Here is a 143,030-nt window from a genome sequence, read left to right as displayed (position 1 = left end):
GTCTTCTATTACGGGAACTAATAAATAACTTTTCTTTATCGGCCCTCTCCACACCACTCATCATTTTATATACCTCTATCATATCCTCCCTCAGTCTCCTCTTTTCCAAACTGAAAAGTCCCAGTCGCTTTAACCTCTCCTCACATGGTACCTGTTCCAAACCCCTAATCATTTTAGTTGCCCTTTTCTGAACCCTTTCCAAGGCCAAAATATCTTTCTGGAGGTGAGGAGACCACATCTGTACACAGTATTCAAGATGTGGGCGTGCCATAGTTTTATACAGGGGCAGTAAGATATTCTGTGTCTTATTTTCTATCCCTTTCTTAATAATTCCTAGCCTCCTATTTGCCTTTTTGACCGCCGCTGCACTCTGTGTGGAAGTTTTCAGAGAACTGTCCACGATAACTCCAAGATCTCTTTCCTGATTTGTCATAGCCAAATTAGCCCCCATCATACTGTACCTTTAGTTGGGGTTATTTTTGTATCATCCACAAACTTTACCACCTCACTGCTTACCCCTTTCTCCAGATCATTTATGAATAAGTTGAAAAGGATTGGTCCCAGGATTGACCCTTGGGGGACACCACTAGTTACCCTAATATATAAAAGAGCCTTTGGTGAGGGACCTTGTCAAAGGCTTTCTGAAAATCTAAGTATACTATATCTACTGAATCCCCCTTGTCTGCATGTTTGTTAACCCCTTCAAAGAACTCTAAGGGTATGTCTACACTACCCCGCTAGTTGGAACTAGCGGGGTAATGTAGGCATACCGCACTTGCAAATGAAGCCCGGGATCTGAATTTCCCGGGCTTCATTTGCATAAGCCGGGCGCCGACATTTTTAAATCCCGGCTAGTTCGAACCCCGTGCCGCGCGGCTACACGCGGCACAGAGTAGCTAGTTGGGATTAGGCTTCCTAATCTGAACTAGCTGTACTCCTCAGTCCAGCGGCTCTAGCAGCCACAATGTCTGCGCGGAAAGGACTGAGAGCGGGGCCCACCCGGAAACCCCCTCTGCCTTCCCCACCCGGCAGCGTGTGGCGCCGCCTCCCCACTGGCAGGAACCATGCGCAGGGCAGGAAGTAGCTGAGAATGAAGGAGTGAGTCTCCCTGCCGACGAGAACCCCAGACCGAGGGCTCCGGGCCAGTCCCCAGTGCCAGGCCCATTCTGCTTCTGCTGCTCACAGGGAGGTGTGATGTTGGTGCTGGAAGTTACCACCCGGGCGCTACGCTTGTATTTCAAACGTGGGCTACTGGGAGAGCTCAGCTGGAGGCTTGGCCAACCCCCGTGACAGGGTCTTTCATAATCAGGACAGGAACATCCGGTGACTAAGACGTGAACTAATGTCTCCTGTTCCTAGCCCGGTATGGGGTGGTCAGCCAATAACAACGCAGGTAGGAATTTTCTTCCGAGTTTCTTCCAAGTACCGACCAGTTTCTTCCAAGTATCAAGGGAGACAGGAAACGCTCCGCTGTCCAAAAAGCGACTTCTTACAATGTGTAAGCAGGGAAGAGTTTAGCTAGTCTGTCAGGATTTCTTGTTTTCCTTGTTTGGGGATATGGAAATAATGTCTGAGCTTCTTAGTGCTTTTTCCTCCCACTTTTCTAACTAAGTCTTCAGACCATGGACTTTCCCTGAGTACCTGTGTCAAATGGTGGCTCTTTCCAGCTAGCCAAATTACTATGCTTGCAACTGTAGCTTTGTTTTCACAGTAAGAGTTTGTTCTGTTTTCTAATTAACCGGTATTGGTTGATTTTTGTGTCCTGGAAGGTCTGTCTCTGTGGACCTGCAGGCCTCTGACTGAGGGGTCAGCCACCAGAGACTGCAGCTTGATTTTCTCTTTTCTTTTTTCAAGCTTCTTTGAAGGAAAAGAGCTTGGGGTGCCCCTGGTTGGTTTCAAGTGTCCGCCCCTGTTTGTGGGTTCAAAGCACTCGATGTGAGCAGTGGATTCCCCAAATTCTGGGTATTAGGATTGAGGCGGGAAGTTTTTGTACCAGAGCTTGTAGAGGCAAGGTTTTGGAGTGCTATTGCAGGCCCCCAACTTCTGCATTCATCCTGCCGGAGTGGGGAACAGCCTTGACAGGGTTGCTAGTCAAGTGAGTAGCAGCACTTCACTGACCTCAGGTAGTGCCAATCACAGCTGATGAGCTTTGCTGTGAATGTTCAGCATGCAAGCCGTGGCTGCTGCCTAAAAAGAACTGAGTCAGGCCTGGAGCGGTGACTTGCTCATGGGACAGACTCCATCTTGGGACAGACTTTCACAGGAGAACAATGGGATTCCCACCCCATGGGCAGGGGGATAAAGGGGCTCTGAGGGTTCCTCCATTTTCATCTTCATTCCTGTCTTCACTCTGGCAAATCCACTATGAAGGATCTCGGCCACAAACTGAAGCCTGAAGTGGCCCCAGAGTGGTCGGCAGGGAGACTCGCTCCTTCAGTCTCAACTACTTCCTGTCCTGCCCGTGATTCCTGCCAGTTCGGTGGTAGCGCCACACGCTGCCGGGTGGGGAAGGCAGAGGGCGCTTCAGAAATACATCCAGCCTAGGAGAGGACGTATTCCTGAAACTTGCCCTAAGACAGCCGTTCATTTCATCTCCTCCACGCCGGCACAAAGAGCTTTGCAGTCGGTGAATGTAATTTGAGTCCTTTAACAATATTAGGCTCAACCTTTTTTTTCTTTCTTTTATTAATAAACCTTCCTATTTTCAATTCTATGGGATGGGCACTGCAAGCTCTTTTCGGTAAGCTCTGAGGTTTCAATTGACCTGGGCAGGTGATTGGCTCTTAAGGATCAGAGGAACCTGTTTGGATTTGATGGGATTTGTTTTCATAACCTCTCACCTGTATGTAGTAACAAAAGGGCCTGACCGTGGAGGCCTAGTGTGAGGCCTAAGACCTGAGCAACCGTCAGTGCTTTGCTAACATAAAGCAAAGCTAAGCAGTGAGCAAAAGGCAGGTCCTGCAGACAGAAGCTTGGGAAGGACAGGGCTGCCGATATTGCAGAGGTCCGAGGCACAGGCCATGCACGCAAACATTCCGGGAGGATGGTAACAGAACATTTCCCTGCAGAAACAGCTCGGTCCCAGCACACTCCCCGTAGACAAGGGACTTACCGACCCAGGTTCAGCACAGGGTCGGGATGACAGCACTATGGATAGGGATGTTTGGATCAAACCACCAGCTACAAGGTAATTGGTTGTGTCTAGTAGGTTCGTCTGGAGGTGTCAACCTAATACCTTTAAGGGTGGCAGCCTGGTACATAAAGAAGTGACGTGAGGGCTACTAACTGTGAGGGTGTCGCATTTGACAATAAACCTGCTGGGCTGATTGCAAACCTTGCCTGCATCTGTTGTTTCTGGGGGCTCGTGGAGATCTTCTGTGTTGACCCAAGTGCACGGGGTCTAACGCTCTAGATTAGTGGTTCCCAAACTTTTCAGCATCTTTTTGATTTTTGAGAAACCCTCGTGTGTCCCCCCAATAGCAGAAAAACTTATGGGGGCAGAGGTTGATGGGGGGCTGGGTCGCCTTGTGCCCCCCCTGGAATTTCTTCACCCCCCCTAGGAGGGCATGCCCCCGCAGTTTGGGAACTCACGTCTAGATGACGGGAGAATAGGCACCCACACACGCAGCCGAAAGTTTGTCATCACCGATGGAGAAGGGGACCTGTCAGGAGTGCCCCGGGACAACCCTGACCAGAGGACACTGAACGCTGGCAGTACGAGCCCTGGCAGATACGACGCTGTAGAAGGGGCGGTGCGGGTGGTGGCCCAGAGGGCAGGAGTGTCTAAGGGGGTTGCTTGCAGGGCTTCTTGCTAGCCAGGGTGAGGAACAGAAGTGCCGTTTGGGGCTGGTTTGGATCCTTGCAGTGGAGAACCCCCCGTTCTGGGCTCTCAGTAGCCCTGTCTTTGAGCAAAGTGCCCTGACTGGCCCCTCGGTGCGGTGCCCCCAGAAATCCCCCGTGTTACAAGGCTTTATTCAGGGGAGCTGGTCACAAGGGTGAGTGTTTCCTTTCGGTCCCTGGGCCGGAGGGGGGCAGGTCATTCTCCTCTGAGAGACACCGGCTGGGGAGATAGTCACACGCCCCGCAGGGGACGCTTTCCACTGGCTCAGCCACAAGCCTCATTTGTAAGTGTTTCCTGCTACAGACTGGCTCGACTATCCCTTTGAGACTTATCTACCCAGTGTCCTCTTCCCCCTACCACTCAATTTTTTTCCTCCGCTCCGTCCCTTATTTGTTCTTGGTTCTGGACTTCCCACAGGCTGGTCATCTGAACAAGTGGGCTGTGCCCCGAAAGCCCATGATCCCATCTACATGGTTTGTGAGTCTATAACGTGCTACCGGACTCTGTTGTTTTTTAAGTTTTTACCATAGTCGTGTGGGAGCTGCTCCTTTCTAATGGGATCTGCTGGGGGGCTGGTTCCTCCTCTTCGCTCTGGTCTGCCTGGTTCCTCGTCGTCTCGGAGAGCTCCGTCTGCATCCCTGGAGCAGAAGGCAACACTGGTTTGAATGTGGTATCCCTGGGCGACAGGGAAGGGAACTGGGCCCAGAGCCCTGACGTGACTTGCCCAGGGTCACACACAAGGTGCTTGCAGGGCCGAGCAGAGAGCGCCGCTCTCATGACTCTGAGCTGGGTGCTCTCCCCACTGGGCTTCCTCTAACCTAGGGGCAGCGTCTCTCCCATGGCGTGTTCTGCTCTCCCCGGTCTCGCCCCCTTCCTGGCAGTGACGGGAACAGGCCTCATTTTGCCTGTGAGCCCCCAGGAAGTGATGGCCCAGCCCAGCCCAGTTCCCAGCTGTGAGCTGCTGAGACTGTGGGATGGGGTGACCCTCTGGCTCCTTTGTAATGGTTTTGTTCATTATCTAAGCTCAGTTGCTGGTGTCCACACTCAATACCCAGCACCCCCAGGCTGAAGCCTCGATCCCCAGCACGGGCTGAAGTCCCAAGGCCTGGGAACCCCTCGGGGCTCAAAGCAGAGGTTGAGGGGCTGAAGCCAAACGGGAGCTGGGATTGGCAGGGCTGGATCCCCAATCCCCAGTGCTCACCGTGCAGCAGAAGCCGCCTGCGCCCCTGGGCAGACCTGGGGATGGTGCCCCCGAACGTAAGTGGAAGTGCAGGGCAGTCGCAGGGACAGACCCACCCTCCTCTCTCCCTGCCCCTGGCAGTTTGGAGCCGGGCAGCCAGAGCCGGGCAGGGCAGGGCGGCTTCTCCTCTGTCTGGTGCCCTGGTGCAGGCAGCCTGGCTGTTCCCTCCTCTCCAGCAGCTGCTGCTGGTGCAGGGGTTGGAGCTGCCCCTCAGCTCCCATGCAAGGTTCCCTGGAAGTCGCGTCCCTGCGCGGGCGCGAATCCCTTTTCTGCTCTCTGAGCCCCTCACGATCCAACCTGCAGCCCCTGACAAGTGCCGCATGGGGTGGCAAGAGAAGCACATGTCCCCCAAGCACCCTGGGCAGGGAGGTGTCACGTTGCTGAATTGGAGGGAAGCAGCCAGATCGCTGCTGCACCCCTAGGTGGGGGTGTTGGCCCCAGAAATTGGTGTTGGGGGAGCCATGTGGGGTATTGAATGGGAGCTTATTGTTTGTTAATCTTATGTACACTATTTATGTGAGTGTATAATGTCTGTGTGTGTAGGTAGGAATCTGTAATCTGTGTGGAAGCTGAATATTTCTGTGAATGTGGTTAAGCATGGCTATGGACAGGGTGAGTAGCAAAGCCCTGTGGAACAATGACTCTCAATAGGCTATGGACACACCCAAAGAATGGGATTTGTCACCTGAGGGCAGCCAGCAGGAAATAGAGATTGGCCTCTGACCAGGTGACTTGCTGCAGACTAGAAGAGGCCAGGAAGGAGTATAAAGAGGCTATGTGGTCGATGCCATTTGGTTCTCAGCTCAGCACTTCATCCCAGAGGCAGCACTGCAGGGATTGAAGAGCCCGGAAGACCTGTGAACCCATCCTGATCGTAGGATGTGCAATAAGAACTTTTAAACCAGCAGCTGCAACACCTCTGCTAGAGCCTGCATCGAGAACTGGGAGATTCGGTGCATGTAACGTACTGTACTTTAATAACCTTACTCTCATGCTTTTCTTTCTTGTGTTAATAAACCTTTAGTTTTAGATTCTAAAGGATTGGCCCAGCGTGATTTGTGGGTAAGATCCAGAGGGTAAATTGACCAGGGATCTGTGGCTGGTTTCTTGGAACCGGACAGGACTTGTTCGGGGTAGGTGGGATTGGGTGCTAGGACCCCCCACCTGTGTATAGGCCCGGGGCCATCTGGGGCACGGATATTGCTGGGGTGTCAGAGGGCTTTTGCTCGGGAGGCTTCAGGCAGGCAGCTGAAGCGCTCGGTGAGACTGTTTTGTGGCCTGTTTGGAGAGGTCACCAGTCAAGGGGGCTGTAAGAAGCCCCGGATTTGAGCAATTCGCCCTGAGCGGATGCCCTAAGCTGTGCCCAGACACGGCCCGGTCCGTCACAGTGGCGTAGTCGGCAGGATCCACAGATCTTGGTCAATTGAGCTTTGGGATCAGGACCCCACGCTGTCTAAATTTGATTTTTGGTGTTGAGAGTTTGGTTGATTAAAGAGCCACTGCGATGATCCCGGAACTATATGAGAGTCTGAGCAAAAGTGCTCTGAAGGATTTGTGCTCGGGGAGAGGCATTGCCTTTAGGAAAAGGGCCTCTAAACTAGATCTGGTAGTGTTGTTATTAACCAGAGATGTGGATGAAAAGGAGCAGAAGCAAGCCAAGGAGGCTGCTGAAAGAAGGCGGAAGGCAGATGAAGAAATTGCTAAGAGACAGAAGGAGATGGATCGGGAACTTGAGGAGAAAAAGGCAGAATATGCTGAGAGACAGAGGAGGGAAGAGGCAGAGCATGCAAAGAAGATGGCCCTAGCCAAGGAGGAAAATGCTAGACTTGACCTCCAGCTTAAGAGACTAAAAGAACAAGAGAGACTGTATCCTCCTGAAGGTTCAATGTATAACTCTGTGGGTATGGGGTATGCTTATGATATGGCAGACGTATTTTACCCAGCTGATGTGATGACCCAACCCCAAAGCATGTATGAATGCAAACCTCTTGTGTTACCTGTAGCTAACAGGGAGGTTTGGGAAGGGGGTGCATGTGGGTGTGGAAAGTTTCCTGGTGCTGGTCAGTCTCCCTGTAACCAAGGGGAAAGTGTCTCTATATGTGAGCCTGTGGGTGAGGGCCCGTCTGATGCCTCAGAGGTGAGGCTGGAATCAGAACCAGGGCAGGAAGAGCCCAGAAATCAGGGAAATGTTTCTCTGGGGCAGCCTGGAGTGGCTGGCCAGAGTGAAGTTTTAGTTGAGGAGCTGGTGGCTGGTGAGGTTTGTGGAATTGAACCTGCACAAGCTGAAAGTGATTTGTGTGAAGAAGCACAGTGTGTGCAAGCTGGCAATTTGGCTGGTGGAAGTAGCAGTGGGGCAGTAAAGGAAGCTGTCCCAGTGGCTAGCTGTATGACTGAGATTAGCCAGGGGTGTTGGGACAAGGGAGAAGCTGTCTCTGGTTGTCTGGCTGTGTGTGGGGAAGAGTTTCTTCCTGTGTCTGAGGAAGGTGCCCCACAGCCTGTGAAGGCTGAGAGCAGTGTTGTGGTCCCAGAGTTGGGTCTGGATATGGCTAAGGCCCAGGAAGGGGGTGGCCCAAGGTTTGTGTCTGCTGGGGAGAGGGATGAGCTGACTCAGGTAGAGTCAGTCAGTGTTTTACCAGAACCCCAGAGACCAGAGAGTGGTGACCCTGATATGGTGCCTGATGCTGCTGTGTTGCTGGCAGAGGGGGGAGCGACTCTGTGGGAGCAGAGAGACCCCTTAGCCCGGGCACAAGGAGAGAATGAGGGTGTGTTAACTCTGGTGCCTAATGATGGTGTGGACGTTTACAGCCATCTAGAGAGTTGCACAGGGAGTGAAGGTGCTTCCGACCCTGTCTCTTGTGGGTCTGTCTGTGTGCCTGAGAGGGGATTGTCTGTGAATCCACCAGAGGGGCCAGAGATGACCCAGGGAGTAAGGGAATTGCAGGAGGAATTGGTTGTGGCTCAGCAGGGCAAGGCTGCTGCAGAGCCAGGGAAGGGTGAACTGCTAAGGAAGCTCATAGGGAGGAGAGTCCTGGCAGTGCTTGTAGCAAGCAGTTTGCTGTGACTGAGGGAGGTAACAGGGCCTTGCTGGGAGAAGGCATTCAGGAGAAAGCTCTGCCTGTAAACGGCAGCAGCTTCTTGTGTGAGGCACTTGTTTTGGTGCCTGACAGACAGAATTTGTCTGTTAGCAATGACTCCACTGACTTGGGTTTAGGGAAACCCAGTGTGGATGGTGTTGGAGAGGCCTCAGAGGGACTGAGGGTTGTTACAGATGAGGCAGGAACATCCAGAGAACTGGAGCAGGCTGCTAACCCAGTGACTGTGGGTGACCAGCTTGCTGGGAAGTCAGTGTGTGTGGGACAGGATTCTTCCCAGGTGAATGAGGAGAGTGGGAACTTAGTGTCTCAGATTCAGGAGAAGGGCTGGGTAGCCAAGTATGCAGAGCAGAACAGCTGTGTGGTCACTCTCCCTAGGATGCAGGAGATGGCAGTTATGCTCCCATCTCTGGACACTGTGGACACTCATACTCAATCAGGGAGGTTGATATCTGGTTCCATGTGGAAACAGAGGTTAGAGAGGGACAGAGGAGAGACTTGGGAGTCTACAGCTTACTGCTGTTACCCCACTGAGTGGGGGAAGGGGGAGAATTCCAGGGCCATTGTGAGCCAGGGAGTCACGCCCAGCCAGCCCTTTGTCTTGGTCAGGCCAGAGGTTTCAGGCCTGGAGCCCAGAGGACCAGGAGGAGGGGCAGGACTTGCTTTGACAAAGAAGATTTGCAGGTTGAACCTGAAGGGAAAAAACTGCAATGGTGTGGGGCCAGAGAAGGGGCATGATGGGGAATGTCAATATACACCTGATATAGGATTGTTTTTGTTACTGATGTTAATTCTTGTAACCAATGTATTATTGTTGCAGAGAATTGTAACGGTATACAATGTGCATAATCTTATGAAAATACCATGTAATCTGTCTGGAGATGTACCAAACGACAGACGGTATGTAAGGGGACATTGTGATGTTGCTCTTTCCTGGTTAACACTTGTAACTGGTTTTGGAACTTCTTACAGGACAAAAAGGGTTCCAGCCAGAAGGTCCTGTGTAAGAAGGAAACTGAGGCACACCACCATTTTGACGGGGGAGGCCTGTGATGCCCTCAGTGATGTTACTGGCATCACTTCCTGCATCAATTTTGCGTTGGGGGTGTTACGTTGCTGAATTGGAGGGAAGCAGCCAGATCGCTGCTGCACCCCTAGGTGGGGGTGTTGGCCCCAGAAATTGGTGTGGGGGGAGCCATGTGGGGTATTGAATGGGAGCTTATTGTTTGTTAATCTTATGTACACTATTTATGTGAGTGTGTAATGTCTGTGTGTGTAGGTAGGAATCTGTAATCTGTGTGGAAGCTGAATATTTCTGTGAATGTGGTTGAGCATGGCTATGGACAGGGTGAGTAGCAAAGCCCTGTGGAACAATGACTCTCAATAGGCTATGGACACACCCAAAGAAAGGGATTTGTCACCTGAGGGCAGCCAGCAGGAAATACAGAGATTGGCCTCTGACCAGGTGACTTGCTGCAGACTAGAAGAGGCCAGGAAGGAGTATAAAGAGGCCATGTGGTCGATGCCATTTGGTTCTCAGCTCAGCACTTCATCCCAGAGGCAGCACTGCAGGGATTGAAGAGCCCGGAAGACCTGTGAACCCATCCTGATCGTAGGATGTGCAATAAGGACTTTTAACCAGCAGCTGCAACATCTCTGCTAGAGCCTGCATCGAGAACTGGGAGATTCGGTGCATGTAACGTACTGTACTTTAATAACCTTACTCTCATGCTTTTCTTTCTTGTGTTAATAAACCTTTAGTTTTAGATTCTAAAGGATTGGCCCAGCGTGATTTGTGGGTAAGATCCAGAGGGTAAATTGACCAGGGATCTGTGGCTGGTTTCTTGGAACCGGACAGGACTTGTTCGGGGTAGGTGGGATTGGGTGCTAGGACCCCCCACCTGTGTATAGGCCCGGGGCCATCTGGGGCACGGATATTGCTGGGGTGTCGGAGGGCTTTTGCTCGGGAGGCTTCAGGCAGGCAGCTGAAGCGCTCTGTGGGACTGTTTTGTGGCCTGTTTGGAGAGGTCACCAGTCAAGGGGGCTGTAAGAAGCCCCGGATTTGAGCAATTCGCCCTGAGCGGATGCCCTAAGCTGTGCCCAGACACGGCCCGGTCCGTCACAGGAGGGCAAGGGCCCGAGCTGGGGATGCCGCTGCCAGTGAGTGTGGGGGGCCATGGCCCTGCTGCCAGCCCCGGACTCTGCCCCACTAGTTCCCCAGGCCCCATCGGATGGAGAAAGCGGTGGGGCAAGGGCAGGGCAAGGTCACGGAGGAGGTGGGGCCTGGGGCAGAGGGCGGTTCTGTCCCTTTTACAGGCTGGGGGAAGGTCACGTGGCTGGTGGCCCCCGTGTCACCCTCACTGGTCAACCCTGATTACGCCTGTACCTGAGGGGACCCCCTTAGCCAGGCCCCCATGACCCCCTTTCTCCCGCTGGGCCTGGCAGTTTTTACAGCACACGGGGTGGGGGGAGGGGGAAGAACCCGCATCATTTTTATTAATTTCCTTGAACTCGCTTGAATTTGAGTGATTTTACCAGGTGTCCCGCACTCCCCACAGGGCAATTGGTTCTCAAAGGTTTTGACCCTGGACCCATCCCCCTCAACGCACAACTTTCCCTGGATCACCAGCCACCCCCCCAGGGGAACAAAATGCCTTCGCTTCGCTCTAAAAACCTTAAATACTCAATTATTCATATTAAACGACTGGAGCTATAATATGGGGGGGAAGGTTGGGGGGTGTATAACCGGTAAGAAAGGAGACTTTATTAATGAAAATCAACATAATTAACCAAATCAGGAGCTTTAACTTTATCATGTTAGTTCACCAAACATCAATTTATATAACTAAAATATTAATTTATGTCCAAAACAAGTGGCTTCAATATTCTCTTTATTTATGGCAGGGGTGGGGAAACTTCTCTGGGTTGGGGGCCATTGATCCCCAGAAAAATCAGTCGGGGACCAGAAAAAAGTGAGAGGGAAAAAACCTTCAAACAACAAAAGCAATAAAACATCCCCCACTGCTGTGGCCACCACTGCAACACTTCACTCCTCTGCCGCTCCAGCCCCAAGGGGAGCAGGGGAGAGAAGAGAGGAGCAAGAGTCAAGGCTTCCCATGGGGCAGATTAACTCTTTTGACCGGGGATAGTAGATTTTGTGCTCCCTAGGCTTTGGGTGAGGCCAAAATGAGGGGTTCAGTGAGTGGGAGGTGGCTGCCAGGGCATGGGATAAGGACAGTGGTGCAGGCGGGCGGGCGTGGGAGGTAGAGTGCTGGAGCGGGCTGGGAGTTTGGGTGAGGTCTGACCAGGCGAGAGGGTGCAGGAGACAGCTGGGAGGGAGGGTGTGCAAGGGGGCCAGCCCCTCTCTGCCAGAGCATCAGGCACTCGCTGGATTCCAGCGTCTGAGGAGCCCATGGCTGCCCCATGAGAAGCCCTAACGCTCCAGGCTTGTAGAGTGACTGGTGGGAGTGTCCCTCACATGGTCCCCAGTCACCGGGTGGGTTGTAGACTCACCTGTGAGATCTTCCTGGCTGTTGTCTGGGCTCTCCTGCAGCTTCTCCTCCTCTTGCTCTTCCTGGTCCTCCACTGAGTTCTTCATCTTCCTGGTCTTCTTCAGGGAGAAGTGTGTCCATCTTGTGGGCGAGGAAGCTGTTGTCTCCTCCTCAGCCTCTGCCAGGGAGCTGCCGCACTGGCCACAGACACAGAGCTTTTTCAGGCCAAATAGGAGCTTCCAGGAGCCTCTGGTTTTCTTGGGCTCCTCTGGCAAGGCCTGCTCCTCCTGGCTGAGGCCGGAGCATGCCTCGGCTGCTGCAGGTTGGACCACCACCCTGAGCACCTGGCTGTGTCTGTGCTCCCTTGAGGTGAGTCTTCGCAAGAGGCAACGCAGCCTGGAAGAAAAAGAAGGAGCCAATGGGGTTTTTCTGTCCTTCCGGAAAGGCAGGGAAATATTCTGCCCTGGAGTCACACATAAGGGCGGTCTCCTGAACCCATCCGCTCCTGTAAGAGCCAGAACTCGTCCATAGAACCCAGCCAAAGGTGAAGACACATGGGGCCGTGAGTGACACAGGGATTCTTGTGGGGAATTTCTAGGGCCTGTGTTGTGCAGGAGGTGAAACTCGGGGAGCCGGGCTGTGCCTTCCGGCCTTACAGCCTGGGACTCTAGGAGCTGATGACCCTAAAGTTGTCTTGAAGTGCTGGTGAGAAGGTTGCTGTTCATACGATAGGAGGGGCTTTGTCTGAGGTCTGTCTGTTTGTTTGTTTGTTTGTTTGTTTGTTTGTTTGTTTATAAAAAGGGGATTTTCTACAGAAATGCTGTTATAGAAGTGGCTGAAGTTCATCCTACATTTACTCTTAAGCTTTGTCTAGACTACAGGCTTCTTGCGTAAGAAGCTTTTTGTGGAAGAGATTGTCTGCAAAAACTTCTTGCACAAGAGAGCATTGCTTTTTTACTACTCTTTTGGAGTATGTCTACACTAGCCACCGTAGTTCGAACCAGGTGGCTAATGTAGTCATTCGAAGTTGCAAATGAAGCCCGGGATTTAAATATCCCAGGCTTGATTTACATGTTCGCGGGCGCCGCCATATTTAAATGCCCGGTAGTTCAAACTACCTGCCCGCGGCTACACGCGGCACGGGCTAGGTGTGACGTAGTGGGGGTACGTGGCTGGTTTCTATGCTGCTGGCTCTGGGGGAACCCCCACTGGCTGCCGTGGTTACCACGACCCAGCAAAACAGGATGACTCACTATGCAAACCAGTGGCCAGACACCCCCCATGAAGAGGAACAAAGGAAGGTGGAATGCTGCCCTGGCTGGGGGGCAGGGCTGGAAGTTAGTTGGTTGGTTGCTGGCTGTCGGAGAGCATGGAGGAGACAGCCTAGGGGAAGGGGCTGGAGTTTAGGGGCCCAGTCTCCCCCATCTCAAGGGGGCCTGAGGCATCCTAGCCCAGCTCTGGGACCAGATTACATCTGTGCTGTGCTGTATCCTGGAGAGGCAATAAACTTCCTCTATTCCACCGGCTGGTGCAGTCCGTTTGTGCCATTTCGGGGTGCAGGAGACGGGGGACCCCCAACGCGCCGTCAAACTAGGTAGTTTGAATTAAAGCTCCTAATTCGAACTACCATTACTCCACATTACTACTCGTAGTGTGGACACACCGAAAAAGAGTATTGAAAAAGCAATGCGCTTTTGGGAACGAGAGCGTCCAAACTGCCTGGATGTTCTCTTGTAAGTAAGCAGTGATTACTATGGATAGAATGGCTACCAGGGCACCTGTGCTTTTTCCTCTTCCCTTTTCTTACACAAAATACCCCTCTAGCCTGTCCTCACACACCTTTTTGCAAAAAACTTTTTTGTGAAAAGGAATTATTCCTCGTAGACTGAGGAATACCTACACCGGGAAAACCCCTCTGTTCTTTGGTTTTACTTGCACAAAAAAGTGCTTGAGATGTGGACGGACGTTTTTGACCAAAAACTCTACAGTGTAGATCTAGGCAGCACTCACCATCCTACCGGTGGCAGGGAAGCTGCTGCTGGTGGCGGGTTTGGTAGGGGGACAAGGGCTGATCCAGGCAGGTGTCTGCTGTCCCCAGGGCTGGTAGTGGGGCCAGAATCGCATGGTGGCTGTCCAGCTGCTCGTGGGACATGGCCACGTGGGTTGACTGGTTTAACATTACTACTCTGTAAACTGTGTATGAACTGTAAACAGTGGTTGGAGACTCCTTTCTGAGGGGGACGAAGGCACCCATCTGTCACCCTGACAAGTCATCTCGGGAGGTGCTGCCTGCCAGGGGCCTGTATCTGAGACATTACAGAGGCACTATCAAGGAATATCCACCCCTCTGACTACTACCCCATGCTACTCATCCATGTGGGCACTAATGATACTGCAAGGTGTGACCTTGAGCGGACCAAGAGTGACTACCGGGCTCTGGGAGTATGGGTGAAGGAGTTTGGAGAGCTGGTGGTGTTCTGTTCAGTCAGGCACAGAGAGGTGCATCATGGAGGGGAATGCCTGGCTGCGAAGATGGTGTTGCCAGGAGGGCTTTGGCTTCCTTGACCACAGGATGCTGTTCCAAGAAGAAGGACTGCTAAGCAGGGATGGGGTTCACCTTTGGAGGAAGGGGAAGAGAGTATTTGGGCACAGACTGGCTAAACTAGGGAAAAGGGCCTTAAACTAGGTTTGACGGTGGCAGGTGACCAAAGCTCATAGGCAAGTGAAGAACATGGAGACCTGGAAGATGGGTCGGAAATGGGAGGGAGCATGGGCTGCAATAGCAGAGGTAAAGGAGGGACAAAGCAGAACTGGGGACAAAATCAAATCTGTATCTTAGATGCCTGTGTACAAATGCAAGGAGGGCGGGGAATAGGTAGGAAGAACTTGAAGTGCTAGTAAATAAACACAACTATGACACAGTCGGTATCGCAGAGACTTGGTGGGATAACACACGTGATTGGAATATTGATAGAGAAGGGTACAGCTTGCTCTGGAATGATAGGATCAGGAATGCAGGGGAGCAGTCAGGAATTCAAAAGCACAACTGGTTTGCAGCTAGCAAGGGATGTGACGGGTAAGAAAGGTTCCTCCAGGCATATTAGCATTAAGAGGGTTATCAGAGAGGGTGTGGGGCCCTTACTGAATGAGGGAGGTAAACTAGTGACAGATGATGTGGAGAAAGCTGAAGTACTCAATGCTTATTTTGCCCCTGTCTTCACAAACACATTAAGCTCCCAGACTACTGCACTAGGTAATGCAATAATCAGTGGTTGGAGACTCCTTTCTGAGGGGGACGGAGGCACCCATCTGTCACCCTGACAAGTCATCTCGGGAGGTATGCTGCCTGCCAGGGGCCAGTATCTGAGACATTACAGAGGCATTGTCTAGGACAATCCGGCCCTCTGACTACTACTGTTGGAGGCAAAAGAGGAGCAAGGGGAGAGTTAAAATGGACGTTGTTCTCTTTCTCACCCGTTAATGATGTCATTCGGTTCCCTAAACTGTTAAAGTGTTATCCCTTCCCTGAGTGAGTGCAGAAGAATGTCTAAGGTAGACACAGAGGCGGGAAAACTCTGAGGTAAACAGCAGGAGTAAACAACAGTGCACAGGGCCCTAGAGGCGCAGAGACACAGAAGCTGCATGTGGCTGATCCTAAAAGGAGAGAGGGACAGACACACAGTGGGTTGACCATCAAGCGGAGCCTCCCAGAACGCCCTGCGCTCGGATCGCCTGGCCAGTGGACCTGCTTGGGAGCCAACTTGGGAAGATCAAATAACATGAACTGCCTTCTGCTCGCCTTATCATCCTGCCTGGGACTGCCAGTGAGGTTGAGTGTGTGAGTGAGATTCCCCTCCCTCCCCAGTTTTAACTGAATAAACAAACCCTTTACACTGCTATCTGGTGATCTCCAATTATGACCTCTAATACCATTAGGTCACAGACATCTACCTTTCCTCACCTCTAATATCATTAACTCACAGACATTTACCTTCCTTCCCCCCCCCCCAGCCCCTCCTGTTCTGCAATGTGATTTGTCCTTTTCATATTTGGTATATATGGTTGTGACTACTTTCTTCCACTATTTGATCTGAGGAAGTGGGTCTGGCCCACGAAAGCTCATCATCTATTAAACCATCTTGTTAGTCTTTAAAGTGCTACATTGTCCTGCATTTTGCTTCAGCTACCCCAGACTAACACAGCTACATTTCTATCATTATTGAAGAGATTGACTCCTCGGAATGGATTTCACCTATAGTAGTGACACAGACATTCTCCTTTGTGTGGACTTCAGGGAGCCAAATAAAGCTATTGTGATTGACATTGAATACCTCACCTTGAAGAAGTATTTGCAGAACTCCATGGAGCAAAGATGTTTTCTACTTTTGATTTGCAGAGCGCGTACCACCAGGTTATGTTGCATGAAGATAGCAGAGACCTCACAGCATTTATTAAACATGAGGGACTATTTCGTTTTAAACAGGTTCCATACGGTCTTTCATTTGCCCCAAGGGCCTTCCAAAAAATGATGTAATTGATTCTGAAGAATCAACATGGAGTTCAGTGCTATCTGGATGATAGTATCGTGTTTGGCAATACTTCTGAGGAGCACGACAATAATCTGCAATCTGTACTAAACTGCATCAGCACAGCAGGCCTCAAGCTCAATATGTCTAAATGCAAATTTAGACAAACAGAACTCTCCTTTCTGGGGCATACAATTTCACCGGCTGGACTAAAACCTGATCCAGATCATATCCTAGCAATTTCAAATGCTCCTCCTCCAACTGATTTGCAAACCTTACGTTCCTTCTTGGGTGCAACCTCCTGGTATGCAAAATTCATTCCCAATTATGCTTCTGTCATTGAACCGTTACAAGAATTACTACGGAGAAGTTCAACCTTGGTGTGGACAACTTGATTGTACATAGTCCAGTACTTGCACTATTCAGTCCTGCGTTGCCCACAATTGTGACTACTGATGCTTCTGATTATGGACTTGGGGCTGTCCTCACACAACTTCAAGAGGACAACACAGAGGACTGTTGCATTTGCTTCAAGGACACTGAGTGATACTGAGAGAAAATATTCTACAGTTGAAAAAGAAGCACTTGCCTGTGTCTGGGCTAGTGAAAAATGGAGAACTTACTTGTGGGGCCGCACGTTCAAGTTGTGCACAGACCACAGCCCTTTGACAACATTGCTAACCACAAAAGGACTGGGAAGAGCAGGGTCGGCAAGACTACTCTCTTTCAATTATGAACTGGAATATAAGCCTGGAAACCAAAATGTGGGAGCTTATTGCCTTTCTTGCCTGCCTTTGTCTTTACAGATGGTCCACCGGAGGATGAGGATGAAGCAGTTGCGCTTATTACAAGCACTCTTACTGCAGTTACAAGAGAGCAATTCCAAGCTGCTTGTTCAGCATGTCCAATTCAACAAAAGCTACAGGAATTTCTGACAAAGAAATGGCCCAGTAACCCTAAAAGCCTTGACCCAGTTTTGCTGCCTTATCTTAGAATTCGGGATGAACTTTCTTTGCTTGATGGCTGTGTGCTACGAGGTACACACTGGCTACTTGTGCCACAAGAATTACAGCCAAAATTCATACACCTGGCACACGATACTCATCAAGAATGAAACACCGACTACGAGATCTGTATTGGTGGCCAGGGATGGACTCCCAAACTGAAGCAATCCTAAAATCCTCTGTCACTTGCCAAATGCATGATAAGACAGCAGTGACATGTACCCCACCATTGCAGCCTGTTCCTCTTCCTGATTCTGCATGGGGAAAAGTTGCGATTGACATCGTATGACCCTTTGAAACTTCTCTCATTGACTGTCATTATGCCATCACTTTAATAGACTATTTCAGTAAATGGCCTGAGGTAGCGTTTACTTTGCAAGTTTCTTCTGCTACAGTAATTAAGTTCCTCTCTACAGTTTTTAGCAGGGAAGGTAACCCCAAAGAACTGGTTTCAGATAACGGTAGTCAATTTATTTCCATGGAATTTGAAACTTTTCTAGCAGAGAGAAACATTTTACATAGAAGATCATCCCTGTATTGCCCTCAAGCCAATGAGGAAATCAAAAGGTTTAACAGAAGTTTGAAAGAGAGTTTGCAAACAGCTAAACTGGAAGGGCACTCGTGGATAACCTTCACTACTGATTTCTTGCAAGCTTACAGGGCCACACGACGTGTCACAACGCAAAGATCACCTGCAGAGTTACTGCATGGAAAACAGATGAATACTAAATTGAACATTGCTGAATTATTAAAGGCAAGGCCTGATGCACCAAATGAGGATGCTATGAGAAAAACAGTTGAACAGAAGCAAGCAAAGTATAAGGCTTTCACAGACAAACGACGGGGTGCTAAGGAACCGAAGTTTGAGCGTGGTTCCATTTTTAGAGTAAGAAAACCTGGAATTTTACGCAAAGGGGACCATAAATTCACATCTCCTCTTAAAATCATAGAGAAGAAAGGACCTTACGCCTATCGACTTTCTGATGGGCGGATATGGAATGCTTCTTCTCTTGCACCTAGAGGAGACGATGCCAACACACAGCCCGCATTGTCTGACTTCACCATAGCACCAACACAACAAGACACTGCACTGGACCCGGGGTTTGAGAGATGGTCTGTCAGACATAGACAACCACCTGTCTGGACTAGAGGATGTTATGTCGTATTTACAGTGTTTTCAATGTAAACAGTATAGTGGCTTGTTCCATATTTGTTGCTGTGGTTAGAACAACAATGTTTCTTTTATAATTGGGAGAGCTTCTTAAGAGAGGAGGGAATGTGGTGTTTTAGATGCTGCTTGTAATTATTAGAACTGGGAGCACTGGCTGTTGGGAATCTGGAAGCCCAGGAAACAGGAAGGAGGGGGGAGGAGATGGGCCATGCCTGAGTGAGAGCTACAGAGGGGAGCAGCAGCAGCTTTGGAAAGAGGTTTCACCTTTGTTAAATAAAGGCCTGTGGAAGTGTGTTACTACCTTGCTTGCATGATACAACCAGCTTGCTCAGGAATAATAGGCTCGAGAATGCAGGGAGCAATCAGGAATTCAAAATCACAACTGGATTTATAGCTAGCAAGGGATGTGAAGGGTAACAAGAAAGGTTTCTCCAGGCATGTTCGGAGTAAGAGAGTGATCCCTCTAAAAAGGGATGTAAATTAGACACTTTGGAACTGCAAATGAAGGCGGGATTTAAATTTACACCCCTTTGAGAAAAGGGATGTAGTCTAGACACAGCCCTAATGTCTAGAAAATGTGATTCACGTGGGAAGACTGAAAGAATTGGTCTTGTTTTGTTTAGAAAAGAATAGACTGAGAGGGGACATGAGAGCAGTTTTCAAGTATCTAAAAGGGTGTTACAAGGAGGAGCAGGTAGAAAGACTGTTCTCCTGGGTCTCTGAGGATAGGACAAGAAGCAATGGCACTTACCGGAGCCAGGCCTGCCAGCAGTCTCTGCCCCTGACCCAGTGGCCCCAGGATGAGCCAGGCAGCCAGTGCCAGCCAGCTCTCCCAGGCCCAGTCCCCCAGCACCCAGGGGCCAGCCAGGGGCCGTAGACGGTGTGCGCCCTCCTGGACTAGTGCAGAGGTCATGGACCTCATTGAGGTTTGGGGCAGGCCCCCAACGTCCATGATCTCTGCACTAGGCAGAGGAACGCGGCCATCTATGGCCACATAGCGGCCACCCTGGCCCGAAAGGGACACAGGCGCACCCAGGGGCAGGTGCGCCTGAAAGTCAAAGAGCTGCAGCAGGCGTACGCTAGGGCCACCAGGGGCGGCGCCGCAGCAGGGGCTGCCACCTGCCCCTATTTCCCCACCCTCGACCAACTCGTGGGGGGCGGGGCAGTCAACGCCAGCCCAGGAGGAAGCGAGCCGGGACTGGAGGGCCCTGACCCGGGCACACCGGAGGGGCCACCACCAGCTGTTCCGGCACCGCAGTCGGCAGGGTCGTCCAGGGAGGCCATACCACGTAAGTGCTAGCACTGTCCCCTGCCCGGGGGGGACGGCAGGCGGGGGGGAGACCAGGGACGGCGCATGTGGGCCATGCCTCCCACGGATCACACAGCCACCTGTGCACGTGCAAGCACGCGCCATGCCACCCTTGGGCAGGTGGCTCCAGCTGCATGACACCCAGGGGCCATGGCCCAATAGGCACATGCGTGTGTGAAGAGACCTGACACGCTCCCAACCCCGGGGTGGGACCCAGCAGGACGCTCTCCATTCACACGCCCCCTCTGCACAGAAGCAGGGGACATCTCCCCCCCACCCCGGCCACACTATACACGGCACAGGGGCCTGGGTGCCGTCTTGGGGCAGCTCCCAGTCCCGGGCAGAGCCAGACATCCTGACCATGGCCTCTGTGCAAGCAGGGCACGGTCACATCATCCACTGTGTCCCCAGGGAGAACTGACCACTTCCTTTCTTTCTCTACAGCTGCACCAGCTGCTCTGACGGTGCAGGGCACGGTCACATCATCCACTGTGTCCCCAGGGAGAACTGACCACTTCCTTTCTTTCTCTACAGCTGCACCAGCTGCTCATACCACTCCGCCCGGGACATGCTCCCGCACCTGCAGCCTGCTCTGGGCCACCACCACACGGCAGGAGTACAGGGACCAGCCCCTGGGGGCCCTGCGAGCCCTGCACCACCCCGTCCAGACCTGGATGCTGAAGGACCTGAAGCTCCACCGGGACCAGCTTGCAGAAGACCGAGTGAGGAACTGTCACCTGCAGGTCCTGCTGCAGAGCATGGTGCCCCGTGCCGGTCCTGCGCCTGCTGCACCCCAGCTACTGTCCCTTCTCCCACTCCTGCCCCCCTCCCACCTGTTCCTCCTCAACCTCTACACCCTCCTTCTCAATATCCACACCCCCCACCTCAACCTCTGCACCCTCCTCCCCATCTCCCCAGGGATGCCGAGTCCCTCTCTCTCGCCATGCTGGGAGGCGGTTGGGCCAGTGAGACCCCCACCCCTGATCCCTGAGCTTCCCCTCCCCCTTCTTCCCCTTGCTTCCCCCTTCCAGTTCCCTCCTCCCAGTTTTCTCCCTCCCCTCTCCTACCCTCTCTCCTGTCCTCTCCCGCCTCCTTTCCCCCGTCTCCCCACAGTTTCATTCCCCCTCCTCAGTTGTGTTCAATAAAGAGAGTTGTTATTTTTGAAAATACGTGTCTTTTATTTGACATCAGGAAGGGCGGGCTAGGGAAGGGTAAGTGGAAGGACGAGAGGGGGGAATGGGGCACAAGCCCGCGGTGGGGCAGACCAGGGAGACTGTTAGCGCTCCTCAGGGTGGAAGCTCTCCCGCAGGGCCCCCTGGATCCTGACAGCCCCTCGATGGTCCTCCAGGATGGCAGCCTGCAGACAGTGCAGCCAGGCTGCTGTCAACGTGTCCGCGAGACGCAGCAGAGTCCCCGGGGGCAGGTCTGGTTCCATGTTGCAGAGTGCCGTGGTGTCCCGGGTGAGGGCAGGCAGAGCACTCGGAGACACAAATGCTTTGCTGTCCCTCAGCGAGGTAGACCAGTAAGCAGAGAAACCTGAGAACTGTCTGTCCAAGATGGGGGGTCGGGTCCCTTTAAGCACAGCCCTCGGCTAACCTGAGGCAGCAGCCCCACACACTAAGTCCTACCCTGATGCCCTGCTGACACTGGTTCCAGCCAGCCTTACCTTCGTTTCAGGGTCCACTCAATGTGGACGTGCTATTTCGAATTAGAAAAATGCTATTTCAAATTAGTTTTTGTGTCTAGATGCTTTATTTCGAATTACCTTAATTCGCATGAACTAATTGAATTAAGTTAATTCGAAATAACGCTGTAGTGTAGACATACCCTGAGGGAGATGGAAACCCTGACGCTGTGTAGGAACACTGGAAGAATTGGAACGGCAGAAAAGAAAAGGTTCGTCATGATGACTAGCAGCAACTAACTTCCCATCATCAGCTAGAAGCTGTGATTAGTGGTCTTCTAAATAGAGCAAAGAAAAGAAGGAATTTTCTGTGTCAAAACCAAAACTTTAATTTTATGTTTCACAAGTCACAACAACAACAGACTCTCGATGCACTTTTTGCCCATAGAAAGATGCTCACGTTTTTTTTCACATGTGTAAAGCCAAGAGACATAATCTTTAATTTGAAGCATAAACTGTAACAACTATTTCTTTTCACGTGTTATTACGAATGATAACAGAATTTGTTTGGTATGTCACGAAAAAGGTTAATTTTGAGTTATGTCTCAAAGGAAGAGAAACTTCTAAGATACCAAATGGCTACTGAACATTTTGCAATAGTTATTTTCTTTGGTTTTGATTTCATATTCAACAAACATTTAAATTCAGACACCTTGTCAATTTTCCCTTGCTGTAGTATTCTTTCTTCCATAATATTTTAAATATATCTAAGATATTTGTTAGTAACCTGTGGGTGCCACACATCCGAACAAGTGCCCATGACCTCAATATTGACCTCAAACCCCACAGCCAGCGAGGGGCCAAGGTCAAAGTGAGTAACTCTTTGTTCCCATCAAACCAAGTAAAAGAAATAAAAGATTGTTAAGTAGCAGGTTTGAAGCACCGGAAGGACGGATTATCAGATGAAAATCCATGTAATTCCTGTCAAGCATTTCAAAATCTGGACCTCATTAGCATGTGGAAAAGAACCAGTGACCATTCAATGAGAAGTTTGACACGCTATCATTGAATCAGAAGTTAGGTTACCAAAAAATTGTGACCTAGGGCAGGGGACTGGAGTGCAGGGCTTTGGGATGTGACCTGGGTAGGAGGGGATTGTGATCTGGGGCAGGAGATTGGGAGGGGGGATGGATGCAAAGGGGGACAGGGAGTTTGGGTATGTTGAGAGGAAGGGGCAGAGAGTTGGGGCAGGAAAGGCCTGTGGTGCCAGAAGCAGGCTGTGGCCAAGAGACTAGCCTGACTACCTGGCCACTGTTCCATGAATAACTGAGCCAGGAGGGAAGGGGGGGGGGGTATTATTAGCTGCATGATATTCCAACAAGCAGTTTGCATTGGCTAGTTTCTGCCAGAAACTGGCAAATGGGAATATGCTGAGGGCGGGGAGGCTCCTAAAACATCCCCCCTCCCCTCCGTGTTTCTGCCTGGTTCGCGTGGCTAACTGGGGAGCCTGGCTGGGGCTCCCTGCTGACTCCGTGGGCCAGATCCAGTGCACAGGCCGTATTTTGCCCAGGACTGTCTTAGCAGAAACACTGGTCACCATCTATTTTCTATGCTTCTTAGCGAGGCCTGCTCTTAAACCCCACAGCTTTGTGCTCAGAACGTTGGGACTCTGGCTACAGACAGGGGCCCAGTTGAGAATGAGTAACCCTCTGCTCCCATCAAAGCCAGCAAGAGAAATAAAAGCTTGTTAAGTAGCAGCTTTGAAGCACCGGAAGGACGGATTATCAGCTGAAAAGACATTTCATTCCTGTCAAGTATTTCAAAATCTGGAACCTATTAGCATGGGGGAAAGAACCAGAGAACATTCAATGAAGAGCTTTACACACTACTTAGAACATCAAATCAGAACGTAGGTCACCAAAAAAATGATAAAGAAATCACAGCCAAGACTCATGACAAAATGAGGTAGCAGTTTATTTCAATCCGTTACCTAGAATGGAACCTCACTGGTTATTTACAGAGATATTTTATAGTCTGGAGGGGGTAGAGAGGAATTTGTATGGAGTTTTGCATTTCTGAGAGAACTACCCACATGAGAGCCTGGCCCTGGCAGTAGAGCGGTATCATTTTCACTAGAATTCAAATGGCACTTTGTTATTTCAAGTCTGCACATTCTGAGCTGGATGTTGTCCGAACACACGGATATTGGACAATCATTACTTGAGACCAAACATTTCTCTGCCCACCCTGAAGGCCGGGGATGCATTAGGGGCACCTCCAAGAGGAATAAGCGTCATGGAGACATAAACCCAAATTCTACTCAAGTTTTGTGATGTTCCCTTTAGGTAAGAAACATGGAAATTCGCCCCCACGAGTCAGCAGTGAGAGAAAATCATCCCCATCTGCCTCAGGAGCGCGGGAAAGGCTGAGGCAGGAGGAGAGGGGAAGATGCTCTGAGTCAAATCAAAACGGAGTGTTGGGAAGCGCCTGTTGCAGCCCCAGCCCCCACCCGTCCCTAGGCCGAGGAGGCACCAATCTCTGCGGTGGGCTGGGAAAGGCTCCGGGAATTACCTTCTGTGCAGACTCATCCTCTCTCCAGCGCCCGCGGGGACAGCGGCTGCCTGAGGTTCTTGACAGAGGCTCAGTTCTCGTCTCTCGGATCCTTGGGCGCCGGCCGTTGCCAGCCAGTTGGACTGGAGGCAGGACAAGAACGCTGCAGCCACAGTCTTTGTTGCTGTCACACATGACATCACAATACACTCAGGCCTCCATGCGGAGACCAGCCCCCCCGCCCAGGTAACTCTTCTCCCATCCCACAGCCAGGCCCGGGGCAGCGCGGACACCCACAGCTGGCTTGTACTGGAAAGCTACTGGGAAGGAAGGCAGGAGGCAGAACCTTCCCTTGGCCTAGCCCTGCCCCCTCCCCTCCTTGCACGGTGGGTCCCACTGAGGGACAACAGAAATTCCCAGGGGTGGGGGCTGTGACTGTTGAGGAGCTGGCTGCGGTGGGCTCAGGGCGCTCTGCTTTTTGGGGAGCAGCCTCACGCCGACAAAAGCTGCCTTTCTTCTCTCGCTCTGCCTGAGCAGGGGAGGAAAAAGACACTCTCCTTCGAGCAGGAGTTGAACCAGACACCCAGGGGTAACTTGCTGAGCCGCTCCTACAGTCCACCACTCTGCAGCTGAGCTACTGTTATTGTGTTTACTGCTTTGCCCTTAATAATGGTGGAGGGAGTTAGGACGAGGCAGCAAAATCTGATAGCCCTGGGGTGGGACCCAGAATGGTGGGTTCTGGGTCTTGCAGTATTGTGAGATATGTGCCCCTCCCCTCGAAAGGGGGCACCCAGTGTGTGGCATGGCTGAGTCATAAAGAAGACCCTGCAGCACCTGTAGAGTGGGGGCGGGGATCTCCTGACAGACAAGGCACCCTCAGAAGAGGGCATCTGAGCTCTGCAAACTAATTCCTGGGGCAACCAGCAGGTGGCGCTGCCCTGGGGAGTGAACCCCATTGCAGGGCCTAAGCCCTTTCTGACCAACCTCCACTAAGCAAGACCCAGCTGCTCTGTCAGTTCGTGGGGGGATCTGGTACTTGCTGGAGACGTGTGTCAGCGGCAATGCAGTACAAAGGTGACTGGGGCACTTTGCAGCTCCCACCGCTCCCTGACCGTCCTTTCCCTTGCGGCAGACAGGGAAGGCTCCGAACAAGATGAGGCCGAGGAGCAGTAATTCTCCCTGCCTTGTGAAACCTGCTCTCCTGCCTCTTGGTGCTGGGCCCCAGGGCAGGGTACAGGGAGTCACCGTCCATCATCCTGTGCCAGGGAGGTTGAGAGGGCTCCGTGCCCATTTGCACAAGGCCACAGGCAGCGGCACAGACCAGTGCCCCATGGAAATGGGGCTGGAGTGGCTGCCTGCTCAGGTGGGACTGTGGAAGCCCCAGTCTCTTACCCCAGGGCAAATGGACCCAGCAGTGTTTAACCTCCCACACAGACCCCCAGCCAGGCACAGGGTGGGGGGGCTCCACTCACGGGCTGGAATGAGGAGCAGCAATCAGGCAGTGCCAAAAGAAGATTAAGGGGGAAAAAAGAAGATTAAGGGGGGGACATGATAGCGGTTTTCAAATATCTAAAAGGGTGTCACAAGGAGGAAGGAGAAAATTTGTTCCTCTTGGTTTCTGACGACAGGACAAGGAGTAATGGGCTTAAAGTGCACCAGGGGAGGTTTAGATTGGACATTAGGAAAAAATTCCTAACTGTCAGGGTGGTCAAATATTGGAATAAATTGCCAAGGGAGGTGGTGGAATCTCCCTCTCTGGAGATATTTAAGAACAGGTTATATAGACATCTGTCAGGGATGGTGTAGGTGGAGCTTGGTCCTGCCTTGAGGGCGGGGGGCTGGACTCGATGACCTCTTGAGGTCCCTTCCAGTCCTATTATTCTATGATTCTATGATAAGCACCCGGAGCTCAACTGGAGACAGGGGGCCAGATCCCAGCTGGGTCAATGGGCCCCGGGTCCATGGGTGGCCATGGGGTGGGCCAAATCCCCACAAGCAGGAAGGCTGCTGGACCCGCCGGCCATGGGGCGGAGAGGGGAGGTTGGGAGGATGCTGATCCTGCGCAGTTTGCAGCCTGCGTGAATGTGGGGGGGCATTTAGCAGAGACCGACGCGCCCCGTCCAGCCCAACACACGGTGCTCGGCTGGGTGCCAGTGGCTCACCCACCCGCTGTCTCCCCCCAGCGCCAGCCAGCGCCGGGTTCCAAGCGCACCGCCCAGCGCACGCCCCCCCAGAGAGCGGCTGTCGCTCTCGGGCGCCGCCCGGCCCCCAGGCTCTGTCTGGCCAGAAGGTTCCATTCAGGCTCCGGGGCGGAGCCAGCGAAGCCCAACCTGAAACTTTCCCCTGCTGGGAGGGACGGAGCTGCCCGAGTCGCCTCTGGAGCTTGGTTTGCACCTGTCAGGCCCTAGCCCAGGCAGAGCCCAGCTGCAGCTCCGCCAGCTAAAGCAGGAACAGGATGTTACTCTGGAAGGCAGCTGCCAACAGGCCACATGGAGCCGGGCCTGGCCACCACAAGGATGCTGAGCCTGATCTAAGCTCCACCGCTCCACAGCCGGACAGAGCCACCGGGACCAGGACGGGTGCTGGGTGCAGTGTGATGCGAAGGGGCTCTCCAGCATAGCGCTGGTCGGCACCCCATAGCTCAACAAGACGTGAGGTCAGCGTGGGGCCCCCAGTGCCAGGGCTGTGGCTGAGGTTACGTTCCTGTCTGCAGCACAGCTACCAACTGGATCAGAGGGCAAACTGCATGACAAGTGTGTCCTCATTTCCCTCTTCCTGCTGGCTCCCAAATGCTGCCCACTCCTCGGACGTGTCTTTGGCCCCCAGAGTGTGTGATGCCTGGCACAGGGCGGTGGGTGTCCAGCGGGCACTGAAGCTACTTCTAGACTGCAGGAATTTGTTGGAGAGGCAATGCTGCTGAAAGGGATCTAGGAAGGAGTACTGCTGAAAGGGATCTAGGGGTCATAGTGAACCACAAGTTAAACATGAGTCAACTATGTGACACTGCTGCAAAAAAAGCAAACATGATTCTTGGATGCATTAATACGGGGTGGATAATAATTTTTTGCTGTGGGCCTGTGACGGGGCATTTGCCCTGCATTTGCCCTTTAAGGGCAAAACCCCAGCCTTGAGCAAGGGCTGCGAGCAAAGCCCCAGCTGAGGCAGTTCTAGCTAACCAGGGCCCAGCTGGTGGCCATATAAAGGAGGACTCCAGGTGGCAGAGGGAGAACTGAGTGGTGGTGTGGAGAGTAGTAGGGGCTTGACTGCCAGGGAAGCAGGTGGCTTCCTGGAGGTAGGGCAGATCTGGGGAAGTGGTGGCCAAGCAAGGCCCCAGGCTGCAGAGCCTGAAGCAAGGCCTTAGGCTACTTGTGAGGTAGTGAGGCAGCCATGCTAGGCAGGGGCAGCAGGTCCACACTGCTTTGCCAGCGCTGAGTGGCCATTCCAGACTGTAGTTTGCCCCTCAGGGCTAGATGCAGACTGGCAGTGGGTCACTGAGGCAAGGTGGGTGCAGGGGACCTGGGTGAAGGGATTGGGGTGTCCTGGGAAGGGAGAACCCTGAAGTGCAAGCAGGATAAACACCAACCCCTGGAAGGGGGCTCAGACACTGGAGTGGGCCCTGCTGGAGGGCAGTGTCCTGGGGAGGATGCCAGGAACAAAGAGAAACAGGGGGAGCCCCCAGCTAGAGGGAAGTGTCCAGAGAGCCAAGCAAGCTAATTCCCAAGACTGGAGGCATCATGGTGATGAGTCTGCCCTGTGTCAGGCCACTTCAGAACTGTTTGAAGCTCTCTTTCTAGATCTTCTGGAATAGCTTTTCCCAAAATAAGCTTGCAGTGCGGCTGTACCCTAAGAAAGAAGAGGATTTCTATCATGCAGAGCCGGCTGGCCCTTTAACACTAGACCGCAGTGTTAGTGAGTGGGGAGAGGCAGGGTTTACTTTCATTTAGGAACAAGCTTTCAGACGTTGGTGACTCTTATATGGCATCTTGTAGAGATGAGGCTGTTCACAATAGGGTGGTGGTCTATTGGGGGGACCAGTAACTTTTGCAGGGGGGCACTTTACAAATTTTGGGATGGGGTCATGGCTGGCTCCACCTCATGAAGGGCTGGGGCTTTGGGCAGAATGGGCAGGACTGGAGACTTGTCTCTCCCCAGAGTTGTCTGGGGCCAGAGGCTTTGAATGAAAACACAGCAAAGGGCTCATGGCCTTACTGCTACTGCAGTGCCTGGCAGTTGCCCACGATTTCTGCGGTTATTTAAAGGCATCGCAGCTCTGACTCCTGCTGGTTTAGCACTATAGCCGTGAGCCACAAGCCTTTTAAAAAGGATCCTGCTGCCTGAGCCACTGCCTGGAAACTCGGGGGCAGAGGCAGCAGGATATAAATAGAAAGCAGCCAGATGCAGTCCACAGGCCGGATTGAAGTGTTAGGTGGGCTACATCTGGCCCCTGGACGTACCCTTCATGTTTGTAGGAACCAATGTTTCTGCCCTGCCCCAACACACTTCTTACCAAATTAATAATAATTCTAACAACTTACCCTTTCTAAACGTCTTCCAATCAGAGTATTTCTGAGCACGTTATGAACATTCTTGAATTAGGAAGCATAATCTGCTGAGAGGTGGGTCAGATTCTCGATCCCCTCTTTTACACGACAAACTGAAGCATACGGAGGTTAAGAGAAATTACCCAACTAACACAGCAATTCAGTGGCAGAGCTGGAAATGGAACCCAGAAATCTTCTTCCCAGCACATCTGTTCCACTATCCCACATGCTCATCTCAGAACCAGGAACAGAACCCACCTGTCCTAGTCTTTAGCCACCAAGACCATCTATTTCCTGATGGATATGGGGGAGAGAATGAGGTTCTGCTCTCTGCTCTGTGCCAGCAGCACCTTCTTTCAGCTTCTTTTAGAATCCTGGTTCTTTTCAGTAGGTTTCTTTCTGCACTGGAACCCTGAGCTGCTACAAGTTACTGTCTAGATGGCAAGTTCCACCAGTCACTCTGAAGAGCTTTGTCGTCAGGAACAGGGGAATGAGGGAAAGGAGATGATGGCATGAGCCAAATGGAGCAGAGGTGAGGAGACAGACTGTAGGTGAAGGGTGGAGTCAGGACAGAGGAAGGGGAGAGGGAGCATTACAAGTGCACCATTAATGGCATGGGATTTGCTAACTTCTGATCATGGTGCACTGTCCCAATTATAACTGGGCCAGAAATGCAGCTAATCTTCTATCCGGAATGAGACTGTCCCAGCTCTTCTAATAAAGTGCATTTTGTTGGGCTATTGTGTTCGCTACCCTGAGATACTAGTTGTCTGGGTGAGGGTATTGATACTTGAATGAGTTGAGCTGCCCTGTTCTTGAAGTGAATTAGATGGGTATTGGCTGTCACCACTGCTCTGGTGAAATGCGACTGGGTTTAGCACTCCAGAAACCTCAAATTCTCTCGTATCACAAAACAGATTTTTATTCTGATGTTCTGAATGGTGTTAATAGATGAAATTACATGTGTGTGTGAAGTTTGGTTTTTCAAATTTGTTTTGAAATCCAGTGATTTCATCCGATCATGCTAGCACCTGCATAGCACATTGAAAATAGCAATTAAAACCAAATCCCTGATCCTGTACGGAAGGGCAGTTTTTGAGACTTTGGCTGCAGAACTGTAGTGGCTGCATATTTCATTCCCTATTTATTCAAGTGCAATCTCCACACCCAAGAATGCCCACGTGAAGCACTGTGGGCCCCTCTTCTATAGGTTAAAAGGGGCAAAGAGTAGATGAAAATGGTTCATTTTTGCCCATCCAGTGACTTCATCCGATCATATCGGTATCTCATTTAGGAGTATATCTGTGTGTTTATTTCATAGCAAATGTTTCCTGTATCCTCTCCAAAGCATGTGCTTTGACTTCTTCCTCAGGATCTTCCAAATCCTCAGCCTGTTGGTACCAATCTAATCTGTGCCTTTGTATTCAAGCTTTGACAAACTTCACATAGTTGAAGTTCTCATGTTCAAACAGCTTCTTCTGCACAGTGAACTGAAGAAAAAGTCCAGCTGGCACATTCAATAGACTGTCCACTGCTGAGTCATTCGCTATTTCTAGCCCGAGTTTTTTGCTAACATAATCCATTAAGGCAAGCTGGAGACACTGATCACTGAAGTCCTTGGCTCTATGTTGTTGGGCATCTTTTTTCAAATAATGGCTCTTAAATATAGAGAAATATTGAAGTATCAGTTGTTCCAGCCATTGCTGAGGATCATTTTCTTTGGGGAAAATCATCATGCATCTTCAGAAATCTGTGAGCGGCTTCCTGCAAAATGTGAAGCTTCAGATCAACTTCAGAGCAAACTGGAGTCTGAAGTGTTTTCAATTCCTCCTATTGAAGTTTCTCATTGAACATATGTAACAATTTCCTGCAAAATGTTCATCAGTCTACCTTGAAATAGACTCTCTTCAATGTAACTATTACATTTGGCCATCAGCGTTTCCGCAGTTTTTTCTGTTTTCTGTAACCGTTTTTGGTTTTTTTTGTAAACCAATGTTTCACTGGTTGGTCAATCAAAAGTCTAAATGTTTGGTTCTCATGTTGACAGAGTTAATTCTAGAATTCCTCAAGCTTTTTGCTGCTCGTATCTTCTGACTGAACTCCCTTTGTTATCCAAGTCTTTTTGCAGATAGAACTCAATTTTTTCATGAATTCCATGGTTCTCTAAAAAAGGGGCACCAATTCTGAAATTTTCTTTCCAAATTTTTTCAAATTGCATATCCAATTCATGGTTTTCCAGTTTACTTTCTTTTCTCCAGCCTTCTTCGAAAAACATGTCCACTGTCCTTCCAATTACTTTCATGTTGTCATTTTGAATATTGGCTATATTGCGGTGGCGACCCTCTTTAATGTGAGTGGCTTCCTTACATTTCTTAAATGAGTGAGCAACTTTCCAGTTTTTTCTTCAGGCTCTTTGCACTTCTGATACAACAATATTTGGAAAGTGGGGCAGCAAATCTGAATCTGGTAGAATAGTACAGGGAAAATTGTAAGAGCTCCAGAATTTTCTGATCTCCCCACAGTAGTCTCTGTTGCATTTCAGATTGTTAGCTGTTATTCATCAGGAGAGAGAGATTCTTAATTGCAGTCCGGCAACACTTGTACCAACGGTGTTTTTTCCAGATCATCCTCCATGATATCAGAAAAGTTTATTTTCTCATTTAGATTTTTCATCTTTGCTGCAGTTTTGATGACTTAATCCAGTAGCTCCTGGAGGCGTTTCCTGTGTCTCGTGTTTTGTTCACATGCAGAAAGATCACTGACGTTCTGATGCGCAAATTAGCAGTGGGATTTATGCCCTGCTCTTTGCTTTCTGAGAAATCCATGGAGCACAGCTTTCAAAATCTTTCATTTCAGTGGCATTCTCCATGACCATGTTAACAATGGTTCTGTTGTTCAGTCCAGTCACCAGGATAGCCAACTCGTTGTCATGTTGATAACTCTCTTCCACCTTGGCCTGTTCAGGGGCTTTCATACTTTGTGTCCATCACCAGGATGAAATCACAGCCCTGTTCCTTTTCTAAGATTGCTCTAGCTCGAAGGAGCAACATGAAGGTTCCCTGCGTACCTCAGCCGCTACTCACTGCAAACTGCCGCTGGAATGTGGCGTTCAGGAAGGTGGATTTCCCATTACTCTGCACTCCCAGCATCATCACAACCAGCATTTTGGTCCTTCCCCTCAGCTTGGCCCAGAGTTCAGAATGTCGGTCACCCATTGCAGTGGGAGGTTGCAGACATGTCCGTTCATCAGGTGAACAGGAAGCTCTTTTAGCATGAGGTCAATTGCGATGCCTGAGAGGTGGGTGAGTTGCCTTCCACTTTTTAGGGTATTGCAGCCTTTAACCATGGGGTGCACAGCCTCCTGGGACTTCCCCAACTTTCACATGGAATGCTCAACCTGTAAAGAAGTGGCAGAACTAATCTGAGAGACTTGCATTTCTCTTTGTATTCAGCCTGTAGGTTCAGAACAATTCCTTCTATCAGTGTGAGCCAGCTGAAATTTGATCCATTTCAGGAAATAGTGTTTCTCTAATGGAAGTAGATGTTGTACAACCTTTGAGTCTAGTCAAATCATTAATAAGATCACATTTATTCTGTCTGTGTAATTGCAAAATCTTATCTTTCAGCTGAGATTTATATTTCTCAGCAGGGATATCTTCCCTGACCTCTCATTCGACACAGTTCTTTTTCCACATTAGCCAGGATTTTCCATAAATCCCTGAAGAGCTTTAGCATTTCTTTCTCTGAGGCAATTTCTTTAATGCAGTTGCTTGCAATCTGACATTCCATGCTGTCATCATCTATTTGGATGCCTTGTTCACGCACTGGAATTAAAACTTCCTGTATCAGAATCAACAGTGTTTCCTCTTGGGGGGGGGTCCTCTGTTTTATCCAAGAAATCGTATTCCTCTTCTATGAAAATAGATTGGGAGACTCATTCATCCAAGATAATTTCTAAGTCTTTTGGAAGAATTTCTATTAACTTCTTTTGCAGAAACCCTTAATCTCTGAGGGTTTTTCATCAGTTGTTTTTTTTTTTTCTAATTCATGAGTCCTAGGACAAAAAAAGATTACACTAATGTAAGGAACAAGAAACAGGGTATAAGAAGCAGCCACACTTAGCGCTAATGTTTTTAGTTGTGTAGCATAATTAGAAATTTAGTAATTTGCACAGTAATCTGCAAATTAAACAATCTGAGATAGAGAATAAATATATTGTATTTATTCTCAGCTGATTGAAAAATGCCATTTTCATTGAAGTTTTCCTCCTCTTGAAGTTTGAAAACAAATGTTAATTTTTGAAATTTGTTACTTTGAAATCATGGGGAAGTACAATTTACTTTACTTTTCTCCCTCTTTTGTTGAGTGCTAATTTAACAATAGTAAAGTAGAATAAAGCAAAACTAACAGATTCGTGGAAAAACTTAAAATGCTAAAAATCTTTTGCTGTTCTCTTTCCACCACAGTGCAACATGTTCATTTCAACCTGCTATTTTGAACAGAATATTTCTGTGCTAGCTGCTCTACCTAGTGTTTAAGGCTTGCATAACAGCATCAAAACTGTTTTAAATTTGAAAGCCAATGATCCACAGGATATCTATTTTGTAGAGAATCCCCAAGTTAAAGAGCTTTCAGTTTATTTTTGGATATTATACAGCACTGAGCATATACTCTGTTGGAAACAAGTAACTTTCTTTTATATCATGAAATGATTCTGTATGCATTAGACTAACATTCTGTAATAAACTACAGAGATTACAAAAAGAAACAGAAGATAGCGAGAGAGGCTCTTGCAGAACTGTGTTGCGATTATGGTTACTGCTAGAGGTACAAAGGGATGCAGAGGAAGTCAGAGGTTTGAAACACACAGGTGATGACTCTGAAATAGCTCTCCTGGCACCTGGCCTTTTCAGGTTCTGTCTGGGGATGGGTATACATTGGATGTAGATCTGTGTACAATTGAGAAGTCAGCTGGAGCCTTGAGCGTACTATATGCTGGAGTCTGGAAAGGGGAGATTAGTGGAGAGCCCTGTAATTGTCCATCTCCTTCAGCCTCTACATCTAGATGGGAATCTCAATGATGGGGTCTCAAGGAGGCCATAGAGGGGGCATCAGTATCCTGAGGGACAGGAGATTGTGGCCAGCATGGGACTCAGACCAGCCGTTGTTGAGGAAGCTGCAAAAGTGTAGACAAGAGGCAGACGGCAATAGAGGCTTGTTCCTATGCCTGGCTGAACCCGGGATGTTTCATACAACTTGTAAGCAAGTGAAAAACAGGGTTTGCATGGAGAGGTTTCCCCAGCTGTAATATTGATTCTGATGAGAGCCTAGTAAATATTTGACATAGGGTTACTGGAGCCAAACAAAGTGTGACTAACTTGTACAGGAAGCGAAATGGAATCAAAGTCACTTTTGAATCACTATGGGTCAATTCTTTTCCCTAAGGCACAGGTCTAGCAAATGCACTGTGGTAGCATGGTAAAACAAAAGGAAAAATATATAGTACTTTAAAGACTAACAAGATAGTTATTAGGTGGTGAGCTTTCGTGGGCCAGACCCACTTCTCCAAATCCTATTCTGAAAGAGAATTGGCGTGACCATATATAACAAAGGAATACAATGAAGAGGGTGAGCACATTATAAACTAATAAATCAGATTGTAGAACAAAAGGTGGGGCGGGAGGTGAGGGAAGGTTCTGAAGTTTCTCTCTGTAATCTAGTGTTAAAGTCTTTCTGAAGTAAGATGCATGTTTTCAGGTCTCTAAGGGAATGCCCAGGTAGACTGAAATGTAGACGAATAGGATTTTCTCTTGGAAGATGTCAGATTTGTGGGCATTGATTCTTTGGCAAAGTGACTGAGCAGTCTGTCAATATACATTGCAGAGGGACACTGCTGACACATGATGGCATAAGTCACATTGCTGGATGAACAGGAATATGAGTCCTTGATCATATAACTGACATAGTTAGGTCCAGTGATGGTGTCCCCAGAGTAGATATGTGGACAAAGTTGGCAATGGGGTTTGTCACAAGGGAAAGTTCCAGAGTTAGTATTGATGTGCTGTGCCTTGTGGTTGTTAGTAAGTATCTTCCTAAGGTTAGGGGGTTTTCTATTAGAGAGTATAGGTCTGTCACCCAGGGCCTCTCGAAGTGTAGTATCCTGTTCCAGTGTAGGTTGTAGGTGGTTGATGTGTTGGAGTTTAACTAGCTTTTCTTGGGCCTATCTTGAAGTAGATGGTTTCTGAAAGTGTGTCTGGCCCTTTCAATTTTTCTATTCCACCGGTGGGTAATTGAGTTTTACGAATGCTTGGTAGAGATCTTAAAGTTTTTGGTCTGTCAGTGGGGTTGGAGCAGATGTGATTGTATCTAAGGGCTTGACTATAGACAATGGATGGAATGGTGTGTGCTGGATGGAAGGTGGAGGCGTGTAGGTAAGTGTAGCAGTCAGTGGGTTTTCTGGAGAGTGGTATTGATTTTGCTATCAGTTATTTGTACCCAGAGACCCCAGAGTAGCTGCATCCCCCTGTCCAATGTGGCAGATCTCTGGTGCTCAGCATCCACCACCTCTATCCTTGCCCATGGAGCACCAATACATAGCAAGTGGGGACAAACGCCGCCGTTGGAATGATTTTACCACATCTTCTCCCCATCCAGCACAGTATCGCATAACCTGCTTATCAATAAACTAGGGAAATACAACCTGTGACAGATGATGTGGAGAAAGCTGAATTACTCAATGCTTATTTTGTCTCTGTCTTCACAAACAAATTCAGCTCCCAGACTACTGCACTAGGCAATGCAGTATGGGAAGGAGGTGGGCATTTGATACGGTATCGCATGACCTGCTTATCAATAATCTAGGGAAATACAACCTAGATGGGGCAACTACCAAAAAGATGAAATACAACGTAAGTGGGTGCAAAACTGGCTGGATAACTGTTCTCAGAAAGTAATTACTAATGGTTCACTTGTCATACTGGAAGGGCATAACAAGTGAGGTTCTTCAGGGGTCTGTTTTGGGACCAATTCTGTTCAATGTCTTCATCATCAATTTAGATAATGGCATAGAGAGTACGCGTATTATGTTTGCACATTATACCAAGCTGGGAGGGGTTGCAAGTGCTTTGGATGACAGAATCAGAATTCAGAATGATCTGGATAAACTAGAGAACTGGTCTGAGGTAAACAGGATGAAGTTTGATAAGGACAAATGCAAAGTGCTCCACTTTGAAAGGAACACTCAGTTTCATACATACAGAATGGGAAGCGACTGTGTAGGAAGGAGCACTGCAGAAAGGGATCTAGGGGGTCATACTGGATCAGAAGCTAAACAGTGTGATGCTGTTGGGGAAGAAAAGCAAACATGCTTCTGGAATGCATTAACAGGAATGTTGTGAGCAGGAGACCAGAAGTCATTCTTCTACTCTGCACGGCACTGATCAGGCCTCAACTGGAGTATTGTGTCTAATTCTGGGCACCACATTTCAAGAAAGATGCAGAGAAATTGAAGAAGGTCCATAGAAGAGCCACAAAAATGACTAAGGCTGTGTCTAAACTACATCCTTTTTCTCGAAAAAGGGATGTAAATTAGACACTTTGAAATTGCAGATGAAGGTGGGATTTAAATTTCCTGTGGTTCATTTACATTCCTTTTTCGAGAAAAGGGATGTATTCTAGACACAGACCAAATGTCTAGAAAACATGATTCATGTGGGAAGACTGAAAGAATTGGTTTTGTTTACTTTAGAAAAGAGTAGACTGAGAGGGGACATGATAGCGGTTTTCAAGTATCTAAAAGGCTGTTACCAGGAGGAGCAGGTAGAAAGACTGTTCTCCTGGGTCTCTGAGGATAGCACAAGAAGCAATAGACTTAAATTCCAGCAGGGGAGGTTTAGGTTGGACATTAGGAAAAACTTCCTACCTGTCAGGGTGGTTAAACACTAGAATAAATTGCTGAGGGAGGTTGTGGAGTCTCCATCACTGGAGATACCGAAGAGCAGGTTGGACATACAGCTGTCAGGGATGATCTAGACAGTGCTTGGTCCTGCCGTGAGTGCAGGGGAGGGACTTGATCTCCTGAGTCACTTCCAGTTCTAGTGTTCAATGACTCTAATCATTGCCTGCAACAGAGTTAGTTATCACAGCAGCACTCTCGGGCAGACTCTTTTTAATACAAGCTGTACATATCTCATGGACTACAGGATTTTTAATTAAGAGCAGAATACGTGATAATACATGACCCCCAGCCCTTCTGCACCTTTTAACAGTCATGTGTTCATGAAGGCAAAGAGCATCAACCAACACAGGAGCAAACCCTAAGAAGAAATGCTGCCCCACGGTCAAAGGAGAATGGCTGAATGAAAGAGTTGAAGCAGAATCTCAACAATCTCAAGGCCAGATCTGTGTACAGAGCGGGGACATATTCCAGTACAGTGCTGATGTGGGCTTGACCTGCTAAATTTGGACTCAGACTAGAATATGCAGCCACTTCTCCGCAGGCCACAAGTGGGAAGGGGGAAGCCCTTGGACAACATGAAGAGGATTCATCAAGCAAATGTCGTGAATCTGCTGCACATATTCTTAGGAGCAGGAATTCTCCTCCCCTGGGATGTGAGTTGTGAAGGATGCTCTTAGAAACACAAAAAAGAAACAGAAGAGGCTGGAACTGAAGGACAGAAAACATTTAAAGCCAGAAAAAATAAAAATTCTCACAGATAACTTTCTGCTTCCCGTACAAATGAACAGCTCCCGCACAGAAACGCGCAGAATATAAATGAGCACATGGGAAAGCACCAGTATGTACAAGCTGGCATAGAAAAACTCTGCTTTTGTGGTTTTGGAGTCAATCATCAGTGTTGTCTGTGCAGAAATCAAGTCAGCTATTCGCCTGTCTTCCTACCATACACTTATTACTGATGAGAGCACAGGTATTTCTGTCACCAACTTGCTTTTCATTGACTTCAAGTTGAGAGCTGCAGCATGTGCAGGGCAGAAGACTGTGTTTGGTGGAATGATTCAATTATCTGCTTGGAATGCACAAGCTGTTACAGCTGCTCTCAAAGCCTTTGACACCCTGAATAAGCGGGATCTGATGAAAACAGCGATGTTCACTTCAGATGGTGCTTCAGTCGTGCTGGGGGAAAAACAATGGTGTTGCCAGACAACTCAAGCAGAGCATCCCACATTTAACAACACAACACTGCCTGGCCCATGGAGAAGACCTGGGTTTAGCTGATGTGTGGAACCAAGTGCCAGTGCTGAAGACAGGAGAGACCCTTTTGAAGACCATTTATAGAATCTTTTGCAGATCCTCAGTCCGAAAAGGACAATTGGAGGAAATAGCAAATGTCACAGAAAATGAGACTGTATCATTGAAACCTCCAACTGAAGTGAGGTGGCCACCTAGACATTTTGCTGGAAGTGCTTTGCTGTGTAATTAGGAGCCCCTTCTTAACTATTTGGAACAGGAAATCTCAAAAAATTATGATCCAATAGCAAAGTGCTGCCTGACTAAGTTCCATGACACTAATTGCCACGTCACTGCAGCTGTATTAAATGAGGTCTCACGTGAATTAGCAGAACTGACTAAATGCTCCCAGAAAGGTTCTTTGACAATGTGTGAGGCTGTGCAGTTAGCAAGGGCCCAGAGCCGCAGGATGAGAGGGCAGGATCTTGGAGAAACAGCGTGAAAAATCAAATCAAATCAACCACAACCGATGACCAGTTCAGCAGTGAACCTATTCTACATTTAATCTCCCTGCTGTGTGAGCCTCTGAGTAAGAGGTTTCCAGAGAATGAACTAAATGAATGGGCAGCTTTTTTCTTTGCCTCACTTCCCCCACATGAAATCAGGGATGATTTTGGCACTGAAAACATTAGCAAGCTACTTGACAAACACAGAAACATTTCAGTACGCAGTCAAGTGAAGTCCTGTTCAGCTTGCGACCAGGAACAGCTAACAGGGAGTTTGGAGAGGGAGTTCTCCAGGTAAAAGAGGAGTAAAAGCGGGACCCTTGTGGTAAGTTGCTGTCTGGAGTGTGTGTTTGTGTGGGGGGGAGTTATTTGCTGTGTCCTGAGCTTGTGTTTGTCTGTCTGTCTGTCTGTTTGTTTGAAGGAGCTTCTAAAAGGTTTGAAACCTAGAAGCCTCTGTTAATTGGCTGAGCCTCAGTCAGGGGGAGGGGCTACCCGAGCTATATAAGCCTGTGACTCAGCGCCCAGGGAGCTTGTGAACAGGAACAGCTAACAGGGAGTTTAGAGGGGGAGGTTAGAGGGCACTAGTGACTTCTGACCTTCTTTAAAACGTAACTTGTATATTAATCTATATTTCAGAGGTTTAAAAAGAATCCCAGTTTATACTTAAATTTATTCATTAGAAAAATGGAGACAGAAGCCCAGCAGCAGAGTGGGGGCGATCCTGTTTATTGCGTCAAGTGTAACACGTATAATTACCTGCCCTGTGGGCGGGTGGCGTATGAGTGCACCCGTTGCAAGGAGCTCCTGACCCTCAGAGACCGAGTTCGTGCTTTGGAGGCCAGGGTGTCTGAACTGGAGGAGCTAAGGGAGACAGAGAGCTGTGTTGATGAGACTTTCCGGGACACAGTAGTACTGTCCCACCTCCAGTCTGAGAGCCCCAGTGCTCTTAAGGAGGATGAAAGTCTCAAGGGAACAGAGCATTCAATGGGAGCAGAGGGAAACCATCCCGTAGTTGGGACCCTCCTCCCAGAGGATGTTGCGGTTTCCTCTCGCACTGGAACAGGCAGAGGAGGCAGAGGTAAGGCAAATGTGCCTGTCGATAGCAGGGCAGGTGCTGAGGAGGCTGCGTGGGCCGGAAGTGTCCCACACTTTGCTGTGGATGCCAATGGAGTGTTAAATGGGAGGGAGGGAGATGCTCTGTTACCACCTCAGCCCCCGAGTTCCCTTCCCCTCCTCCTGACAGGGCAGAGCGGGGTAAGGGCCCAGCCGGCTACAGTGATGGAGCCAGCTCCCTGCCGGGCACAAGGCTTCCCCTGCTTCCTGAGAGAAGATGCCCAGGCCCAGCCCCTGAGGAGCCAGCCCCTCCCCCTTCCCTTCCCAGGTGCAGAGGTGACAGCTCTCTGGAGACTTCCAGCAGGCTCCTAATTTCTGTGGGTCACCCCTCCCCCCCCACTTCCCGCCAGCTCCACTAGAGGGGCAGAATAAGGCTTTGGGGATCATCCCTGCGTCATGATCTCTGGCTGCTCCTTATTGAGTGGGGGTGTGTCTACACTTATCCCCTAGTTCGGACGAGGGAGGCAAATGAAGCATACCCAAGTTGCTAATGAAGCGCGAGATTTAACTGTTACTCCTCGTGCAATGAGGAGTAACAGTTAAATCGAGGGAAGGGTTTTAAATCGGACTACTGTGTCTACACACGGTGAGTTAAATCGGGCGACTGGCATTTTAAAATGGCCACCGGCTGCAAATATGCTAATCAAGCACGGGATATTTAAATCCCACACTTCATTAGCAACTTCGGTATGCTTCATTTGCCTCCCTACTCCGAACTAGGGGGCAAATGTAGACATCCCCTGAGAGAAGTAGAAACAGCAGAAGCAGAAGAAAGAAAACAGCAGCAGCCACAGAAGATGCAGATGCACAAACAGAAGAAGGAGAAGTAGAAAAACAAATAGGAGCAGCCACAGAAGGAACCATAGAAGCAGATGAAGCAGCAGAAACAGCAGCACTGCAGAAGAAGCAACAGCAGCAGCAGAAGGAGCAGCAGAAGGAGCAGCAGAAGAAGGAACAGAAAAAGAAGTAGCAGCAGCAGAAAGAGTAGCAACAGGAAGCAAACACCAGATGGAGAAGAAGAAGTAGCACAGTAGCAGCAACAGCAGAAGTATCCACAGAAAAAGAAGGAGCAGCAGCTGCAGAAGCAGTAGAAGAAACAGAGAAGAAAAGAGGCAGCAGCAGCAGAAGAAGAAAAGAGCAGCAGGAACAGCAGAAGCAGAGGCAGGAATAGGAGAAGCTGAAGAAGCAGCAGCCGAAGAAAGAGGAATTAGCAGCAGCAGGGCTGTGTCCTGATTTTAAGAGGAATAAGGGACCTTTCGGAAAAGGCTTTTTTTCCCAAAAGATCCCTGTCTAGACTGGCGCTTTTTTCCGGCAAAGCCCCGAGCCGGAAAAAAGCGGCAGCCATGTTCATGCAAATGGAGCGGGGAAAATTTAAATCCCCGCTGCATTTGCAATTCCGACTTGTCTCATCTGCATCCCTTTCCGGAAAAGGGGTGGGGTGTAGACACAGCCCAGAAGAAGAAGAAAAGCAGCAGCAGAAGAGGCAACAGCAGAGTAAGTAGCAGCCACAGAGGAAGAAGGAGCAAAAGCAGAAGAAGAATCAGCAAAAGAAACAACAGAAGAAAAAGTAGCCAAAGAAGCAGCAGCACAAACAGAAGAAGAAACATGAAAACAAGCAGGGGCAGGAGAAGGAGCAGCAACAGAAGAAGCGGCAGCAGCAGAAATAGTCGAGCAGTGGTCACCGAGCAGTGGATCGGGATCTAATGACAGATCTCAGAGCCTCTGGCCGATGATCCTGGCTGGTTTGTCCAGGAAGCTCTCAAGGGCTAACGCTTCAGTTGCTCCTCTCTCCATTTTCATGCTGCTCCTGCCTTCTGCATTGAAGCTGCCCCCTTGGTATCCTCCTGCTTGCTGTGCAGGGTGTGGGAAGGAGAAGGGGGGGGCTCTGATGTCAGGGTGTTCCTCCCTCCCTCTACTCTTATGCCCTATCTCCACACAGAGAGCAGGGGATGGAGGGAGCTCGGCAATGCACAAATCTCTGTCACTCTCAGTGTGTGTCTCTGTCATTCTCACAAACACACACTGTCCGGTCTGACCTGGCTTTACCTTAGAAGTTCACACACGGGGTCTCCCTAGCAGGGGCAGACTCTGAGGGGTTTCCCTCGCAGGGATTTCCCGCCTGAGACGGGATAAAAGGCCGATAGCTGGACAGTTTGGGGATGTCCGTCCCAGAGGCAGGGTGCGCGGGGTTTTCCTCACAGGACATCAGACTCCGGATCAAGACAACTGCAGCCTTACGGGAGACTCCACTGAAGACCATCGCCAGCCACCCTGAGAACTACTTACCATGGGCAGGGAAGAGGACTCGGAGGGTCTTCTCAGGGCTCCTCTCAAAGCTCTCGGTGAGCTGCGAGATTTGAGCTCCTGAGCGACAGTCTGGGAACTTTCAAGAAGGCTGCTATAAACTTTGGTTATTACACTGACCATGCCAATTGGACTCAGCCGAAATTTTCCTTTTCCTTGTGATTTTTGGGAATTGATTACTGTACTGTTTGTTGGTTGTCCGCTGAATCTCCTCTTTTGTAATATCCGCTGAATCCCCTATTTTGTAAATTTACCCTTCATAAATTGGTCATATGTTTGATTCACCTTAATTGGCCCTTTGATGAATAAAAACACGCCACCTGATGATAGAATCATAGAATACTAGGACTGGGAGGGACCTCGAGAGGTCATTGAGTCCAGTCCCCTGCCCTTAAGGCAGGACCAAATACTGTCTAAACCATCCCTGATAGACATTTATCTAACCTACTCCTAAATATTCCCAGAGATGGGGATTCCACAACCTCCCTGGGCAATTTATTCCAGTGTTTAACCACTCTGATAGCTAGGAACGTTTTCCTAATGTCCAACTAAAAGCTGCCTTGCTGCAGTTTAAGCCCATTGCTTCTTGTCCTATCCTCAGAGGCAAAGATGAACAAGTTTTCTCTCTCCTCCTTATAACACCCTTTTAGATACATGAAAACGGCTATCCTGTTCCCTCCCTCCCCCCAATCTTCTCTTTTCTAAACTAAACAAACCCAATTCTTTCAGCCTTCCCTCATAGGTCATGTTCTCTAGACCTTTTATTATTCTTGTTGCTCTTCTCAAGACCCTCTCCAATTTCTCCACATCTTTCTTGAAATGTGATGCCCAGAACTGGACTCAATACTCCAACCGGGGGCTAACCAGCGCAGAGTAGAGCGGAAGAATGACTTCACGTGTCTTGCTCACAACACATCCCAGAATCATGTTTGCTTTTCTTGCAACAGCATCCCACTGCTGATTCATATTCAGCATATTGTCCACTATAACCCCTAGATCCCTTTCTGCCGTACTCCTTCCTAGACAGTCACTGGCTGTCACAGGAGTCGAACAAAGGGGTTAGTATTGTTAGGGGACCCCACAGCAGCTTCATCGCTTCGCCCACCTAACGCTGATGAAAGAGAGGATGGGCAAGGAAAGGGCATGGAGTGAGCAGGGGGAGGCCTGGAAGAAGGGGGTAGAACAGGGCCAGGACCTCAAAGAAGGAGCAGGAAGGAAGCGGGGCAAGAGCATTTGGGTTTCAGGTAGATCTTACATTGCACTTAAACTGAAAAAGTGATCTTGTGATTCAAAAGATTGGAGACCACGGCAGTAGAAGAAGCAGCAGAAGAAAGGAGGCAGGAGCAGCAAAAGAATCAGCAGTTTGAAGCAGAAGGAGAAACAGAAAAACAAATAGGAGCAGCAGTAGCAGAAGAAGCAGAAACAGCAGAAGAAAAAGCAGCAGCAGTTTAAAGCAGCAGACGAAGAAACAGTAGAAGAAGCAGAAAAAAATCGAGACAGGAGAAGAAGCTGCAACAGAAGAGGTAGCGGCAGCAGCAGAAGGAGCAGAAAAGGAAGCAGCAGCAGCAGAATAAACACCTTAGGAGGTGGGCGGGCAGAGAGCCTGGCTGAGTTCTGGCTTATGTGGGGTCCAGGAGCTCAGACCGCTCTCCCGGACAGGAGCTGCTGCCACCCTGCACGGCTGCCTCTAGATCAGGGCCAGCAGCGCGGGCCAGCAGCGTGGTCCCAGATGATGCTGGTTTAAACTGGCTCTCCTTGAAGACCAGTTCCCACCTGGTACCCCGTGATTCAGAGGCATCAGCGCAGAGTGGCAGGGGGCTCTTTGGGAGGGGGGCCAGAGCGCACTGGCTGCTGCTCCCCACCCCCGGGACTGTAGAATAGTCGAGTAACTGGTAAGAATTCACGAGGTTAATCGACTATTCAAATATCGGATATTTAACCTCCCCACCCTGAACGGGGCCTTCTCCCCGGCCGCTTGACAGTAGCGCTGTAGAGCCTGGCAGCTCCCCGGACAGAGCCATGTAGGAAGGGCCCAAGCACGTGGTCTGGACCGAGCAGTGCGGAAGGGCTCTCTCTGCTGACCGGGGCTACTCATCCCTGGCCCGGTGCAGGTGGATGCGGACGTCAGCGAACCCTTCCTGCTGTTCACTGACGCCTCAGACACCGGGCGGGGTGGTGCTGTTGCAAACTGACTGTACGGGGAGAGGCGCCCCGCTGTGAACTTCGTCAGGACGATGCTGCCCCGGGAGCTGCACTGTGCGGCCGTAGAGAAGCACTGCCTGGCCCGGGTGTGGGCCCTTAGATAGCTATTTGGGCGGCTCTGACAGTGTAACCGACCACTCTCCCCTCACCTGGCTGCACCAGAGGAAAGGGGCCAATGCCAAACTGCTGAGCTCTACGACATGGAGGCGGGCCCATGGGAAGGTGTCATGAACAGGAGGAGTGCTGACCAGCACCCGCTGATTAAAGGGTTAATTCAGGTACCTAGCAAAGGTGTCAGCCAGGGGGCCAGGAGAACCAATCGAGACAGAGGGTTGAAATGTGAATTGGATTTAGGTTCCCTGCCTGCTCTCTTTGGCTACGTCCATACCGCAACCTTTTTCCGCAAAAGCTTGTGCAAATGAAGCGCAGAGTAGACTATCGCCACGCTTCATTTGCATAATTAATTAGCAACAGTTTTTGCACGAGAGGCTTTTACACAAAAAGGAGCTGTGTAGATGTGAAAACCCCCATCTTGCGCAGGAGCCATTCTTCCCGAAAAAATGAGCATTGTGCCAGAGGGTTTTTTCTGTTTTAATTCGGTTTCCTCAGTTGCTCTGTAACATCAAGGAAACAAGTACTCTTTATCACGTTTCTCTCCTGTTTTGTAACAAAAATCACTTCTTGTAAGGTGAGGATTTGATTCCTGTGTCCTGGAAGGTCTGTCTGTGGATCTGCGAGAGGCAGCCGTGGTGGGCGGGGCTGTGAGAGGCAGATGTAGTAAGCTGAGGGTCAGTGATATGGAGTCAGCAGGCCTAAGGCCTGCAACACGGAAACAGCAACAGGCCTGCAATCTAGTGAGCAAGACTTTGGTTCAGTAACACAGGAGCCAAGAAAGAAGCCCTATTGATAACTGTGGGATTGTGTAAGTTAGGTCGAGCATGGAAGGACACAGGGAGGCACTGGGTACAGACTGTGAGCCAAAGGGGAGTAATGGAACATCTTAATAAGAAATGTCTTGGTACGAAAACTCCCTAAAAACTAATGCACAGACCGACCTAGGTTCAGGACCGGGTCGAGATTGACAGCATGAAGGATAGTAAGTGAGCCCCACTTCCATACAGTGAGGGGTGGTAACTAGGCAACAGAGGGTGATAACCTGGTACGTAAAGAAATGATGTAAGTTGTTTGTACCTGTCTATAAAAGGACACCGCAGAGGGTGCTCTCCGGCCGACCTTGGGGGGGGCGCACTAGGCGCCTGAACGGCAGGTGTCGTTGCCTAAACTTACAGAGTGCGCAGTAACTTAACTTTGACTAAGTGCTGTTAATATCTGATATATGGCAATAGGCCTGCCCGGTGTTGGTACCGTGTCAACGCGGGCCATAGTGCCCAGTGGTGTCACATTGTACTGATCTGTGTTACCAACTGGTAGAGCTTCAACCTGCTCAACTGATTTCAAACCTTGCCTGCATCTGTCGTTTTCGGGGCCTCTCAGAGATCTCCTGTGTTGACCCAAGTGCACGGGGTCTAACACTCTAGATAAAGGGAGTACCGATTGTTACGCACACAGCCGAGAGTTTATCATCACCGACGGAGTAGAGGTCCTGTCAGGAGCGCGCCAGGACGACCCTGACCAGACGACGCTGACACTGACAGTCCAGACCACCGAAGGTACCGAGGTCCAAAACACTGAGGTAGGACAGCAGACATGGCAGGCTGGGAGGGCTTGGGCCGGGGAAGCCCCAGGCCGTAAGGCCTGAAGGCAGGGTTGCAGAGGTAGCAGGTCCGCACCCTTTGCCAAGGAGGAGTGGCCAGGAGGGACTGCAGTCTGCCCAGAAACGGGCTAGAGAGAGGGACTGGCAGCGGCCAGCTGAGGTCTGGAGAGTGCAAGGGAACTGGGTGTTCCTGGGGGGAGCTGGGTGCTCTCCAGTCCCCACGGCCCAGGGTGGGAGGCTTCAGGAACGTCTGTGAAGTGCTGGGGGATCATGAGCTGGGAGATGTCACCCCCCCACACACACATGGTCAGCTGTCTGGCCCAGGACGCCTGGGTTCTTGTGTGGCTCAGGCCGGGAGGGAGCTGTCCAGGGGCTGCAGGAGGGAGCTGCCTGTCCTATGGCCAGAGGCTGCGTTGCCCACGCTCACGGCTGCTCACGGCTTGTGGCAGGATACAGCTGCTGAGAGGTTCCTGAGGAGACAGGCCGGGCGGGTCCCCAGGCAGAGAGCTGCCCCCCCCCACCTCCCTGGGGCAGAAGCGTCCCCACGTCGCGCAGGAGCTGCTGTGCCTGGCATTGCTGGTCCTCTGCCCTGCTAAGACAATAGCTTCTGCAGATACAGTCAGCAATGCCTATTAATCCGTTTCTGCCTAACGCGGGATTTGTGTTTAACACAATACAGCACAAGGCAGCAATAAGACAAACCCCACAAGACAAACAAACATCAAACACAATCTTTGTCGCGACAGAGGAATTCACAGCCACGCAGGGTCTACAGCAGAGATACATTTATTAGTCCAGGAGTTCAGATAATCCCCCGGCGCCGCATATCCTCCATCCCCGGCCGCGCCCCCGAGGCTGCCCCCAGCCAGAACAAGTACCGCTGCCCCTGCCCTGTGCCCCCTGCCGCACCTAACAAAGGCCATTCTGCACCTGAGAGGGAACGTGGCCCCGTAGCGCCGCCCCGAGAGTGGGTTTGACCGATGGGCCGGATCCTAACTGGCTCCCACCCTAACCCCTTTGCGGCGTCGTGCGTGGGAGTCAGCCCTGTCTAAGCGGAGCGCGCCGTGACTGCGGGTCTGTCCCCAGTGACTGGTGTAACGCAGCCAGGCTGGGAGTTGTCCCTCCGACGGGGGGCAGAGTGTCCCATTGGGAAGTGGGTCACAGGACCCCTCTGAGGACTCCTCTCCCGCCCTCCACCAGTCACTGTGGCCCCTGCCCGTAGGACCAGCGAGGGAGGGGACTGCACCACATGGGGGAAGTGCCACGGTCTGGGGCCCTGCCCTCAAGAGGGTCCTGTGACCCCTCCAAGAAGTCTCTTCATCGTCCCCTCCCTACCAGTGAGGGTCACCCCCTCCCCCACGCCAGCTCGGAAGGGAAACGTGCACCAGTCAGAGGGGCAGCCCGAAGGGCCAGGCGCTGAGTTCTGGAAAGACGTCCAGGGAGCGAGACGGGCTCTTCCTCGCACTGTTGCGCTGGGGCGTCCAGGGCGATGGTGCCGGCCGGCTGCTCAGCTCCAGAGATGGAGGCTTCTGGCCTAGGCTGTCGGGCACTGGCTGCTCTGACTGGTGAACGTTTCCCTTCTGAGCTGGCCTGAGGCGGGGGGGAGGGGGTGACCCTCACTGGTAGGGAGGGGACGGTGGAGAGACTCCTTGGAGGGGTCACAGGACCCTCTTGTGGGCAGGGCCCCAGACCGCGGCACTTCCCCCATGTGGTGCAGTCCCCTCCCTCGCTGGTCCTACGGGCAGGGGCCACAGTGACTGGTGGAGGGCGGGAGAGGAGTCCTCAGAGGGGTCCTCTGCCCCACTTCCAGATGGGTCCCTGCCCCGCACCCGTCACCAATCGGTGAAGTCCATTCCCGAGGCAGATCCACGGGGATAAAACCACAAGAGGGTCCAAGACCCCTCCAAGAATTCCCCACGTGGCCTTCTGAGATGGGGGAGGGGTGAAACCCGCCCCAGTTGGCAGAGGGCTCTGTGGGGTTTCTTGGAGGGTCAGAGGAGTCTCTTGTGGCCGGGGCACCTGACCACAGCACTTCTGTGCCTGGGCACGTCCCCTCTCTCCAGGGCCTCTACCCGACTGGCAGAGAGCAGTGGGAGGCATGGGCAGCGGGCGAACGGCTGACGAGGGAGGGCAAACCTCAGCCCCGCCCCTTTTTCCCAAGGCTCCGCCCCCCCAACCCCCCAGGCTACTGCCCCTGCCCTGCCCTGCCCTGCCCTCTCCTCCCCACACTGGTGGCTGCCCAGCCCCAGATTTCTACCCTCCCACACCAGCCCCCAGGCTGCTCGGTGCCCTGGCATCCCCGCAAGCCCCAGAGCAGCCGGGCAGCCTCAGCTTCCCACCCCAGTCCCAGAACGCTGGGCAGCCCCAGCCCCTCCCCCACCGCGGACCCCAGAACGCGCAACCCCAACCCCTCCCCACCGCGGACCCCAGAACGCGCAACCCCAACCCCTCCCCCACCGCGGACCCCAGAACGCGGAACGCCAACCCCAACCCCTCCGCGCACCCCAGAACGCGCGCAGTCCCAGCGCCCCCCAGGAGAGTGGTCCCACGCTGGTCTTTGTGGGAAGGCAGACGGACGACGAGAGAGACCCACCCAGATGGGCAGAGGCCGGTGGGAAGGGCCCGGAGATGGTTGGGTCTGATGGTGACTCACAAGCCATGTCCTGGGGTGTCGGGCAGGACAAATGTTGTGGAACAAGCAAAAGTCCACGACAGCTGCAAGTCTCTGGGCCAGGAGCGGATCCTCTGTTCTTGTGGACGCGCCGCAGGGCCGGGGAGGGGCTTGGCGTCCTCTGGCCTGTGGGTTGAACGGCTCCTGGTCCCGGTCGTGGCTGGTTCCCCGTCACGTGCAGCTCTGCCTCTTCCGGATCCTTGTGATGTCCCAGCTGCTTGGTCTCCCGGCCAGGCCGGGGAGCGGTGGGCTCAGCCGGTGTCTGGCAGAGGAGACAGGGCAGGAGCACAGATGAGAAGGACACAATTGTCAAGGGGGAGAATCTGGACCAGGGCAGGTTCCCCTTCCTCCCCCTTTGCCATTTCCCTGAGAGCCGGCATCCCTGAGAGAGCCCAGCCCCTCCCCCGGCCGCTGCTCCCCTGGGGCTGGCGATGGCCAAAGGGAGTCCTGGAGAATCCCCCTCTCTCCGCGCGCTGCTGACGGAGGGGATACCATGGAGAAGCTGTGGCTGGGGGGCTGGGCCATCGCGCATGGAGCCCAAAGGCGGGGGGGGTCGTTTGGGGCAGGGCCGTGGTAGGAACAATTTCCCTCAGCTCCAGGCCCCAGGTGAGTGGCCCCCGGTGACTCCAGGACGCCGCGTCGCTCCTGCCACCCCTCACGGCCCCTCTCGCCCCACGGAACCTGCCTCCCTGCTCCAAAGAGCTGCTCCCGTCTGTGGTACCTACCGTGGCAGGAGGAAGAGTCCTTCTGTGTCGGTGCCGCTCCCAAGTCGTAAGAAGCACCCAACACGCGGCTCGCAAGCTTCTGCAGCCATTGCCGATGTTCATTCAGGATGAGCCACGTGTCCCTGTCCGATTTTAAAGGCTGTTGCTGAAAAGCTGAAACAAAGAGGAAACAGGTTGGAAACCCCACAGAGCTGCTGTAACTGAGGCCTGGAAAACCTCTGTTTCCCAATGGCCTTTGCCCCGGGAACACGACAACAACCGTGACTCTGCCATTCAGGCGCCGATCCGCAGAAAGGGTTTAGGCTCCTCACTTCTACTGAACCCTTTGTGCATTTGTGCCGCCTTCAGTGCTCCAGAGGTGGCAGGGAAAGGAGTTCCCAGGGGGCCTGGCAGGATACCGTAGGAGCTAAGAATCAATCTCTGGGTGAAGGTCCTTGGGGAGGAGACAATTCAAACTTTTCTGACACAGGGTAAGAATCCTTCTCCTCCTACTAATGCCTCGTCATAGTGAGGGTCCTTTTCCGTTCTGGCCAGCTGTCCTTGAGTGCCTTTCTGTTCTTAACCCCATTTCACGGATGGGGAAGGTGAGGCACAGAGTTGCTCCTGGTGGCTCAAAGCTCCCGACTCCCATTCTTATGTCCTACCAGCAAGACCACTCTTCTCCCTTCAGCACTGTCCTCAGACCCAGAGGGACACTGTGACATCTGTGTTCAGGCCTCATACTGCCCACAGATGCCCAAACGCCCAGAGGTATTTCCTTACCTTCACACAGGCGGGTGACACCAGCTGCAGTCACTCTTTTTGACAACAGGTCACAGTAATGGTGGATGGTTTCTCCTACACAGACAAGGAATAGAATGGAGCTCACACTGTTTCAGTGTCATCCCTGCAAATTACTAAAGAGTCAGCCATTCCCATAAGACAGCCCTTGGGAAATTCAAGACAGTCCTTCGGTGTGATGCAAAACACAATGGAGAAAGCATCTGACCCCAGGAATCACTGAAAGGCCGATTGGGAAAGGAGATTGAACCCAAAGGGGAGGTGCACACGGTTAAGCCTGCGATTAATCGCCATTGAATTTTTTAATCGTTCCCATATTTCTTCAAACAAGAGTGCAAATCTGAGCAGTAAAACAGAGAACTTTGGAATTCAAAGGGACCTTGAGACGCCATCAGGTCCGGCCCCCTGCCCGCGCAGCAGGACCAAGCACCATCCCTGACAGATTTGCCCCAGATTCCTAAACGGTCCCCTCAAAGACTGACTCATAACCCTGGGTTCAGTAAGACAATGCTCGAAGCACTGAGCTCTCCCTCCCCCATAATGTTCATTGAGAGCTCGGAGCAGCATTTGACGCCGTCTCAGAGGGCACACCGGGTGCAATTCTTTTAGACAACTTGACTTCTAGTCATTTAGGAAAGAGCACGTGATACTCCTTACCTGGGCAAGCTGCAGACCGAGCAGCAGAACGCCAGGGACGGGAGGAACGAAATCACACACCCAAACACAATAGCACTGATATTTTATTCAACTAACTCGTCTATGTTCCATCCATGTTTCACAGCTGCAGTTGCAGCAGGCGCCTGAGGTGCTGGCTGATGCTTGTCCTGAAACCCCTTTTTGTTCGTGTGCAGATTTTATTAACTCTAACAGCCCTGGAACAGCTCCCGGGGGCTGCTTTGCTTACCGATGAACAGGGCTGCAGAATGTCTGATGGACGCCTGGGAGCTTTCCAGATACTCTAAGGCCTGGAACAGGAACCTGGGGAAGTTCCTCTTGTAATTCTTCATCTAGGAGCAGAGCAGGAGACATGCTCAGACCAGACAAAGTGATCGACCTACAGCTGACAGGCCAGGGTCGCTGAAGCACAGAGGGAAGCCAGGGCAAGAGCCAGTAGGAGCCCAGATGTCCGGAGTCGGGCCCTTGGGGAAGAGCATTTCCAAGCTGGGCACAGGCAGAGGGGCAGGAGCCCACGGGCAGGAGGCAGGGGCAGCGCTAAGTTCGGGAGATGGGGGCAGTGGAAAGGGTGGGATTGGAAAACAACTGAGGAAATGCCGAGCCCCTCTGGGGGGGCTGCCTCTGCTCCCTGCGTGACGAGCGGGGGAGAATCCCCCTGGGCACTCGGGGTGAGGGTAGAAAGGTCTCCCTGAGCTCCCCGGTCACCGCTCCCCGGGCCCACAGAATTCACCTACCAGGCACTTCCCGACGCCGGGCAAGAGGCGCGAGGAGCCATCCCAGGCCAGGCTGCAGAAGAGACTCTTGAGATGGGCCCAGCCGAGGAACACGGCGCAGCGGAAGAGCGTCGCTTTGCAGCTCTGCAGCACGAGGGGAGAGCGAGAGGGGCCTCGCTGAGAGAGGGAGCGTCTGGGGCGCGTCCCCTCCTCCCTGCCCCTTGGGCTCCTGCTCTCCCTGCCTGGGGAGCCTCCTGCCTCTTGTTCTGCAGGGGACGCTGCTCGGGCGGGAGCTGAGCATTGGCTGGCGAGAGCCAGACGGGATCTCCACAGCTCGGCCCTTCTGCGCAGAGACGGTAGCGCCAGGGCTCCGGGATGCCAGAGAGTCAGAGCCAAGGGGCCCCCTCAGGCCTCCCTGCATGTCCCCAATGGCCCTGGCTGGGAAGGGGCTCTGGAGAGGGGTGGGGCCCGGGGGACTCTGGCGCTTTGCTCTCCGGGACATACCGAGGGGGCACTTACCAGGATCACTCTCTGCTCCTCGTCTGCCAGGTGGAGCAGCAGCGGGAGCAGGCAGCGGGTGAGTTCCTGCCGCACGCGGGGTCTGTCCGGGCCCTTCACCCCGCCCAGCATGGTGCCCAGCAGTGAGATGGCGGCTGAGCGGACATTGCCCCTCTCCTGGTAAGGACACGCGGGGCGGGGAAGCCCGTGAGAGCCAGGCCGTGTCCCAGGGTCAGGGGCCTGACGGCCGCAAATCGCACACGGCTCCAGCACGCCGACTGGGACCCGCCCTGGCCCGCGGAAGCCGCAACCACCAGGCAGCCCCACAGACACTGTGCGCTGGCCAGGGCTGAGACCCAGAGGTCCATGGTGCAATGTGTGTGGAGAGCTTCCTGCACCCAGCCCCCCAGCCGCCTGGAGTCCAGAGAGGGGCCAATCTCTCCATGTTCTTCTCCCCCGTCCGCCCGGCCTGGAGAGACCCAGCCCACCCCTGTGCAGTGCCAGGCAGGGGAGCCACTGAGCATGGGGGGGGGGTGAAGGGTGGAAAGGGGCAAGTTACGAGGAATCTCCATCCTCACCTCATTCCTGCTGCACTTCCCGGGTCCCTCCGTCCCCGTCCCTCTTCCCCATCCCTCCCCTCCCCTCCCATTGCCCCTTCCCTGCTTCCTTCCCCAGCAAGGCCTGAGGGGGCTGAGGGAAGGCCCAGGTCCCTGGTGACAGAGGCTGCTCTGGCCTCCCCTCCCGGGGCACTGGGACCTGAGGCTCCCGCCTGCCTCCTTGGGGCTCGGGGAGGGGCTGGGCACAGGAGGGTGGGAGGGGAGGCTGCAGCAGGGCTGGGAGCTTGGCGCCCCCATTTCCCAGAAGGGCTCTGCCAGGGAGGGGCTGAGTAGGAGACTCCCCACCCTTGGCAGAGGCCCCCTTGGGTGCTGTGTGGCTGGCCTGGGGGGCGGGGAGGGGCTGGGCAGGGTCATAGCAGGACATCAGGGGAGGGGGAATGTGCTTCTCCGGGGTCCCGGCCTTACGTGGTCAATGAGCGGGCGCAGGCTGACTGCCATGTCCTGGGAGATGGAGCCAAGCCCCTCCCCGGCGAGCAGGTAGATGGCGTCTGCCCCTTCAGGGCCTCCAGGACAGTCCATGCGTTCCTGGCGCAGAACATGGCGATGGTCCCTGGCAGCTGGGCCCGTAACAACTGCCCCTGCAGGAAGGCAGAAGGCAGCTCACGCCTGGCCTGGGACAGAGCCTGGGCAGGGGCTGGACCATCCCCCCATCGGCCAGCCCCCAGCGGGGGAGAAAGTCGTTCTCCTGCCGCTCTGGCAGGTGCTTTGCACCCCTGGCCCTTGGGCAGAGTCGCCCTGTCGCCTGCCTGGAGCCGCTCCAGGCCCCGCCCCCCGAGCTCTGACCCCGCCCCCCGACTCGTCTGTCCTTGCCGAGCTTGGGCTTGTTGTCAGCCGACACTCTCCCCCCATTGCCCTGAGCGATGCCCTGAGTCTCCTTCCCCTCCCCCACTGCCTCCACCGACCATGCTCTGCCCGCACCAGGGAGCAGGGACACCTCACGCCTGGCTTGCTCAGTAACGGCATAGAACAGGGGTTGCAACAGTGATGTGTCTGTTATCTCCCAGTGCAGCAACGTCTCACCTGGCCAAGCCCTGCCCCTCACCTTCTCTGGCTGGAAGATGATACTGCCCAGGCCCTGCAGACACAGCCTCCGTATCTCCGGATTGGGATCTTTGGTCCATTCCATCAGCTGTTCCTGGAGCTCCGATCTGGTGACTGTGGTGAGGATGGAGGGACTCCGGAGAAACTGGAAAGAGAAAATCAACATCAGCTGCAGGAGCAGAAATCTGCCTCTCGGTCTGTTCGTGCGCCAGCATCTTTGCCAGCTGGTCACTTCCTGCCACACAGAATCCCTGGGGGTAAGGAGCCAGCGGCTGGTGTTTGAGATGGTCCATTCCCAGAAGGGCGACTAATGCACAAGCCCCTAATGAAGCCCAGGGAAAGGGGAATCTCTGGGCATCGCAGTGTGTCCTGGAGCGAGCCGTGGCAGAAGAAAATGAAACCCCAGGCAAAGGCGAGGAGAGAGGCCCGGCCTCAGGGCGCTGGAGAAACATCGTCTCTTGTCACATGGTCCCACGGAGGCACATCCAGCCAGGAGCAATCTCACCCTGCCCCCCACCACTCTGCCCGGCCCCATTAGGATCCACGTGGGCAGAGGAGCCGGCTGGCTGTGGCGTTGCCGAGCTGCTGGCGATGGGCCCCGGTGCCTGCCTGCCTGCTGGGACGGGACTGAGCTGCTCTGCACAAGCCCACATGTGCCTGGCGGCTGCGGAATCTCACCTCGGTGCAGAAAGTCAGAGCGATATTTCTCTGGGGCTGCTCCTCCTGACTCTGCATGACGGCGATGACCTCTCTGTGCACCGCAGGGAGCTGTGGGGTCTGGTGCTCCACCATGGCCCTGGAACCGGACAGAGAAAATGCCCGGAGTTACCAAGGGGAGAGAGCATCGCTCTCCCATGGCGGGGCTGAGAGGGCCGGCGGGGGCAGGGGAGGGTCTCCCACTGAGCTCCCATTGCCCAGACTCTACCTTGCGATCAAGCCCACCCCTTGGGAGAAGCGCTGGCGGGAGGCCATCATGTCCCAGCCCTGCTGCAACTGGATACTGGCAAATTCCTTCCAGTATCTGGGCATGGAGAAAAGGGTCTTCACGGCCTCCAGGGAGGTGCTAGAGGCAATAAAAAGTCCGGGTGTCAGAACTCGACCCCAGCCCCACGCAGCGCAAACCGCACAAGGCCTGGGACACCCGGCGTGGTCAGCAGCAGCCGGCCTCCCCCGGGATGGACCCAACACCGTGTGAGGGCACGGCCCTGCCCAACGGGCCCTGGCCATGCCACAGACTCATCGAGTTTCTAGCCAGGTGGTTCCCTGGTTGTTCCCGTGGAATCAGCGTCACGGGCCCCTCCTCGTCCTGCCTCCCTGTGACACGGCCCCCCCGCTGGTCTTGTGCACTCTGTGTGTGCTCTGGCCACGCTGTCCTGGGGTGGGGTTTTGTGGGACAGAGGCCCAGCGGGCTCAACAGGCACGGAGAAAAGCCCTGACCCCTCGGCCGGGAGCACATGGGGACGTGCCGACGTGGCCCCTGGCCTGTGGTCGGAGTCAGAGGAGCAAGTGTGGCTCAGACGCTCACGGGCGCCCAGCACCGCTCCCTCCACACAGACCTGCCCAGAACTGCCCCTGGGCTGTAGGGACACGCACAGCAGAGGGCCAGGCAGGTCCCACAGGGGCTGAGCAGAACAAATCTGTCCTTCCCCTTCCTTTCCGCCGTTACCTCAAGGGGCTGAGGCGGCTGGATCCCTCCGGGCTGGATGTCTTCTGGGCCCTCCAAGTCCCTGGCAGGCACAGGTCCAGCACGTACTGCACCTGCCTGACGCAGACGAGGAGGAGCTGGGGAAACATTTCCAGGATGGCTTCTCGGTATCCCCAGAGGAAAAAGATCTCGTACAGCGTGTTCATTGCCTGGAGACAGGAGACAGAAATGTCACTGAGCTGTCCCCACCTGCCCATCCGCTCCCATGGCTTTGGCTGTCATCCTGCTTCCATTTTCCATTTCCTTGCGGCTTATGAGGAAGGAGGGTGAGATCCTCTGGGGGGAAGGGAGATGTGATGGCCCCTGAACCGTCTCCTGTTGCTAGAATGGACGCAGATGGGAACCTCCTGGAAAGGTTGGAAGAGTCCGGGTGACGTTATTTCCCGTTCTCTGTCTTCATGGCCTAGCCCCGCCCTTCAGCTTGCCAGACGTGACCGGGGGGGCATCACTGCCCCTCTGCCGCCTGAGTAACTCCAGCGCCACAAGCAGCAGGGAGCCGGGACGATGCCGGGAGGTCGAAGCGGTGTCGGTGCAGACCCCACGTTGCTCCCGGCGACTGGCTTTCCATCACATCCTGGGTTTCAGGTCCTCGTTTTCGCTCCCCCGTCGTACTGGGCTGCTTGTGCGTTCTGGGCTAATGCTCATGAGGAAGGTCCTTGCTGATCTGAAACCGGGATCCCTGAGTCCGGCTCTGGGGTTGACCATCTGTCTGGCTTGTGCCTGTCACTTGCTCCCAGGCCTTCCGAAGGTTGGATCGCTCCTTTGCTCTTCCACGAAATCCCCCCAAGATCCCAAAGTACTTGACCTGGGTCAATGGGAACTTCTGTCGGGTCAGTTCCGATCCTCGTGACCTAGTTGTAGGGACCCCGGCCATGCTGCTTGTGTCACTCTCTCGGATGCTCCGGCTTCGGGTCTGGCTTCCCTGGCTCCTCTGCCACCATGTAGTCCTCAGTAGGGAGACAGTTTGGCTACGTCTAGACTACATCCCTTTTTCGTAAAAGGGATGCAAATTAGACTTATCGCAATTGCTAATGAAGTGGGGATTTAACTCTCCCCCGTTTCATTAGCATAAAAATGGCTGCCGCTTTTTTTCCGCACGGAGCTTTGTCGGAAAAAAGCGCCAGTCTAGATGCTGATCTTGTGGAAAATAAAGCCCCAGTTTGGAGGAAAGAGACGGCGCAGACAACAAGAGAGGAGCTGGCAGAAAGCAGCTCAGGCGGGGAGTTGAACCCCAGGTGCTCGGCGAGTTTCTACTTGATTCCCCCAGAGCTAGTGGTGCCCCCTCCAATGTTGACAAGGCGCTGGACTGGGACCCGGTGGAGAGGGTGCCCTGGGTCCCCTACCTCTCCGCACCAATGCCACTAGAAGTTATTGCCTCTGGCTGCTAGGCCGCACTGCCCTGTGTGAAGGAAGCTGCAGTGCTGACTTGGAGCATCGTGGTGCATGCGGGGTTGACCACGAAGTGAGGGGCCTCAGAGGCCGGACACCCCCTCCGGAGGAGAGCAGGGGGGCTCTCCCCGTGACACGGCTGTGTGCCCAGTGTGCAGTGGGGCCGTTGCCTGACACTAAGAGGGGTTGAATCCCCCTTCCCCCCCACTGATGCAGCATCCTCCCTGTAGTGGTGAGTTCCCTACGGGACAGCTCCAGTGTCACTTACAGCCAGAGACACGCTGCGGCTCCTCTCCTCCCGGTGGCTCTTCCGGAGCGCGTCCAGCAGCTGCTGCAGCACCTGCCGGGGGAGCTGTGGTTCTTCCCCCACGGCCTTCCACAGCTCCCTGGCACCTCTGCAAGGTCAGAAACCAAAATCAGAGCCTCCCTCCTTGACCCCCTCCTGCCTCCCCAGGGAGAGGCTGGGAAGGGGGCGGGAAAGGGGCTCTCAAAAGAGACCCTGGGGGGCAGGGAAGCTGAGGCAGGAGAGTTCCTTCCACAAGCTCTGCATTTATTCCCTTCCCTTAGCAGCCGTCCCCTCGGGAGCTGGGCCTGGGCATCTTCTCTTAGGAGGCCGGGGCAGCCCTGTGCCCAGCAGGGAGCTGGATCCATCCCTGTCTCCGGCCAGGCCCTTCCTGCGCTCTGCCCTGGCAGGAGGGGGGAAGGGAAATCAGGGACTGAGGTGGTAACAGCCTCTCCCTACCTGTCCCATGGCAGCGCGTGGGCCACACAGGCAGGAACCACGTCCCGGGGGTGGGCGCGAGCCAGCAGGGCGATGGTCCCCAGCGCGGCTCCTCTGGCTCTGGGATCCCCGACGTCGCGCAGCCAGCTGAAAATCTTTCCCACGACGTATCCAATCTGGAGGGAGCCACACAGCTGAGGGGGGATTGATCGAGAGCGGTCTCCTGCCAGGCCGCCCCCCCGGCAGATGGCGCTGGGGGAAGGGCGGGAGCGTCACCGGCGTGTGGCTGAGGGAGAAAAGGCCCCGTTGAGAGGCCTGTCGGGAACGTGACCCCTGAGTCCTTTCCCCAAGAGACCTGCCTGGCGAAGGGCCCAGGGCTCTGCCTGGCTGAGGATTCCCAGCACAGCCAATGCAGCAACGCGGCCGCACGCCCCACGAGGCAGGTTGGTTCTAGGGGCCCTGGACAAGGCCTTCTCCTGGGGTCATTTGCTGACCCTGCCGCTGCCCCCAGCGCAGCCTTGGGAAGTCAACAAGCCGCTCTGGGCTCCAGTTCCCGGGTGTCTCGCGGGTCGAATTCCTGCCTCCCCGGCGGGCGATGGGGCTTAATTGAGCAGGGGAGCGACTGATGCTCAGAGCCTCCTAGAAAGGGGCTGAGCCGACCTGCCCTGCACCCTGACCCTGTGCCCCAGGGCTGGTTTCCTCAGAGCCAGTTCTCCCAGCCCCTCTCTCCACACGCCCTGCCCCTCGCCGGGCGTCTCTTACTCGCTCCATGCGGGCGCTGTGCTGGGACACGGTGGCTCGCGGCGCCTCCTCTGCCGCCTGAAAGCTCTCCAGGGCGGGGGCCGTCAGAGCCTTCAAGGCTTCCAGCAGCAGGGCTGTGGGCTGGGCTGAGGCAGGCGGCTCCCCGAGGGTCTGCAATGAACAGGGACAGAGCCTGTTGGGACTGAGCATTTCCACTGGGCAGCTGCCCTGGGACACTCGCTCCCTGGGGGCTGGCAGGGCCTAGTGAGCACGGAGGAGCCACCTGAGACCTTTTGTGGAGCAGCCTCACCCGGTGCCGAGGGTTCTCCCATCTCTCAGCCCTTCCCTGGTCCCCTCTGCCTGAGGAGAGATGGGAGCCTCTCAGCCGGGGCAGGGACCCCAAGGGCCACCCCACTTCCTCCATTCCCTGCATCCCCCTCCATAGAGCCCCTTGTCCTAGGCAGGTTTCTCCCTAAGTGACCGGGGATTTGTGGCTGGTTCTTTGGGACCGGAAAGACCCGTTCGGGGTAGGTGAGATTGGGTTCTAGATCCCCTCACCTGTGTGTTAGGCCCAGGGCTGATTGGGGCACAGAGGGAACTGTGGTGTCTGAGGGGTTTTGCGCGGTCTGACTGGTTTGTGACCTGTTTGGGAAGGTCTCTGGTCTGGGGCTGTAAAGCATCCTTGTGTTGAGCAATTCACCCTGAGCCAACACCCTTAGTGCACAGACCTGGCCCGGTCCGTCACAGTGGTATAGTCGGCAGGATCCTCAGATCTTGGTCAATTAAGCTTTGGATCAGAACCTCGAGCGGTTCTAAATTTTATTTTTGGTTAAAGAGCAGCTGCAATGAGTCAGCAACTACATGAGAGTCTTGACCGAAAGGCTCTAGAAGATTTGTGATAGGAGACAATCACTGAATTCAGAGAGAAAGCTTTTAAGCCGGAACTGAGGTCTTTGCTAATACGAAATGACCAGCAGAGAAGTGAGCAGTGCCCACCCGGTGCCAGGGATGCTGTTGCAGATGAAATTAGAAAGCAGCAGGCATTGAAGGAATCGAGCTGGAACATGGGAAGGCCCTTGCCGACGTGCGTCGAAAGGCGAGGGAGGTGGATGCCGAAGTGGAGCGAAAGGTGAAGGAGGCAGATGCTGAGAGGAAGCGAAAGGTGAAGGAGGCCAGGGCTCGCTGACAGGTCATCGCATTCCATCCTCACTAGGCCCTGCCTCGCCCAGCGCCTAGCAGAGCCTATGGGGCCAAGGGGGAGATGCAGAGGCAGATTCAGGAGGCTGTGGAGAGCATGCTGGCCATGGGCATCCCCTATTGTGATGGTGCCTAAAAAGGACAGGACCACGAGGCTCTGCATGGACTAGAGGGAGCTGAATGCTGTCACGCAGCCTGACCCCTTCCCCACACTCAGAATAGAGGATCTGTTGGACACGCTGCGGGGAGGGGACTGTGTTTATAAGTACTCTGGTCCTGACTAGGGGGTACTGGCAGAGTCCCCTAGATGCTGATGCATGGGACAAATCTGCGTTCATAGTGGAGTCGGGCCTGTGTGAGTTCAAGGTGCTGCCCTTTGGCATGCGGAATTCCAGGGCCACCTTCCTGGGGCGATCACGGAAGTCCTGCAGAGCCCATTCCAGCACTTATTTTGATGACCTGGCCATCTTTAGTAACTCCTGGCGGGATCACCTCAGTCACACAGGGGCGGTGCTGTGGCGGCTCGGGGAAGCCAACCTGATTGTCAAGGTGTCCAAATGCAGGATGGGGGCTGCCAAAGTGACTGTCTAGGGCACAGGGTGGGCAGTGAGTTGGTGCGCCCTGAACCCCTGAGGGTGGAGGCCATTAAGAACTGGCCTATCCCCCAAAGCATAAAGAATGTCTTGGCCAACGAACCTGTGCTGGCCAGCCCGCACATCCGACATCGGGCTGGGGGCGGTGCTGATACAGGGTAGGTTAGGTGACAAAAGGCACTTCGTGAGCTTCCTCAGCAAAAAGCTGTGCCCCCCGGAGAAGCATTATGCTACAATTGAGAAGGAGTGTTGTGCCATCGTGTGGGCTGTCAAGGAGCTCAAACCCTATCTGGACAACAGGAGGTTCACTGTGCTGAACATCCATGCCTCGCTGGCTTGCCTGCAGAAGGCCAACGGCACCAACTCCAGGTTGCTCCACTGGAGTCTGGTCCTTCAGCAGTACGACACGGACATAGTCCACGTAAACGGGAAGGAGAATACTGTGGCAGATGCCTTGTCTAAGGCGGGGGGACCCATGTGATGCCCTCACTGATGTTACTGGCATCACTTCCTGCATCAGTTTTGTGTTGGGGGTGTCACGTTACTGGATTTTAAGGGGATCAGACAGGTCACTGTTGCACCCAAGGGCGGGGGGGAGGGGTTGTCCCAAAGTCTGTACCAAGGAGGCCATGTGAGATGTCAAATGAAAGCTTGTGCTCTACTGATTGTGTGTGTGTTATTCATCTACTTGTGTGATATCTGTAAGTGGATTTATAAATATGTAACCTGTGTTGATGCCGGAAGATTCTCTGTCTGAGAAAGAACAGTGGGCCAGAAATGGTCAGTCAGTGACTATGCTAATTAGCAAGTCTCCAGGGATAAGGCTCTCAGAGAGGCTAATACACACCTGAGGAATGTGTCTGCAAACCAGCCAATATCATGACTGCTGACGTGGGACACAGGGATAGGTCACTGGGCCATGTGACCTGCTCCAGCTTGGAAGAGACCAGGAATGGATATAAAGTGCTATGAGGCAGACTCCATCTTGCCTTCAGTTCTGCTACTAATTCCAGATGCAGCCTTGCGAGGAACAGCGCGCCGGGAAAATCGTTGGCTCTTCCTGACATAGGATGTACTCCAGAGACTTTTAAGATAGCAGTTTGTAACATCTCTGCTAAGAGCCTGCGTCGAGAACTTGGTGATTCAGTGCATGTCATGTATTCTCCTTCACAGCCTTACGCTCGTGCTTTAGATTCTAAAGGATTGGCCCAGTGCGATCTTGTGGGTAGATCCAAAGTGTAAATTGACTGGGGATTTGTGGCTGGTTCCTTGAGAGAGGAAGACCCATTCAGGGTAGGTGGGATTGGATACTGTAACCCCTCACCTGTGTGTTAGGCCCGGTGCTCATTGGGGCACTGAGGGGTTTTGTACAGTGTGACCATTTTGTGACCTGTTTGGGAAGGTCTCTGGTCTGGGGTTGTAAAGAACATAAGAACATATAAGAACATAGGAACGGCCGTACTGGGTCAGACCAAAGGTCCATCTAGCCCGGTATCCTGTCTGCCAACAGTGGCCAGCACCAGGTGCCCCAGAGAGGGTGGACCGAAGACAATGATCAAGCAATTTGTCTCATGCCATCCTTCTCCAGCCTCTGACAAATAGAGGCCAGGGACACCAATTCTATCCCCTGGCTAATAGCCTTTTATGGACCTAACCTCCATGAAATTATCTAGCTTCTCTTTAAACTCTGTTATAGTCCTAGCCTTCACAGCCTCCTCTGGCAAGGAGTTCCACAGGTTGACTACGTGCTGTGTGAAGAACTTTCTTTTATTCGTTTTAAACCTGCTACCCATTAATTTCATTTGCTGTCCTCTAGGTCTTCTATTATTGGAACTAATAAATAACTTACCTTTATCGGCCCTCTCCACACCACTCATCATTTTATATACCTCTATCATATCCTCCCTCAGTCTCCTCTTTTCCAAACTGAAAAGTCCCAGTCGCTTTAACCTCTCCTCACATGGTACCTGTTCCAAACCCCTAATCATTTTAGTTGCCCTTTTCTGAACCCTTTCCAAGGCCAAAATATCTTTCTGGAGGTGAGGAGACCACATCTGTACACAGTATTCAAGATGTGGGCGTGCCATAGTTTTATACAGGGGCAGTAAGATATTCTGTGTCTTATTTTCTATCCCTTTCTTAATAATTCCTAGCCTCCTATTTGCCTTTTTGACCGCCGCTGCACACTGTGTGGAAGTTTTCAGAGAACTGTCCACGATAACTCCAAGATCTCTTTCCTGATTTGTCATAGCCAAATTAGCCCCCATCATACTGTACCTTTAGTTGGGGTTATTTTTGTATCATCCACAAACTTTACCACCTCACTGCTTACCCCTTTCTCCAGATCATTTATGAATAAGTTGAAAAGGATTGGTCCCAGGATTGACCCTTGGGGGACACCACTAGTTACCCTAATATATAAAAGAGCCTTTGGTGAGGGACCTTGTCAAAGGCTTTCTGAAAATCTAAGTATACTATATCTACTGGATCCCCCTTGTCTGCATGTTTGTTAACCCCTTCAAAGAACTCTAAGGGTATGTCTACACTACCCCGCTAGTTGGAACTAGCGGGGTAATGTAGGCATACCGCACTTGCAAATGAAGCCCGGGATCTGAATTTCCCGGGCTTCATTTGCATAAGCTGGGCGCCGACATTTTTAAATCCCGGCTAGTTCGAACCCCGTGCCGCGCGGCTACACGCGGCACAGAGTAGCTAGTTCGGATTAGGCTTCCTAATCCGAACTAGCTGTACTACTCAGTCCAGCGGCTCTAGCACCCACGATGTCTGAGCGGAAAGGACTGAGAGCGGGGCCCACCCGGAAACCCCCTCTGCCTTCCCCACCCGGCAGCATGTGGCGCCGCCTCCCCACTGGCAGGAACCACGCGCAGGGCAGGAAGTAGCTGAGACTGAAGGAGTGAGTCTCCCTGCCGACGAGAACCCCAGACCGAGGGCTCCGGGCCAGTCCCCAGTGCCAGGCCCATTCTGCTTCTGCTGCTCACAGGCAGGTGTGATGTTGGTGCTGGAAGTTACCACCCGGGCGCTGCGCTTGTATTTCAAACGTGGGCTACTGGGAGAGCTCAGCTGAAGGCTTGGCCAACCCCCGTGACAGGGTCTTTCATAATCAGGACAGGAATATCCGGTGACTAAGACATGAACTAATGTCTCCTGTTCCTAGCCCGGTATGGGGTGGTCAGCCAATAACAACGCAGGTAGGAATTTTCTTCCAAGTTTCTTCAAAATACCGACAAGTTTCTTCCAAGTATCAAGGGAGACAGGAAATGCTCTGCTGTCCAAAAAGCGACGTCTTACAATGTGTAAGCAGGGAAGAGTTTAGCTAGTCTGTCAGGATTTCTTGTTTTCCTTGTTTGGGGATATGGAAATAATGTCTGAGCTTCTTAGTGCTTTTTCCTCCCACTTTTCTAACTAAGTCTTCAGACCAGGGACTTTCCCTGAGTACCTGTGTCAAATGGTGGCTCTTTCCAGCTAGCCAAATTACTATGCTTGCAACTGTAGCTTTGTTTTCACAGTAAGAGTTTGTTCTGTTTTCTAATTAACCGGTATTGGTTGATTTTTGTGTCCTGGAAGGTCTGTCTCTGTGGACCTGCAGGCCTCTGACTGAGGGGTCAGCCACCAGAGACTGCAGCTTGATTTTCTCTTTTCTTTTTTCAAGCTTCTTTGAAGGAAAAGAGCTTGGGGTGCCCCTGGTTGGTTTCAAGTGTCCGCCCCTGTTTGTGGGTTCAAAGCACTCGATGTGAGCAGTGGATTTCCCAAAATCTGGGTATTAGGATTGGGGCGGGAAGTTTTTGTACCAGAGCTTGTAGAGGCAAGGTTTTGGAGTGCTATTGCAGGCCCCCAACTTCTGCATTCATCCTGCCGGAGTGGGGAACAGCCTTGACAGGGTTGCTAGTCAAGTGAGTAGCAGCACTTCACTGACCTCAGGTAGTGCCAATCACAGCTGATGAGCTTTGCTGTGAATGTTCAGCATGCAAGCCGTGGCTGCTGCCTAAAAAGAACTGAGTCAGGCCTGGAGCGGTGACTTGCTCATGGCACAGACTCCATCTTGGGACAGACTTTCACAGGAGAACAATGGGATTCCCACCCCATGGGCAGGGGGTAAAGGGGCTCTGAGGGTTCCTCCATTTTCATCTTCATTCCTGTCTTCACTCTGGCAAATCCACTATGAAGGGTCTCGGCCACAAACTGAAGCCTGAAGTGGCCCCAGAGTGGTCGGCAGGGAGACTCGCTCCTTCAGTCTCAACTACTTCCTGTCCTGCCTGTGATTCCTGCCAGTTCGGTGGTAGCGCCACACGCTGCCGGGTGGGGAAGGCAGAGGGCGCTTCAGAAATACATCCAGCCTAGGAGAGGACGTATTCCTGAAACTTGCCCTAAGACAGCCGTTCATTTCATCTCCTACACGCCGGCACAAAGAGCTTTGCAGTCGGTGAATGTAATTTGAGTCCTTTAACAATATTAGGCTCAACCTTTTTTTTCTTTCTTTTATTAATAAACCTTCCTATTTTCAATTCTATGGGATGGGCACTGCAAGCTCTTTTCGGTAAGCTCTGAGGTTTCAATTGACCTGGGCAGGTGACTGGCTCTTAAGGATCAGAGGAACCTGTTTGGATTTGATGGGATTTGTTTTCATAACCTCTCACCTGTATGTAGTAACAAAAGGGCCTGACCGTGGAGGCCTAGTGTGAGGCCTAAGACCTGAGCAACCGTCAATGCTTTGCTAACATAAAGCAAAGCTAAGCAGTGAGCAAAAGGCAGGTCCTGCAGACAGAAGCTTGGGAAGGACAGGGCTGCCGATATTGCAGAGGTCCGAGGCACAGGCCATGCACGCAAACATTCCGGGAGGATGGTAACAGAACATTTCCCTGCAGAAACAGCTCGGTCCCAGCACACTCCCCGTAGACAAGGGACTTACCGACCCAGGTTCAGCACAGGGTCGGGATGACAGCACTATGGATAGGGATGTTTGGATCAAACCACCAGCTACAAGGTAATTGGTTGTGTCTAGTAGGTTCGTCTGGAGGTGTCAACCTAATACCTTTAAGGGTGGCAGCCTGGTACATAAAGAAGTGACGTGAGGGCTACTAACTGTGAGGGTGTCGCATTTGACAATAAACCTGCTGGGCTGATTGCAAACCTTGCCTGCATCTGTTGTTTCTGGGGGCTCGTGGAGATCTTCTGTGTTGACCCAAGTGCACGGGGTCTAACGCTCTAGATTAGTGGTTCCCAAACTTTTCAGCATCTTTTTGATTTTTGAGAAACCCTCGTGTGTCCCCCCAATAGCAGAAAAACTTATGGGGGCAGAGGTTGATGGGGGGCTGGGTCGCCTCGTGCCCCCCCTGGAATTTCTTCACCCCCCCTAGGAGGGCATGCCCCCGCAGTTTGGGAACTCACGTCTAGATGACGGGAGAACAGGCACCCACACACGCAGCCGAAAGTTTGTCATCACCGATGGAGAAGGGGACCTGTCAGGAGCGCCCCGGGACAACCCTGACCAGAGGACACTGAACGCTGGCAGTACGAGCCCTGGCAGATACGACGCTGTAGAAGGGGCGGTGCGGGTGGTGGCCCAGAGGGCAGGAGTGTCTAAGGGGGTTGCTTGCAGGGCTTCTTGCTAGCCAGGGTGGGGAACAGAAGTGCCGTTTGGGGCTGGTTTGGATCCTTGCAGTGGAGAACCCCCCGTTCTGGGCTCTCAGTAGCCCTGTCTCTGAGCAAAGTGCCCTGACTGGCCCCTCGGTGCGGTGCCCCCAGAAATCCCCCGTGTTACAAGGCTTTATTCAGGGGAGCTGGTCTCAAGGGTGAGTGTTTCCTTTCGGTCCCTGGGCCGGAGGGGGGCAGGTCATTCTCCTCTGAGACACCGGCTCCGGGAGATAGTCACACGCCCCGCAGGGGACGCTTTCCACTGGCTCAGCCACAAGCCTCATTTGTAAGTGTTTCCTGTTACAGACTGGCTCGGCTATCCCTTTGAGACTTATCTACCCAATGTCCTCTTCCCCCCTACCACTCAATTTTTTTCCTCCGCTCCGTCCCTTATTTGTTCTTGGTTCTGGACTTCCCACAGGCTGGTCATCTGAACAAGTGGGCTGTGCCCCGAAAGCCCATGATCCCATCTACATGGTTTGTGAGTCTATAACGTGCTACCGGACTCTGTTGTTTTTTAAGTTTTTACCATAGTCATGTGGGAGCTGCTCCTTTCTAATGGGATGGGCTGGGGGGCTGGTTCCTCCTCTTCGCTCTGCTCTGCCTGGCTCCTCGTCGTCTCGGAGAGCTCCGTCTGCATCCCTGGAGCAGAAGGAAACACTGGTTTGAATGTGGTACCCCTGGGCGACAGGGAAGGGAACTGGGCCCAGAGCCCTGACGTGACTTGCCCAGGGTCACACACAAGGTGCTTGCAGGGCCGAGCAGAGAGCGCCGCTCTCATGACTCTGAGCTGGGTGCTCTCCCCACTGGGCTTCCTCTGACCTAGGGGCAGCGTCTCTCCCATGGCGTGTTCTGCTCTCCCCGGTCTCGCCCCCTTCCTGGCAGGGACGGGAACAGGCCTCATTTCGCCTGTGAGCCCCCAGGAAGTGATGGCCCAGCCCAGCCCAGTTCCCAGCTGTGAGCTGCGGAGACTGTGGGATGGGGTGACCCCCTGGCTCCTTTGTAATGGTTTTGTTCATTATCTAAGCTCAGTTGCTGGTGTCCACACTCAATACCCAGCACCCCCAGGCTGAAGCCTCGATCCCCAGCACGGGCTGAAGTCCCAAGGCCTGGGAACCCCTCGGGGCTCAAAGCAGAGGTTGAGGGGCTGAAGCCAAACGGGAGCTGGGATTGGCAGGGCTGGATCTTGAATCCCCAGTGCTCACCGTGCAGCAGAAGCCGCCTGAGCCCCTGGGCAGACCTGGGGATGGTGCCCCCGAACGTCAGTGGAAGTGCAGGGCAGTCGCAGGGACAGACCCACCCTCCTCTCTCCCTGCCCCTGGCAGTTTGGAGCCGGGAAGCCAGAGCCGGGCAGGGCAGGGCGGCTTCTCCTCTGCCTGGTGCCATGGTGCAGGCAGCCTGGCTGTTCCCTCCTCTCCAGCAGCTGCTGCTGGTGCAGGGGTTGGAGCTGCCCCTCAGCTCCCATGCAAGGTTCCCTGGAAGTTGCGTCCCTGCGCGGGCGCGAATCCCTTTTCTGCTCTCTGAGCCCCTCACGATCCAACCTGCAGCCCCTGACAAGTGCCGCATGGGCTGGCAAGAGAAGCACATGTCCCCCAAGCACCCTGGGCAGGGAGGCCAAGGGCCCGAGCTGGGGATGCCGCTGCCAGTGAGTGTGGGGGGCCATGGCCCTGCTGCCAGCCCCGGACCCTGCCCCACTAGTTCCCCAGGCCCCATCGGATGGAGAAAGCGGTGGGGCAAGGGCAGGGCAAGGTCACGGAGGAGGTGGGGCCTGGGGCAGAGGGCGGTTCTGTCCCTTTTACAGGCTGGGGGAAAGGTCACGTGGCTGGTGGCCCCCGTGTCACCCTCACTGGTCACCCTGATTACGCCTGTACCTGAGGGACCCCCTTAGCCAGGCCCCCACGACCCCCTTTCTCCCACTGGGCCTGGCAGTTTTTACAGCACACGGGGTGGGGGAGGGGGAAGAACCCGCATCATTTTTATTAATTTCCTTGACTCGCTTGAATTTGAGCGATTTTACCAGGTGTCCCGCACTCCCCACAGGGCAATTGGTTCTCAAAGGTTTTGACCCTGGACCCATCCCCCTCAACGCACAACTTTCCCTGGATCACCAGCCACCCCCCCAGGGGAACAAAATGCCTTCGCTTCGCTCTAAAAACCTTAAATACTCAATTATTCATATTAAACGACTGGAGCTATAATATGGGGGGGAGGGCTGGGGGGAGTATAACCGGTAAGAAAGGAGACTTTATTAATGAAAATCAAAATAAGTAACCAAATCTGGAGCTTTAACATTATCATGTTAGTTCACCAAACATCAATTTATATAACTAAAGTATTAATTTATGTCCAAAACAAGTGGCTTCAATATTCTCTTTATTTATGGCAGGGGTGGGGAAACTTCTCTGGGTTGGGGGCCATTGATCCCCAGAAAAATCAGTCGGGGACCAGAAAAAAGTGAGAGGGAAAAAACCTCCAAACAACAAAAGCAATAAAACATCCCCCACTGCTGTGGCCACCACTGCAACACTTCACTCCTCTGCCGCTCCAGCCCCAAGGGGAGCAGGGGAGAGAAGAGAGGAGCAAGCGTCAAGGCTTCCCATGGGGCAGATTAACTCTTTTGACCGGGGATAGTAGATTTTTTGCTCCCTAGGCTTTGGGTGAGGCCAAAATGAGGGGTTCAGTGAGTGGGAGGTGGCTGCCAGGGCATGGGATAAGGACAGAGGTGCAGGTGGGCGTGCGTGGGAGGTAGAGTGCTGGAGCGGGCTGGGAGTTTGGGTGAGGTCTGACCAGGCGAGAGGGTGCAGGAGACAGCTGGGAGGGAGGGTGTGCAAGGGGGCCAGCCCCTCTCTGCCAGAGCATCAGGCACTCGCTGGATTCCAGCGTCTGAGGAGCCCATGGCTGCCCCATGAGAAGCCGTAACGCTCCAGGCTTCTAGAGTGACTGGTGGGAGTGTCCCTCACATGGTCCCCAGTCACCGGGCGGGTTGTAGACTCACCTGTGAGATCTTCCTGGCTGTTGTCTGGGCTCTCCTGCAGCTTCTCCTCCTCTCGCTCTTCCTGGTCCTCCACTGAGTTCTTCGTCTTCCTGGTCTTCTTCGGGGAGAAGTGTGTCCATCTTGTGGGCGAGGAAGCTGTTGTCTCCTCCTCAGCCTCTGCCAGGGAGCTGCCACACTGGCCACAGACACAGAGTTTTTTCAGGCCAGATAGGAGCTTCCAGGAGCCTCTGGTTTTCTTGGGCTCCTCTGGCAAGGCCTGCTCCTCCTGGCTGAGGCCGGAGCATGCCTCGGCTGCTGCAGGTTGGACCACCACCCTGAGCACCTGGCTGTGTCTGTGCTCCCTCGAGGTGAGTCTTCGCAAGAGGCAACGCAGCCTGGAAGAAAAAGAAGGAGCCAATGGGGTTTTTTTGTCCTTCCGCAAAGGCAGGGAAATATTCTGCCCAGGAGTCACACATAAGAGCGGTCTCCTGAACCCATCCGCTCCTGTAAGAGCCAGAGCTCGTCCATAGAACCCAGCCAAAGGTGAAGACACATGGGGCCGGGAGTGACACAGGGATTCTTGTGGGGAATTTCTAGGGCCTGTGTTGTGCAGGAGGTGAAACTCGGGGAGCAGGGCTGTGCCTTCCGGCCTTACAGCCTGGGACTCTAGGAGCTGATGACCCTAAAGTTGTCTTGAAGTGCTGGTGAGAAGGTTGCTGTTCATACGATAGGAGGGGCTTTGAGGCCCAGAGACACAGAAGCTGCATGTGGCTGATCCTAAAAGGAGAGAGGGACAGACACACAGTGGGTTGACCACCAAGCGGAGCCTCCCAGAACGCCCTGCGCTCGGATCGCCTGGCCAGTGGACCTGCTTGGGAGCCAACTTGGGAAGATCAAATAACATGAACTGCCTTCTGCTCGCCTTATCATCCTGCCTGGGACTGCCAGTGAGGTTGAGTGTGTGAGTGAGATTCCCTCCCTCCCCAGTTTTAAATGAATAAACAAACCCTTTACACTGCTATGTGGTGATCCCCTCTCCTTAGTGTTTCAAGCAGTTGCAATCCACAACCTCTTGCAACACTACCCCATGCTACTCCTCCATGTGGGCACTAATGATCCTGCAAGGTGTGACCCTGAGTGGACCAAGAGTGACTACAGGGCTCTGGGAGCCCGGGTGGAGGAGTTTGGAGAGTTGGTGGTGTTCTCTTCATTCCTTCCTGTCAAACGTCGGGGCCCAGGCAGAGGCAGGTGCATCTGGAGGGGTGAAGATGGTGTTGCCAGGAGGACTTTGCCTTCCTTGACCACAGGATGCTGTTCCAAGAAGAAGGACTGCTAAGCAGGGACGGGTTCACCTTTGGAGGAAGGGGAAGAGAGTATTTGGGCACAGACTAGCTAGCCTAGTGAGAAGGGCTTTAAACTAGGTTTGACGAGGGCAGGTGACCAAAGCCCATAGGTAAGTGAAAAACATGGAGACCTGGGAGATGGGTCGGAAATGGGAGGGAGCATGGGCTGCAGTAGCAGAGATAAAGGAGGCACAAGGGCAGAACAGGGGACAAAATCAAATCTGTATCGTAGATGCCTGTGTACAAATGCAAGGAACAGGGGAATAGGCAGGAAGAACTTGAAGTGCTAGTAAATAAACACAACTATGACACAGTCGGTATCGCAGAGACTTGGTGAGATAACACACATGATTGGAATAGTGATAGAGATGTAGCCGTGTTAGTCTGGTGTAGCTGAAACAAAATACAGGACTATGCAGCACTTTAAAGACTAACAAGATGGTTTATTAGGTGATGAGCTTTCGTGGGCCAGACCCACTTCCTCAGATCAAATAGTGGAAGAAAATAGTCACAACCATATATACCAAAGGATACAATTAAAAAAATGAACACATATCAAAAGGACAAATCACATTTCAGAACAGAAGGGGAATGTAGCGGCGGGGGGGGAGGGGGAAGGAAGGTAAATGTCTGTGAGCTAATGATATTAGAGGTGATAATTGGGGAAGCTATCTTTGTAATGGGTAAGGTAGTTGGAGTCTTTGTTCAGCCCCCCCCAAATCTGCACCTGAAAGGGAATCCTCTGAACTGTCATTCATGCTAAAATTCGACATTCTCCACGTGGGGCTGAACAAAGACCCCAACTACCTTACCCATTACAAAGTTTGCTTCCCCAATTATCACCTCTAATACCATTAGCTCACAGACATTTACCTTTCTCCCCCCCCCCCCATCCCTCTTCTGTTCTGAAATGTGATTTGTCTTTTTCATATGTGTTCATTTTTTTAAATTGTATCCTTTGGTATATATGGCTGTGACTATTTTCTTCCACTATTTGATCTGAGGAAGTGGGTCTGGCCCACGAAAGCTCATCATCTAATAAACCATCTTGTTAGTCTTTAAAGTGCTACATACACATGATTGGGATATTGACAGAGAAGGGTACAGCTTTGTGGTGTTTTAGATGCTGCTTGTAATTATTAGAACTGGGAGCACTGGCTGTTGGGAATCTGGAAGCCCAGGAAACAGGAAGGAGGGGAGAAGAGATGGGCCAGGCCTAAGTGAGAGCTACAGTCGGGAGCAGCAGCAGCAGCTTTGTAAAGAGATTTCACCTTTGGTAAATAAAGGCCTGTGGAACTTTGTTAGTACCTTGCTTGCATGATACAACATTTTGGTGATGAGGATGGATCTTCTGCCTCTGAACCCACTTGCACCCTTTCTGCAAAGGCCAGGTGAGACTCCAATTGCTTTTACTGCCTGGATCCATATGTTTGAAACCTATCTGCTTGCAATCAGGGCTACAGAGATTTCTGAAGTAAGAAAGTGTGCTCTGCTAATCCACTGCCTTGGAGCAGAAGGGCGGCGTATATTTTACACTTTCCCCCTTGCAGATGATAAATATGAGACTGCACTCATTGCATTAAAGAACTTTTTTGTGCCAAAAGTGAATGTAGTAGCTAATCGCTATAGATATCGCCAGCATGAGCAGAAACCAGGGGAAACTATACTGTAGTATGTTGCTACTCTGAGGAGTCTGATTGTAACTTGTGACTTTGGGAATATGGCAGATGAGATGATTAGAGAGCAGTTCATTGAGAAAACAACCATGCTTCGTGTAAGAGAACGCTTGCTGCTAGAACCACAACTTACACTGGAAAAAGCAATAACCATTGCTACCCACACTGAGTCAGCCATTGCAGAAGCCAAAATAATGAGCATGGATACAGGAGGCCCAGTCCAGGCTGTGACTCCTTTGTAGAATAGTCCACTATTGCTGCAGACAAACAATCACAAAGGGAAAACTAATGAAAAACCAAAGAATCAGCAAATTCAAAGCACAGCAAAAGCATGCTTTCGCTGTGGCGTCACACGACACCTTGCAAGCTGCACAAGATGTCCTGCAAAAGAAGCTCAATGCAATCACTGCAAAAAGATTGGGCATTTTGCTAAGATCTGCCACAGTAGCCAGTCCAATCAACAGGTGCATGTAGTTACAATACCAGATGTTACTGTGCTGAGTGTGGACAAAGTCACTATTGCACATATTCCAGAGCAGATAAGGTGCACTGTAAATGTTTGTGTCGCACCTTCAGGCAAATCACATCCTATTCAACTATGTTGGACACTGGTTCAGCAGTATTTATGCTACCTGATTCCATCTATTTGCATTACTTTAAAGATGTGCCTCTTACTGAACCCAAACTTCACTTGGTGTGCTATTTGAAAAATCAAATTCCAGTGCATGGCTGCCGGTCACAACAGTGACTTTTGGTGATTGCTGTGTAAATGCAGAGCTCTATATTGTCCACAAAGGCACTCCTATCCTTGGCAGAGATTTATTGGCTGCTTTAAACCTCAGGGTAGTTAATGGATCTTTCTCAGCAAAGCACTCTTTCAGTACACACACCAGTTTCAGCTGGGCCCCAAGACCAGGTTGGGGAGAAACTTGGCTATGCTTATGGGTTTGTGCATAAAGTTAAAATACGACAGAGTGTGATGCCTGTACGACTGAAGGTACGGTGCTTACCATTTTCAGTCAAGAATTACTACAGAGAAGTTCAACCTTGGTGTGGACAACTTGATTGTACATAGTCCAGTACTTGCACTATTCAGTCCTGCGTTGCCCACAATTGTGACTACTGATGCTTCTGATTATGGACTTGGGGCTGTCCTCACACAACTTCATGAGGACAACACAGAGGACTGTTGCATTTGCTTCAAGGACACTGAGTGATGCTGAGAGAAAATATTCTCAGTTGAAAAGGAAGCACTTGCCTGTGTCTGGGCTAGTGAAAAATGGAGAACTTACTTGTGGGGCCGCACGTTCAAGTTGTGCACAGACCACAGCCCTTTGACAACATTGCTAACCACAAGAGGACTGGGAAGAGCAGGGTCGGCAAGACTACTCTCTTTCAATTATGAACTGGAATATAAGCCTGGAAACCAAAATGTGGGAGCTTATTGCCTTTCTTGCCTGCCTTTGTCTTTAGCAGATGGTCCACCGGAGGATGAGGATGAAGCAGTTGTGCTTATTACAAGCACTCTTACTGCAGTTACAAGAGAGCAATTCCAAGCTGCTTGTTCAGCATGTCCAATTCAACAAAAGCTACAGGAATTTCTGACAAAGAAATGGCCCAGTAACCCTAAAAGCCTTGACCCAGTTTTGCTGCCTTATCTTAGAATTCGGGATGAACTTTCTTTGCTTGATGGCTGTGTGCTACGAGGTACACACTGGCTACTTGTGCCAGAAGAATTACAGCCAAAACTCATACACCTGGCACACGATACTCATCAAGGTATTGTCAGAACGAAACACCGACTACGAGATCTGTATTGGTGGCCAGGGATGGACTCCCAAACTGAAGCAATCCTAAAATCCTCTGTCACTTGCCAAATGCATGATAAGACAGCAGTGACATGTACCCCACCATTGCAGCCTGTTCCTCTTCCTGATTCTGCATGGGGAAAAGTTGCGATTGACATCGTATGGCCCTTTGAAACTGCTCTCATTGACTGTCATTATGCCATCACTTTAATAGACTATTTCAGTAAATGGCCTGAGGTAGCGTTTACATCACAAGTTTCTTCTGCTACAGTAATTAAGTTCCTCTCTACAGTTTTTAGCAGGGAAGGTAACCCCAAAGAACTGGTTTCAGATAACGGTAGTCAATTTATTTCCATGGAATTTGAAACTTTTCTAGCAGAGAGAAACATTTTACATAGAAGATCATCCCTGTATTGCCCTCAAGCCAATGAGGAAATCAAAAGGTTTAACAGAAGTTTGAAAGAGAGTTTGCAAACAGCTAAACTGGAAGGGCGCTCGTGGATAACCTTCACTACTGATTTCTTGCAAGCTTACAGGGCCACACAACGTGCCACAACGCAAAGATCACCTGCAGAGTTACTGCATGGAAAACAGATGAATACTAAATTGAACATTGCTGAATTATTAAAGGCAAGGCCTGATGCACCAAATGAGGATGCTATGAGAAAAACAGTTGAACAGAAGCAAGCAAAGTATAAGGCTTTCACAGACAAACGACGGGGTGCTAAGGAACCGAAGTTTGAGCGTGGTTCCTTTGTTAGAGTAAGAAAACCTGGAATTTTACGCAAAGGGGACCATAAATTCACATCTCCTCTTAAAATCATAGAGAAGAAAGGACCTTACGCCTATCGACTTTCTGATGGGCGGGTATGGAATGCTTCTTCTCTTGCACCTAGAGGAGACGATGCCAACACACAGCCCGCATTGTCTGACTTCACCATAGCACCAACACAAGAAGACACTGCACTGGACCCGGGGTTTGAGAGATGGTCTGTCAGACATAGACAACCACCTGTCTGGACTAGAGACTGTTATGTTGTATTTACAGTGTTTTCAATGTAAACAGTATAGGGGCTTGTTCCATATTTGTTGCTGTGGTTAGAACAACAATGTTTCTTTTATAATTGGGAGAGCTTCTTAAGAGAGGAGGGAATGTGGTGTTTTAGATGCTGCTTGTAATTCTTAGAACTGGGAGCACTGGCTGTTGGGAATCTGGAAGCCCAGGAAACAGGAAGGAGGGGGGAGGAGATGGGCCAAGCCTGAGTGAGAGCTACAGAGGGGAGCAGCAGCAGCTTTGGAAAGAGGTTTCACCTTTGTTAAATAAAGGCCTGTGGAAGTGTGTTACTACCTTGCTTGCATGATACAACAAGCTTGCTCAGGAATAATAAGCTCGAGAATGCAGGGAGCAATCAGGAATTCAAAATCACAACTGGATTTGTAGCTAACAAGGGATGTGAAGGGTAACAAGAAAGGTTTCTCCAGGCATGTTCGGATTAAGAGAGTGATCCCTCTAAAAAGGGATGTAAATTAGACACTTCGGAACTGCAAATGAAGGCGGGATTTAAATTTACACCCCTTTGAGAAAAGGGATGTAGTCTAGACACAGCCCAAATGTCTAGAAAATGTGATTCACGTGGGAAGACTGAAAGAATTGGTCTTGTTTTGTTTAGAAAAGAGTAGACTGAGAGGGGACATGAGAGCAGTTTTCCAGTGCTGACTGTGAATGTGGCTTTAGTCTTGTGGAGAATATTGAAACTAAATTATGAACCAGATAGAAAGATCACCTGGGTATGCTAACGAGGATCAATGTTCACTCTGCCAGTGAGGATATGTCTACACTACAAAGTTAATTTGAACGAATGGCCGTTAGTTCGAATTAACTTTCATAGCATCTATACATACAAACTGCTTAATTCGAACTTGGTAAACCTCATTCTATGGGGAATAATGCCTAATTCGAAATAGCTAACTCAAAATAAGTGCTGTGTAGACACTTATTTTGAATTACAGGGCCTCCAGCCCTTCCCGGTTCCACCTGGTGGCCACTCTGGGCCAAACCAGGAAAACTCCTCTCCTCTCCCCCGGCCCCGGGACCCTTAAAGAGGTAGACTCTTGCCAGATGGCACTTACCAGAGCCAGGCCTGCCAGCAGTCTCTGCCCCTGACCCAGTGGCCCCAGGATGAGCCAGGCAGCCAGTTCCAGCCAGCTCTCCCAGGCCCAGTCCCCCAGCACCCAGGGGCCAGCCAGGGGCCGTAGACGGTGTGCGCCCTCTCTGCCCCTGACCCAGTGGGTAATAATGCCTAATTCGAAATAGCTAACTCAAAATAAGTGCTGTGTAAACCAACCAACTCGTGGGGGGCGGGGCAGTCCACGCCAGCCCAGGAGGCAGCGAGCCGGGACTGGAGGGCCCTGACCCGGGCACACTGGAGGGGCCACCACCAGCTGTTCCAGCACCGCAGTCGGCAGGGTCGTCCAGGGAGGCCATACCACGTAAGTGCTAGCACTGTCCCCTGCCCGGGGGGGGGACGGCAGGAGGGGGGGAGACCAGGGACGGCGCATGTGGGCCATGCCTCCCACGGATCACACAGCCACCTGTGCATGTGCAAGCACGTGCCATGCCACCCTTGGGCAGGTGGCTCCAGGCCTAGATGCTGAAGGACCTGAAGCTCCACCGGGAGCAGCTTGCAGAGGACCGAGCGAGGAACTGTCACCTGCAGGTCCTGCTGCAGAGCATGGTGCCCCGTGCCAGTCCTGCGCCTGCTGCCCCCCAACTACTGTCCCTCCTCCCACTCCTGCCCCCTCCCACCTCTTCCTTCTCAACCTCTACACCCTCCTCCTCAATATCCACACCCCCACCTCAACCTCTGCTCCCTCCTTCCCATCGCCCCGGGGATGCCGAGGCCCCCTCCCTCACCATGCTGGGAGGCGGTTGGTCCAGTGAGACCCCCACCCCTGATCCCTGAGTTTCCCTCCCCCTTCTTCCCCTTGCTTCCCCCTTCCAGTTCCCTCCTCCCAGTTTTCTCCCTCCCCTCTCCTACCCTCTCTCCTGTCCTCTCCCGCCTCCTTTCCCCCGTCTCCCCACAGTTTCATTCCCCCTCCCCAGTTGTGTTCAATAAAGAGAGCTGTTATTTTTGAAAATACGCGTCTTTTATTTGACATCAGGAGGGGCGGGCTAGGGAAGGGTAAGTGGAAGGACGAGGGGGGGAATGTGCACAAGCCCCCGGTGGGGCAGAACAGGGAGACTGTTAGCATTCCTCAGGGTGGAAGCTGTCCCGCAGGCCCCTCTGGATCCTGACAGCCCCTCGATGGTCCTCCCGGATGGCAGCCTGCAGACAGTGCAGCCAGGCAGCTGTCAACGTGTCCGCGAGACACAGCAGAGTCCCCGGGGGCAGGTCTGGTTCCATGTTGCAGAGTGCCGTGGTGTCCCGGGTGAGGGCAGGCAGAGCACTCGGAGACACAAATGCTTTGCTGTCCCTCAGCGAGGTAGACCAGCAAGCAGAGAAACCTGAGAACTGTCTGTCGAAGATGGGGGGTCGGGTCCCTTTAAGCACAGACCTCGGCTAACCTGAGGCAGCAGCCCCACACACTAAGTCCGACCCTGATGCCCTCCTGGTACTGGTTCCAGCCAGCCTTACCTTCGATTCAGGGTCCACTCAGTGTGGACGTGCTATTTCGAATTAGAAAAATGCTAATTCGAGTTAGTTTTTGTGTCTAGATGCGTTATTTCGAATTACCTTAATTCGCATTAACTAATTGAATTAAGTTAATTCAAAATAACGCTGTAGTGTAGACATACCCTGAGGGAGATGGAAACCCTGACGCTGTGTAGGAACACTGGAAGAATTGGAACGGCAGAAAAGAAAAGGTTCGTCATGATGACTAGCAGCAACTAACTTCCCATCATCAGCTAGAAGCTGTGATTAGTGGTCTTCTAAATAGAGCAAAGAAAAGAAGGAATTTTGTGTGTCAAAACCAAAACTTTAATTTTATGTTTCACAAGTCACAACAACAACAGACTCTCGATGCACTTTTTGCCCATAGAAAGATGCTCAGGTTTTTTTTCACATGTGTAAAGCCAAGAGACATAATCTTTAATTTCAAGCATAAACTGTAACAACTATTTCTTTACACGTGTTAATACGAATGATAACAGAATTTGTTTGGTATGTCACGAAAAAGGTTAATTTTGAGTTATGTCTCAAAGGAAGAAAAACTTCTAAGATACCAAATGGCTACTGAAAATTTTGCAATATTTATTTTCTTTGGTTTTGATTTCATATTCAACAAACATTTAAATTCAGGCATCTTGTCAATTTTCCCTTGCTGTAGTATTCTTTCTTCCATAATATTTTAAATATATCTAAGATATTTGTTAGTAATCTGTGGGTGCCACACATCCGAACAAGTGCCCATGACCTCAATATTGACCTCAAACCCCACAGCCAGCGAGGGGCCAAGGTCAAAGTGAGTAACTCTTTGTTCCCATCAAACCCAGTAAGAGAAATAAAAGCTTGTTAAGTAGCAGGTTTGAAGCACCGGAAGGACGGATTATCAGATGAAAATCCATGTAATTCCTGTCAAGCATTTCAAAATCTGGACCTCATTAGCATGGGGAAAAGAACCAGTGACCATTCAATGAGAAGTTTGACACGCTATCATTGAATCAGAAGTTGGTTACCAAAAAATTGTGACCTAGGGCAGGGGACTGGAGTGCAGGGCTTTGGGATGTGACCTGGGTAGGAGGGGATTGTGATCTGGGGCAGGAGACTGGGAGGGGGGATGGATGCAAAGGGGGATAGGGAGTTTGGGTATGTTGAGAGGAAGGGGCAGAGAGTTGGGGCAGGAAAGGGCTGTGGTGCCAGAAGCAGGCTGTGGCCAAGAGACTAGCCTGCCTACCTGGCCACGTGTTCCATGAATAACTGAGCCAGGAGAGGGGGGGGGGTGGTTATTATTAGCTGCATGATATTCCAACAAGCAGTTTGCCTTGGCTAGTTTCTGCCAGAAACTGGCAAATGGGAATATGCTGAGGGCGGGGAGGCTCCTAAAACATCCCCCCTCCCCTCCGTGTTTCTGCCTGGTTCACGTGGCTAACTGGGGAGCCTGGCTGGGGCTCCCTGCTGCCTCCGTGGGCCAGATCCAGTGCACAGGCCGTATTTTGCCCAGGACTGTCTTAGCAGAAACACTGGTCACCATCTATTTTCTATGCTTCTTAGCGGGGCCTGCTCTTAAACCCCACAGCTTTGTGCTCAGAACGTTGGGACTCTGGCTACAGACAGGGGCCCAATTGAGAATGAGTAACCCTCTGCTCCCATCAAAGCCAGTAAGAGAAATAAAAGCTTGTTAAGTAGCAGCTTTGAAGCACCGGAAGGACGGATTATCAGCTGAAAAGACATTTCATTCCTGTCAAGTATTTCAAAATCTGGAACCTATTAGCATGGGGGAAAGAACCAGAGAACATTCAATGAAGAGCTTTACACGCTACTTAGAACATCAAATCAGAATGTAGGTCACCAAAAAAATTATAAAGAAATCACAGCCAAGACTCATGACAAAATGAGGTAGCAGTTTATTTCAATCCGTTTCCTAGAATGGAACCTCACTGGTTATTTACAGAGATATTTTATAGTCTGGAGGGGGTAGAGAGGAATTTGTATGGAGTTTTGCATTTCTGAGAGAACTACCCACATGAGAGCCTGGCCCTGGCAGTAGAGCGGTATCATTTTCACTAGAATTCAAATGGCACTTTGTTATTTCAAGTCTGCACATTCTGAGCTGGATGTTGTCCGAACACACGGATATTGGACAATCATTACTTGAGACCAAACATTTCTCTGCCCACCCTGAAGGCCGGGGATGCATTAGGGGCACCTCCAAGAGGAATAAGCGTCATGAGACATAAACCCAAATTCTACTCAAGTTTTGTGATGTTCCCTTTAGGTAAGAAACATGGAAATTCTCCCCCACGAGTCAGCAGTGAGAGAAAATCATCCCCATCTGCCTCAGGAGCGCGGGAAAGGCTGAAGCAGGAGGAGAGGGGAAGATGCCCAGAGTCAAATCAAAACGGAGTGTTGGGAAGTGCCTGTTGCAGCCCCAGCCCCCACCCGTCCCTAGGCCGAGGAGGCACCAATCTCTGAGGTGGGCTGGGAAAGGCTCCGGGAATTACCTTCTGTGCAGACTCATCCTCTCTCTAGCGCCCGCGGGGACAGCGGCTGCCTGAGGTTCTTGACAGAGGCTCAGTTCTCGTCTCTCGGATCCTTGGGCGCCGGCCGTTGCCAGCCAGTTGGACTGGAGGCAGGATAAGAACGCTGCAGCCACAGTCTTTGTTGCTGTCACACATGACATCACAATACACTCAGGCCTCCATCCAGAGACCAGCCCCCCCGCCCAGGTAACTCTTCTCCCATCCCACAGCCAGGCCCGGGGCAGCGCGGACACCCACAGCTGGCTTGTACTGGAAAGCTACTGGGAAGGAAGGCAGGAGGCAGAACCTTCCCTTGGCCTAGCCCTGCCCCTCCCCTCCATGCACGGTGGGTCCCACTGAGGGACAACAGAAATTCCCAGGGGTGGGGGCTGTGACTGTTGAGGAGCTGGCTGCGGTGGGCTCAGGGCGCTCTGCTTTTCGGGGAGCAGCCTCACGCAGACAAAAGCTGCCTTTCTTCTCTCGCTCTGCCTGAGCAGGGGAGGAAAAAGACACTCTCCTTCGAGCAGGAGTTGAACCAGACACCCAGGGGTAACTTGCTGAGCCGCTCCTACAGTCCAGCACTCTGCAGCTGAGCTACTGTTATTGTGTTTACTGCTTTGCCCTTAATAATGGTGGAGGGAGTTAGGACGAGGCAGCAAAATCTGATAGCCCTGGGGTGGGACCCAGAATGGTGGGTTCTGGGTCTTGCAGTATTGTGAGATATGTGCCCCTCCCCTCGAAAGGGGGCACCCAGTTTGTGGCATGGCTGAGTCATAAAGAAGACCCTGCAGCACCTGTAGAGTGGGGGCGGGGATCTCCTGACAGACAAGGCACCCTCAGAAGAGGGCATGTGAGCTCTGCAAACTAATTCCTGGGGCAACCAGCAGGTGGCGCTGCCCTGGGGCGTGAACCCCATTGCAGGGACTAAGCCCTTTCTGACCAACCTCCACTAAGCAAGACCCAGCTGCTCTGTCAGTTCGTGGGGGGATCTGGTACTTGCTGGAGACGTGTGTCAGCGGCAATGCAGTACAAAGGTGACTGGGGCACTTTGCAGCTCCCACCACACCCTGGAATGAGGAGCAGCAATCAGGCAGTGCCAAGCACCCGGGGCTCAACAGGAGACAGGGGGCCAGATCCCAGCTGGGTCAATGGGCCCCGGGTCCATGGGTGGCCATGGGGTGGGGCCAAATCCCCACAAGCAGGAAGGCTGCTGGACCCGCCGGCCATGGGGCGGAGAGGGGAGGTTGGGAGGATGCTGATCCTGCGCAGTTTGCAGCCTGCGTGAATGTGGGGGGGCATTTAGCAGAGACCGACGCGCCCCGTCCAGCCCAACACATGGTGCTCGGCTGGGTGCCAGTGGCTCACCCCCCCCCGCTGGCTCACCCCCCAGCACCAGCCAGCGCCGGGTTCCAAGCGCACCGCCCAGCGCACGCCCCCCCAGAGAGCGGCTGTCGCTCTCGGGCGCCGCCCGGCCCCCAGGCTCTGTCTGGCCAGAAGGTTCCATTCAGGCTCCGGGGTGGAGCCAGCGAAGCCCAACCTGAAACTTTCCCCTGCTGGGAGGGACGGAGCCGCCCGAGTTGCCTCTGGAGCTTGGTTTGCACCTGTCAGGCCCTAGCCCAGGCAAAGCCCAGCTGCAGCTCCGCCAGCTAAAGCAGGAACAGGATGTTACTCTGTAAGGCAGCTGCCAACAGGCCACATGGAGCCGGGCCTGGCCAGCACAAGGATGCTGAGCCTGATCTAAGCTCCACCGCTCCACAGCCGGACAGAGCCACCGGGACCAGGATGGGTGCTGGGTGCAGTGTGATGCGAAGGGGCTCTCCAGCATAGCGCTGGTCGGCACCCCAGAGCTCAACAACACGTGAGGTCAGCGTGGGGCCCCCAGTGCCAGGGCTGTGGCTGAGGTTACGTTCCTGTCTGCAGCACAGCTACCAACTGGATCAGAGGGCAAACTGCATGACAAGTGTGTCCTCATTTCCCTCTTCCTGCTGGCTCCCAAATGCTGCCCACCCCTCGGACGTGTCTTTGGCCCCCAGAGTGTGTGATGCCTGGCACAGGGCGGTGGGTGTCCAGCGGGCACTGAAGCTACTTCTAGACTGCAGGAATTTGTTGGATAAGGGAGAAGTGGTGGACATGGTATATCTAGAATTTTGTAAGGCATTTGATGTGGTCTTGCATGATCTTCTTATCAGTAAACTAGGCAAATATTACTTAGATGGGGCTTCTATAAGGTGGGTGCCTAACTAGCTGGATAACGTTCCCAGAGAATAGTTATTAATGGTTCACAATCACGCCCAAAGGGCAGAACAAGTGGGATTCCGCAGGGTCTGTTCTTGGGACTGGCTCTGTTCAATAGCTTCATCAACAATTTAGATATCGGCATAGAACATACGCTTATTAAGTTTGCAGATGATACTAAGCTGGGAGGCGTCTCAACTGCTTTGGAGGATAGGGTCATAATTCAAAATGGTCTGAGGTAAATAGGATGAAGTGTAATAAGGACAATTGTGAAGTGCTACACTTAAGAAGGATCAATCCATTTCACACATAGGCTATGTCTACACTGAGCATTGTGGCGCAATAAGATGTGCAAATGAGGCGCAGGGATGAATATCACCGCGCCTCATTTGCATACCCAATGAGCCGCCATTTTGCAGAAAGGTCTTTTCCACAAGAAAGTGCTGTCTACACGGCTCCTTCTTGTGCAAAAAAACCCCTCTTGCACCGAGACGTTCTTCCTGAAAATAAGCAGTGTAACGGCTCTGCGCAAGAGGGTTTTTTTGCACAGGAAGGAGCAGTGTAGACAGCTCCTTCTTGCACAAAAGCCTCTTGCGCTAAAAGTGGCCGCTCATTAGGCATGCAAATGAAGCTCAGCAATATTCCACGCTTAGTCTCATTTGCATATTTCTTGCGCAAAACCAGTGCAGTGTAGACATAGCCATACAGAACGGGAAGTGACTGTCTGGGAAGGAGAACTGCTGAAAGGGATCTAGGAAGGAGTACTGCTGAAAGGGATATAGGGGTCATAGTGAACCACAAGTTAAACATGAGTCACCTATGTGACACTGCTGCCAAAAAAGCAAACATGATTCTGGGATGCATTAATACGGGGTGGATAATAATTTTTTGCTGTGGGCCTGTGACAGGGCATTTGCCCTGCACTTGCCCTTTAAGGGCAAAACCCCAGCCTTGAGCAAGGGCTGTGAGCAAAGCCCCAGCTGAGGCAGTTCTAGCTAACCAGGGCCCAGCTGGTGGCTATATAAAGGAGGACTCCAAGAGGCAGAGGGAGAACTGAGTGGTGGTGTGGAGAGAGAGTAGTAGGGGCTTGACTGCCAGGGAAGCAGGTGGCTTCCTGGAGGTAGGGCAGATCTGGGGAAGCGGTGGCCAAGCAAGGTCCCAGGCTGCAGAGCCTGAAGCAAGGCCTTAGGCTACTTGTGAGGTAGTGAGGCAGTCATGCTAGGCAGGGGCAGCAGGTCCACACTGCTTTGCCAGCGCTGAGTGGCCATTCCAGACTGTAGTTTGCCCCTCAGGGCTAGATGCAGACTGGCAGTGGGTCACTGAGGCAAGGTGGGTGCAGGGGACCTGGGTGAAGGCATTGGGGTGCCCTGGGAAGGGAGAACCCTGAAGTGCAAGCAGGATAAACACCAACCTCTGAAAGGGGGCTCAGACACTGGAGTGGGCCCTGCTGGAGGGCAGTGTCCTGGGGAGGATGCCAGGAACAAAGAGAAACATGGGGAGCCCCCAGCTAGAGGGAAGTGTCCGGAGAGCCAAGCAAGCTAATTCCCAAGACTGGAGGCATCATGGTGATGAGTCTGCCCTGTGTCAGGCCACTTCAGAACTGTTTGAAGCTCTCTTTCTAGATCTTCTGGAATAGCTTTTCCCAAAATAAGCTTGCAGTGCGGCTGTACCCTAAGAAAGAAGAGGATTTCTATCATGCAGAGCCGGCTGGCCCTTTAACACTAGACCGCAGTGTTAGTGAGTGGGGAGAGGCAGGGTTTACTTTCATTTAGGAACAAGCTTTCAGACGTTGGTGACTCTTATATGGCATCTTGTAGAGATGAGGCTGTTCACAATAGGGTGGTGGTCTATTGGGGGGACCAGTAATTTTTGCAGGGGGGCACTTTACAAATTTTGGGATGGGGTCGTGGCTGGCTCCACCTCATAAAGGGCTGGGGCTTTGGGCAGAATGGGCAGGGCTGGAGACTTGTCTCTCCCCAGAGTTGTCTGGGGCCAGAGGCTTTGAATGAAAACACAGCAAAGGGCTCATGGCCTTACGGCTACTGCAGTGCCTGGCAGCTGCCCACGTTTTCTGCGGCTATTTAAAGGCATCGCAGCTCTGACTCCTGCTGGTTTAGCCCTATAGCCGTGAGCCACAAGCCTTTTAAAAAGGGTCCTGCTGCCTGAGCCACTGCCTGGAAACTCGGGGGCAGAGGCAGCAGGATATAAATAGAAAGCAGCCAGATGCAGTCCACAGGCCGGATTGAAGTGTTAGGTGGGCTACATCTGGCCCCTGGACGTACCCTTCATGTTTGTAGGAACCGACGTTTCTGCCCTGCCCCAACACACTTCTTACCAAATTAATAATAATCATAACAACTTACTCTGATTGGAAGACGTTTAGAAAGGGTATTTCTGAGCACGTTATGAACGTTCTTGAATTAGGCAGCATAATCTGCTGAGAGGTGGGTCAGATTCTCGATCCCCTCTTTTACACAACAAACTGAAGCATACGGAGGTTAAGAGAAATTACCCAACTAATACAGCAGTTCAGTGGCAGAGCTGGAAATGGAACCCAGAAATCTTCTTCCCAGCACGTCTGATCCACTATCCCACATGCTCATCTCAGAACCAGGAACAGAACCCACCTGTCCTAGTCTTTAGCCACCAAGACCATCTATTTCCTGATGGATATGGGAGAGAGAATGAGGTTCTGCTCTGTGCCAGCAGCACCTTCTTTCAGCTTCTTTTAGAATCCTGGTTCTTTTCAGTAGGTTTCTTTCTGCACTGCAACCCTGAGCTGCTCTACAAGTTACTGTCTAGATGGCAAGTTCCACCAGCCACTCTGAAGAGCTTTGTCGTCAGGAACAAGGGAATGAGGGAAAGGAGATGATGGCATGAGCCAAATGGAGCAGAGGTGAGGAGACAGACTGTAGGTGAAGTGTGGAGTCAGGACAGAGGAAGGGGAGAGGGAGCATTACAAGTGCACCATTAATGGCATGGGATTTGCTAACTTCTGATCATGGTGCACTGTCCCAATTATAACTGGGCCAGAAATGCAGCTAATCTATCTGGAATGAGACTGTCCCAGCTCTTCTAATAAAGTGCATTTTGTTGGGCTATTGTGTACGCTACCCTGAGATACTAGTTGTCTGGGTGAGGGTATTGATACTTGAATGAGTTGAGCTGCCCTGTTCTTGGAGTGAATTAGATGGGTATTGGCTGTCACCACTGCTCTGGTGAAATGCGACTGGGTTTAGCACTCCAGAAACCTCAAATTCGCTCGCATCACAAAATAGATTTTTATTCTGATGTTATGAATGGTGTTAATAGATGAAATTACATGTGTGTGAAGTTGGGTTTTTCAAATCTGTTTTGAAATCCAGTGACTTCATCCGATCATACTAGCACCTGCTTAGCACATTAAAAATAGCAATTAAAACCAAATCCCTGATCCTGTACGGAAGGGCAGTTTTTGAGACTTTGGCTGCAGAACTGTAGTGGCTGCATATTTCATTCCCTATTTATTCAAGTGCAATCTCCACACCCAAGAATGCCCACGTGAAGCACTGTGGGCCCCTCTTCTATAGGTTAAAAGGGGCAAAGAGTAGATGAAAATGGTTCACTTTTGCCCATCCAGTGACTTCATCCCATCATATCGGTATCTCATTTAGGAGTATATCTGTGTGTTTATTTCATAGCAAATGTTTCCTGTATCCTCTCCAAAGCATGTGCTTTGACTTCTTCCTCAGGATCTTCCAAATCCTCAGCCTGTTGGTACCAATCTAATCTGTGCCTTTGTATTCAAGCTTTGACAAACTTCACATAGTTGAAGTTCTCATGTTCAAACAGCTTCTTCTGCACGGTGAACTGAAGAAAAAGTCCAGCTGGCACATTCAATAGACTGTCCACTGCTGAGTCATTCACTATTTCTAGCCCGAGTTTTTTGCTAACATAAGCCATTAAGGCAAGCTGGAGACACTGTTCGCTGAAGTCCTTGGCTCTGTGTTGTTGGGCATCTTTTTTCAAATAATGGCTCTTAAATATAGAGAAATATTGAAGTATCAGTTGTTCCAGCCACTGCTGAGGATCATTTTCTTTGGGGAAAATCATCATGCATCTTCGGAAATGTGTGAGCGGCTTCCCCCAAAATGTGAAGCTTCAGATCAACTTCAGAGCAAACTGGAGTCTGAAGTGTTTTCAATTCCTCCTATTGAAGTTTCTCATTGAACATATGTAACAATTTCCTGCAAAATGTTCATCACTCTACCTTGAAATAGACCCTCTTCAATGTAACTATTACATTTGGTCATCAGCGTTTCAGCAGTTTTTTCTGTTTTCTGTAACCGTTTTTGTTTTTTTTGTAAACCAATGTTTCACTGGTTGGTCAATCAAAAGTCTAAATGTTTGGTTCTCATGTTGACAGAGTTAATTCTAGAATTCCTCAAGCTTTTTGCTGCTCGTATCTTCTGACTGAACTCCCTTTGTTATCCAAGTCTTTTTGTAGATAGAACTCAATTTTTTCATGAATTTCATGGTTCTCTAAAAAAGGGGCACCAATTCTGAAATTTTCTTTCCACATTTTTTCAAATTGCATATCCAATTCATGGTTTTCCAGTTTACTTTCTTTTCTCCAGCCTTCTTCGAAAAACATGTCCACTGTCCTTCCAATTACTTTCATGTTGTCATCTTGAATATTGGCTATATTGCGGTGGCGACCCTCTTTAATGTGAGTGGCTTCCTTACATTTCTTAAATGAGTGAGCAACTTTCCAGTTTTTTCTTCAGGCTCTTTGCGCTTCTGATACAACAATATTTGGAAAGTGGGGCAGCAAATCTGAATCTGGTAGAATAGTACAGGGAAAATTGTAAGAGCTCCAGAATTTTCTGTTCTCCACACAGTAGTCTCTGTTGCATTTCAGATTGTTAGCTGTTATTCATCAGGAGAGAGAGATTCTTAATTGCAGTCCGGCAACACTTGTACCAACTGTGTTTTTTTCAGATCATCCTCAATGATATCAGAAAAGTTTATTTTCTCATTTAGATTTTTCATCTTTGCTGCAGTTTTGATCACTTAATCCAGTAGCTCCTGGAGGCGTTTCCTGTGTCTCGTGTTTTGTTCACATGCAGAAAGATCACTGACGTTCTGATGCGCAAATTAGCAGTGGGATTTATGCCCCGCTCTTTGCTTTCTGAGAAATCCATGGAGCACAGCTTTCAAAATCTTTCATTTCAGTGGCATTCTCCATGACCATGTTAACAATGGTTCTTTTGTTCAGTCCAGTCACCAGGATAGCCAACTCGTTGTTGTCATGGCTCCTTCCCCACTCTGGCATGATAAATGCAGAAGTGGGGGCCAGCAAGTGCACCCCAAAGCCTTATCTACCAGGCTTTGGTATAAAAATTCCCCCAAGATCTTAAAAACCTAGATCTTGGGACTAAAACTTTCGCTGCCACCACCCAAATGTTGATAAAGAAATCAGGGGAAAGATCATTTGGGAAATCTTACCCCTAAAATAAAAATCAAGGCACACAATTAACCACTGCCAGCTTAATAAAAAGAAAAGAAAGAACTTTTATTATTACAACAATATTCCTGTTGCAACCATAATGACTAGATAGGGAGGTAACAAAATATACTCATGGAGAAACTCCATGGGCCTAGAACTTAGTTACAAAGAAAAGCCAAAACATCTTTTAAACAGTGCCAGATCTCAGATCCCATACCCAATCCTTAAAACAATAAAACCTAACGAAGCTGCCTAAACTTTACCCTACTTACAGAAAATGAGAATGGTGCCTTGGAGAGAGAGAGAGACATGCTTGTCCCTCTCTGTAGCTGCAGAGAACTCTCTCAGAGAGACAAAAGGGAGAAAAGAGAGAAACCCAAATTCCTTTGTCCCAGTTTGAAAAATCCCACCTACATTCCTACTGGTCACTCCACCTGGCTAGGTGTAGTTAACCCCTTAATCCCCAGGCTGCTGGCTAACCCTCATAATCTTGACATGCCCACCAAATCACAGACGGGGCTGGACAGCCTCTGGCCACACTGGCTGTGATTTCTTCCTGTAGGTCTAAGATAAAACATAGTAAATACCTTATGCACACTTCACTAAACACTTGAAGACATGAAAAGTAAACAAATGCTTCCATGTCCATAGAGTACCATCACAGCTATACAGAGAATATTAAGTAGTTGAGTCCAGAAATGCCTCATTAACCAATCAAACTCTCAGTCTCAAAATCAAATTTAGAATAGCGTGGGGTCTTGATCTAAAGTTCAATTGACCAGGTTCTGTGTCTCTTGCGAAATACACCACTATAATACACCAGGCCAGGTTTTGGCACCACTGAGAGTGTCAGCTCAGGGTGAATTGCTAAAAACCAGGGCTACTTACCGCCCTCAACCGGGGTCCTTTCCCAGGCACCCCTCAAATTACACCGAGCACTTCAGCTGCCTCCCCGGTCAGCCGGAAGCCTCACCAGCAAAACCCCTTAGACACTTCAGCTTCCCGGTGCCATCACCAGACTTAGGCCTCCATACACAGGTGAGAGGTTACCAAAACCCACTCACCAACTCCAAACAGATCCTCCTGGTCCAAAGGACTCAGCCACAGTACCAAGCCAATTTTCACTTTAGATTTTACCCACAAGATCACGCTGGGCCAATCCTTCAGAATCTAAACTCTAAAGATACATTACTGAAAGGAAGAAAATGTCGAGAGTAAGATTGTTAATGAGAACCTTCATATATAAACATCACACCTGTACACATGTCTCATACATAGAATCAACAGTGAACAAGCTTTTATTAGACACCTTACATGGGTCCCTTTGCACAAAATGTTGCTGTGCCTCAGTTTCCCTTCCCATACAGCATATCAATTTTGGAATGTCCCTTCTCAGGTGAGAAGCTTCAACACTAATTACAAGTATTAACAGTGAAATACCAGGGTCCCAAAGCTTTTGAACATCAGTGTGTCCTTGGGTACATCTTGTAACAGTTTCCAGGGTTTTGGTACAAAATCATGCATAGTGGACATCGTTACCATTCTTAGTAACAGCAGTACAGTGGTTATGCAAGTTAACATAAGCAGTAGGAACAAATCCACCCCAAGTGTACATTGACAATTCTGGTTTTTTACATTTAAAAAGTTGCAACCTTCTTGGGCAAACACAAGTCTTGCCCCTCCCCCATGCCCTGTGGGGTTAAGTTCAAAACTCCCTCTTCCAAAGACATAGGCCTGGCTGGGTGTGGCTCCCCTGTTCACAATGGCTATGGAATTCCTTTGCACCTCACAGGATCTTTCTATCCCCAAGTCACTTTTACCCCCCTCAGGCACAGCAACCTGCTGGCCAGCCTCACCATAAGGATCCTTTTCCTTATGACTTTCTGCAAGCAAACGCTCATCTTCCCCTGGCTCTACAGCAGCATCACCCTGCTGAGCCACCACCAACTCCTCCTGTGATCCCTCTATCCCTTGAACAGGCAGGTTTTCACACAGCCCCCCTTCAGGAAAACACACAGACTCCTCTGGGGGGAGATCAGAGACCTCCCCCTCCCCTTTCTGGGCTTCAGCTTCCCCCAGAGCTAAATCTGGGCCCACAGCAATCTCCTCAGCCAATCCAGGCTGACAGGCACCTCCTGTAGACAAAGACCTGGGAAGAAACCCTTCCCCCACATGCATACTGCCCTCCTCAGCAACCAAACTGCCAGGCTCCACACACAGAGGTTGCTCACACTTAACACCCTCCAGAATTTGATCTTTTTCCCCAACTAAACTTTCACTCTGGCCAGCCACTCCAGACTGCACCAGAGGGACCCTTTCCCGGAACAGGGCAGAGAGAGCCCAAAAATCTGACTCCAGCCTCTCCTCTGAGGCTCCAGGCAGACATGTAGGGGCCTCACTCACAGACACACAACTATCTCCCTCAGGCAAACACTCAGAGAAACTTTTACCTTGCTCCCAGGACAGACTAGTCACAGACAACTTCCCAGATTCACTCACCCCCTTCCCAAACCTCATGCATGTTCTGGGGCTGGGTTAAGGTATCTGCCTGATTATACATACTATTCATGCCATAATCACACCCCATCCCCACATGGTTCTCCACTGAACCCCCATGAGGATACAGTCTCTGTTGTTCTTCCACTCCCTGGATCTGGAGTTTCCTGGGATATTGAACAGGGACTGGAACATTCATGGGAGCAAGATGGTCAGTTGATGGGGCCTTCGCTTTAGCAATCCTCTCCTGTGTTTTCACTTCTATTCGCCTGGTCTCAGTCTTTGTTTCCGCTAGTCTTGCCTGTGCTGCTGCTAGCCTTGCCTGTGCTGCTGCTAGCCCCGCCTGTGCTGCTGCTAGCCTCGCCTGGTATTCTCGTTCGTTGCGCTCCTCCTCGGCCTCACGTTGTGCATGCTTTGCCTTTGTTTCTGCTTTTATTGCTGCTAGCCTCTCCAGATGTTCTTGCTGGGCACGCTTCTCCTCGGCCTCTCGTGCACGCCTGTTTTCGGCCTCTCGTGCACGCCTGTCCTCAAGCTGTAGGAAAAACTCCATCTCCTTGTCAGTTAGAGGCCTGCCGATCTTACAGGCAACTTCCCATGTAGAAGGCATTGGTGAGGGGGGAGAAGCGCTGCTATACATTGCTCCTGCTCTCTCCTTGGGGAATGAATCTGTCCTGGAGTTGGACATCCTGTCTTAACTAGCCTAGCTATCCAGTTGTCCCGAAAGCTAACAAAAAAACAAACTGTTTGGGTAGGTCTGTGTCTGGCTAAAGGTCTGCCCCTCCCTGAGGCAGCCCAGCAACAAAAGAAAAAACAAAAGGAAAAACTGCAAAGCTTGCAACTCAAAAGAAACTTGTGCCCTTTTAAAAATCCTGGGTTCTCCAAATAATCCCACCGCTATGCCACCATGTCATGGCTCCTTCCCCACTCTGGCATGATAAATGCAGAAGTGGGGGCCAGCAAGTGCACCCCAAAGCCTTATCTACCAGGCTTTGGTATAAAAATTCCCCCAAGATCTTAAAAACCTAGATCTTGGGACTAAAACTTTCGCTGCCACCACCCAAATGTTGATAAAGAAATCAGGGGAAAGATCATTTGGGAAATCTTACCCCTAAAATAAAAATCAAGGCACACAATTAACCACTGCCAGCTTAATAAAAAGAAAAGAAAGAACTTTTATTATTACAACAATATTCCTGTTGCAACCATAATGACTAGATAGGGAGGTAACAAAATATACTCATGGAGAAACTCCATGGGCCTAGAACTTAGTTACAAAGAAAAGCCAAAACATATTTTAAACAGTGCCAGATCTCAGATCCCATACCCAATCCTTAAAACAATAAAACCTAACGAAGCTGCCTAAACTTTACCCTACTTACAGAAAATGAGAATGGTGCCTTGGAGAGAGAGAGAGACATGCTTGTCCCTCTCTGTAGCTGCAGAGAACTCTCTCAGAGAGACAAAAGGGAGAAAAGAGAGAAACCCAAATTCCTTTGTCCCAGTTTGAAAAATCCCACCTACATTCCTATTTGTCACTCCACCTGGCTAGGTGTAGTTAACCCCTTAATCCCCAGGCTGCTGGCTAACCCTCATAATCATGACAGTTGTCATGTTGATAACTCTTTTCCACCTTGGCCTGTTCAGGGGCTTTCATACTTTGTGTCCATCACCAGGATGAAATCACAGCCCTGTTCCTTTTCTAAGATTGCTCTAGCTTGAAGGAGCAACATGAAGGCTCCCTGCATACCTCAGCCGCTACTCACTGCAAACTGCTGCTGGAAGGTGGATTTCCCAGTGCTCTGCACTCCCAGCATCATCACAACCAGCATTTTGGTCCTTCGCCTCAGCTTGGCCCAGAGTTCAGAATGTCGGTCACCCATTGCTGTGGGAGGTTGCAGACATGTCCGTTCATCAGGTGAACAGGAAGCTCTTTTAGCATGAGGTTGATTGCGATGCCTGAGAGGTGGTTGAGTTGCCTTCCACTTTTTAGGGTATTGCAGCCTTTAACCATGGGGTGCACAGCTTCCTGGGACTTCCCCAACTTTCACATGGAATGCTCAACCTGTAAAGAAGTGGCAGAACTAATCTGAGAGACTTACATTTCTCTTTGTATTCAGCCTGTAGGTTCAGAACAATTCCTTCTATCAGTGTGATCCAGCTGAAATTTGATCCATTTCAGAAAATAGTGTTTCTCTAATGCAAGTAGATGTTGTACAGCATTTGAGTCTAGTCAAACCATTAATAAGATCACATTTATTCTGTCTGTGTAATTGCAAAATCTTATCTTTCAGCTGAGATTTATATTTCTCAGCAGGGATATCTTCCCTGACCTCTCATTCGACACAGTTCTTTTTCCACATTAGCCAGGATTTTCCATAAATCCCTGAAGAGCTTTAGCATTTCTTTCTCTGAGGCAATTTTTTTAATGCAGTTATTGCAATCTGGCATTCCATGCTGTCATCATCTATTTGGATGCCTTGTTCACTCACTGGAAATAAAACTTCCTGCATCAGAATCAACAGTGTTTCCTCTTGGGGTCCTCCTCTGTTTTATCCAAGAGATCATATTCCTCCTCTATGAAACTGGATTGGGAGACTGATTCATCCAAGATAATTTCTAGGTCTTTTGGAAGAATTTCTATTAACTTCCTTTGCAGATGATAATCTCTGAGGGTTTTTCACCAGCTGATTTTTTTTTTCTAATTCATGAGTCCTAGGACAGAAAAGATGAGACCAATGTAAGGAACAAGAAACAGGGTATATGAAGCAGCCACACTTAATGCTAATGTTTTTAGTTGTGTAGCATAATTAGAAATTTAGTAATTTGCACAGTAATCTGCAAATTAAACAATCTGAGATGGAGAATAAATATATTGTATTTATTCTCAGCTGATTGAAAAGTGCTATTTTCATTGACGTTTTCCTCCTCTTGAAGTTTGAAAACAAATGTTAATTTTTGAAATGTGTTACTTTGAAATCATGGGGAAGTACAATTTACTTCTTTACTTTTCTCCCTCTTTTGTTGAGTGCTAATGTAGAAATAGTAAAGTAGAATAAAGCAAAACTAACAGATTCATGGAAAAACTTAAAATGCTAAAAATCTTTTGCTGTTCTCCTTCCACCACAGTGCAACATGTTCATTTCAACCTGCTATTTTGAACAGAATATTTCTGTGCTAGCTGCTCTACCTAGTGTTTGGGGCTTGCATTACAGCATCAAAACTGTTTTAAATTTAAAAGCCAATGATCCACAGGATATCTATTTTGTAGAGAATCCCCACGTTAAAGAGCTTTCAGTTTATTTTTGGATATTATACAGCACTGAGCATATACTCTGTTGGAAACATGTAACTATGTTTTATATCATGAAGTGATCCTGTATGCATTAGACTAACATTCTGTAATAAACTACAGAGGTCACAAAAAGAAACAGAAGATAGCGAGAGAGGCTCTTGCAGAACTGTGTTGCGATTATGGTTACTGCTAGAGGTACAAAGGGATGCAGAGGAAGTCAGAGGTTTGAAACACATAGGTGATGACTCTGAAATAGCTCTCCTGGCACCTGGCCTTTTCAGGTTCTGTCTGGGGATGGGTATACATCGGATGTAGATCTGTGTACAATTGAGAAGTCAGCTGGAGCCTTGAGCGTACTATATGCTGGAGTCTGGAAAGGGGAGATTAGTGGAGAGCCCTGTAATTGTCCATCTCCTTCAGCCTCTACTTCTAGATGGGAATCTCAATGATGGGGTCTCAAGGAGGCCATAGAGGGGGCATCAGTATCCTAAGGGACAGGAGATTGTGGCCAGCATGGGACTCAGACCAGCTGTTGTTGAGGAAGCTGCAAAAGTGTAGACAAGAGGCAGACGGCAATAGAGGCTTGTTCCTATGCCTGGCTGAACCCGGGATGTTTCATACAACTTGTAAGCAAGTGAAAAACAGGGTTTGCATGGAGAGGTTTGCCCAGCTGTAATGTTGATTCTGATGAGAGCCTAGTAAATATTTGACATAGGGTTACTGGAGCCAAACAAAGTGTGACTGACTTGTACAGGAAGCGAAATGGAATCAGTCACTTTTGAATCACTATGGGTCAATTCTTTTCCCTAAGGCACAGGTCTAGCAAATGCACTGTGGTAACATGGTAAAACAAAAGGAAAAATATAATAGCACTTTAAAGACTAACAAGATAGTTGTTAGGTGGTGAGCTTTCCTAGGCCAGACCCACTTCTCCAAATCCTATTCTGAAAGAGAATTGGCGTGACCATATATAACAACGGAATACAATGAAGAGGGTGAGCACATTATAAACTAACAAATCAGATTGTAGAACAAAAGGTGGGGCGGGGGAGAGGGAAGGAGGAAATAGCTTATTTTAAGTCAGTGAGTGGCTAATCAGCAGTTACTAGGACTATCAATAGTTGGGGAAGCTGTCTTTGTAATGTGTAGGTAAGTAGCATCTTTCTTAAGGCCCATTTGTAACCTGTCAAATTTCAGCATGAATGAAAGTTCTGAAGTTTCTCTCTGTAATCTAGTGTTAAAGTCTTTCTGAAGTAAGATGCATGTTGTCAGGTCTCTAAGGGAATGCCCAGGTAGACTGAAATGTAGACTAATAGGATTTTCTCTTGGAAGATGTCAGATTTGTGGGCATTGCTTCTTTGGCAAAGTGACTGAGCAGTCTGTCAATATACATTGCAGAGGGACACTGCTGACACATGATGGCATAAGTCACATTGCTGGATGAACAGGAATATGAGTCCTTGATCGTATAACTGACATAGTTAGGTCCAGTGATGGTGTCCCCAGAGTAGATATGTGGACAAAGTTGGCAATGGGGTTTGTCACAAGGGAAAGTTCCAGAGTTAGTATTGATGTGCTGTGCCTTGTGGTTGTTAGTAAGTATCTTCCTGAGGTTAGGTGGTTGTCTATTAGAGAGTATAGGTCTGTTACCCAGGGCCTCTCGGAGTGTAGTATCCTGTTCCAGTGTAGGTTGTAGGTGGCTGATGTGTTGGAGTTTAACTAGCTTTTCTTGGGCCTATCTTGAAGTAGATGGTTTCTGCAAGTTTGTCTGGCCCTTTCAATTTATTTCTATTCCACCGGTGGGTAATTGAGTTTTACGAATGCTTGGTAGAGATCTTAAAGTTTTTGGTCTGTCAGTGGGGTTGGAGCAGATGTGATTGTATCTAAGGGCTTGACTATAGACAATGGATGGAAATGGTGTGTGCTGGATGGAAGGTGGAGGCGTGTAGGTAAGTGTAGCAGTCAGTGGGTTTTCTAGAGAGTGGTATTGATTTTGCTATCAGTTATTTGTACCCAGAGACCCCAGAGTAGCTGCATCCCCCTGTCCAATGTGGCAGATCTCTGGTGCTCAGCATCCACCACCTCTATCCTTGCCCATGGAGCACCAATACATAGCAAGTGGGGACAAACGCCGCCGTTGGAATGATTTTACCACATCTTCTCCCCATCCAGCACAATGGCACTACACCTGCTCAGAGAGGCGGACCTTCTCTGGCGCTCTCAGATCAGAGGACTTGGCTATATAAGAACTTATGCATGGATGGGGCTATATAATTGGTGCTGACAGAGCATGTGGATTTTTAGGTTCAAAGCCTGCTCATTGACACCCTTGTGAATCCAGGGTCACGTCTCCTGTATAACCAAGGATTTACTGTGGTGTGACTGATCAGAATCTGATCTTAAAAACACTGACGTGAGGAGTATCCGTGTGGCGGGGGAGGCGGATTTACTCAGGGGTGACTGAAACCAGAATTCCAGCCTACTACTGAGATCTTGTCAGTTTCTAATCTCAGCTCCTTATAATTTTTCATAGACATTACGCTTTGATATTCTTGGTGGAGTGGATCCCTCCGCTTCCTTCTCATTTGCCCTTGCTGCCAATAGGTCACTGGCTGGTGCTGACTGCAGCATGTTTCTCAGGCTCCCCGGTCTGATTTTTTCATTTTGGGCTTGTGGGAATAATCGCTCTGGTTCTGGAAAGCAAAGGGTTACATTCCAGACTGACAGTTTATGAATCTTAAAGATTCTTAATATATCCTCAAACACCTACCCAATGCCTATAGTCCATGACCTCTTTAAGCTCCCGCGCTGGAAACTATCCTGTCCAATGGCCTGGAAGGAGGGAACACTAGCAGGATGAGAACAGGGCATGAGACGTGTTAGTCACAATAGGTTTATTGAGACCAGAAAAGAAGAGATTCCCAAGCATGTCCCAGTCAGACACTCCACTGTTTAGCGTAGGTATTTGCTAGCCCACAGTGTGCGTAGATGTGTTCTGTTGGGCTTCTGGGCTCTCAACTCCATTTCCTTTCTCTCTGCATGCAGCAGTGTCTGGGCTCTTGGCTCTGTTCCCTTTCCCTGAAGATGTGTTGTGCTCTGGCGTATTTAATACTGCAGCTTCTTTCCCTTTCTAATTTGTAAGCTCCTAGCTAGTAAAACTAGCTTGTGGGTGAGGAAGCTGTTGTCTCCTCATCAGCTTCTGCCATGGAGCTGCCACACTGGCTACAGACAGAGTCTTCTTATGCCTGATAGGAGCTTTCAAGAGCCTCTGGTTCTCTTGGGCTCCTCTGGCAAGGCCTGCTCCTGCTGGCTGAGGCCGGAGCATACCTCGGCTGCTGCAGGTTGGACCACCACCCTGAGCACCTGGCTGTGTCTGTGCTCCCTTGAGGTGAGTCTTCGCAAGAAGAAATGCAGCCTAGAATAAAAAGAAGGAGCCAATGGGTTTTTCTGTCCTTCCGGAAAGGCAGGGGAATAGTCTGCCCAGGATTCACACACAAGAGCGGTCTCTTGAAACCATCCGCTCCTGTAAGAGCCAGAGCTTGTCCACAGAACCCAGGCAAAGGTGAAGAGACATGGGGCCGGGAGTGACACAGGAACTGTTGTGAGGAATATCTCAGGCCTGTGTTGTGAAGGAGGTGAAACTCGGGGAGCAGGGCTGTCCCTTCTGGCCTTACAGCCTGGGACGGTGGGAGCCGATGACCCTAAAGTTGGCTTAAAGTGCTAATGAGAAGGTTGCTGTTCATATGATAGGAGAGGCTTTGTCTGAGGTCTGTTTGTTTGTTTATAAAAAGGGGATTTTCTACAGAAATGCTGTTATAGAAGTGGCTGAAGTTCATCCTACATTTTCTCTTAAAGCTAAGTGTAGACTACAGGCTTCTTGCACAAGAAGCTTTTCATCTGCAAAAACTTCTTAAACAAGAGAGCATCCACACTGCAAAAGCCCATCAAAAAAGGGATGCACTTTTGCGAAAGAGAGCGTCCAGACTGCCTGGATGCTTTCTTGAAGTGAGCAGTGATTACTATGGCTAGCATGGCCACCAGGGCACCTGTGCTTTTTCCTCTTCCCTTTTCTTGTGCAAAAAAACCCCTTTTGCCCGTCCACATACACCTTTTTGCGAAAAACTGTTTTGAAAAAGGAATTATTCCTCGGAGACTGAGGAATACCTACACCGGGAAAACCCCTCTGTTCTTTGGTTTTACTTGCGCAAAAAAGCACTTGAGATATGGACGGCCGTTTTTGAGCAAAAACTCTGTAGTGTAGACCTAGCCTGCACTCGCCATCCTACCGGTTGCAAGGAAGCTGCTGGTGGTGCTTGGTTTGGTGGGGTAAACTAGTGACAGATTATGTGGAGAAAGCTGAAGTACTCAATGCTTATTTTGCCTCTGTGTTCACAAACAAATTCAGCTCCCAGACTACTGCACTAGGCAATGCAGTATGGGAAGGAGGTGGGCATTTGATACGGTATCGCATGACCTGCTTATCAATAAACTAGGGAAATACAACCTAGATGGGGCAACTACCAAAAAGATGAAATACAACGTAAGTGGGTGCAAAACTGGCTGGATAACTGTTCTCAGAAAGTAATTACTAATGGTTCACTTGTCATACTGGAAGGGCATAATAAGTGAGAATTGGTCTTGTTTACTTTAAAAAAGAATAGACTGAGAGGGGACATGATAGCGGTTTTCAAGTATCTAAAAGGGTGTTACCAGGAGGAGCAGGTAGAAAGACTGTTCTCCTGGGCCTCTGAGGATAGGACAAGAAGCAATGAACTTAAATTCCAGCAGGGGAGGTTTAGATTGGACATAAGGAAAAACTTCCTAACTGTCAGGGTGGTTAAACACTGGAATAAATTGCTGAGGGAGGTTGTGGAGTCTCCATCACTGGAGATACTGAAGAGCAGGTTGGACAGACGCCTGCCAGGGATGATCTAGACAGTGCTTGGTCCTGCCGTGAGTGCAGGGGAGGGACTTGATCCCCTGAGTCACTTCCTGTCCTAATGTTAAATGACTCTAATCATTGCCTGCAACAGAGTTAGTTATCACAGCAGCACTCTCGGGCAGACTCTTTTTAATACAAGCTGAATATATCTCATGGACTACAGGATTTTTAATTAAGAGCACAATACGTGATATTACATGACCCCCAGCCCTTCTGAACCTGTTAACAGCCATGTGTTAATGAAGGCAAAGAGCATCAACCAGCACAGGAGCAAACCCTAAGAAGAAATGCTGCCCCACGGTCAAAGGAGAATGGGTGAATGAAAGAGTTGAAGCAAAATCTCAACAATCTCAAGGCCAGATCTGTGTACAGAGCGGGGACATATTCCAGTACAGTGCTGATGTGGGCTTGACCTGCTAAATTTGGACTCAGACTAGAATATGCAGCCACTTCTCCGCAGGCCACAAGTGGGACGGGGGAAGCCCTTGGACAACATGAAGAGGATTCATCAAGCAAAAGCCGTGAATCTGCTGCACATATTCTTAGGAGCAGGAATTCTCCTCCCCTGGGATGTGAGTTGTGAAGGATGCTCTTAGAAACACAAATAAGAAACAGAAGAGGCTGGAACTGAAGGACAGAAAACATTTAAAGCCAGAAAAAATAAAAATAAAAATAAAAATTCTCACAGATAACTTTCTGCTTCCCGTACAAAAGAACCGCTCCAGAATAGAAATGCGCAAAATATAAATGAGCACATGGGAAAGCACCAGTATGTACAAGCTGGCATAGAAAAACTCTGCTTTTGTGGTTTTGGAGTCAATCATCAGTGTTGTCTGTGCAGAAATCAAGTCAGCTATTTGCCTGTCTTCCTACCATACACTTATTACTGATGAGAGCACAGGTATTTCTGTCACCAACTTGCTTTTCATTGACTTCAAGTTCAGAGCTGCAGCATGTGCAGGGCAGAAGACTGTGTTTGGTGGAACGATTCAGTTATCTGCTTGGAATGCACAAGCTGTTACAGCTGCTCTCAAAGCCTTTGACAACCTGAATAAGCGGGATCTGATGAAAACAGTGATGTGCACTTCAGATGGTGCTTCAGTCGTGCTGGGGGAAAAACAATGGTGTTGCCAGACAACTCAAGCAAAGCATCCCACATTTAACAGCACAACACTGCCTGGCCCATGGAGAAGACCTGATGTGTGGAACCAAGTGCCAGTGCTGAAGACAGTAGAGACCCTTTTGAAGACCGTTTATAGAATCTTTTGCAGATCCTCAGTCCGAAGAGGACAATTTGAGTAAATAGCAAATGTCACAGAAAATGAGACTGTATCATTGAAACCTCCAACTGAAGTGAGGTGGCCACCTAGACATTTTGCTGGAAGTGCTTTGCTGTGTAATTAGGAGCCCCTTCTTAACTATTTGGAACAGGAAATCTCAAAAAATAATGACCCAATAGCAAAGTGCTGCCTGACTAAGTTCCATGACACCAATTGCCACGTCACTGCAGCTGTATTAAATGAGGTCTCACGTGAATTAACAGAACTGACTAAATGCTCCCAGAAAGGTTCTTTGACAACGTGTGAGGCTGTGCAGTTAGCAAGGGCCCAGAGCCACAGGATGAGAGAGCAGGATCTTGGAGAAACAGTGTGAAAAATCAAATCAAATCAACCACAACCGATGACCAGTTCAGCTGTGAACCTATTCTACGTTTCATCTCCCTGCTGTGTGAGCCTCTGAGTAAGAGGTTTCCAGAGAATGTACTAAATGAATGGGCAGCTTTTTTCTTTGCCTCTCTTCCCCCACATGAAATCAGGGATGATTTTGGCACTGAAAACATTAGCAAGCTACTTGACAAACACAGAAACATTTCAGTACGCAGTCAAGTGAAGTCCTGTTCCGCTTGCGACCAGGAACAGCTAACAGGGAGTTTGGAGAGGGAGTTCTCCAGGTAAAAGAGGAGTAAAAGTGGGACCCTTGTGGTAAGTGGCAGTCTGGAGTGTGTGTTTGTGGGGGGGGGGAGGGAGTTATTTGCTGTGTACTGAGCTTGTGTTTGTCTGTCTGTCTGTTTGTTTGAAGGAGCTTCTAAAAGGTTTGAAATCTAGAAGCCTCTGTTAATTGGCTGAGCCTCAGTCAGGGGGAGGGGCTACCGGAGCTATATAAGCCTGTGACTCAGCGCCCAGGGAGCTTGTGAACAGGAACAGCTAACAGGGAGTTTAGAGGGGGAGGTTAGAGGGCACTAGTGACTTCTGACCTTCTTTAAAACGTAACTTGTATAATAATCTATATTCCAGAGGTTTAAAAAGAATCCCAGTTTATACTTAAACTTATTCATTAGAAAAATGGAGACAGAAGCCCAGCAGCAGAGTGGGGGCGATCCTGTTTATTGCGTCGAGTGTAACACGTATAATTACCTGCCCTGTGGGCGGGTGGCGTATGTGTGCACCCGTTGCAAGGAGCTCCTGACCCTCAGAGACCGAGTTCGTGCTTTGGAGGCCAGGGTGTCTGAACTGGAGGAGCTAAGGGAGGCAGAGAGCTATGCTGATGAGACTTTCCGGGACACAGTAGTACTGTCCCACCTCCAGTCTGAGAGCCCCAGTGCTCTTAAGGAGGATGAAAGTCTCAAGGGAACAGAGCATTCAATGGGAGCAGAGGGAAACCATCCCGTAGTTGGGACCCTCCTCCCAGAGGATGTTGCGGTTTCCTCTCGCACTGGAACAGGCAGGAGGCAGAGGGAAGGCAAATGTGCCTGTCGATAGCAGGGCAGGTGCTGAGGAGGCTGCGTGGGCCGGAAGTGTCCCACACTTTGCTGTGGATGTCAATGGAGTGTTAAATGGGAGGGAGGGAGATGCTCTGTTACCACCTCAGCCCCCGAGTTCCCTTCCCCTCCTCCTGACAGGGCAGAGCGAGGTAAGGGCCCAGCCGGCTACAGTGATGGAGCCAGCTCCCTACCCGGCACAAGGCTTCCCCTGCTTCCTGAGGAGCGAACCCCTCCCCCTTCCCTTCCCAGGTGCAGAGGTGACAGCTCTCTGGAGACTTCCAGCAGGCTCCTAATTTCTGTGGGTCACCCCTCCCCCCCCCCACTTCCCGCCAGCTCTATTAGAGGGGCAGAATAAGGCTTTGGGGATCATCCCTGCGTCATGATGTCTGGCTGCTCCTTATTGAGTGGGGGTGTGTCTACACTTGTCCCCTAGTTCGGACGGGGGAGGCAAATGAAGCATACCCAAGTTGCTAATGAAGCGCGAGATTTAACTGTTACTCCTCGTGCAATGAGGAGTAACAGTTAAATCGAGGGAAGGGTTTTAAATCGGACTACTGTGTCTACACACGGTGAGTTAAATCGGGCGACTGGCATTTTAAAATGGCCACCGGCTGCAAATATGCTAATCAAGCACGGGATATTTAAATCCCACACTTCATTAGCAACTTTGGTATGCTTCATTTGCCTCCCTACTCCGAACTAGGGGGTAAGTGTAGACATACCTGAGAGAAGTAGAAACAGCAGCAGGAGAAGAAAGAAAACAGCAGCAGCCACAGAAGAAGCAGAAGCACAAACAGAAGAAGGAGAAGCAGAAAAACAAATAGGAGCAGCCACAGAAAGAACCATAGAAGCAGATGAAGCAGCAGAAACAGCAGCACTGCAGAAGAAGCAACAGCAGCAGCAGAAGGAGCAGCAGAAAAAGGAACAGAAAAAGAAGTAGCAGCAGCAGAAGGAGCAGCAGAAGAAGGAACAGAAAAAGAAGTAGCAGCAGCAGAAAGAGTAGCAACAGGAAACAAACACCAGATGGAGAAGAAGTAGCAGCACAATAGCAGCAACAGCAGAAGTATCCACAGAAAAAGAAGGAGCAGCAGCAGCCAGAGAAGCAGCAGCAGCTGCAGAAGCAGTAGAGGAAACAGAGAAGAAAAGAGGCAGCAGCAGCAGAAGAAGAAAAGAGCAGCAGGAACAGCAGAAGCAGAGGCAGGAATAGGAGAAGCTGAAGAAGCAGCAGCCGAAGAAAGAGGAATTAGCAGCAGCAGCAGGGCTGTGTCCTGATTTTAAGAGGAATAAGGGACCTTTCGGAAAAGGCTTTTTTTCCCGAAAGATCCCTGTCTAAACTGGCGCTTTTTTCCGGCAAAGCACCGAGCCGGAAAAAAGCGGCAGCCATGTTCATGCAAATGGAGTGGGGAAAATTTAAATCCCCGCTGCATTTGCAATTCCGACTTGTCTCATCTGCATCCCTTTCCAGAAAAGGGGTGCGGTGTAGACACAGCCCAGAAGAAGAAGAAAAGCAGCAGCAGAAGAGGCAACAGCAGAGTAAGTAGCAGCCACAGAGGAAGAAGAAGCAAAAGCAGAAGAAGAATCAGCAAAAGAAACAACAGAAGAAAAAGTAGCCAAAGAAGCAGCAGCACAAACAGAAGAAGAAACATGAAAACAAGCAGGGGCAGGAGAAGGAGCAGCAACAGAAGAAGCGGCAGCAGCAGAAATAGTCGAGCAGTGCTCACCGAGCAGTGGATCGGGATCGAATGACAGATCTCAGAGCCTCTGGCCGATGATCCTGGCTGGTTTGTCCAGGAAGCTCTCAAGGGCTAACGCTTCAGTTGCTCCTCTCTCCATTTTCATGCTGCTCCTGCCTTCTGCATTGAAGCTGCCCCCTTGGTATCCTGCTTGCTGTGCAGGGTGTGGGAAGGAGAAGGGGCGGGGCTCTGATGTCAGGGTGTTCCTCCCTCCCTCTACTCTTATGCCCTATCTCCACACAGAGAGCAGGGGATGGAGGGAGCTCGGCAATGCACAAATCTCTGTCACTCTCAGTGTGTGTGTCTCTGACATTCTCACAAACACACACTGTCCAGTCTGACCTGGCTTTACCTCAGAAGTTCACACACAGGGTCTCCCTAGCAGGGGCAGACTCTGAGGGGTTTCCCTCGCAGGGATTTCCCGCCTGAGACGGGATAAAAGGCCGATAGCTGGACAGTTTGGGGATGTCCGTCCCAGAGGCAGGGTGCGCGGGGTTTTCCTCACAGGACATCAGACTCCGGATCAAGACAACTGCAGCCTTACGGGAGACTCCACTGAAGACCATCGCCAGCCACCCTGAGAACTACTTACCATCGGCAGGGAAGAGGACTCGGAGGGCTCTTCTCAGGGCTCCTCTCAAAGCTCTCGGTGAGCTGCGAGATTTGAGCTCCTGAGCGACAGTGTGGGAACTTTCAAGAAGGCTGCTATAAACTTTGGTTATTACACAGACCATGCCAATTGGACTCAGCCGAAATTTTCCTTTTCCTTTTCCTTGTGATTTTTGGAATTGATTACTGTACTGTTTGCATCTGATGAAGTGGGTCTTTGCCCACAAAAGCTTATGCTCCTACACTTCAGTTAGTCTATAAGGTTCCACAGGACTCCTCGTCGCTTGTACTGTTTATTGGTTGTCGATAACCATTTTTTAATATCCTCTGAATCCCCTATTTTGTAAATTTACCCTTCATAAATTGGTCATATGTTCGATTCACCTTAATTGGCCCTTTGATGAATAAAAACACGCCACCAGATGATAGTATCATAGAATACAAGGACTGGGAGGGACTTCGAGAGGTCATTGAGTCCAGTCCCCTGCCCTCATGGCAGGACCAAATACTGTCTAAACCATCCCTGATAGACATTTATCTAACCTACTCTTAAATATTCCCAGAGATGGGGATTCCAACCTCCCTGGGCAATTTATTCCAGTGTTTAACCACTCTGATAGCTAGGAACTTTTTCCTAATGTCCAACTAAAAGCTGCCTTGCTTTAGTTTAAGCCCATTGCTTCTTGTTCTATCCTCAGAGGCAAAGATGAACAAGTTTTCTCTCTCCTCCTTATGACACCCTTTTAGATACCTGAAAACGGCTATCCTGTCCCCCCCACAATCTTCTCTTTTCTAAACTAAACAAACCCAATTCTTTCAGCCTTCCCTCATAGCTCATGTTCTCTAGACCTTTAACTATTCTTGTTGCTCTTCTCAAGACCCTCTCCAATTTCTCCACATCTTTCTTGAAATGTGATGCCCAGAACTGGACACAAGACTCCAACCCTTAGATAGCTATTCGGGCGGCTCTGACAGTGTAACCGACCACTCTCCCCTCACCTGGCTGCACCAGAGGAAAGGGGCCAATGCCAAACTGCTGAGCTCTACGACATGGAGGCGGGGCCACGGGAAGGTGTCATGAACAGGAGGAGTGCTGACCAGCACCCGCTGATTAAAGGGTTAATTCAGGTACCTAGCAAAGGTGTCAGCCAGGGGGCCAGGAGAACCAATCGAGACAGAGGGTTGAAATGTGAATTGGATTTAGGTTCCCTGCCTGCTCTCTTTGGCTACGTCCATACCGCAACCTTTTTCCGCAAAAGCTTGTGCAAATGAAGCGCAGAGTAGACTATCGCCACGCTTCATTTGCATAATTAATTAGCAACAGTTGTTGCACGAGAGGCTTTTACACAAAAAGGAGCTGTGTAGATGTGAAATGCCCCCCCCCTGCGCAAGAGCCATTCTTCCCGAAAAAATGAGCATTGTGCCAGAGGGTTTTTTCTGTTTTAATTCGGTTTCCTCAGTTGCTCTGTAACATCAAGGAAACAAGTACTCTTTATCACGTTTCTCTCCTGTTTTATACCAAAAATCACTTCTTGTAAGGTGAGGATTTGATTCCTGTGTCCTGGAAGGTCTGTCTGTGGATCTGCGAGAGGCAGCCGTGGTGGGCGGGGCTGTGAGAGGCAGATGTAGTAAGCTGAGGGTCAGTGATATGGAGTCAGCAGGCCTAAGGCCTGCAACACGGAAACAGCAACAGGCCTGCAATCTAGTGAGCAAGACTTTGGTTCAGTAACACAGGAGCCAAGAAAGAAGCCCTATTGATAACTGTGTGATTGTGTAAGTTAGGTCGAGCATGGAAGGACACAGGGAGGCACTGGGTACAGACTGTGAGCCAAAGGGGAGTAATGGAACATCTTAATAAGAAATGTCTTGGTACAAAAACTCCCTAAAAACTAATGCACAGACTGACCTAGGTTCAGGACCGGGTCGAGATTGACAGCATGAAGGATAGTAAGTGAGCCCCCCTTCCATCCAGTGAGGGGTGGTAACTAGGCAACAGAGGGTGTTAACCTGGTACGTAAAGAAATGATGTAAGTTGTTTGTACCTGTCTATAAAAGGACACCGCAGAGGGTGCTCTCCGGCCGACCTTGGGGGGGGCGCACTAGGCGCCTGAACGGCAGGTGTCATTGCCTAAACTTACAGAGTGCACAGTAACTTAACTTTGACTAAGTGCTGTTAATATCTGATATATGACAATAGGCCTGCCCGGTGTTGGTACCGTGTCAACGCGGGCCATAGTGCCCAGTGGTGTCACATTGTACTGATCTGTGTTACCAACTGGTAGAGCTTCGCATCTGACAATAAACCCGCTCGACTGATTTCAAACCTTGCCTGCATCTGTCGTTTCCGGGGCCTCTCAGAGATCTCTTGTGTTGACCCAAGTGCTCGGGGTCTAACACGCTAGATAAAGGGAGTACCGACTGTTACGCACGCAGCCGTGAGTTTATCATCACCGACGGAGTAGAGGTCCTGTCAGGAGCGCGCCAGGACGACCCTGACCAGACGACGCTGACACTGACAGTCCAGACCACCGAAGGTACCGAGGTACAAAACACCGAGGTACGACAGCAGACATGGCAGGCTGGGAGGGCTTGGGCCGGGGAAGCCTCAGGCCGTAAGGCCTGAAGGCAGGGTTGCAGAGGTAGCAGGTCTGCAACCATTGCCAGGGAGGAGTGGCCAGGAGGGACTGCAGTCTGCCCAGAAACGGGCTAGAGAGAGGGACTGGCAGCGGCCAGCTGAGGTCTGGAGAGTGCAAGGGAACTGGGTGTTCCTGGGGGTAGCTGGGTGCTCTCCAGTCCCCACGGCCCAGCGTGGGAGGCTTCAGGAACGTCTGTGAAGTGCTGGGGGATCATGAGCTGGGAGATGTCACCCCCCACCCCCCACACACACATGTTCAGCTGTCTGGCCCAGGACGCCTGGGTTCTTGTGTGGCTCAGGCCGGGAGGGAGCTGTCCAGGGGCTGCAGGAGGGAGCTGCCTGTCCTATGGTGAGAGGCTGCGATGCCCACGCTCACGGCTGCTCATGGCTTGTGGCAGGATACAGCTGCTGAGAGGTTCCTGAGGAGACAGGCCGGGCGGGTCCCCAGGCAGAGATCTGCCCCCCTCCCTCACTGGGGCAGAAGTGCAGGAGCTGCTGTGCCTGGCATTGCTGGGCCTCTGCCCTGCTGAGACGATAGCTTCTGCAGATACAGTCAGCAATGCCTATTAATCCGTTTCTGCCTAACGCGGGATTTGTGTTTTAACACAATACAGCACAAGGCCAGCAATAAGACAAACCCCACAAGACAAACAAACATCAAACACAATCTTTGTCGCGACCGAGGAATTCACAGCAACGCAGGGTCTACAGCAGAGATACATTTATTAGTCCAGGAGTTCAGATAATTCCCCCGCGCCGCATATCCTCCATCCCCGGCCGCGCCCCCGAGGCTGCCCCCCAGCCAGAACAAGAACCACTGCCCCTGCCCTGTGCCCCCTGCTGCACCTAACAAAGGACATTCTGCACCTGAGAGGGAACGTGGCCCCGTAGCACCGCCCCAAGAGTGGGTTTGACCGATGGGCCGGATCCTAACTGGCTCCCACCCTAACCCCTTTGCGGCGTCGTGCGTGGGAGTCAGCCCTGTCTAAGCGGAGCGCGCCGTGACTGCGGGTCTGTCCCCAGAGACTGGTGTAACGCAGCCAGGCTGGGAGTTGTCCCTCCGACGGGGGGCAGAGTGTCCCATTGGGAAGTGGGTCACGGGACCCCTCTGAGGACTCCTCTCCCCCCTCCACCAGTCACTGTGGCCCCTGCCTGTAGGACCAGCGAGGGAGGGGACTGCACCACATGGGGGAAGTGCCACGGTCTGGGGCCCTGCCCGCAATAGGGTCCTGTGACCCCTCCAAGAAGTCTCTCCACCGTCCCCTCCCTACCAGTGAGGGTCACCCCCCCCCCCACGCCAGCTCGGAAGGGAAACGTGCACCAGTCAGAGGGGCAGCCCGAAGGGCCAGGCGCTGAGTTCTGGAAAGACGTCCAGGGAGCGAGACGGGCTCTTCCTCGCACTGTTGCGCTGGGGCGTCCAGGGCGATGGTGCCGGCCGGCTGCTCAGCTCCAGAGATGGAGGCTTCTGGCCTAGGCTGTCGGGCACTGGCTGCTCTGACTGGTGCACGTTTCCCTTCTGAGCTGGCCTGAGGCGGGGGGGAGGGGGTGACCCTCACTGGTAGGGAGGGGACGGTGGAGAGATTCCTTGGAGGGGTCACAGGACCCTCTTGCAGGCAGGGCCCCAGACCACGGCACTTCCCCCATGTGGTGCAGTCCCCTCCCTCGCTGGTCCTACGGGCAGGGGCCACAGTGACTGGTGGAGGGCGGGAGAGGAGTCCTCAGAGGGGTCCCCTGCCCCACTTCCAGATGGGTCCCTGCCCCGCACCCGTCACCAATCGGTGAAATCCATTCCCGAGGCAGATCCACGGGGATAAAACCACAAGAGGGTCCAAGACCCCTCCAAGAATTCCCCACGTGGCCTTCTGAGATGGGGGAGGGGTGAAACCCGCCCCAGTTGGCAGAGGGCTCTGTGGGGTTTCTTGGAGGGTCAGAGGAGTCTCTTCTGGCCGGGGCACCTGACCACAGCACTTCTGTGCCTGGGCACGTCCCCTCTCTCCAGGGCCTCTACCCGACTGGCAGAGAGCAGTGGGAGGCATGGGCAGCGGGCGAACGGCTGACGAGGGAAGGCAAACCTCAGCCCCGCCCCTTCTTCCCAAGGCTCCGCCCCCCCAAGCCCACCAGGCTGCTGCCCCTGCCCTGCCCTGGCCTCTCCTCCCCACACTGGTGGCTGCCCAGCCCCAGATTTCTACCCTCCCACACCAGCCCTCAGGCCGCCCGGTGCCCTGGCATCCCCGCAAGCCCCAGAGCAGCCGGGCAGCCTCAGCTTCCCACCCCAGTCCCAGAATGCTGGGCAGCCCCAGCCCCTCCCCCACCACGGACCCCAGAACTCGTGCAACCCCAACCCCTCCCCCACCGCGGACCCCAGAACGCGCAACCCCAACCCCTCCCCACCGCGGACCCCAGAACACACAACCCCAACCCCTCCCCCACCGCGGACCCCAGAACGCGCAACCCCAACCCCTCCCCCACCGCGGACCCCAGAACGCGCAACCCCAACCCCTCCCCCACCGCGGACCCCAGAACGCGCAACTCCAACCCCTCCCCCACCGCGGACCCCAGAACGCGCGCAGTCCCAGTGCCCCCCAGGAGAGTGGTCCCACGCTGGTGTTTGTGGGAAGGCAGACGGACGACGAGAGAGACCCACCCAGATGGGCAGAGGCCGGTGGGAAGGGCCCGGAGATGGGTGGGTCTGATGGTGACTCACAAGCCATGTCCTGGGGTGTCAGGCAGGACAAATGTTGGGGAACAAGCAAAAGTCCACGACAGCTGCAAGTCTCTGGGCCAGGAGCGGATCCTCGGTTCTTGTGGACGCGCCGCAGGGCCGGGGAGGGGCTTGGCGTCCTCTGGCCTGTGGGTTGAACGGCTCCTGGTCCCGGTCGTGGCTGGTTCCCCGTTACGTGCAGCTCTGCCTCTTCCGGATCCTTGTGGTGTCCCAGCTGCTTGGTCTCCCGGCCAGGCCGGGGAGCGGTGGGCTCAGCCGGTGTCTGTCAGAGGAGACAGGGCAGGAGCACAGATGAGAAGGACACAATTGTCAAGGGGGAGAATCTGGACCAGGGCAGGTTCCCCTTCCCTCCCCCTTTGCCATTTCCCTGAGAGCCGGCATCCCTGAGAGAGCCCAGTCCCTCCCCCGGCCGATGCTCCCCTGGGGCTGGCGATGGCCGAAGTGAGTGCTGGAGAATCCCCCTCTCTCCGTGCGCTGCTGACGGAGGGGATGCCATAGAGAAGCTGTGGCTGGGGGGCTAGGCCATTGCGCATGGAGCCCAAAGGCTGGGGGGGGCTCCCTGGGGGCCTGGGCCATCACGCATGGAGCCCAAAGGCGGGGAGGGGGGTCGTTTGGGGCAGAGCCGTGGTCGGAACAATTTCCCTCAGCTCCAGCCCCCAGGCGAGTGGCCCCCTGTGACTCCAGGATGCCGCGTCGCTCCTGCCACCCCTCACGGCCCCTCTCGCCCCACGGAACCTGCCTCCCTGCTCCAAAGAGCTGCTCCTGTCTGTGGTACCTACCGTGGCAGGAGGAAGAGTCCTTCTGTGTCGGTGCCGTTCCCAAGTCGTAAGAAGCACCCAACACGCGGTTCGCAATCTTCTGCAGCCATTGCCGATGTTCGTTCAGGATGAGCCACGTGTCCCTGTCCGATTTTAAAGGCTGTTGCTGAAAAGCTGAAACAAAGAGGAAACAGGTTGGAAACCCCACAGAGCTGCTGTAACTGATGTCTGGGAAACCTCTGCTTCCCAATGGCCTTTGCCCCGGGAACACGACAACAACCGTGACTCTGACATTCAGGCGCCGATCCTCAGAAAGGGTTTAGGCTCCTCACTTCTACTGAACACTTTGTGCATTTGTGCCGCCTTCAGTGCTCCAGAGGTGGCAGGGAAAGGAGTTCCCAGGGGGCCTGGCAGGATACCGTAGGAGCTAAGAATCAATCTCTGGGTGGAGGTCCTTGGGGAGGAGACAATGCAAACTTTTCTGACACAGGGTAAGAATCCTTCTCCTCCTACTAATGCCTCGTCATAGTGAGGGTCCTTTTCCGTTCTGGCCAGCTGTCCTTGAGAGCCTTTCTGTTCTTACCCCCATTTCACGGATGGGGAAGGTGAGGCACAGAGTTGCTCCTGGTGGCTCAAAGCTCCCGACTCCCATTCTTATGTCCTACCAGCAAGACCACTCTTCTCCCTTCGGCACTGTCCTCAGACCCAGAGGGACACTGTGACATCTGTGTTCAGGCCTCATACTGCCCACAGATGCCCAAACGCCCAGAGGTATTTTCTTACCTTCACACAGGCGGATGACACCAGCTGCAGTCACTCTTTTTGACAACAGGTCACAGTAATGGTGGATGGTTTCTCCTACACAGACAAGGAATAGAACGGAGCTCACACTGTTTCGGTGTCATCCCTGCAAATTACTAAAGAGTCAGCCATTCCCATAAGACAGCCCTTGGGAAATTCAAGACAGTCCTTCAGTGTGATGCAAAACACAATGGAGAAAGCATCCGACCCCAGGAATCACTGAAAGGCCGATTGGCGAAGGAGATTGAACTCAAAGGGGAGGTGCACATGGTTAAGCCTGCGATTAATCGTCACTGAATTTTTTAATCGTTCCCATATTTCGTCAAACAAGAGTGCAAATCTGAGCAGTAAAACAGAGAACTTTGGAATTCAAAGGGACCTTGAGACGCCATCAGGTCCGGCCCCCTGCCCTCGCAGCAGGACCAAGCACCATCCCTGACAGATTTTCCCCAGATTCCTAAACGGTCCCCTCAAAGACTGACTCATAACCCTGGGTTCAGTAAGACAATGCTCGAAGCACTGAGCTCTCCCTCCCCCGTAATGTTCATTGAGAGCTCGGAGCAGCATTTCACGCCGTCTCAGAGGGCACACCGGGTGCAATTCTTTTAGACAACTTGACTTCTAGTCATTTAGGAAAGAGCACGTGATACTCCTTACCTGGGTCAAGCTGCAGACCGAGCAGCAGTACGCCAGGGACGGGAGGAACGAAATCACACACCCAAACACAATAGCACTGATATTTTATTCAACTAACTCGTCTATGTTCCATCCATGTTTCACAGCTGCAGTTGCAGCAGGCACCTGAGGTGCTGGCTGATGCTTGTCCTGAAACCCCTTTTTGTTCCTGTGCAGATTTTATTAACTCTAACAGCCCTGGAACAGCTCCCGGGGGCTGCTTTGCTTACCGATGAAGAGGGCTGCAGAATGTCTGATGGACGCCTGGGAGCTTTCCAGGTACTCTAAGGCCTGGAACAGGAACCTGGGGAAGTTCCTCTTGTAATTCTTCATCTAGGAGCAGAGCAGGAGACATGCTCAGACCAGACAAAGTGATCAACCTACAGCTGACAGGCCAGGGTCGCTGAAGCACAGAGGGAAGCCAGGGCAAGAGCCAGTAGGAGCCCAGATGTCTGGAGTCGGGCCCTTGGGGAAGAGCATTTCCAACCTGCGCACAGGCAGAGGGGCAGGAGCCCACGGGCAGGAGGCAGGGGCAGCGCTAAGTTCGGGAGATGGGGGCAGTGGAAAGGGTGGGATTGGAAAACAACTGAGGAAATGCCGAGCCCCTCTGGGGGGGCTGCCTCTGCTCCCTGCGTGACGAGCAGGGGAGAATCCCCCTGGGCACTCGGGATGGGGGTAGAGAGGTCTCCCTGAGCTCCCCGGTCACCGCTCCCCGGGCCCACAGAATTCACCTACCAGGCACTTCCCGACACCGGGCAAGAGCCGCGAGGAGCCATCCCAGGCCAGGCTGCAGAAGAGACTCTTGAGATGGGCCCAGCCGAGGAACACGGCGCAGCGGAAGAGCGTCGCTTTGCAGCTCTGCAGCACGAGGGGAGAGCGAGAGGGGCCTCGCTGAGAGAGGGAGCGTCTGGGGCGCGTCCCCTCCTCCCTGCCCCTTGGGCTCCTGCTCTCCCTGCCTAGGGAGCCTCCTGCCCCTTGTTCTGCAGGGGACGCTGCTCGGGGGGGGGGGGGGGGGCGGGGCTGAGCATTGGCTGGCGAGAGCCAGACGGGATCTCCACAGCTCGGCCCTTCTACGCAGAGACGGCAGCGCCGGGGCTCCGGGATGCCAGAGAGTCAGAGCCAAGGGGCCCCCCTCAGGCCTCCCTGCACGTCCCCAATGGCCCTGGCTGGGCAGGGGCTCTGGAGAGGGGTGGGGTCCGGGGGACACTGGCGCTTTGCTCTCCGGGACATACCGAGGGGGCACTTACCAGGATCACTCTCTGCTCCTCGTCTGCCAGGTGGAGCAGCATCGGGAGCAGGCAGCGGGTGAGTTCCTGCCGCACGTGGGGTCTGTCCGGGCCCTTCACCCCGCCCAGCATGGTGCCCAGCAGTGAGATGGCGGCTGAGCGGACATTGCCCCTCTCCTGGTAAGGACACGCGGGGCGGGGAAGCCCGTGAGAGCCAGGCCGTGTCCCAGGCTCAGGGGCCTGACGGCCGCAAATCGCACACGGCTCCAGCACCCCGACCGGGACCCGCCCTGGCCCTCGGAAGCCGCAACCACCAGGCAGCCCCACAGACACTGTGCGCTGGCCAGGGCTGAGACCCAGAGGTCCATGGTGCAATGTGTGTGGAGAGCTTCCTGCACCCAGCCCCCCAGCCGCCTGGAGTCCAGAGAGGGGCCAATCTCTCCATGTTCTTCTCCCCCGTCTGCCCGGCCTGGAGAGACCCAGCCCACCCCTGTGCAGTGCCAGGCAGGGGAGCCACTGAGCATGGGGGGGGGGTGAAGGGTGGAAAGGGGAAAGTTATGAGGAATCTCCATCCTCACCTCATTCCTGCTGCACTTCCCGGGTCCCTCCGTCCCCGTCCCTCTTCCCCATCCCTCCCCTCCCCTCCCATTGCCCCTTCCCTGCTTCCTTCCCCAGCAAGGCCTGAGGGGGCAGAGGGAAGGCCCAGGTCCCTGGCCACAGAGGCTGCTCTGGCCTCCCCTCCCGGGGCACTGGGACCTGAGGCTCCCGCCTGCCTCCTTGGGGCTCGGGGAGGGGCTGGGCACAGGAGGGTGGGAGGGGAGGCTGCAGCAGGGCTGGGAGCTTGGCGCCCCCATTTCCCAGAAGGGCTCTGCCAGGGAGGGGGCTGAGTAGGAGACTCCCCACCCGTGGCAGGGGCCCCCTTGGGTGCTGTGTGGCTGGCCTGGGGGGCGGGGAGGGGCTGGGCAGGGTCATACCAGGACATCAGGGGAGGGGGAATGTGCTTCTCCGGGGTCCCGGCCTTACGTGGTCAATGAGCGGGCGCAGGCCGACTGCCATGTCCTGGGAGATGGAGCCAAGCCCCTCCCCGGCGAGCAGGTAGATGGCGTCTGCCGCGTCCTTCAGGGCCTCCAGGACAGTCCATGCGTTCCTGGCGCAGAACATGGCGATGGTCCCTGGCAGCTGGGCCCGTAACAACTGCCCCTGCAGGAAGGCAGAAGGCAGCTCACGCCTGGCCTGGGACAGAGCCTGGGCAGGGGCTGGACCATCCCCCCATCGGCCAGCCCCCAGCGGGGGAGAAAGTCGTTCTCCTGCCGCTCTGGCAGGTGCTTTGCACCCCTGGCCCTTGGGCAGAGTCGCCCTGTCGCCTGCCTGGAGCCGCTCCAGGCCCCGCCCCCCGAGCTCTGACCCCGCCCCCCGACTCGTTTGCCCTTGCCGAGCTTGGGCTTGTTGTCAGCCGACACTCTACCCCCATTCCCCTGAGCGACGCCCTGAGTCTCCTTCCCCTCCCCCACTGCCTCCACCGACCATGCTCTGCCCGCACCAGGGAGCAGGGACACCTCACGCCTGGCTTGCTCAGTAACGGCATAGAACAGGGGTTGCAACAGTGATGTGTCTGTTATCTCCCAGTGCAGCAACGTCTCACCTGGGCAAGCCCTGCCCCTCACCTTCTCTGGCTGGAAGATGATACTGCCCAGGCCCTGCAGACAGAGCCTCCGTATCTCCGGATTGGGATCTTTGGTCCATTCCATCAGCTGTTCCTGGAGCTCCGCTCTGGTGACTGTGGTGAGGATGGAAGGACTCCGGAGAAACTGGAAAGAGAAAATCAACATCAGCTGCAGGAGCAGAAATCTGCCTCTCGGTCTGTTCGTGCGCCAGCATCTTTGCCAGCTGGTCACTTCCTGCCACACAAAATCTCTGGGGGAATGGAGCCAGCGGCTGGTGTTTGAGATGGTCCATTCCCAGAGGGGCGACTAATGCACAAGCCCCTAATGAAGCCCAGGGAAAGGGGAATCTCTGGGCATCGCAACGTGTCCTGGAGCGAGCCGTGGCAGAAGAAAATGAAACCCCAGGCAAAGGCGAGGAGAGAGGCCCGGCCTCAGGGCGCTGGAGAAACATCTTCTCTTGTCACATGGTCCCACGGAGGCACATCCAGCAAGGAGCAATCTCACCCTGCCCCCCACCACTCTGCCCGGCCCCACTAGGATCCACGTGGGCAGAGGAGCCGGCTGGCTGTGGCGTTGCCGAGCTGCTGGCGATGGGCCCCGGTGCCTGCCTGCCTGCCTGGGACGGGACTGAGCTGCTCTGCACAAACCCACATGTGCCTGGCGGCTCCGGAATCTCACCTCGGTGCAGAAAGTCAGGGCGATATTTCTCTGGGGCTGCTCCTCCTGACTTTGCATGACGGCGATGGCCTCTCTGAGCACCGCAGGGAGCTGTGGGGTCTGGTGCTCCACCATGGCCCTGGAACAGGACAGAGAAAATGCCCGGAGTTACCAAGGGGAGAGAGCGTCGCTCTCCCATGGCGGGGCTGAGAGGGCCGGCGGGGGCAGAGGAGGGTCTCCCACTGAGCTCCCATTGCCCAGACTCTACCTTGCGATCAAGCCCACCCCTTGGGAGAAGCGCTGGCGGGAGGCCATCATGTCCCAGCCCTGCTGCAACTGGATACTGGCAAATGCCTTCCAGTATCTGGGCATGGAGAAAAGGGTCTTCACGGCCTCCAGGGAGGTGCTAGAGGAAATAAAAAGTCCGGGTGTCAGAACTCAACCCCAGCCCCACGCAGCGCAAACCGCACAAGGCCTGGGACACCCAGCGTGGTCAGCAGCAGCCGGCCTCCCCCGGGATGGACCCAGCACCATGTGAGGGCACGGCCCTGCCCAACGGGCCCTGGCCATGCCACAGACTCATCGAGTTTCTAGCCAGGTGGTTCCCTGGTTGTCCCAGTGGAATCAGCGTCACGGGCCCCTCCTCGTCCTGCCTGCCTGTGACACGGCCCCCCCGCCGGTCTTGTGCACTCTGTGTGTGCTCTGGCCACGCTGTCCTGGGGTGGGGTCTTGTGGGACAGAGGCCCAGCGGGCTCAACAGGCACGGAGAAAAGCCCTGACCCCTCGGCCGGGAGCACATGGGGACGTGCCGACGTGGCCCCTGGCCTGTGGTCGGAGTCAGAAGAGCAAGTGTGGCTCACACGCACACGGGCGCCCAGCACCGCTCCCTCCACACAGACCTGCCCAGAACTGCCCCTGGGCTGTAGGGACACGCACAGCAGAGGGCCAGGCAGGTCCCACAGGGGCTGAGCAGAACAAATCTGTTCTTCCCCTTCCTTTCCGCCGTTACCTCAAGGGGCTGAGGCGGCTAGATCTCTCCGGGCTGGATGTCTTCTGGGCGCTCCAAGTCCCTGGCAGGCACAGGTCCAGCACGTACTGCACCTGCCTGACGCAGACGAGGAGGAGCTGGGGAAACATTTCCAGGATGGCTTCTCGGTATCCCCAGAGGAAAAGGATCTCGTACAGCGTGTCCATTGCCTGGAGACAGGAGACAGAAATGTCACTGAGCTGTCCCCACCTGCCCATCCGCTCCCATGGCTTTGGCTGTCATCCTGCTTCCATTTTCCATTTCCTTGCGGCTTATGAGGAAGGAGGGTGAGATCCTCTGGGGGGAAGGGAGATGTGATGGCCCCTGAACCGTCTCCTGTTCCTCGAATGGACGCAGATGGGAACTTCCTGGAAAGGTCGGAAGAGTCCGGGTGACGTTATGTCCCGTTCTCTGTCTTCATGGCCTAGCCCCGCCCGTCAGCTTGCCAGACGTGACCGGGGGGGCATCACTGCCCCTCTGCCGCCTGAGTAACTCCAGCGCCACAAGCAGCAGGGAGCTGGGGCGATGCCGGGAGGTCGAAGCGGTGTCGGTGCAGACCCCACGTTGCTCCCGGCGACTGGCTTTCCATCACATCCCGGGTTTCAGGTCCTCGTTTTCGCTCCCCCGTCGTACTGGGCTGCTTGTGCCTTCTGGGCTAATGCTCATGAGGAAGGTCCTTGCTGATCTGAAACCGGGATCCCTGGGTCCGGCTCTGGGGTTGACCATCTGTCTGGCTCGTGCCTGTCACTTGCTCCCAGGCCTTCCGAAGGTTGGATCGCTCCTTTGCTCTTCCACGAAATCCCCCCAAGATCCCAAACTACTTGACCTGGGTCAATGGGAACTTCTGTCGGGTCAGTTCCGATCCTCGTGACCCAGTTGTAGGGACCCCGGCCGTGCTGCTTGTTTCACTCTCTCGGATGCTCCGGCTTCGGGTCTGGCTTCCCTGGCTCCTCTGCCACCATGTAGTCCTCAGTTAGGGAGACAGTTTGGCTACGTCTAGACTACATCCCTTTTTCGTAAAAGGGATGTAAATTAGACGTATCGCAATTGCTAATGAGGTGGGGATTTAACTCTCCCCCGTTTCATTAGCATAAAAATGGCTGCCGCTTTTTTTCCGCACAGAGCTTTGTCGGAAAAAAGCGCCAGTCTAGACGCTGATCTTGTGGAAAATAAAGCCTTTTCCGAAAGATCCCTTATCCCTCTATGACAGAGGACTCCTTGGGGTGCTTCCCAGAGTGCTGGCAAAGCCACTGACACTTTCCTCTTGGCTCTATGGGGTTTCTCACCACCCTGTCCTCTGGGCCAGATCTCCTGGTCTCGCCCAGCAAAGGCACAGGAGCCCTCCCTCCCATCCACCCAAGAGCAATACAGACACTGAATCCCTGCGGGTCTGAGGAGAGTGCAGTTTCAGGCACAGCTTCTGGGAACCCAACCCCCAAATAAATTGTTCCCGTGAGCCCCCTTTAACAGTGAAAGGAGGATGGACACACTAAGAGGGGTTGAAGCCCCCTTCCCTCCCACAGATGCAGCATCCTCCCTGTAGTGGTGAGTTCCCTGCGGGACAGCTCCAGTGTCACTTACAGCCAGAGACACGCTGCGGCTCCTCTCCTCCCGGTGGCTCTTCCGGAGCGCGTCCAGCAGCTGCTGCAGCACCTGCCGGGGGAGCTGTGGTTCTTCCCCCACGGCCTTCCACAGCTCCCTAGCACCTCTGCAAGGTCAGAAACCAAAATCAGAGCCTCCCTGCTTGGCCCCCTCCTGCCTCCCCAGGGAGAGGCTGGGAAGGGGGCGGGAAAGGGGCTCTCAAAAGAGACCCTGGGGGGCAGGGAAGCTGAGGCAGGAGAGTTCCTTCCACAAGCTCTGCATTTATTCCCTTCCCTTAGCAGCCATCCCCTCAGGAGCTGGGCCTGGGCATCTTCTCTTAGGAGGCTGGGGCAGCCCTGTGCCCAGCAGGGAGCTGGATCCATCCCTGTCTCCGGCCAGGCCCTTCCTGCGCTCTGCCCTGGCAGGAGTGGGGAAGGGAAATCAGGGACTGAGGTGCTAACAGCCTCTCCCTACCTGTCCCATGGCAGCGCGTGGGCCACACAGGCGGGAACCACGTCCCGGGGGTGGGCGCGAGCCAGCAGGGCGATGGTCCCCAGCGCGGCTCCTCTGGCTCTGGGATCCCCGACGTCGCGCAGCCAGCTGAAAATCTTTCCCACGACGTATCCAATCTGGAGGGAGCCACACAGCTGAGGGGGGATTGATCGAGAGTGGCCTCCTGCCAGGCCGCCCCCCGGCAGACGGCGCTGGGGGAAGGGCAGGAGCGTCACCGGCGTGGGGCCGAGGGAGAAAAGGCCCCATTGAGAGGCCTGTCGGGAACGTGACCCCCGAGTCTTTTCCCCAAGAGACCTGCCTGGCGAAGGGCCCAGGGCTCTGCCTGGCTGAGGATTCCCAGCAGAGCCAACTGCAGCAACGCGGCCGCACGCCCCACGAGGCAGGTTGGTTCTAGGGGCCCTGGACAAGGCCTTCTCCTGGGGTCATTTGCTGACCCTGCCGCTGCCCCCAGCGCAGCCTTGGGAAGTCAACAAGCCGCTCTGGGCTCCAGTTCCCGGGTGTCTCGCGGGTCCAATTCCTGCCTCCCCGGCGGGCGATGGGGCTTAATTGAGCAGGGGAGCGACTGATGCTCAGAGCCTTCTAGAAACGGGCTGAGCCGACCTGCCCCGCACCCTGACCCTGTGCCCCAGGGCCGGTTTCCTCAGAGCCAGTTCTCCCAGCCCCTGTCTCCACACGCCCTGCCCCTCGCCGGGCGTCTCTTACTCGCTCCTTGCGGGCGCTGTGCTGGGACACGGTGGCTCTCGGCGCTTCCTCTGCCTCCTGAAAACTCTCCAGGGCGGGGGCCGTCAGAGCCTTCAAGGCTTCCAGCAGCAGGGCTGTGGGCTGGGCTGAGGCAGGCGGCTCCCCGAGGGTCTGCAATGAACAGGGACAGAGCCTGTTGGGACTGAGCATTTCCACTGGGCAGCTGCCCTGGGACACTCGCTCCCTGGGGGCTGGCAGGGCCTAGTGAGCACGGAGGAGCCACCTGAGACCTTTTGTGGAGCAGCCTCACCCGGTGCCGAGGGTTCTCCCATCTCTCAGCCCTTCCCTGGTCCCCTCTGCCTGAGGAGAGATGGGAGCCTCTCAGCCGGGGCAGGGACCCCAAGGGCCACCCCACTTCCTCCATTCCCTGCATCCCCCTCCATAGAGCCCCTTGTCCTAGGCAGGTTTATCCCCTAAGTGACCGGGGATTTGTGGCTGGTTCTTTGGGACTGGAAAGACCCATTCGGGGTAGGTGGGATTGGGTTCTAGATCTCCTCACCTGTGTGTTAGGCCCAGGGCTGATTGGGGCACAGAGGGAACTGTGGTGTCTGAGGGGTTTCGCGCGGTCTGACTGGTTTGTGACCTGTTTGGGAAGGTCTCTGGTCTATGGCTGTAAAGCGTCCTTGTGTTGAGCAATTCACCCTGAGCCAACACCCTTAGCAGTGCACAAACCTGGCCTGGTCCGTCACAGTGGTATAGTCGGCAGGATCCTCAGATCTTGGTCAATTAAGCTTTGGATCTGACCCTCAAGCGGTTCTAAATTTTTATTTATTTTTATTTTTGGGTGTAGAGAGTTTGATTGGTTAAAGAGCAGCTGCAATGAGTCAGCAACTACATGAGAGTCTTGACCGAAAGGCTCTAGAAGATTTGTGATTGGAGACAAGCTGGAACTGAGGTCTTTGCTAATACGAAATGACCAGCAGGGAAGGGAGCAGTGCCCACCCGGTGCCAGGGATGCTGTTGCAGATGAAATTAGAAAGCAGCAGGCATTGAAGGAATAGAGCTGGAACATGGGAAGGCCCTTGCCGACGTGCGTCGAAGGGCGAGGGAGGCGGATGCCGAAGTGAAGCGAAAGGTGAAGGAGGCAGATGCTGAGAGGGAGCGAAAGGTGAAGGAGGCCAGGGCTCGCTGACAGGTCATCGCATTCCATCCTCACTAGGCCCTGCCTCGCCCAGCGCCTAGCAGAGCCTATGGGGCCAAGGGGGAGATGCAGAGGCAGATTCAGGAGGCTGTGGAGAGCATGCTGGCCATGGGCATCCCCTATTGTGTTGGTGCCTAAAAAGGACAGGACCACGAGGCTCTGCATGGACTAGAGGAAGCTGAATGCTGTCACGCAGCCTGACCCCTTCCCCACATTCAGAATAGAAGATCTGATGGACACGCTGGGGGGAGGGGACTGTGTTTATAAGTACTCTGGTCCTGACTAGGGGGTACTGGCAGAGTCCCCTAGATGCTGATGCATGGGACAAATCTGCGCTCATAGTGGAGTCGGGCCTGTGTGAGTTCAAGGTGCTGCCGTTTGGCATGCGGAATTCCAGGGCCACCTTCCTGGGGCTGATCACGGAGGTCCTGCAGAGCCCATTCCAGCACTTATTTTGATGACCTGGCCATCTTTAGTAACTCCTGGCAGGATCACCTCAGTCACACAGGGGCGGTGCTGCAGCGGCTCGGGGAAGCCAACCCGATTGTCAAGGTGTCCAAATGCAGGATGGGGGCTGCCGAAGTAACTGTCTAGGGCACAGGGTGGGCAGTGAGTTGGTGCGCCCTGAACCCCTGAGGGTGGAGGCCATTAAGAACTGGCCTATCCCCCAAATGAAAACGCAGCTCCAGTCATTTGTGAGCCTGGCCAGCTACTACAGGAGGTTTGTGAGAGGGGTCAGAGACGTCATAGCTCCGATCACAGACCTAACAAAGCAGGAGAGGCCGGACCGGGTGGTGTGGTCGGAGGCCCGTGAACAGGGCTTCCAAAGCACAAAGAATGTCTTGGCCAAGGAACCTGTGCTGGCCAGCCCGGATTTCAACATCCGACATCGGGCTGGGGGCGGTGCTGATACAGGATGGGGTAGGTGACAAAAGGCACCTCGTGACCTTCCTCAGCAAAAAGCTGTGCCCCCCAGAGAAGCATTATGCTACAATTGAGAAGGAATGTTATGCCATCGTGTGGGCTGTCAAGCAGCTCAAACCCTATCTGGACAACAGGAGGTTCACTGTGCTGAGCAGCCATGCCTCGCTGGCTTGCCTGCAGAAGGCCAACGGCACCAACTCCAGGTTGCTCCACTGGAGTCTGATCCTTCAGGAGTACGACACGGACATAGTCCACATAAACGGGAAGGAGAATACTGTGGCAGATGCCTTGTCTAAGGCGGGGGGACCCATGTGATGCCCTCACTGATGTTACTGGCATCACTTCCTGCGTCAGTTTTGTGTTGGGGGTGTCACGTTACTGGATTTTAAGGGGATCAGACAGGTCACTGTTGCACCCAAGGGCGGAGGGGAGGGGTTGTCCCAAAGTCTGTACCAAGGAGGCCATGTGAGATGTCAAATGAAAGCTTGTGCTCTACTGATTGTGTATGTGTTATTCATCCTCTTGTGTGATATTTGTAAGTGGATTTATAAATATGTAACCTGTGTTGATGCCGGAAGATTCTCTGTCTGAGAAAGAACAGTGGGCCAGAAATGGTCAGTCAGTGACTATGCTAATTAGCAAGTCTCCAGGGATAAGGCTCTCAGAGAGGCTAATACACACCTGAGGAATGTGTCTGCAAACCAGCCAATATCATGACTGCTGACATGGGACACAGGGACAGGTCACTGGGCCATCTGACCTGCTCCAGCTTGGAAGAGACCAGGAATGGATATAAAGTGCTATGAGGCAGACTCCATCTTGCCTTCAATTGTGCTACTAATTCCAGATGCAGCCTTGCGAGGAACAGTGCGCCGCGAAAATCGTTGGCCCATCCTGACATAGGATGTACTCCAGAGACTTTTAAGATAGCAGTTTGTAACATCTCTGCTAAGAGCCTGCGTCGAGAACTTGGTGATTCAGTGCATGTCATGTAGTCTCCTTCACAGCCTTACGCTCGTGCTTTAGATTCTAAAGGATTGGCCCAGTGCGATCTTGTGGGTAGATCCAAAGTGTAAATTGACTGGGGATTTGTGGCTGGTTCCCTGAGAGAGGAAGACCCATTCAGGGTAGGTGGGATTGGACATTTGTCCCACAAATTATGTTCTTCTACATGCCTCACAATTTTATTCTTAACTATTGTTTCGACTAATTTGCTCTTGTTCTGAGCAATTCGCCCTCAGCCGACGTGCTCAGTGGTGACCTGACCCGGCCCGGTCCTCCAGGCCGAGGGCTCCGGGCCAGTCCCCAGTGCCAGGCCGATTCTGCTTCTGCTGCTCACAGGCAGGTGTGATGTTGGTGCTGGAAGTTACCACCCGGGTGCTGTGCTTGTATTTCAAACGTGGGCTACTGGGAGAGCTCAGCTGGAGGCTTGGCCAACCCCCGTGACAGGGTCTTTCATAATCAGGACAGGAACATCCAGTGACTAAGACATAAACTAATGTCTCCTGTTCCTAGCCCTGTATGGGGTGGTCAGCCAATAACAACGCAGGTAGGAATTTTCTTCCAAGTTTCTTCCAAGTACCGACCAGTTTCTTCCAAGTATCAAAGGAGACAGGAAACGCTCCGCTGTCCAAAAAGCGACTTCTTACAATGTGTAAGCAGGGAAGAGTTTAGCTAGTCTGTCAGGATTTCTTGTTTTCCTTGTTTGGGGATATGGAAATAAAGTCTGAGCTTCTTAGTGCTTTTTCCTCCCACTTTTCTAACTAAGTCTTCAGACCAGGGACTTTCCCTGAGTACCTGTGTCAAATGGTGGCTCTTTCCAGCTAGCCAAATTACTATGTTTGCAACTGTAGCTTTGTTTTCACAGTAAGAGTTTGTTCTGTTTTCTAATTAACCGGTATTGGTTGATTTTTGTGTCCTGAAGGTCTGTCTCTGTGGACCTGCAGGCCTCTGACTGAGGGGTCAGCCACCAGAGACTGCAGCTTGATTTTCTCTTTTCTTTTTTCAAGCTTCTTTGAGGGAAAAGAGCTTGGGGTACCCCTGGTTGGTTTCAAGTGTCCGCCCCTGTTTGTGGGTTCAAAGCACTCGATGTGAGCAGTGGATCCCCCAAAATCTGGGTATTAGGATTGGGGCGGGAAGTTTTTGTACCAGCGCTTGTAGAGGCAAGGTTTTGGAGTGCTATTGCAGGCCCCCAACTTCTGCATTCATCCTGCCGGAGTGGGGAACAGCCTTGACAGGGTTGCTAGTCAAGTGAGTAGCAGCACTTCACTGACCTCAGGTAGTGCCAATCACAGCTGATGAGCTTTGCTGTGAATGTTCAGCATGCAAGCCATGGCTGCTGCCTAAAAAGAACTGAGTCAGGCCTGGAGCGGTGACTTGCTCATGGGACAGACTCCATCTTGGGACAGACTTTCCCAAGACTTTCACAGGAGAACAATGGGATTCCCACCCCATGGGCAGGGGGATAAAGGGGCTCTGAGGGTTCCTCCATTTTCGTCTTCATTGCTGTCTTCACTCTGGCAAATCCACTATAAAGGATCTCGGCCAAAAACTGAAGCCTGAAGTGGCCCCAGAGTCGTCGGCAGGGAGACTCGCTCCTTCAGTCTCAACTACTTCCTGTCCTGCCCGTGATTCCTGCCAGTTCGGTGGTAGCGCCACACGCAGTCGGGTGGGGAAGGCAGAGGGCGCTTCAGAAATACATCCAGCCTAGGAGAGGACGTATTCCTGAAACTTGCCCTAAGACAGCCGTTCATTTCATCTCCTACACGCCGGCACAAAGAGCTTTGCAGTCGGTGAATGTAATTTGAGTCCTTTAACAATATTAGGCTCAATCTTTTTTTTCTTTCTTTTATTAATAAACCTTCCTGACCGTGGAGGCCTAGTGTGAGGCCTAAGACCTGAGCAACCGTCAATGCTTTGCTAACATAAAGCAAAGCTAAGCAGTGAGCAAAAGGCAGGTCCTGCAGACAGAAGCTTGGGAAGGACAGGGCTGCCGATATTGCAGAGGACGGAGGCACAGGCCATGCACGCAAACATTCCGGGAGGATGGTAACAACATTTCCCTGCAGAAACAGCTCGGTCCCAGCACACTCCCCGTAGACAAGGGACTTACCGACCCAGGTTCAGCACAGGGTCGGGATGACAGCACTATGGATAGGGATGTTTGGATCAAACCACCAGGTACAAGGTAATTGGTTGTGTCTAGTAGGTTCGTCTGGAGGTATCAACCTAATACCTTTAAGGGTGGCAGCCTGGTACATAAAGAAGTGACGTGAGGGCTACTAACTGTGAGGGCGTCGCATTTGACAATAAACCTGCTGGTCTGATTGCAAACCTTGCCTGCATCTGTCGTTTCTGGGGGCTCTTGGAGATCTCCTGTGTTGACCCAAGTGCACGGGGTCTACCGCTCTGGGGGTATGTCTACACTACAAAGTTAGTTCGAACTAACGGACGTTAGTTCGAACTAACTTTAATAGGTGCTACACTAGCGCTCCGCTAGTTCGAATTTGAATCGAACTAGCGGAGCGCTTAGTTTGAACTAGGTAAACCTCATTTTACGAGGACTAACGCCTAGTTCGAACTAGCTAGTTCGAACTAAGGGCTGTGTAGCCCTTTAGTTCGAACTAGTGGGAGGCTAGCCCTCCCCAGGTTTCCCTGGTGGCCACTCTGGCCAACACCAGGGAAACTCTATGCCCCCCTCCCGGCCCCGGACCCCTTAAAGGGGCACGGGCTGGCTACGGTGCCCGTGCCAGGTGCAAGCCTGCCAGCACCCAGCCAGCAGACCCTGCACCTGGCACGGCACAGAGCCACCCACCCGATGCCCCCCAGCCCACCCCCTCTTGCCGGGACCAGGCTGGCGGCTCCCGGGAGCTTGCCCTGGACCGCAAGAGGCGGACACCTTCCTGGGCTAGTGCGGACATCGTGGACCTCGTCCACGATCTCCGCACTAGGCACAGGAAAGTGGCCGTCTAGGGCAGGAGAGCTGCCAGCCTGGCCACCCAGGACCAGGTGTGCATGAAAATCAAGGGGGTCCACTGAGACCCCCAACCCTGAGCCCTGAGCTTACAATGGCCGTCCTGGGTCAGACCAAAGGTCCATCTAGCCCAGTAGCCTGTCTGCCGACAGCGGCCAACCCTAGGGACACTGGAGGGGATGGACCGAAGACAGTGACCAAGCCATTTGTCTCGTGCCATCCCTCTCCAGCCTTCCACAAACTTTGGGCAGGGACACCACTCCTACCCCCTGGCTAATACCACTCCATGGACCCAACCTCCATGACTTGATCTCACTTCCCTTTCAACTCTGTCCCAGTTCTAGCCTTCACAGCCTCCTGCAGCAAGGAGTTCCGCAGGTTAACTATTTGCTTTGTCAAGAACAACAACTTTCTCTTACTAGTTTCAAGCCTGCTACCCATTCCTTTCCTTTGGTGTCCTCTAGTCCTTCTTTATGGGAACTCAGGAAGAACTTTTCTCAATGCACCCTCTCCACCCAACCCCTGCTTTTAGAGACCTCTATCCTGTCCCCGCTCCGTCTCCTCTTTTCTAAGCTGGACAGTCCCAGTCTCTGTAACCTCTCTTCATCTGGGACCTGTTCCCAACCCCTGATCATGTTAGTTGCCCTCCCCTCTCCCAGGGTATGTCTACACTACCCCGCTAGTTCGAACTAGCGGGGTAATGTATGCATACCGCACTTGCTAATGAAGCCCGGGATTTGAATTTCCCGGGCTTCATTAGCATAAGCGGGGAGCCGCCATTTTTAAATCCCCGCTGCTTTGAACCCCGTGTAGCGCGGCTACACGGGGCTCGAACTAGGTAGTTCGGACTAGGGTGCCTATTCCGAACTACCGGTACTCCTCGTTTTACGAGGCGTAACGGTAGTTCGGAATAGGACCCTAGTCCGAACTACCTAGTTCGAGCCCCGTGTAGCCGCGCTACACGGGGTTCGAAGCAGCGGGGATTTAAAAATGGCGGCTCCCCGCTTATGCTAATGAAGCCCGGGAAATTCAAATCCCGGGCTTCATTAGCAAGTGCGGTATGCATACATTACCCCGCTAGTTCGAACTAGCGGGGTAGTGTAGACATACCCCCAGCCTTTCTCTTCCCCTCTCCCACCTCCTTTTCCCAGTCTCCCCCAGTTTTGTTCAATAAAGACAGAGTCAATGTTGGAAGAAACGGTATCTTTATTTTGTACATCAATAAGAAGGGGGGCTAGGGAAGGGTAAGTGGAAGGAGGTGAGGGAGGAATGGGGTACGAGCCCCCGATGGGGAGGACTGGGCTGGCTCTGCGGGCTTCTGGGTGTGGAAGCTCTCCTGCAGCCCCCCGATTGCCCCCTCTCCCCAGATGGCAGCCTGCGGCAAGTGCAGCCGGGCTGATGGCCGAGTGCTGTGATGTGCTGAGTGTGGGCACTCCGGGCAATCCAAGCCAGAACTTCTTTGCAAGCGGGGCACCCCTTAGAACTGTCTGTCCGGGGTGGGGGTCGGGACCCTTTAAGCGCAGCCCTCGGCTAGCCTGAGACAGCATCTCCATGCTCTAAGTCCTCCTTTTATGCCCTGCCGGCACTGCTTCCAGCCATCCTTAAGCCCTGTTCAGAGTCCACTCAATGTGGACTTGCTAGTTCGAACTAGCAAAACGCTAGTTCGAACTAGTTTTTAGTTCTAGATGCGTTAGTTCGAACTAGCTTAGTTCGAATTAACTAATTCGAACTAAGTTAGTTCGAACTAGCGCTGTAGTGTAGACGTACCCTGGATTAGTGGTTCCCAAACTTTTCAGCATCACGCCCTCTCTTTGATGTTTGAGAAACCCTCATGCATCCCCCCAATACCAGAAAAACTTATGGGGGCAGAGATTGATGGGGGGCTGGGTCGCCTTGTACCGCCCCTGGAATTTCTTCACCCCCCCCTAGGAGGGCATGCCCCCGCAGTTTGGGAACTCACGTCTAGATGACGGGAGCACAGGCACCCACACACGCAGCTGAAAGTTTGTCATCACCAACGGAGAAGGGGACCTGTCAGGAGCGCCCCGGGACAACCCTGACCAGACGACACTGAACGCTGGCAGTACGAGCCCTGGCACATATGACGCTGCAGAAGGGGCGGTGCGGCTGGTGGCCCAGAGGGCAGGAGTGTCTAAGGGGGTTGCTTGCAGGGCTTCTTGCTAGCCAGGGTGGGGAACAGAAGTGCCGTTTGGGGCTGGTTTGGATCCTTGCATTGGAGAACCCCCTGTTCTGGGCTCTCAGTAGCCCTGTCTCTGAGCAAAGTGCCCTGACTGGCCCCTCGGTGCGGTGCCCCCAGAAATCCCCCGTGTTACAAGGCTTTATTCAGGGGAGCTGGTCACAAGGGTGAGTGTTTCCTTTCGGTCCCTGGGCCGGAGGGGGGCAGGTCATTCTCCTCTGAGACACCGGCTCCGGGAGATAGTCACACGCCCCGCAGGGGACGCTTTCCACTGGCTCAGCCACAAGCCTCATTTGTAAGTGTTTCCTGTTACAGACTGGCTCGGCTTTCCCTTTGAGACTTATCTACCCAGTGTCCTCTTCCCCCCTACCCCTCAATTTTTTTCCTCCGCTCCGTCCCTTATTTGTTCTTGGTTCTGAACTTCCCACACTCTGGTCATCTGAAGAAGTGGGCTGTGCCCCGAAAGCCCATGATCCCATCTACATGGTTTGTGAGTCTATAACGTGCTACCCGACTCCTAGTTGTTTTTTAAGTTTTTACCATAGTCGTGTGGGAGCTGCTCCTTTCTAATGGGATGGGCTGGGGGGCTGGTTCCTCCTCTTCGCTCTGGTCTGCCTGGCTCCTCGTCGTCTCGGAGAGCTCCGTCTGCATCCCTGGAGCAGAAGGAAACACTGGTTTGAATGTGGTATCCCTGGGCGACAGGGAAGGGAACTGGGCCCAGAGCCCTGACGTGACTTGCCCAGGGTCACACACAAGGTGCTTGCAGGGCCGAGCAGAGAGCGCCGCTCTCATGACTCTGAGCTGGGTGCTCTCCCCACTGGGCTTCCTCTAACCTAGGGGCAGCGTCTCTCCCATGGCGTGTTCTGCTCTCCCCGGTCTCGCCCCCTTCCTGGCAGTGACGGGAACAGGCCTCATTTCGCCTGTGAGCCCCCAGGAAGTGATGGCCCAGCCCAGCCCAGTTCCCAGCTGTGAGCTGCTGAGCTGTGGGATGGGGTGACCCTCTGGCTCCTTTGTAATGGTTTTGTTCATTATCTAAGCTCAGTTGCTGGTGTCCACACTCAATACCCAGCACCCCCAGGCTGAAGCCTCGATCCCCAGCACGGGCTGAAGTCCCAAGGCCTGGGAACCCCTCGGGGCTCAAAGCAGAGGTTGAGGGGCTGAAGCCAAACGGGAGCTGGGATTGGCAGGGCTGGATCCCGAATCCCCAGTGCTCACCGTGCAGCAGAAGCCGCCTGAGCCCCTGGGCAGACCTGGGGATGGTGCCCCCGAACGTCAGTGGAAGTGCAGGACAGTGGCAGGGACAGACCCACCCTCCTCTCTCCCTGCCCCTGGCAGTTTGGAGCCGGGAAGCCAGAGCCGGGCAGGGCAGGGCGGCTTCTCCTCTGTCTGGTGCCATGGTGCAGGCAGCCTGGCTGTTCCCTCCTCTCCAGCAGCTGCTGCTGGTGCAGGGGTTGGAGCTGCCCCTCAGCTCCCATGCAAGGTTCCCTGGAAGTCGCGTCCCTGCGCGGGCACGAATCCCTTTTCTGCTCTCTGAGCCCCTCACGATCCAACCTGCAGCCCCTGACAAGTGCTGCATGGGGTGGCAAGAGAAGCTCATGTCCCCTAAGCACCCTGGGCAGGGAGGCCAAGGGCCCGAGCTGGGGATGCCGCTGCCAGTGAGTGTGGGGGGCCATGGCCCTGCTGCCAGCCCCGGACCCTGCCCCACTAGTTCCCCAGGCCCCATCGGATGGAGAAAGCGGTGGGGCAAGGGCAGGGCAAGGTCACAGAGGAGGTGGGGCCTGGGGCAGAGGGCGGCTCTGTCCCTTTAACAGGCTGGGGGAAAGGTCACGTGGCTGGTGGCCCCCGTGTCACCCTCAGTGGTCACCCTGATTACGCCTGTACCTGAGGGGACCCCCTTAGCCAGGCCCCCATGACCCCCTTTCTCCCGCTGGGCCTGGCAGTTTTTACAGCACACGGGGTGGGGGGAGGGGGAAGAACCCGCATCATTTTTATTAATTTCCTTCAACTCGCTTGAATTTGAGGGATTTTACCAGGTGTCCCGCACTCCCCACAGGGCAATTGGTTCTCAAAGGTTTTGACCCTGGACCCATCCCCCTCAACGCACAACTTTCCCTGGATCACCAGCCACCCCCCAGGGGAACAAAATGCCTTCGCTTCGCTCTAAAAACCTTAAATACTCAATTATTCATATTAAACGACTGGAGCTATAATATGGGGGGAGGGTTGGGGGGTGTATAACCGGTAAGAAAGGAGACTTTATTAATGAAAATCAAAGAAGTAACCAAATCAGGAGCTTTAACTTTATCATGTTAGTTCACCAAACATCAATTTATATAACTAAAATATGAATTTATGTCCAAAACAAGTGGCTTCAATATTCTCTTTATTTATGGCAGGGGTGGGGAAACTTCTCTGGGTTGGGGGCCATTGATCCCCAGAAAAATCAGTCGGGGACCAGAAAAAAGTGAGAGGGAAAAACCCTCCAAACAACAAAAGCAATAAAACATCCCCCACTGCTGTGGCCACCACTGCAACACTTCACTGCTCTGCCGCTCCAGCCCCAAGGGGAGCAGGGGAGAGAAGAGAGGAGCAAGAGTCAAGGCTTCCCATGGGGCAGATTAACTCTTTTGACCGGGGATAGTAGATTTTGTGCTCCCTAGGCTTTGGGTGAGGCCAAAATGAGGGGTTCAGTGAGTGGGAGGTGGCTGCCAGGGCATGGGATAAGGACAGTGGTGCAGGCGGGCGGGCGTGGGAGGTAGAGTGCTGGAGCGGGCTGGGAGTTTGGGTGAGGTCTGACCAGGCGAGAGGGTGCAGGAGACAGCTGGGAGGGAGGGTGTGCAAGGGGGCCAGCCCCTCTCTGCCAGAGCATCAGGCACTCGCTGGATTCCAGCGTCTGAGGAGCCCATGGCTGCCCCATGAGAAGCCCTAACGCTCCAGGCTTGTAGAGTGACTGGTGGGAGTGTCCCTCACATGCTCCCCAGTCACCGGGCGGGTTGTAGACTCACCTGTGAGATCTTCCTGGCTGTTGTCTGGGCTCTCCTGCAGCTTCTCCTCCTCTCGCTCTTCCTGGTCCTCCACTGAGTTCTTCATCTTCCTGGTCTTCTTCAGGGAGAAGTGTGTCCATCTTGTGGGCGAGGAAGCTGTTGTCTCCTCCTCAGCCTCTGCCAGGGAGCTGCCACACTGGCCACAGACACAGAGTTTTTTCAGGCCAGATAGGAGCTTCCAGGAGCCTCTGGTTTTCTTGGGCTCCTCTGGCAAGGCCTGCTCCTCCTGGCTGAGGCCGGAGCATGCCTCGGCTGCTGCAGGTTGGACCACCACCCTGAGCACCTGGCTGTGTCTGTGCTCCCTTGAGGTGAGTCTTCGCAAGAGGCAACGCAGCCTGGAAGAAAAAGAAGGAGCCAGTGGGGTTTTTCTGTCCTTCCGGAAAGGCAGGGAAATAGTCTGCCCAGGAGTCACACATAAGAGCCGTCTCCTGAACCCATCCGCTCCTGTAAGAGCCAGAACTCGTCCATAGAACCCAGCCAAAGGTGAAGACACATGGGGCCGGCAGTGACACAGGGATTCTTGTGGGGAATTTCTAGGGCCTGTGTTGTGCAGGAGGTGAAACTCGGGGAGCAGGGCTGTGCCTTCCGGCCTTACAGCCTGGGACTCTAGGAGCTGATGACCCTAAAGTTGTCTTGAAGTGCTGGTGAGAAGGTTGCTGTTCATACGATAGGAGGGGCTTTGAGGCCTAGAGACACAGAAGCTGCATGTGGCTGATCCTAAAAGGAGAGAGGGACAGACACACAGTGGGTTGACCACCAAGCGGAGCCTCCCAGAACGCCCTGCGCTCGGATCGCCTGGCCAGTGGACCTGCTTGGGAGCCAACTTGGGAAGATCAAACAACATGAACTGCCTTCTGCTCGCCTTATCATCCTGCCTGGCACTGCCAGTGAGGTTGAGTGTGTGGGTGAGATTCCCCGCCCTCCCCACTTTTAACTGAACAAACAAACCCTTTACACTGCTGTGTGGTGATCCCCTCTCCTTAGTGTTTCAAGCAGTTGCAATCCACAACCTCTTGCAACACTACCCCATGCTACTCCTCCATGTGGGCACTAATGATCCTGCAAGGTGTGACCCTGAGTGGACCAAGAGTGACTACAGGGCTCTGGGAGCCCGGGTGGAGAAGTTTGGAGAGCCGGTGGTGTTCTCTTCATTCCTTCCTGTCAAAGGTCGGGGCCCAGGCAGAGGCAGGTGCATCTGGAGGGGTGAAGATGGTGTTGCCAGGAGGACTTTGGCTTCCTTGACCACAGGATGCTGTTCCAAGAAGAAGGACTGCTAAGCAGGTGCATGTAGTTACAATACCAGATGTTACTGTGCTGAGTGTGGACAAAGTCACTATTGCACATATTCCAGAACAGATAAGGTGCACTGTAAATGTTTCTGTCGCACCTTCAGGCAAATCACATCCTATTCAGCTATGTTGGACACTGGTTCAGCAGTATTTATGCTACCTGATTCCATCTATTTGCATTACTTTAAAGATGTGCCTCTTACTGAACCCAAACTTCACTTGGTGTGCTATTTGAAAAATCAAATTCCAGTGCATGGCTGCCCGTCACAACCGTGACTTTTGGTGATTGCTGTGGAAATGCAGAGCTCTACATTGTCCACAAAGGCATTCCTATCCTTGGCAGAGATTTATTGGCTGCTTTAAACCTCAGGGTAGTTAATGGATCTTTCTCAGCAAAGCACTCTTGCAGTACACACACCAGTTTCAGCTGGGCCCCAAGACCAGGTTGGGGAGAAACTTGGCTGTGCTTATGGGTTTGTGCATAAAGTTAAAATGCGACAGAGTATGATGCCTGTACGACAGAAGGTACGGTGCTTACCATTTTCAGTCAGGGAAGCCGTTTCAGAGGAACTTAAAAAGCTTGTTCAAAAAGACATTATTGAAGAGATTGACTCCTCGGAATGGATTTCACCGATAGTAGTGACACAGAAGAAGGATGGAGGCATTCGCCTTTGAGTGGACTTCAGGGAGCCAAATAAAGCTATTGTGATTGACATTGAATACCTCACCTTGAAGAAGTATTTGCAGAACTCCATGGAAAATTGCAGAACTCCAAAAGATATTTTCTACTTTTGATTTGCAGAGCGCGTACCACCAGGTTATGTTGCATGAAGATAGCAGAGACCTCACAGCATTTATTAAACATGAGGGACTATTTCGTTTTAAACAGGTTCCATACGGTCTTGCATCTGCCCCAAGGGCCTTCCAAAAATGATGTAATTGATTCTGAAGAATCAACATGGAGTTCAGTGCTATGTGGATGATATTATCGTGTTTGGCAATACTTCTGAGGATCATGACAATAATCTGCAATCTGTACTAAACTGCATCAGCACAGCAGGCCTCAAGCTCAATATGTCTAAATGCAAATTTAGACAAACAGAACTCTCCTTTCTGGGGCATACAATTTCACCGGCTGGACTAAAACCTGATCCAGATCATATCCTAGCAATTTCAAATGCTCCTCCTCCAACTGATTTGCAAACCTTACGTTCCTTCTTGGGTGCAACCTCCTGGTATGCAAAATTCATTCCCAATTATGCTTCTGTCATTGAACCCTTACAAGAATTACTACGGAGAAGTTCAACCTTGGTGTGGACAACTTGATTGTACATAGTCCAGTACTTGCACTATTCAGTCCTGCGTTGCCCACAATTGTGACTACTGATGCTTCTGATTATGGACTTGGGGCTGTCCTCACACAACTTCATGAGGACAACACAGAGGACTGTTGCATTTGCTTCAAGGACACTGAGTGATACTGAGAGAAAATATTCTACAGTTGAAAAAGAAGCACTTGCCTGTGTCTGGGCTAGTGAAAAATGGAGAACTTACTTGTGGGGCCGCACGTTCAAGTTGTGCACAGACCACAGCCCTTTGACAACATTGCTAACCACAAAAGGACTGGGAAGAGCAGGGTCGGCAAGACTACTCTCTTTCAATTATGAACTGGAATATAAGCCTGGAAACCAAAATGTGGGAGCTTATTGCCTTTCTTGCCTGCCTTTGTCTTTAGCAGATGGTCCACCGGAGGATGAGGATGAAGCAGTTGCGCTTATTACAAGCACTCTTACTGCAGTTACAAGAGAGCAATTCCAAGCTGCTTGTTCAGCATGTCCAATTCAACAAAAGCTACAGGAATTTCTGACAAAGAAATGGCCCAGTAACTCTAAAAGCCTTGACCCAGTTTTGCTGCCTTATCTTAGAATTCGGGATGAACTTTCTTTGCTTGATGGCTGTGTGCTACGAGGTACACACTGGCTACTTGTGCCAGAAGAATTACAGCCAAAACTCATACACCTGGCACACGATACTCATCAAGAATGAAACACCGACTACGAGATCTGTATTGGTGGCCAGGGATGGACTCCCAAACTGAAGCAATCATAAAATCCTCTGTCACTTGCCAAATGCATGATAAGACAGTAGTGACATGTACCCCACCATTACAGCCTGTTCCTCTTCCTGATTCTGCATGGGGAAAAGTTGCGATTGACATCGTATGACCCTTTGAAACTTCTCTCATTGACTGTCATTATGCCATCACTTTAATAGACTATTTCAGTAAATGGCCTGAGGTAGCGTTTACATCGCAAGTTTCTTCTGCTACAGTAATTAAGTTCCTCTCTACAGTTTTTAGCAGGGAAGGTAACCCCAAAGAACTGGTTTCAGATAACGGTAGTCAATTTATTTCCATGGAATTTGAAACTTTTCTAGCAGAGAGAAACATTTTACATAGAAGATCGTCCCTGTATTGCCCTCAAGCCAATGAGGAAATCAAAAGGTTTAACAGAAGTTTGAAAGAGAGTTTGCAAACAGCTAAACTGGAAGGGCGCTCGTGGGTAACCTTCACTACTGATTTCTTGCAAGCTTACAGGGCCACACGACGTGCCACAACGCAAAGATCACCTGTAGAGTTACTTCATGGAAAACAGATGAATACTAAATTGAACATTGCTGAATTATTAAAGGCAAGGCCTGATGCACCAAATGAGGATGCTATGAGAAAAACAGTTGAACAGAAGCAAGCAAAGTATAAGGCTTTCACAGACAAACGACGGGGTGCTAAGGACCCGAAGTTTGAGCGTGGTTCCTTTGTTAGAGTAAGAAAACCTGGAATTTTACGCAAAGGGGACCATAAATTCACATCTCCTCTTAAAATCATAGAGAAGAAGGACCTTACGCCTATCGACTTTCTGATGGGCGGGTATGGAATGCTTCTTCTCTTGCACCTAGAGGAGACGATGCCAACACACAGCCCGCATTGTCTGACTTCACCATAGCACCAACACAAGAAGACATTGCACTGGACCCGGGGTTTGAGAGATGGTCTGTCAGACATAGACAACCACCTGTCTGGACTAGAGACTGTTATGTCGTATTTACAGTGTTTTCAATGTAAACAGTATAGTGGCTTGTTCCGTATTTGTTGCTGTGGTTAGAACAACAATGTTTCTTTTATAATTGGGAGAGCTTCTTAAGAGAGGAGGGAATGTGGTGTTTTAGATGCTGCTTGTAATTATTAGAACTGGGAGCACTGGCTGTTGGGAATCTGGAAGCCCAGGAAACAGGAAGGAGGGGGGAGGAGATGGGCCAAGCCTGAGTGAGAGCTACAGAGGGGAGCAGCAGCAGCTTTGGAAAGAGGTTTCACCTTTGTTAAATAAAGGCCTGTGGAAGTGTGTTACTATCTTGCTTGCATGATACAAACAAGCTTGCTCAGGAATAATAGGCTCGAGAATGCAGGGAGCAATCAGGAATTCAAAATCACAACTGGATTTGTAGCTAGCAAGGGATGTGAAGGGTAACAAGAAAGGTTTCTCCAGGCATGTTAGGAGTAAAAGAGGGATGTAAATTAGACACTTCCGAACTGCAAATGAAGCCGGGATTTAAATTTACACCCCTTTGAGAAAAGGGATGCAGTCTAGACACAGCCCAAATGTCTAGAAAATGTGATTCACGTGGGAAGACTGAAAGAATTGGTCTTGTTTTGTTTAGAAAAGAGTAGACTGAGAGGGGACATGAGAGCAGTTTTCTAGTATCTAAAAGGGTGTTACCAGGAGGAGCAGGTAGAAAGACTGTTCTCCTGGGTCTCTGAGGATAGGACAAGAAGCAATGAACTTAAATTCTAGCAAGAGAGGTTTAGGTTGGACATTAGGAAAAACTTCCTAACTGTCTGGGTGGTTAAACACTAGAATAAATTGCTGAGGGAGGTTGTGGAGTCTCCATCACTGGAGATACTGAAGAGCAGGTTGGACAGACACCTGTCAGGGATGATCTAGACAGTGTTTGGTCCTGCCGTGAGTGCAGGGGAGGGACTTGATCTCCCGAGTCACTTCCAGTTCTAGTGTTCAATGACTCTAATCATTGCCTGCAACAGAGTTAGTTATCGCAGCAGCACTCTCACAATTCTCTCAGGCAGACTCCTTTTTAATACAAGCTGTATATATCTCATGGGCTTCATGATTTTTGATTAAGAGCAGGATACATAATATTACATGATCCCAGCCCTTCTGCACGGTTTAACAGCCATGTGTAAAAAAAGGCAAAGAGGAATTTTCCTCCAGGGTAGATTGGCCGAGGCTCTGGAGGTTTTTCCCCTTCCTCTGTAGCATGGGGCACAGATCACAGCTGGAGGATTCTCTGCATCTTGGGGCCTTCAAAGTATTTGAAGTCTTCAATATCTGAGATATAGGTGAGAGTATTATTCTGGGGGGGGGATGGGGTGAGATTCTGTGGCCTGCACTGTGCAGGGGGTCAGACAAGATGATCATAATGGTCCCTTCTAACCTTAAAGTCTATGAGTCTATGAGCATCAACCAACACAGGAGCAAACCCTAAGAAGAAATGCTGCCCCACGGTCAAAGGAGAATGGGTGAATGAAAGAGTTGAAGCAGAATCTCAACAATCTCAAGGCCAGATCTGTGTACAGAGCGGGGACATATTCCAGTACAGTGCTGATGTGGGCTTGACCGGCTAAATTTGTATTCAGGCTAGAATATCCAGAGATTTCTCCACAGGCCACAAATGGGAAGTGGGAGGTCATTGGACAACATGAAGAAGATTTGTCAAGCAAAACTCATGAATCTGTTGCACATATTCTTAGGGGCAGAAATTCTCATCCCCTGGATTTTGACTTGTGAAGGATGCTCTTAGAAACCAGGATTGAGAAGCAGACGACACTGAAACTGAAGAAAAGAAACATTTAAAGCCAGAAGAACTTTTTGCTTCCCGTACAAATGAACAGCTCCAGAATAGAAATGCGCAAAATATAAATGAGCACATGGAAAAGCACCAGAATGTACAAGCTGGAACAGAAGTTTTGAGGTTTTGGACTCAATCAACAGCATTGTCCATGCAGAAATCATGTCAGCTATTCGCCTGTCTCCCTACCATACACTTATTACTGATGAAAGCACAGCTATTTCTGTCACCTGCAAGTGCAGGGCAGAAGACTGTGTTTGGTGGAACGATTCAATTATCTGCTTGGAATGCACAAGCTGCTACAGCTGCTCTCAAAGCCTTTGACACCCTGAATAAGTGGGATCTGATGAAAACAGCGATGTGCACTTCAGATGGTGCTGCAGTCCTGCTAGGGAAAAACAATCGTGTTGCCACACAACTCAAGCAGTGCATCCTACTTTTAACAGCACAACACTGCCTGGCCCATCGAGAAGACCTGGTTTGGCAGAGGCATGGAACCAAGTGCCAGTGCTGAAGACAAGAGAGACACTTTTGAAGACCGTTTATAGAGACTTTTGCAGATCCTCAGTCCGAAGAGGACAATTTGAGGAAATAGCAAATGTCACAGAAAATGAGACCGTATCATTGAAACTTTTTAACTGAAGAAAGGTGGCCATCTAGACATTTTGCTGGAAGTGCTTTGCTGAGTAATTATGTAAATATTTGGACAGGAAATCTCAGAAAATAATGACCCAGCAGCCTGACTAAGTTCTCTGACACTAATTGCCACGTCACTGCAGCTGTATTAAATGATGTCTCGTGAATTAGCAGAACTGACCAAATGCTGGCAGAAGGGCTCTTTAACAACAATTGAGGCTGTGCAGTTAGCAAGGGCCCAGAGCCGCAGGATGAGAGGGCAGGATCTTGGAGAAACAGTGTGAAAAATCGAACCGAATCAACCACAACCGATGACCAGTTCAGCAGTGAACCTATTCTACGTTTCATCTCCCTGCTGTGTGAGCCTCTGAGTAAGAGGTTTCCAGAGAATGAACTAAATGAATGGGCAGCTTTTGACTTTGCTTCACTTCCCCCACATCAAATCAGGGGTGAATCTGGCACTGAAAATATTAGCAAGCTAGTTGTCAAATACAGAAACATGTCAAATCTCACTCAGGTGACATCATCAGCCCAAACACCAGGGAGGAGGAGGAGCAGTTTGTTGCGAACCAGTACAAGGCTCCAAATACATAATTCCAGATAAACATGAAGCAAAGATGATGACAAATTTGCAGGAAATGGTGACTTTCATGTGACAGAATGCAGGACAATGCAGTGTAGTGTCACAACTGGTACATACATGGGCAACATTTCCAGCTTCCAGTGCTGACTGTGAATGTGGCTTTAGTCTTGTGGAGAATATTGAAACTAAATTATGAACCAGATAGAAAGATCACCTGGGTATGCTAACGAGGATCAATGTTCACTCTGCCAGTGAGGATATGTCTACACTACAAAGTTAATTCGAACTAATGGCCGTTAGTTCGAATTAACTTTCATAGCATCTATACATACAAACTGCTTAATTCGAACTTGGTAAACCTCATTCTATGGGGAATAATGCCTGTGTAGACACTTATTTTGAATTACAGGGCCTCCAGCCCTTCCCAGTTCCCCCTGGTGGCCACTCTGGGCCAAACCAGGAAAACTCCTCTCCTCTCCCCCGGCCCCGGGGCCCTTAAAGAGGTAGACTCTTGCCAGATGGCACTTACCAGAGCCAGGCCTGCCAGCAGTCTCTGCCCCTGACCCAGTGGCCCCAGGATGAGCCAGGCAGCCAGTGCCAGCCAGCTCTCCCAGGCCCAGTCCCCCAGCACCCAGGGGCCAGCCAGGGGCCGTAGACGGTATGCGCCCTCCTGGACTAGTGCAGAGGTCATGGACCTCATTGAGGTTTGGGGCAGGCCCCCAACGTCCATGATCTCTGCACTAGGCAGAGGAACGTGGCCATCTATGGCCACATAGTGGCCACCCTGGCCCGAAAGGGACACAGGCGCACCCAGGAGCAGGTTCGCCTGAAAGTCAAAGAGCTGCAGCAGGGTACGCCAGGGCCACCAGGGGCGGCGCCGCAGCAGGGGCTGCCACCTGCCCCTATTTCCCCACCCTCAACCAACTCGTGGGGGGCGGGGCAGTCCACGCCAGCCCAGGAGGCAGCGAGCCGGGGCTGGAGGGCCCTGACCCGGGCACACCGCAGGGGCCACCGCCAGCTGTTCCGGCACCGCAGTCGGCAGGGTCGTCCAGGGAGGCCATACCACGTAAGTGCTAGCACTGTCCCCTGCCCGGGGGGGACGGCAGGCGGGGGGGAGACCAGGGACGGCGCATGTGGGCCATGCCTCCCACGGATCACACAGCCACCTGTGCACATGCAAGCACGCGCCATGCCACCCTTGGGCAGGTGGCTCCAGCTGCATGACACCCAGGGGCCATGGCCCAATAGGCACATGCGTGTGTGAAGAGACCGGACACGCTCCCAACCCCGGGGTGGGACCCAGCAGGACGCTCTCCCTTCACACGCCCCCTCTGCACATCTCCCCCCCACCCCGGCCACACTATACACGGCACAGGGGCCTGGGTGCCGTCTTGGGGCAGCTCCCAGTCCCGGGGGGAGCCAGACATCCTGACCATGGCCTCTGTGCAAGCACAGCGGCTCTGACGGTGCAGGGCACGGTCACATCATCCACTGTGTCCCCAGGGAGAACTGACCACTTCTTTTCTTTCTCTACAGCTGCACCAGCTGCTCATACCACTCCGCCCAGGACATGCTCCCGCACCTGCAGCCTGCTCTGGGCCACCAGCACATGGCAGGAGTACTGGGACCAGCACCTGGGGCCCCTGCGAGCCCTGCACCGCACCGTCCAGGCCTGGATGCTGAAGGACCTGAAGCTCCACCGGGAGCAGCTTGCAGAGGACCGAGCGAGGAACTGTCACCTGCAGGTCCTGCTGCAGAGCATGGTGCCCCGTGCCGGTCCTGCGCCTGCTGCCCCCCAACTACTGTCCCTTCTCCCACTCCTGCCCCCCTCCCACCTCTTCCTCCTCAACCTCTACACCCTCCTCCTCAATATCCACACCCCCCACCTCAACCTCTGCACCCTCCTCCCCATCACCCCGGGGATGCCGAGGCCCCCTCCCTTGCCATGCTGGGAGGCGGTTGGCCCAGTGAGACCCCCACCCCTGATCCCTGAGCTTCCCCTCCCCCTTCTTCCCCTTCTTCCCCCTTCCAGTTCCCTCCTCCCAGTTTTCTCCCTCCCCTCTCCTACCCTCTCTCCTGTCCTCTCCCGCCTCCTTTCCCCTGTCTCCCCACAGTTTTATTCCCCCTCCTCAGTTGTGTTCAATAAAGAGAGGTTTTATTTTTGAAAATACATGTCTTTTATTTGACATCAGGAAGGGGGGGCTAGGGAAGGGTAAGTGGAAGGACGAGAGGGGGGAATGTGGACAAGCCCCCGGTGGGGCAGACCGGGGAGACTGTTAGCACTCCTCAGGGTGGAAGCTCTCCCGCAGGGCCCCCTGGATCCTGACAGCCCCTCGATGGTCCTCCAGGATGGCAGCCTGCAGACAGTGCAGCCAGGCTCCTGTCAACGTGTCCGCGAGACGCAGCCGAGTCCCCGGGGGCAGTTCTGGTTCCATGTTGCAGAGTGCCGTGGTGTCCCGAGTGAGGTCAGGCAGAGCACTCTGAGACACAAATGCTTTTCTGTCCCTCAGCGAGGTAGACCAGCAAGCAGAGAAACCTGAGAACTGTCTGTCCAGGATGGGGGGTTGGGTCCCTTTAAGCACAGCCCTCGGCTAACCTGAGGCAGCAGCCCCACACAATAAGTCCGACCCTGATGCCCTGCTGACACTGGTTCCAGCCAGCCTTACCTTCGATTCAGGGTCCACTCAATGTGGACGTGCTATTTCGAATTAGAAAAATGCTAATTCAAGTTAGTTTTTGTGTCTAGGTGCTTTATTTCGAATTACCTTAATTCGCATGAACTAATTGAATTAAGTTAATTCGAAATAACGCTGTAGTGTAGACATACCCTGAGGGAGATGGAAACCCTGACGCTGTGTAGGAACACTGAAAGAATTGGAACGGCAGAAAAGAAAAGGTTCGTCATGATGACTAGCAGCAACTAACTTCCCATCATCAGCTAGAAGCTGTGATTAGTGGTCTTCTAAATAGAGCAAAGAAAAGAAGGAATTTTGTGTGTCAAAACCAAAAGTTTAATTTTATGTTTCACAAGTCACAACAACAACAGACTCTCGATGCACTTTTTGCCCATAGAAAGATGCTCAGGTTTTTTTTCACATGTGTAAAGCCAAGAGACATAATCTTTAATTTGAAGCATAAACTGTAACAGCTATTTCTTTTCACATGTTAATACGAATGATAACAGAATTTGTTTGGTATGTCACGAAAAAGGTTAATTTTGAGTTATGTCTCAAAGGAAGAGAAACTTTTAAGACACCAAATGGCTACTGAACATTTTGCAATAGTTATTTTCTTTGGTTTTGATTTCATATTCAACAAACATTTAAATTCAAGCACCTTGTCAATTTTCCCTTGCTGTAGTATTTTTCTTCTGTAATATTTTAAATATATCTAAGATATTTGTTAGTAACCTGTGGGTGCCACACATCCGAACAAGTGCCCATGATCTCAGTATTGACCTCAAACCCCACAGCCAGCGAGGAGCCAAGGTCAAAGTGAGTAACTCTTTGTTCCCATCAAACCCAGTAAAAGAAATAAAAGCTTGTTAAGTAGCAAGTTTGAAGCACCGGAAGGACGGATTATCAGATGAAAATCCATGTAATTCCTGTCAAGCATTTCAAAATCTGGACCTCATTAGCATGGGGAAAAGAACCAGTGACCATTCAATGAGAAGTTTGACACGCTATCATTGAATCAGAAGTTAGGTTACCAAAAAATTGTGACCTTGGGCAGGGGACTGGAGTGCAGGGCTTTGGGATGTGACCTGGGTAGGAGGGGATTGTGATCTGGGGCAGGAGATTGGGGTGCCTGATCTGGGAGGGGGGATGGATGCAAAGGGGGACAGGGAGTTTGGGTATGTTGAGAGGAAGGGGCAGAGAGTTGGGGCAGGAAAGGGCTGTGGTGCCAGAAGCAGGCTGTGGCCAAGAGACTAGCCTGCCTACCTGGCCACGTGTTCCATGAATAACTGAGCCAGGAGAGGGGGCGGGGGTTTATTATTAGCTGCATGATATTCCAACAAGCAGTTTGCATTGGCTAGTTTCTGCCAGAAACTGGCAAATGGGAATATGCTGAGGGCGGGGAGGCTCCTAAAACATCCCCCCTCCCCTCCGTGTTTCTGCCTGGTTCGCGTGGCTAACTGGGGAGCCTGGCTGGGGCTCCCTGCTGCCTCCGTGGGCCAGATCCAGTGCACAGGCCGTATTTTGCCCAGGACTGTCTTAGCAGAAACACTGGTCACCATCTATTTTCTATGCTTCTTAGCGGGGCCTGCTCTTAAACCCCACAGCTTTGTGCTCAGAACGTTGGGACTCTGGCTACAGACAGGGGCCCAGTTGAGAATGAGTAACCCTCTGCTCCCATCAAAGCCAGTAAGAGAAATAAAAGCTTGTTAAGTAGCAGCTTTGAAGCACCGGAAGGACGGATTATCAGCTGAAAAGACATTTCATTCCTGTCAAGTATTTCAAAATCTGGAACCTATTAGCATGGGGGAAAGAACCAGAGAACATTCAATGAAGAGCTTTACACGCTACTTAGAACATCAAATCAGAACGTAGGTCACCAAAAAAATTATAAAGAAATCACAGCCAAGACTCATGACAAAATGAGGTAGCAGTTTATTTCAATCTGTTTCCTAGAATGGAACCTCACTGGTTATTTACAGAGATATTTTATAGTCTGGAGGGGGTAGAGAAGAATTTGTATGGAGTTTTGCATTTATGAGAGAACTACCCACATGAGAGCCTGGCCCTGGCAGTAGAGTGGTATCATTTTCACTAGAATTCAAATGGCACTTTGTTCTTTCAAGTCTGCACATTCTGAGCTGGATGTTGTCCGAACACACGGATATTGGACAATCATTACTTGAGACCAAACATTTCTCTGCCCACCCTGAAGGCCGGGGATGCATTAGGGGCACCTCCAAGAGGAATAAGCGTCATGGAGACATAAACCCAAATTCTACTCAAGTTTTGTGATGTTCCCTTTAGGTAAGAAACATGGAAATTCGCCCCCACGAGTCAGCAGTGAGAGAAAATCATCCCCATCTGCCTCAGGAGCGCGGGAAAGGCTGAAGCAGGAGGAGAGGGGAAGATGCTCTGAGTCAAATCAAAACGGAGTGTTGGGAAGCGCCTGTTGCAGCCCCAACCCCCACCCGTCCCTAGGCCGAGGAGGCACCAATCTCTGCGGTGGGCTGGGAAAGGCTCCGGGAATTACCTTCTGTGCAGACTCATCCTCTCTCTAGCGCCCGCGGGGACAGCGGCTGCCTGAGGTTCTTGACAGAGGCTCAGTTCTCGTCTCTCGGATCCTTGGGCGCCGGCCGTTGCCAGCCAGTTGGACTGGAGGCAGGATAAGAACGCTGCAGCCACAGTCTTTGTTGCTGTCACACATGACATCACAATACACTCAGGCCTCCATGCAGAGACCAGCCCCCCCGCCCAGGTAACTCTTCTCCCATCCCACAGCCAGGCCCGGGGCAGCGCGGACACCCACAGCTGGCTTGTACTGGAAAGCTACTGGGAAGGAAGGCAGGAGGCAGAACCTTCCCTTGGCCTAGCCCTGCCCCCTCCCCTCCATGCACGGTGGGTCCCACTGAGGGACAACAGAAATTCCCAGGGGTGGGGGCTGTGACTGTTTGGAGCTGGCTGCGGTGGGCTCAGGGCGCTCTGCTTTTCGGGGAGCAGCCTCACGCAGACAAAAGCTGCCTTTCTTCTCTCGCTCTGCCTGAGCAGGGGAGGAAAAAGACACTCTCCTTCGAGCAGGAGTTGAACCAGACACCCAAGAGTAACTTGCTGAGTCCACCACTCTGCAGCTGAGCTACTGTTATTGTGTTTACTGCTTTGCCCTTAATAATGGTGGAGGGAGTTAGGACGAGGCAGCAAAATCTGATAGCCCTGGGGTGGGACCCAGAATGGTGGGTTCTGGGTCTTGCAGTATTGTGAGATATGTGCCCCTCCCCTCGAAAGGGGGCACCCAGTTTGTGGCATGGCTGAGTCATAAAGAAGACCCTGCAGCACCTGTAGAGTGGGGGCGGGGATCTCCTGACAGACAAGGCACCCTCAGAAGAGGGCATGTGAGCTCTGCAAACTAATTCCTGGGGCAACCAGCAGGTGGCGCTGCCCTGGGGCGTGAACCCCATTGCAGGGCCTAAGCCCTTTCTGACCAACCTCCACTAAGCAAGACCCAGCTGCTCTGTCAGTTCGTGGGGGGATCTGGTACTTGCTGGAGACGTGTGTCAGCGGCAATGCAGTACAAAGGTGACTGGGGCACTTTGCAGCTCCCACCACACCCTGGAATGAGGAGCAGCAATCAGGCAGTGCCAAGCACCCGGGGCTCAACTGGAGACAGGGGGCCAGATCCCAGCTGGGTGGCCATGGGGTGGGGCCAAATCCCCACAAGCAGGAAGGCTGCTGGACCCGCCGGCCATGGGGCGGAGAGGGGAGGTTGGGAGGATGCTGATCCTGCGCAGTTTACAGCCTGCGTGAATGTGGGGGGGCATTTAGCAGAGACCGACGCGCCCCGTCCAGCCCAACACACGGTGCTCGGCTGGGTCCCAGTGGCTCACCCACCCGCTGGCTCCCCCCAGCGCCAGCCAGCGCCGGGTTCCAAGCGCACCGCCCAGCACACGCCCCCCCAGAGAGCGGCTGTCGCTCTCGGGCGC

The sequence above is a fragment of the Pelodiscus sinensis genome, chromosome 12, assembly GCF_049634645.1.
Source record: "Pelodiscus sinensis isolate JC-2024 chromosome 12, ASM4963464v1, whole genome shotgun sequence".
NCBI lineage: Eukaryota > Metazoa > Chordata > Testudines > Trionychidae > Pelodiscus > Pelodiscus sinensis.
The sequence above is the reverse complement of the archived record's forward strand: the minus strand, read 5'-3'. Positions refer to the sequence as shown.